The sequence below is a fragment of the Mercenaria mercenaria genome, chromosome 13 (assembly GCF_021730395.1).
Source record: "Mercenaria mercenaria strain notata chromosome 13, MADL_Memer_1, whole genome shotgun sequence".
In the NCBI taxonomy this organism is placed as follows: Eukaryota; Metazoa; Mollusca; class Bivalvia; order Venerida; family Veneridae; genus Mercenaria; species Mercenaria mercenaria.
The window spans coordinates 37606365-37709709 of record NC_069373.1 but is presented as its reverse complement, the minus strand read 5'-3'; the positions used below and the strand labels follow the sequence as shown (position 1 = coordinate 37709709).

Below are 103345 nucleotides of genomic sequence, written 5' to 3'. Positions count from 1 at the left end.
TAGGTAAGTGTATTGACTCCTAAGATTCAGCTCATTGTCACAGCATGAAAAATTAAAAGCAGACCCTGACACTGAATTCAACTTACACCAATTAGATGATATATCCAAAATGGATTGCAAACCATGTTCATTTTCAATACAACATCATCTGCGCATAGCAAAATACAAATTTGTTCACTGTCAATATCACAAAACTATCAAAAAATTTACACAAAACGTAGACTTTTTGAATTTCTTCTCTGTACTTAAAGCCACTCGCCCAGTTTGCGTGAAATTTTTCAAAATGTTTATTTCCAACAAGTTTAGCATAGAATACATATGTGACACTGAAAAATCATATAGAGGGTGAAAAAAGAGAGTTAGATAATGGTAAAAATGCAAGAGGAATGTAAATTTTCTGCATTATTTCGAAAGCGTTGCAACGGTTAATTACCTTCTGCACACTATTTTTGGTGATCTATAAGAATATCTTGCAAAAAAAAGTTTGTACCTCCAGCCACTTTCAGAGTTCTCACTTTTTATGGATTTTTTGAGAGAAATAATTTTTCGCTTAAATGTGTGGGTTAGTCATTAATGGTCTACGGTCATTCTGATTTTCCGGAAACCGTATTGTTCGTCCACAGTTACATCGTTATTCTCTGCCCATTTTGATAGACAATCATTTAAGATGGAAAATATATCTTATACATTGTACAAGAAAGAGAAATACCTCTGTAACAGAGTGGATCTCTTGGATCTACATTCATATACTGTGGATTGTAATAATTTTGCCTCAAATGGAATAATCCCTTCTTCAAAACAAATATTGTCCAGTATATGAAGGAATGATACTTTAAAATTTTAATATATTATTTTATAAAGGAATAAAGGATATTTAGCTGACAAAAACTTGTACCTGAGAACATCTTTTGGACAGTTTTTTGTGCTATGTAAACCATGTCAGTCTGCGCACATTTGTGCCTAGTTAAACTTTTTCAAGGGTCAAATCGAGCCCGGCCAAAGCTAAAATAATTTGTAATTTGTGTTCACTATGGTATGGTATATGTCGGTGTGTTAGAATTTCGGATCTGGGCTGTGTATCTTGAAGAGCAGAATTTTTAACTTTGCATAAAATTTGTTAACCTGTCTGCAGCGTTTCTGTGCACCTTTATTTTTCATTGAGAAAAGAGACTGTAACCGAGTTGTATCACTAGAAGCGACAGCTGATTGAAATTGGGCTTTCTGCTGCGAAAAAATAGTGTGTATTGAGGTAACGTGATATCTCTATTTGTTATCTTGTTGGCGCAATATTAAGTACACTTACGACTTCTTCAAGGTATTCAAATGATGTAGAATAAACAAATTTTATTGAGTTGATGGCATATGAACTTGAAGCAACATCTGCGGAAAGTGTATGAAGGACGTCATTATACCCCCACAAACGAAGTTTAGGGGATTATATAGGAGTGAGCTTGACGGTCGGTCGGTCGGTCCGTTGGTTTGCATGGTTTCCGGACAATAACTCATAAAAGGCTTAACAGATTTACATAATTTTGGGTACACGGGTGTAACATCATAAAGTACAGGTCAAGTTCGACTTTGAGGTCAATAGGTCAAAGGTCAAGGTCACAATGATCCGGAACAGTTAAAGGGTTTCCGGATGATAACTTGAGAACGCTTGGTCGAAGGTCAAGGTCACAATGACCTGGAACAGTTAAACGGTTTCCGGACGATAACATGAGTATGCTTGGTCCTAGGATCATAAAATTTGGTACATAGGTGTAACATCATAAAATGCAGGTCTATTTTGACTTTGTTGTCAGTAGGTCAAAGGTCAAGGTCACAATGACCCGGAACTGTTAAACGGTTACCGGACGATAACATGAGTATGCTTGGTCCTAGGATCATAAAATTTGGTACATAGGTGTAACGTCATAAAATGCAGGTCTAGTTTGACTTTGTGGTCAGTAGGTCAAAGGTCAAGGTCACAATGACCTGGAACTGTTAAACGGTTTTCGGATAATAACTTCAGAACGCTTGGGTCTAGGAAAGTTCAAAGGAAGGTTGGTCATGACCAGCAGATGACCCCTACTGATTTTGAGATCAGTAGGTCAAAGGTCAAGGTCACATTGGCCCAGAAAAGTAGAACTTTTTTGCAGGGTTGACAGATTTAAATCAGTTTTGATACACAGATTAACATCATCAAATATAGGACAAGTTCGACTTTGACATTAGCTTACTTCTGTGACAAGGCCGTATTGTGGGAATATAACTCCTGTGACAGCTCTAGTTTTAATATGAAAAACATTTGTGCAAAAATGTGTCAAAATACTTTATAGGGTTTACAGATTTACAAATGAATCAATTTTATGCCAGGTGGACTGACCTCTCCTATAGATTTACTTTCCAACGATACAAAAACTATAGTTTAAACATTACAAGGTTTGAAAAACTTTGACATGGCGGTTTACAGGTTTCATTTTTCACCCGTTTGTATGGAATATGCTTTTAGAAGTTACAATGTAATTATTTAGTGATAGATAATTTTCAGTTTCAATTTACTATTTTTTTAATTTACTATCTTTTATCACATAAGGATTTTCTTCTTTTGTGATAATCAGGGTGTTTTAACCGATCTGAAACATTCCTTGAAACGGGTATTAATTTTCCAGTATGTATTTTATTTGTGAATTATCATGAATATTGCAGCATGTTGTTACAGAAAAGTCTTCTTCTTCTTTCTGTATATTATGATGATAATTCGAATGCATATTCCATACATTAAGATAAATAAGTGGAAAAGGACGAGCGAAAATTCCATGAATTATGATAGATAAATAGGAAAAATTAACGAATATCCCATAAATTATGATACATAGGTGGGTAAATAAGAACGAATATTCCATAAATTATGATAGTTAAGTAGGAAAACACGGGCGAATATTCCATGAATTAAGATAACATATATGAAAACACGAACGAATATTCCAAAAACTGATAGTAAGTAGGAAAGGACGAACAAATATTCTATAAAGTATGACAGACAAGTAAGAAAGGTCATATTTCATGAATGTTAATAATATAAACGATACAGATTAAAAACTATATTCAAATTACTTTTTGACGTGTGTAATAAAACATGTTAGCAGAATAAACCCCTTCGTTCTAGAACTATATCAAAAGTGGTACGTACACAGAAGAATGTTGTTCTATGCAAGATCATTATTACATTAAGTTTTGACTAACCTGGTCGCTGTTTTCAAGCGATTACAATGTTGTCTAACGGACGGACCAAGCGCAAGTTACGTGAAGAGCAAAATTTATCTCTAATTACATTTTTAATAAAGTTTAAATGACATGTCCATTACGTTTTCTCATTGCTCTGTTTGTACAGTATTCATGTTGGTTATACTTAAGCAGTGCAAGCATTTGATTTAGGACATGATTGTTTTCCTGATAAAATGTACGAGTGTGTTCGTTTTATGTTGTAAGTAAATATTTGATTACAGAAAAAAAAGCATTGGGACCTTTTATTTGCTTCATTATTCAGTGTTCACGTGATTACGTCTAATGTTTCGAACTCGTGTTTTGACACATAATTAATTGAATTTTTAATATAAAATGTATTCCAATACTTCATTTTCTGAAAATACTCAAGGGCGGACGCTTTCATTGCACAATGTCGCTTTAGTCTGTACATAATGAATATACATTATCTTTTTTTGTCTCTGGATCAGTTTATACAATAAATAAAAAGTTCCACTGCACATTTTGTTTGTCAAGATTATTTCCTGTATTCACTGATGCAAACTGAACTCATCAGTGGATATACATCAAACTGTGTCACTTATAATTTCAACAATAAAACCGTCAACGTTCAATATAACTGTCAGCTCTAGAATTTAACTACCCTTTTTAAAAAAAACATCTACAACTACTGTATTGATATCGTACTAACTTGAAAAGTTAATAGAATAGTTAGATGCGTTGTGATATTGCTTATTGTGTCACTTACCATATTGGTGTATATAACAATCGTTTTCCTCTGGATACCCAAAAGGGTCACAATTTTTAACAGGTGTGAATATATGATGATGTATGAATATGATATTGATACCGTTATCTTTTAAATGAAGTAATTCACTTTTGCCATTGTAAAATGTTTCGCTCAAAGCATAATATTAACAGGCAGAGACCATCGTTCTGTTTCATAAAACTTTGTTTTTCTTTGATCATCAAAACAGAAGAAAACGGAAAAGGAAAGAGAAAAACATTCTGTCTTGCACTGCAATTAAAATCGCATGTCTTGTATTTCCACTACCGTCAATGAACAAGTTCATTCAAACCGAGCCTGCAACATTTTCATTTATGTGTTGTTGGGCGACCTGTGGTTTTCCAGTTTTTCTATTTATTCGTTTTGTCCTCGTGTGTTTGTTTTGTCTTTGTCTGTGCATGTGTTTGTCTATAAGTGCTAGTCTGGTGCATGCCCGCGTAATGTTTAGGATGCGCTTTGGGGAGGCTGCGTTTTTGGAACGTGATTTACCTGCTGGATTTTCATCCTTGTTTTTATTTGATAGTAATTTATTATCTCTTTAATTGTCTCTTAATTATTACCCTGCCAAAGAGTGGCGAAAATACATGTACACACAATTTATGATGTTTTGATATGGATTTGCATATGTTGATGAGACTTAATTAAACAATAAAATAATTTTTAATCAATGTTTTTCGAAAGGAACATGTATTGCTTTTACGGGGCTATGTTCTAATTAAATCAGCTACGCATTACATATTGAATACAGTTACAGAATTACTGTTGCAGGTAGGCTAATGACCACAATCGACAATGCGTAAATGAAAGTCGTAATTAGACGGAATCGCTGTTATATTATCTAGATAACACCAGGAGTACCTTACCATATAATATTTATTTATTAGCAAAGTTATGGTTTATTAGATATTCTAATATGCTTGTCTCTGTTAAAACACGCATTCGCTAGAATGACGACGTCAAAGATTTTGTCGCGACCAAGAAAGAGCGCTACTGTATTTTATCTACTGTTTTAGATTAAAGGCATATTAGAATTGAAATAATTTATAGCAAAACCGTGTTTTAACACTATTTATACACTCGGACGGTAAAACGTCGTACAAATAATTTCACTCGGGCTGCGCCCTCGTGAAATTATTACGCCCGACGTATAACCGCCCATCGTGCATAAATAGTGTTAAAGCACTCTTTTGCTATAAATTATTTCTTAATTACACATAATCTGTGTTCCCAGAATCAGTGAGCCGTCATGAATTCTATGCTATGCAAAGTTGTTATTATACTGTTATATTGCTACAATTTCATAAAGGGGTTTGATTATATGCTTTCAGTGAACAAAGTTGCTGAAACTAGAATTTTATTTGTGCGTAAATGAAATTCAGGTTACTATGTACACAAATCTGTAAAACATTTGCAAGCGTGGGACATAGTTTTGATCCAACCGGCTTTGTCCTGAGGTATTAAACTGATTATTATATACTGATATGTAACCATACACAGCTCTGATGAAAATGACCATTTAACATGCATGATCATTCCCATTAAAATTTGATATATTTCTTTTTTATAAACACAGTCTGTCATAATGGTGCAGCAATTCTGGAACTTTATTTTTTGAGTTATTATGATAGCAATTAGAGAAAAGTGTTCTTTCACAAGAATGTGCTTTATGTATATAAGACTGAAAAATAACTACTGAAAGTATTAAAGGAATAAATAAAAACAAATTAGGTAAAATCTGTGATGTTTGTCTACTTTCATGTAAGAATTGTTACAATTTTGATAACGGAGCATTTTGAATCTCTTAAAATGTAATGAAACTTTTAAACAGCAGTTTTCCGCACTTCAAATTTTCACGTTGATTATACAAGAAATGTTCAGTTATAGTGTACGTCTGGGTTGACATATTACGAAGAGACCTCATGAAAAATTCAACAACAGACCATTATTATGTCGCAACAATCGACAATCTTTTAAAACTGTTGAAGTGTTACCATTTAGTTACATTAACGTGCTAGACTACGCCGTGGAGATGATACATTTTACTGTATACAATATGGTGTCCCGCTGTGCCTAACGACTTAAGTTGACAAACCATACTGGGGTTTCCTCATTACTACTGCATTCCTTTGTACGTTTTTATTACATTGAAATGCCAAAACATGAACGCTTAAAGCTGACTGTGTCAGTTTTATATCATAAATGGATTCTTTGCACGGATGGTATAGAATATCGATAGATCAACAACATATATTCCAGCGGTCAGGCAGGTTAAAACAAAAAATAATTAAATGAGTATTTATATTTACCACGCTTTACCTTTGGATTTTCACAAACAGTATGTTAGTTAAAGATAGTCCACGTGCAGTACTCCTCAAACGTGTATTAACCCTCTTACAATACAGATTTTCATTCTGTTATTTGTATATTTGAGAAAGTGAGTGAACTTTGATGATCTTTTATAAATCTTTTATAGGCATCCGATATTTTAGAAGCTCATTGCATACAGACATAAATATGGACTGTCAAACCGCTAAAAATGTTAAGTTTTTCACCAGTTCAATCAGGACACTATTTTTAGCAACACATTCACCAAGTTCAAATAGGTTAAACGTTTTGAAAGTACAGTTTTCACTGAAATAATGAATAAGTTAACTTAGATCAAATATGAATGTATAGTAAGAATTTAAGTATATACAAGTTAAAGCATAGCAAAAGTTCCTACTAGGGCACATCTATATAAATATATAATAATCATCTTGTAAATATTGGTCATCAGTGCGTGGAACCCCAGGATTGGACGCAAGGACAAGACCAAATTTAATACCGAATGGTTGGGGCACAAAAAAGTAAAACCAGGATATGCAGGACACAAAGTATGAAGACCTTTTAATGACTGTTTGTATAGATATGTCTGTAAGGTAAAAGAAGATTTGCTCTGATTTCAAGGTACTGTAGATAACAAGAGGGTAATGTGAAGTAAAGGTATAATACGGCACTTCTACTCCCTTGCCTATCAACAAACTTTTATGGCGACGGGGTAGAGTGTCCGCTTAGAGAACTCAATGTCCCGGATTCAAATCCAGGAGATATTTGAATTTTTTTATTATCTGATTCAAAAAGAGTACAAGTGGTCCAAAACCCATTGCTGTAGCTTCAAATACAGAAAGTAGGTCAGTAGGTCATGGTAAAAGGCAGTGAATCACTGTCTCACTTGAAGAACCTTCCTACTAAATTTGAGATTCCTAGACCAAAGCTATGCAGTCATAAGGTTTTGTGACCTTGACCTTTGCCCGCAGGGTCATCTACTAGTCAGGTCCAACCTCTCTACTAAGTTTAAAGGTTTTAGCCCCAATCATTGCCGAGTTATCAAGCATTTTGGTACTAAAGGTCATGGTGATCTTGACCATGACCTTTGGCCTCAGGGTCATCTACTGGTCAGGACCAACATCCCTACTAAGTTTGAGGGTCCTAGTCATAAGCATTGCAGAGTTATAATCTTTTTTGGTACTAAAGGTTACAGTTACTTTGACCTTTGACTTTAAGGTCATCTACTCTTTAGGTCCAACCTCCCTATTAGTTGGAGAGTCCTAGGCCCAACCATTGCCGAGTTATAAGCGCTTTTACTCTATGTAAACCAGGTGATCCCCGGATGGGGCCTCTTTTCACCCCAGGGGTATAATTTGAAGAATCTTGTTAGAGGACCACTAGGCAATGCTACATACCAAGTATCAAAGGCATAGGCCTTCTGGTTTCAGACAAGAAGATTTTTGAAGTTTTAAGTTTAAATATCTTTTTTAGCTCCTGTGACCTAGCTGTGCATTGGACCGGCACTTTACTATCCGTCTGAAATGTTAAAATTTTAGATACTCTACCACTAACTTATTGAGGCTGTTGTCTAGATTTCTGACTACAGCAACCCTTGCCACTACCTTATTGACATATATTCGCTTTATTTTTTCTGTTTAACATCCTAATGTAGTGATTTGATGCGCAGAGAGTCTCTACGTCCTCGAATACAACAAACTTAGTGGTCATTGATCAAGTAATTCATGGCTGTAGTTTAAGGCTATATACCAATAAAAGAATTTGTTCTTTGTTTCATATAAAATTCAGCTACTTCAGACCAATTTTGTTACAGTTTCTAGATTTTCACTCCGTCGTAGACCTATTTTCCACAAGATATCCATACATTTGCTTCAAGAAAACGAAAAGAAAAAGGGGTGTTGAATAGTATGCAGTGAAATGCAAGTCAACTGAAGTCAGGTACCCTCATATTGCCGCATTTCAGAAAGCGGTCCGCAGAATAAACACCCTACTTTCGTTTTCAAGTAAACAACTCTAAAACATGCGAATATTAGCATGAAACGTGTCCTATTTTATGTAAAATTCATTCCACGAGTGAAATAATGCCCATTTGGCCCCCGATTTACGCGCAAATGCGCGAAAAATGGAAAAATTAGGATCTATTTATTAGGGACTTCTTTCGACTACACCACGGAAGCACATTTTGGACCGAATTACTGCATTATAACCTATAAGAGATATCTTTTTATCAAATTTCATAACATTTTCGTCTCTATTTTCAAGAAAGATGAAATACCGAACATGTTAACAAGTTTCATTGTGAAAATTCGAGATTTTAGAGAAATATAGACATTTAAGTGAGGCCACCCCCTACCGATTTTCTGGGCTAAATTTAGGCTCTGTGGTCGCTTCATTGTAAATTTTGGTAAAAGTTTCACCTGTATGCATTATTTTTCACTTTGATTCTGAAATATCATTCATTCCGTCATGAATATGACTCAAATGGACGCATTCTGTGCATTTTCACACATTCTGCAGACAAAATATTGGCCTTTCTATTGCAGAAATTGCTGCCGAAATAGGCGCATCTATTCAAAATATGGTCAAAATTCAATTTTTTCCAAATTTAATAATTATTTTGCATTGAAACATCATTTTATAACATATACAATCGATTTATGACTATGAAGACTAATTGTGATGTGTTTCGAGAAAAGTCTCATTTCAGCTCTTATAGGCTATATACCAATAAAAGAATTTGTTCTTTGTTTCATATAAAATTCAGCTACTTCAGACCAATTTTGTTACAGTTTCTAGATTTTCACTCCGTCGTAGACCTATTTTCCACAAGATATCCATACATTTGCTTCAAGAAAACGAAAAGAAAAAGGGGTGTTGAATAGTTTGCAGTGAAATGCAGGTCAACTGAAGTCAGGTACCCTCATATTGCCGCATTTCAGAAAGCGGTCCGCAGAATAAACACCCTACTTTCGTTTTCAAGTAAACAACTTGAAAACATGCGAATATTAGCATGAAACGTGTCCTATTTTATGTAAAATTCATTCCACGAGTGAAATAATGCCCATTTGGCCCCCGATTTACGCGCAAATGCGCGAAAAATGGAAAAATTAGGATCTATTTATTAGGGACTTCTTTCGACTACACCACGGAAGCACATTTTGGACCGAATTACTGCATTATAACCTTAATAGTATCTGACTCCTAAATCTCCTGAGTATGACATCTGGGCATTCGATGCGTGAATTGGTTGCGCACAATGAGAGGGTCGCAATGGGGTTTATTTTCACATATTGACCATGCATTCGAAGGTAACGACGTCTGTTAACCTTTGTGACAAATAGGATGTTTGGCATGTTTCAACAACGCCACTTTTCCATCCTCGGGTTTAGTTATATGTAATCCGCGGAGCGCGTTCAGCCAGAGTCGCCTCAATTTGGAAAGAATAATTTTAACGTCAGAGGTTATTTCTAAGGCCACAGAGTTTGATTGGCCAGCTTGTAATGACAACAGTTTTCGCGATCAGTTGCTCAGTCAAGTGTGGCTTACCAATTCTAAGTATTCCTTCTCTTGAGAAGGAGCAATCAGTTGTGCAGGGGTTATTTCACTACATCTAATAGAAATTTGCCTGTGCAGACGTGCACAGTAACAACTACTCTATTTTCTTGGTAGATACATATTAGATATAAAAATGGTAAGTTCATTTACATTGAAAATAGTTTTATCAGCGTCATTAAATACGTTTGGAAAATGTTCGAAGACTTCTGCACACGGACTACGAGGGACATTAAAGTTTTGATACAGTGAGCGTGACATTTCTGTCATTAAAGCTACCCATCTATAGTTCTGTATAGTTGCCATTCGATCTATCAGACATATAAATGAAATTTAATATTAAGATAAAATAATTTCTTTACAGGTTATAGCTATTTGCATGTATCGTCTAGGTGATGTCAAGTTTGTTACAATTTAAATACACTGCCAAAGCTTCTAAAATTATGCACCATGGCAAAATGCGTATATTTTAGCTACTTTCGTTTTGATTCCTACACTTAAAGTGTTCTTTAAAATCTATGAATATGAGATTGAAACGATTGATTTAAGAAGCCATTTACTATACATGTAATATGAAATGTTCGTGAAGAGCAAGGTTTTATTCTTTAAACAGAAATCGCTCATTGTTGGTGCCTAATTCTCCCGGATAGTGTATTTGAATTACTAGTATGTGTGAAGATTTCGTTGGAACATTCATTAGTAAGTTATGTTTATGACAAGAAAATGTTCGGGACCTAAATTAATGCAACGTGACTGATGATCGATAAGTTTTGCTACTTTAGTTTGTCAATCTCATAAATGATAGTTTTAAGATCTTCTACGTTTGCTATTACCGCATTATTGGGACCTGTTGTTTTTTCGCATTATTCAACCCTGCTTTTTTCGTTTACTCGTTGATTTTCAAACTGTTTAACTGAATGACTCAGCGTTTAAACCATTCCGAGCCAGTGACATATATTATGTTTGAAAGATAAATTCAGAGTATCAGTTTCAAAGACCCATCCTGTGATTGATATTAAGACATCATACAGGTACGTGATTCTAATGAATAACTGAACGAAGTTCTCGTATTTTATGTTATTTTTTTGGCATATGTATTTTGTTACGTTTCTTAACTATCTATATTTAAAACGGCATGTTATGTTAATGCCTATTTTCTACATTAATGGATACAATTGTACGAGGAAACTTGATCTACATTAAACATTAAAAACACCTGTTGAACATTCATTGCGAAAATGTCATAATTTTTATGATCAAACACTTAAGATACTTAAATAAACTGCTGTCAACTTCGTGTATTGAAACTGAAACTGGCATTATTTCACCAGATTAAACACCTATTTTGTACAACTATATATTCAATGGTGTTGTAAATAAGTTTTAAAACATAAACATGTAATTATTCCAATACTTCATTTTCTGAAAATACTCAAGGGCGGACGCTTTCATTGCACAATGTCGCTTTAATCTGTACATAATGAATATACATTATCTTTTTTTGTGTCTGAATCAGTTTATACAATAAATAAAAAGTTCCACTGCACATTTTGTTTCTCAATGTTATTACCATGTTCACTGATGCAAACTGAACTCCTTAGTGGATATATATCTTTTGCACCACATACACAGTGAAACTGTGTCACTTATAATTTCAACAATACATCTTGATAATCAGGAAAAAATACTTAAAAAGACAACATAAATCCACATAAACATTAAAGGAAAAGAAGAAAATTATAGCTGAAATAGCTCTACAAGGCACAATACATTAAACTGAACAAAAGTTATTGACAAAAATCACAATTGAAACTTATTTGACTACTGGGTAAAGCATTACTCTATATAAGCGTGTAAAATATATTTTATACTAGAGTTAGAAGATAAATTATATTCAATTAAACGTTGCTCGGGGTGGAACAAGGAGCAGTGAATAGTTTCGCAATGAGGGAGCAAATTTCCTTATGTGTCAGCTTGCAAAGAAAAAGTACGAATGATAAAAGAATGAAATACCATTTCTCTTGTGCACTTAATGTAGATCACTAAACGGTAAAAATAGCATTACTCTTCAAATAGTTTTTAAATCAATATCAAAATGTAGTGATTATGCAAACTCCAAGACAGTGTTACTTCCCCTTATGGGTACAGCAGAAATCGTCATCACTTAAAAAATGTGTTTCATACTGTATAATAAATGCTTAATTTATTTCTTTTTCTAGGGTTGTAACGCGAACCTGTTTAAAGTAAACAATCAAATTATTTGAAAGTTCAATGTACTTTGAGTACAGTCATGGAATTTGACGAATCACAAAACATAAACATATTGAATACTAGCCTTGTTCCCTGGCTGCATGGTTATTTTTTATATTAATACTAGAAACATTTTATAACAAACTTTTAAGCCTCTAAAATAGCACAGTTTTATCTGATGGCTGAATCATACCTTGGAGTCAGGGGCAAAAAAATGTCAATGTAGAAACAACCTTCTGGAATTACTTCCCTCTTAATGAAGAAAACTGATATATGTAAATAAGAACAAACATAGGGACGGGAGCCAGTCTAATTGAATACTTTCATTGTTCTTAAAGATTGTGACATAAATGTCAGTTTGCCTGATTATGGTATTTATTTATTTATTTTATTTTGTCGCACCGACACAATTATAGGTCATATGGCGACTTCCCAGCTTTGATGGTGGAGGAAGACCCCAGGTGCCCCTCCGTGCATTATTTCATCACGAGCGGGTACCTGGGTAGATAAGCCAGCTGAATGGCTTCCGATTTAACAGGCGTTGCCAAGTGTGTCGCCATTTTACTATCATATCTTCACATGACTTGATCGGAGACAGGAATGACTGTTTGGAAAAATGCCTGCACAGAGGTTGAATAATATAGCATCTTCTATATAATTACTGTCCTCATAGAGCTCACGACAAGTTAGTGATTTCGATGGCTATGTGTAAATTCTCTACGAAGACTAGACGGAAGGCAACACATTTAAAAGTTTTGGCAATCAAATCTAACGGAAATATTTAATATATTTGCTTTTGTGTTTTAAATTGCTCTAAACAAGTTCACGTTTAATATAAATAAGAAAATAAATGGTTCATTTAGTATGAAAGACTTGTTTTGCGTAAATGTTGAAACCTTGTGGCATAATTCTTTGCTTATAAAATTGTTTGTATTATATATGCAGATTACAAACCGCAAAATGGACATGGACAACCAAGATCCAGTAACGGGGCTGAAAAAGAAAGAAACGATGGTTGTAAGAGAAAACTGGAATAAAATAGCTTCAACTTGGAAGACAAACGGCGTAGAGTTCTTTGTCAGGTGTATTTACGTTTTTACTACCAAAAGCTTGTTGGATGACACGTGGGAAATACGTAGGGATTGTTCACTATTTAAATACCGCGGCATTAATAATACATGCATTATAATGAGTACCTCTTCAAAACAAGCTTGAAAACAGATTAAGCTTTTTCTATAATGTCTCTTTTGGCTTAAGATGATATTTAAAAGTGAAATAAAAATGGAATGCAAACAAATATATATTATGTACATCATGGAAGTTTTTTCTTCATTGTGTTTGTTTTATAAACGACTGCCATTTTTTATATTTCTTTGCCATTTATTTAGATTATTCCAGACGTATCCAATAATACGATCGTTTTTCAAAACATTTGATTGCATGAATATTGAAGAAATTCGTAAAACACCTAAGTTACGGGCACATGCAGTCAATTTCAAACATGGCATAACTTCCTTTCTCGATCATTTGGACGACACGGATTGCTTAGTTGTGTTAATACAGAAACTCACTGCTAACCATTTTAGACGAAAAATCAAGGTAGAACAATTTCAGGTATGTACATTGAAATATTTATCAATATGCTAGGTCATCTGCACAATAATTCCCAAAATCAATGTTCTCCGGTTTTCTAAGACCCTAGGATTTTATGTCAAAATGGTGCACAATAATTAACAGAACCTAAGTTCTTACAGGATATCGCATGTTGTTTGACCGAAAACCTAGGTTCTCAGTTCGGATAACACGTTTTCTAGACAACCTTCAAAAGTTTTCAAACTGCTGCATGCACAATTTCGCTAATCCCGATATCTTAGTTCAGTTCATATATGGAATTTATGAAAATATTTTATGAGTAGCAAAGGTGAATTGTTTTGAATATACATTATGATAAAATATTCTCAATCTGAGAATTCAAAATGAAATGAAATTGATCGAAGATGAGATTATATAAACTTACAATAATTCTTTAAATGATCGACATTTCCTTTATGGTATATAAAGAGCGCTCTCTCTATATGGAGGTTTTTCACAGGCAACTGAGGCTATACTGCATATGTATTACAAAGCAACCCTTAAGGATACCTATCGCTATATTAGGACTTACTATTTTACAAAAGCATAAAAAAACAATATTTTAACAGATAGTATCAATTGTTGCCAGATTTTACTGTTTGTTTCAATAGATTTAGAAACATAGAGAATAACATAGCAAAGGAGTAGAAGACTTGTATCGCCATGTTTCAGGATGCGTTTACTTTATTTGTCAGCTTTGCACAAGACGTGGGTGATGGTAATGACTTTATAGTAAACGCTTGGAAGAAAACACTTAAAGTTGTTGAAGCAGTTATAGCCCAACACATGGCCACGCTGGAACAGACAGAGGACAAATTAACGAAAGCTTGTGATCAAATGGATACAGTGCTGAAGACAGATGTGGACATCACACAAAATTCTAAATGATTATACGTATATTTAAGTTCAAATGCCAAAAACATGAGTCAAATGCCCGAAAGACAGACTATATAAGAAACAGAAATTAAACAATTTATCAAACAAACGTAATCTTGTTCAGTAATACTGTACTGGTTGAGGTTTGCTGTATAATGATGCCAAACTTGTTGGTACCTGTTTAATAAGCAACACCACAGAAGAAGTTCACTGTAAGGTTAAAGCCATTTAGAAACACATAGTTATATACATTTGAAAAATAGTTCAGTGTAATAACCAAATGAATTCAAATCACATACAAGAGTATAACATTATAGGAGTGTTGTTGCATATGATTGTCATAGATTGTTAGAAGGTTTTGAAAGATGAATGAACCTTGAATGTTCTTCTCGAGAAAATTTTGAACTTAGAAAATTTAGACAGTCTGTTCAGTAGATTCTGCATCTGTTTTATTTAAAAGTTGTTTACCATTTAGATTTTTTAAATCTGAAGTATACATAAATATGTTAATAAGAAAGACGGGGCATGTATTGTGTTCTCAGGTCAGATTTTTCTTTGATGTATAAATGTATTTTTTTTCTAATTGCTGTTAATTGATATAATATATTTTTTTGTAAAACATACACATTTTATTACCTCATTCGTATGATGTAATTCACACATCATTCATTTAAATTAGAGTACGATTCTTTCAGTATCTTTACACTGCCGTTTGTTACTTTATAAACGACTTTCCATGCTCGTAGTTGAGTACTTCGACAATTTTTGTATTTCATATTTGTGCGAAATCAGGATTGCACCGGATACTTTATCAGTTAATTTTGATTAATATTGATAAAAGAGTGTCAACCTACATGAAGTAAATAGAAGGCAAAATTATGATCAATTAAAAAATTGGCATTGCTCATCAAATGAGCACCAGTGCTTGAAGGTAATATACCTAAATTTCTATTTAGGATCTTCATAAAGCCAAAGCAAATAAAAATGGTTTATAAAACATATTATGATGTAATATGACCTTGTGCATCATAATTCAATGCTCTCATGCTGACAAAAGAAGTAATCAAAACGGTTGAACAGAATTATTTTTGTCTAAAATGTATGTGTACGCACGGCATAACAAACACAAATATAATATATTGTAAAAAAACTATTAATGAATGAAAGTATTTAGCCTGGCTCCCTAGCTGCATGGTTATTTTTTATATATAAATACTGCAAGAAAATTAGAAAATCGTAAGCCTCTAAAATAGCACATTTTATCTGTTGGCGTGACCATACCTATGTTCAGAGCCAGGGGGCAATAAAAAATGTCAATGCATGTAAATAAGAACAAACATAGGGACGGGAGCCAGTCTAGAAAGTATTCTGTAAATATCTTTTTCAGAAAAGCATCCACATCGACTATTTAGGTTATCTACATATATTTACATTCTTATATGAAAACAGAGTGTTTTTTTTTCATATCATCGCCTTAGTCTTATAAGAGGATATATATATATATATATATATATGTTTTACAATATTACACCGCAGTATAATGGTAAATTAAAGTTTTACCTTTTTATATCTTAACTTCTTGTTTCAACACATATTGAACAAATTCCTTTTTTTTTTGACACATTATGAGTTAACTCTTTTTTCATAAAACTTGATAGTAAGTTGTTTATTTAAGCTATTTTTAAACACAGTTTATTGAACAAGAGGTAGACAGAGCGCTATAATGGTGAAAAACTGACTTTTACCATCTTTGAGCAAAAAATTTAATTTGCGGAACAATTTTGAAACAAAAATGCCCAATATTTCAAACACAAAAATTATGAGAACTTTCAATCTGCTATTTCAATTTTTCAAAAAGACTTTCTATGACCGAAATAAATGATGTTGAAAGTTTGAGTCCGTTTTTCACAAAATTGTAAAAAAGAATGTAGTTTACTATGAGAATAAGGCGACATATCACGGGTGGCCTTTTCTGTGAGACTGCATACACGAACTGACGTCATTCACAAAAATAAACAAAGTGACGTTGTTAAAAAAAAATCAAGAAATCATAGCTTTGAAGACATTGAAAAAAACAGGCGTATCATTATTACTCACCTACCGGCGGATCATCGGAGGGAACTATAGGAATACCCTCCGTCCGTCTGCAGACCTTGATCCTGCAATTACTCAAAAAATATTCAAGCTAGGTTCATAAAAGGGCAATATGTTGATTATGCACGTACATGACTTATGCTTTTAGGTCATAGATCAAGGTCACTATTGAAGGTCATGTAAAACTTGTTTTCGCTCTATAACTTTATATGCATTGATGGATTATCTTAGTGCTACAAACGTTCCCCATAATGAGACAGTGTGTCAATACATGATATATGCTTGTCGGTTAAATGTCAAGGTCACTGTTTGAGGTCAAGTAAAAATTTGTTTCCACTTCATAACTTTTAATTGCATTGAATGATTAAATTATTACTATACAGAAATGTTTCCCGTGATTAGACTTTGTGTCATGCACACGACCCATGGTTGTTGGTCAAAGGTCAAGGGACAAGTGAAGGTTAAGTAAACTTGTTTCCGCTCTATAACTTTTATGTGCACCGATGGATTATCTTAGAACTGCATACAAATGTTCCCCATGATGAGACTATGTGTCGCGTACACGATCTTTGCTTGAAGATCAAGGTCGCTATTGAAATTTAAGTAAAAATAGTTTTTATTTTGTTTCTTAGCTCCTAAATGCCTTTAAGCATTTTAGTCGTTAACACTGTTGCCAGCTACCAAAATGGACGAACACTAACAAAGTTTTCCATCGGTAGTAGACTTCTGTATTGCCATTACAATTTTCGGTATCTTGTTAAACTTGCGCTAACGTTTTTGCTGTTCTATTTATATGTTGGAAAGATCGACAGCCTGATATCTATTTTGATTTTCATACTCATGTAAAAAAACTACTTATTTATGCAGCAGGCTACTGTAAAAATGTAAATATACAGATTGAATGATATTTTTGTGCGTTTACACGGGTATAGGCCATATTGGGACTGCTTGCAATCATCCAAGAATCGCTAACGCGATTCATGGATTTGCAAGAAGTCCAAAGGTTGTTTATACCCGTCTTAATGCACAAAAATAGCAATATATTCTTAAGTAAATGTTTGTCTTTTAATTAAGATATGTTTCCAGTATTTCCTTCAAAATATATGTTGATATGCCAATATGTAAATTAAATATCATGAATGGAACGTTTTCATGTTTACAGTAAACATGCTCGAAGAATTTTTTGTTGTTTTCGTTTAGTTATCCCCTACTGTCACAGATGTATCTGTTAATTTTGAGAAAGGAAATGTTAAGAGAGGAGGCAATAAATATTGATATTTCATACGAGGACTGAAGGATTTCAGATGCAACTTCTGCAGACAGAAAGACAGCAAAAACTTAAGAAGTTTATGTATCTGAGACTTTAATATAAAAACTTGATAATATTCGTCTTCTTCTACCTGGTGCTTGTCAACAGGTTTAGTTGAAGAAATGTCTATCTATAAATAGTAATTTGAACACTTTTTTGAAGCAAGATAACCTCCACGTTATCAGGAAGATATTCTTGAGACACAATGTTTTAAATAGATTAATATGTGACCTACACATACAAGATGAACAAAGAGACGGATAAAAAAGGTTACTACGTTAACAGACGTCACATCACACAGAAAGGAAGTTAGAGTAATCGTGGCATTTCAAGCCAGAAGGATGCTGATGACTCCAATGACGTACTTAGTTACTTACAAGTTACTAAGTGAACTGCACAATAAATTATCTAAATTTAAATTGAAACTACATACTTGATGTTGCTGACCTCTTAATTCTTTTTAAATGACAAAACTTGAATAATTTCAAAATGTTCGGGCATTGTATTAGCTTATTGTTTATGCAAAAATGAGTAGCATAAATAATAGAATTCAACCTTGCTTTTTTATTTTACTTTACTATATACAATTAACTCTACAAAGGCCAATGAATATAGGTAAAATGACAATTAATTGGGGGTTAAAATTTAACTTTACGACAGGTCATAAAATTTGTTGTTAACTAAATCTTATTAAAGAAATCAACATATGAAAAAAATGTTTGTACTAAAATATTTAACAGGATATTAAATTGCGAATTAAGGCGCTTTCTTGATTTAAATTTGAATAAATTTAAATTGACTTTCAGTAAAAACAGACGCATCTCAACAGTCTAAAGTTTCTGTTACTTTGAAATAAAAGCATGCATACTACTTTAGCATAAGTCATATATGATAATCATGAAAATAAAACTGGAGATAACTAATTGTCATTTCATAAACATTTGGTGCATATTATGTATAAATTTAGAGCAGGTAATCCCGAGTTCAACTACCTTAAATGATATGCATTTTTCAGTTTTCATCCTTTTGTCAAACAACAGTTATAATTTACAGCGTTTGATCTAATCTTTTAAACGTTTTGGCCAATGGATTGTGCAACAGACAGTGGGAACAAGGAGCGAATTGTTTAGAACATGTAAGAGTCTGAGAAAGATATTAATTTTGAGAACGAAAAGAAGATTGATGAGTTATGTAGCCAGTATGTACCGGCATGTAATTAATTCTAGTCTGGAATGTCCGCTATACAGAAAGAGAAGCGGTATATCTCAAAATAGATAATGTAATTAATCATTAATGTAGCCGTGTTCTTTAACATAAATTTTCCACAGTCGTACATTTCGAAGCTATGCTTTGATAGTTCATTCTAGACGCAAAGCTGCATTACAATAATGACTGTTTGCATATGCAAATAAGATAGTCATGTATCTGTATGTAGTGTTTATGCACAGTTTATATCAATACCCAGGGAACAGTAACCAAACAACATAGGTTGATTGCCAGTGGCATGCTAAAAATGTTCTTCTTTTGGGGGTCAGTAGGTCAAAGGTCAACGCTACACTGAACTTTCGACTGAAAGTTATTTTAGCTCAATAACTTCAATATCATTGGACATGCATAGCAATATTGCCAGTTGTCAGTAAATGACCCCTATTGAGTTTGACCAGTGGGTCAAAGGTTATGGCCACGTATATCTTAGACGGAAAACCGTGTCCGCTAAATATCTAATGAAGGATGTGACCTACAGTGTCCAAACATCACTGGATGATTTCCTACTATCAATAGATAACATATTTTATGTTTATGGTAATTAGGACAAAAGACCTCGAAGCTGAAAATGGGTTCTGTTCAAATATCAAGAAGGCTTGCATCTACCCTTTCCTTTTATCTTGCATTAATCGTGGCAAAATTCAGTGGACATCTTATCATGAGGGACGTGTGTTTTATAAATAGCACTTGTATTTTTACGGTTAAAACTTAATAGTTGTTGCAGGGATCCAACAAATATTTCCTAAATACATTATATCTTATGAAAGAGAAGGTAGGCAGACGTGAACAATGTCTGGTTCTTATTGTCTACTTGTATGCACACTTTTATAGTGAACGGATAGGACAATAAATATGCAAATACATGCGTCGACCAGGTAGTTCTATACCATCAATGGTAGTCCGTTATAATCTGAATAGACACAGTAGGCCTACCTGTATGTTTTCAATAAATTCAATACAGATTACGTTATCAATCGTTACTGCATGCATTTTCTTAAGAAGCAGCTCTGTTTGACGGTACATCTTGCAGATATTTTGAAGGCATGTAAGTTTTTAGGGGAAAGAGAGTCATCAAGCAATTGATTCTTATTGTCTACATATGAATACTCAAAATAAATGTACACATGAAATTTAAAGAAGATCCTTTGCAAAACTGCTTGCTTTAGATTTCATATTGTTAGTTATGAAATTGAAGTTTGAAATTATTTAAACTTTGACGTTCTGAACCATCAGTGGTAGTCAAAATTAATTTGAACTGACACAAAAAAACGTTTTTTTTCAGCTGACAAATAAATGATTAAGTTTTAAGATTACATTAATAAGAATGTTTACTTCAATTTGCGGTTAAATTAAATGTTTAATCTAAAATATTTATTAACAATTATTGCAATTGAGTGAATTCTATTATATTAAATGTATTAGATTTCAAAGAAGATCAAGTTTAAAGAGTTATTCAGTTTAAAATCCATTATCCTTACGTCTGAACATTCTTTCTGTAAACAGTAGATTAATATTCACTTATAAAAACAGTAGAAAAAATCTACTGTTGCATGACAAATGAGACATGAATGTAAATCTAAGTGGGGCTGCATTAATCTTCAGTATGTTATTTTACAAAACAATGTGGGATTCATCATAAGCAAAAGCAGACGCGAGTACGTGTTCATTTCAGGAAAAATAAAAATATATTTGTATAATGGTTACTAGTTTTTTACTAGTAAAAGTCGTTATTTCCTTTATTTCACAAAATAGCTCAATCGGGTAAAATGCAAGTATATTTTTATTCATTTTTTCACTTTTATATCCTTTTTTGTTTATCTATATTTATTCAACAAATATCATATTTGATTTTACACTAAACGTGTCTTATCTGCCATACCGTCGTGCAACTTTCTGTAACTGTATAAAGAGTAGGTTAACTGTCATCACTCAGTTTCGAACACAGACGGCAAAATATCTGTTGAAAAATAACTGGTATGCCTCTGATCTAACTTTTAATAGAAATAGGTTCTGAAAATTTACAAACTTGAATTCCCTGTATTTTTAAAATTATCACTCTAAGCTGTATGGCATCCATTTATTTGATTTTTCACAAATGTCAAACCAATTTCACAGCTTCGATGTTATTTAAACGTTTAAATACAAACAGATTACTTTTCTGACTGTTGATCACAAATAACAATGACAACTAAGGTTATAACGTACTAAGGGAAACGGTGAAACTGCGCTACTTAATTTGCTATTAAACGACAATTCATACTGATACAGAAGCCTCAATATTCAATTTTGCCCTAGAAAATTAATGAATGATTATAACGTATACCTATTCATTTAATTTGACATCAATACCAAAAGATTTGACATTATTACGTTTTTTTACTTTTAATAAGTCATGTAAAGCTGTGCAGAAGTACTATGCTCATGATGTCTGGAGAAAACTCAGCATGCAAAAGAGATAGAAAATTATGACTTTATTATGGACGAAATTTACAAGACAAATAATTCAGCTGGATATGTCAGATAAAATTTGATGCTATAACAATTAATTGTTCTGTGTTAAATATTCTGGAAAGTTCTAAAATTATGCACAGCAATATCTTGCAATAATATAGAAAGTCCAAGAAGTAAAACCGAAAATAAACCATTTGTGTACACGTGGTACATTCAGACTGTACACGCCGGATACTGACAGTTCATGCTTAATCTGAACACAACCTGATGAAAGATGAAGGAAACAAAAAACTCGTAACATTATTGCAATACATTCTAACAACCATGTACAAATAAATCTTAAATTGATCGTTTAAAATTGAACGAGATTTGAGTAAAAAAAGAACAAAGACTGTTGGAGAATGGATGCCGGCCGACTATGACATGACACATATTTCACCTCCCTTTTCAAATGGACAAACGGCTGACTTATATTGAGCTACCACATAATATCCCCAACAAGACAATAATACCTTTGACAGAGGGTAAACAACTCTTGTATTATTTTGAAATAATCTTCGTCATGTTTATATTCCTACGTCTCATTGAAAGCCATTAAAGTTTGAGTTGTTACCAATTCATTTTAGGGATAATAGCAGTTATATTTTCATTTTACGATGCGCCATATAAACTTTATATACCAATGTGTTTAAATATATTAAATACACCACAATTCTAGATCGGATAATTGCATATAAAATCAAGTATTAAAGTGTCTTCTTTCTTTAAGATTGCAATAATTCTACAGTAAGTTTAACAACTGTAATCTTTACTTCTTAAATTGTTATTCACTTTGAATTAATGGCACTCAAACCACGACATAAATATTTTATTTTGTTCACACGGATCTGCGGTGTTTGGCTGTAACCTGTCATTATCATTATGTAAACCTAGCAGTCAGTATGAACGCTTTACAATTACATGTAGGAGTCTTCGTCATTTCTGTGTTTCTCAAAATATACCTGATCACATCAGCCTTTGGCAGATTTCAGTATGTTTGTTTTGATTTTTTTCCATCTATGATTTGGCTGCCGTTAATTAGCTTTTGTTAGGCTTTATGATATTATGCATAGTATAAATTGTGTATGATTTACCAAATGTGTAGTGCTGCTAGTCGCCTACAAGTTTCTGCTGGCCAGAGACCCTATTCAGTCCATATCCATATCTGAACCTGTTTTAGTTCTCCCAGTGAAATGCTGTCATCATAAGCATCCTTAAATGAGGCAAAGATAACGAAAATCTAGAGTATTTAATTTCTTTCTCCTTTATTCTTTAGCACACAAAAACCTTAAACAAAAGATGAGTTTCAACATATGATATGGAACAGACTTGCTATTGTCATATCACAATGCATCAACGTACATATGTATATATTATATATATTTGTCGTTTCGTTACGAATACGTTTTGCACAAAGTCGTTTCGGCACTACCATGGCCGCAATGTCTCTTCTTAATTGTTTTTCCTGAGTCATCGTAGTAAACTAAGCGTTAAAACAAGCTTTTACTCTAGAATAATAAATTGCGCTCGGTTTATAGACCTTGCAGTCAGATTATGATGTGAATACATCTGATCAGGAAAATAAAACTACTGTGTACTGCAACTACCATAACTCAGGCAAAGGTCAGGTACTCTTATAGTACACATAACTTCGCCGCAATTGACATAAGTTTGAACGAAATCCTATGAAAGATAATTATACAGAAAGTTTGTTTTAGGTGTAAACACGAGTGCAAATCTGAGTTACGTTAATCCTTTGTTTAAAACAAGTACATGTTTGTGTATTTCTTGTCTTTTCAATGTTTTTTACCAGTTGTACTTAATGTTTAGTTACCTGCCAGTGAGAAACATACTTAATATTTGATATTTTACTCTGAAAGTACCAGATATATGGGTTACTCCATCGTTTCAATCATTCAATGAAAAAATGAAATATTTAAAAATGACACTGCTTAAATCAGTCGACAAGACAATGGAATTTCTGGCAAGTTGTGCCACTAGACCTTATCATTGCTTGTTCATTTTAACTGATCATTTATCCAAAGTTTGAACGAGGTCCAGATAAAACTGTAGGCCAAAAGACGGACAGCCTAAGATATGCAAATTTGAGCTATTCTATGGAGGGCAAACAACTCTTGTATTATAGCGAAATAGTCTTAATCGAGTTATCATTCTTATATATAAGAGATGACAACCAATAATAACCAATTAATTTATTGTTGGTCGCTCGGATATTTATATACAGTCAAATCCGTCCGTAAAGACCTCCCTTTGGAAATGAAAATTGTGGTCTTTGTGAAAAGGTAGTCTCTCAATATAAGTAAAGCAACTATTTTTGGTTAAATGGGAGGAGAACTAAAGGCTTTAGCAAGCCGGTGTTAGGACCTTTATTTGGTAGGTTGTCTATATACAACACAGGATTGACTGTACGCTCCTGAAATAATACTCGGAGTGGCATTTGGGGTCTTCCTTCGCCACGGAAATCTTAAAAGTCACGAAATGATATATACTTGTGTCGGTTTGGCTTTAAACCCAATAAAATCAAAAGAAAACCAAAGAAATAGATCTAAGCCTTTTCAAGACACCGAAAATGATGGGTGCCAGAAATTTGCAGATAGTTGTGTATCAATCATGTTTAATGCCAGTCTCTAAATCTACAAGAATATACTTTTTATTCCGTCTATTGAGAAGGAGCACTTATGGTCAACATTTCACACTTGACTAAACAGGTAATGGATACAAGGCTACTGTCAAAGGCATCCGAATACCAGTAGGGCGCCGCCATTTTGGACTCATGCATATTCATCGCAAATAGCCTCTGTGCCAATGTGTGTTCGTACGTCTTTACGTAAATCTATTGTGAATGCATGTTATTAACAGCAGGCTGACAAGGAACAATAATTCGTTTAGAGTACTAACTCGTGCATTGAATATTTGATACTGTAGAAAAGAGATTAATATAATGAATATGCATGATCTAAAAATAGACTCCTGCCAAATAATCATGTTATAAAATAAATGATCTGAAATAGACTCATGTTATGAAACATGTTGTTTTATAGCTACATATATATCTGTGCAATTTGAAATGTTGTAGTTCAGGTTTGCAAATGCTTCTTTTCATTTTTTAACCTGTCTAGATCCTTTCCTCGCGTTGTGAAATATTTTTGTGTATATACAATATGCAGGTGCTGGCTTGTGTTAACCCTTTGCATGCTGGACACGATTGGTTCAGCCTTTGCGACCAGTGTAGATCATGATCGACCTGCACAACCATGCAGTCTGATCATTATCTGCACTGTTCGCCATTCAGTCAGTATCTTTTTTGGTAAGTTGGTAAGCACCCCTTTAAACAGTTAATGGTACTGTCCAAATTGAATGATGGACAAATTCATTATAGAAAATTAGCAGGGTAAGGGTTAATCACATGACGAAAACATACGGGGGAGTGCTACTTCTGCACAGAATTTCGAAAATTTTAATAATGAACATAAAGTAAACTTACAGACTTGCATCACTGTCATATTAAACATCTGTAGTATGATGTTGAAATCAGATTTTCTTAAAAGACAAATCATTGCATATGCGCTCGAAGGAACCTTTTAGTCAGCTAAATTTTGTAGGCTATTAGCTATGCACGAGTTCTGCAGCGGAAATATTGCGCGACTTTAGAAGACTAAAGAACGAGTGCATATGTCCCGATGCAAAGATAATAACCTTTTTATTACGTACGTATTTACAAGTATAAATGTAATGTAAATATGATGAATTTGTTCAATAGCCTGTGAATAAGACTGTCAATACTAAACTTAATAAAAGAATAAATGAGAAGTATGGGAAAAATATTGACGTTTCCGGTACCATTGTAACTAATGAGTATGTAATAATACCCCAATACGCTGTAGCTGGCAGACAAGCTTCACATTTATCTATCCATTGATTTAACGCATGGCTTGTTCTGCCCTTAATTGCCGGAGATAGCGATATACCTCATTCGTTATGTTGTTAACATCACCCTGATACAAGTATGGGTGGTGGCGACTTTCAAGCTTTTCAAGACCCCAGGTTCAGGTACAAGCGGGCACCTGGGTAGAACCACGGGCCTTCCGCGTGCCAGCTGGTTGGCTTCTTCCCATGAAAAAGCGGGTTCGAACTTCACAACAAGCGAGGTTTCGAACCTACATCGACGAGGGGGAAGTAATTTGAAGTCAGTTACTTTAACCACCCACGTACCATCAGTATTCCAATGCATTGTAACCAATATAAGAAACGTGGTGCTATGTTAGAAACAACGAACCTAGTTTTAATCATTAAATGAACTGATTATTCCGTATGACAAGCATGTTCCAACATGAAACTTCATAAGTCCAAGTACGTAATTTACAGTATATGTTAAAGTAAAAATATAAAGATCTATACCTATAAAGATATAGGTATTTTTTATTATTGTTTGTTTGTTGATTTATTTATTCATTTATCTCTACCTCGTTTGTCTGTTTATTTTTCTGTCTAAGATGAAGGGTAGTGTTCAGTTATAAATGTGATTCACCTTAAATAAGATTCGCGCTCATATACATTTTACTCCATTGTGTTTGTGTGAACTGATGTAGAAATATGTAGATAAAAAGAGGTGGCATGAAAACAATTTTTTCCAAAATGTTTACGCCAGGCACGCGAGGACCTCGAAGAAACTGAATTTCACCAAAATATTTAAATAGACTGAGATAGTTTTACGTAACAGTGTATTTTTTTCTCCACAGCACAAGCCCGTTTAACTGGTAGGAGACGGTGTCAAATAAATAGACAAGGAACACTTTTTCTTTATATACGCCTTCAGCAAATACAGCGAGTGCATTTTATTCAAATACATAGAATAAGTAAACATTCAATTTGCACAGGTAAAAATCGTGTTAATTATTATAATCAATGCCCGCTGTTATAGAGCAGAGAAGTCGTTATTGTCTGGTATAGATTTATTTTAATCTAAAATTTATGAGGTAGGCAATAAATAAAGGAATGTCTGACAGATTAGACATTGTCAGTTATGAACTTTTTAAGCTCGACAAAATCGATATTATAGTGACATGGTGCTAGCAGATAGGTCTTGACAGCGACACGGTGCTAGCAGATTGCGACACGGTACCAGCGGACAAGTCTCAATTACGACACGGCGTCAGCGGATAGGTCTCGAATACGACACGGTACCAGCGAATAAGTCTCGATTGCGACAATCTGTCAACAGATTAGTCTCGATTGCGACAAGATGTCAACAAATAAGCCGCGAATGCAAAATGGTGCAACTGCAGTGGAATTGCGGCAGTTTCGACCAGGTTACAGTAGATAAGTTGCGATCTCAATGCGGTACCAGCAAGTAGCCGCTGTTTAGACAAGATGTCGTCGATCATGTAGTGGTCAAACAAGGTATCAGTGGATTGGTGGCGTTGTGACAAGGTTTTGGTAGCGAGGACCTTTGATACAGAAACTATTAATTATAAATTATCATAATTACAATGGTGTACTGAAATTACCAGATACGCCCATGCATGCCGTTCCAGGGTCTAGTTACCTCGCGGTTACATCATATTTACCGAGTTGTTAAGTGATTTAAGTGTAATATATCACTTTTTAACTTTTTTTTAGTATGCAAATTGCTTTACATTGAGTACGCTTAGTTCATGTTTACTGTAATAAACTTTATATTCAAACAACACCTATAGAATGAAAGTTATAAATTTTGCAAATGCATATTTACGCTCTTTGTATAGTAAATACGTCAAGAGCTATTGAAAGAGGAATATGTTCTCAATGATTTCATATTGATCTTAAAGATGCTTTTGATATCGTTTATTGATCAGAATGAATTAAAGGACAAGTGAATCCAATATCGTACGTCATACAACATGAGCTAATATATGTTCGTGAAATAAGGACCGGGCAAAAACCGATTTCTTTTTTATCAGTAAATTATTATTAAAGAAATAAATAGTTTTCTTACAGTGAACCTAATTGTCTGAAATAAGGCAAATGTTGCGAAAAAGAACTTGTTTATATGTATTTATTTTGTCCAACATTCTAATTGTAAAATGTTGCATTTGAAATAAAGAGACAGGAGTAGATTATACTGGTTAACAAAACACAATGTGTAATTATTGCCTATGAAAACTCTTTTTTTTTCCTTTTAGAAATATAAATATTTTAACTATGAAAGATGAACAATACAGGTATGATATTGACTGTGCAAAAAGAATGGCTACAAAACATTACATAATTACTACTCTAAAGGGTTCCCCTTTAATAAGCGTACAGAAGAAAAGTGGACCAATGGCATATTCATCTACCCGGGAACTTGGTATCTCCAAAGAGACAGTCAATAATAAACAACTTTCATAAACAAATTTGTTAACGCCTAACGCATTTAAAACCATTCATTGACTTGGATTCTTCATTAAATGTGTGGAGAATTCAGAATAGCTAGTGCAGACACTTTTTAAGCAGTTTCATGCAATCGAACACCTAAAGTGATCAATTTATATTTTTGGAACAATATTAACAGGATTAATTGAAAACAATGGGTTCGTGCCACAGTGAAATGAATAAAGTGCTGAAATGTGCGGGTGATAAACCAGGCAAGGGTCATAAGCGTAAAGGTTCGGGAGGCTCACACGGCTCCCATGGAAAAGGTCATGGTCGTAAACGAAGAGGATCTAAAGATTCCAACTGTTCTCACGGATCTCACGGATCCCACGGAAAAGGAAAGAAACATTGATAGATTGTGTGTTTTTTGTTTTAGTCTGCATACTTACTTGAATATTACTCATATTGTGAAACAAATCAAACAAAAGTATTAACTCTACTGTACATATTTGTTCTAAATGGGATTTCCTTTTTGGAATAAACATGGCAGGAAACTGATGTGCCGGAAATTAGCCCGCTTCAGATAAAAAAACTGTAAAATACTTTCATGACTAAAATGGTGTGCAAACGCTGTGAAACATGATAATGGTCCATTGAATTAGAGGATACTACAAGATGCACAGTTGAAAAATTCAAAGTCTTTAAACTATGAAATACTGCAAGTACATTAAACTAACCAAAAAAGAAACAACGGACGTGGCAGAAACAATTTTAAAGTAGTACCTGAAGATTACTATGTTGTCGGCTGATGTAACTGAAGAACAATAAAATGAAAGCAATGCCTCTTTTGAGACTGCTAAATGAACTTGTATTTCAATTATCTTATGTGTAACATCCAACAGTATGTAAAAATACAAAACTCTTAAAAATTACAGTATTCTGAAATTTTATTTTGAATAATTTTTTAAAGAAATATTTCAAGTTCGAGTTTGTACATCTATTTATGTATTTATTTTTCTTTTCATATTTATTTATGCACACCATAAAAAGTATTAAACTTTGTTAGATTTGGCTCGATGCTTTCGTTTTCTTTAATACTACCGGACAGTATTCTAGCGGACAGTATTCCGTTTTTATGGGAAATCGTATCGTTTAAAAATTATTGTCACATGTTCAAAATTCGCAAAATGAGTGAAATAAAAAAGAAAGTTTAGTTAGATATTTCCCTGTGATTTTATCGTTTATTTACGATTTGTGTCATTCCTTAAATTGACACTGAATTAAATTTACTGATAAAGTATAATGTATACATGCATAATGCATGGCGTCGTAATTACGAAGTATCGTTCGATTAAGATCAAACCTCCTTAAACGTTAGCTTCGTATAATGGAGTCCGGCACATTTTAGGTCGCTAAAACTAGGACGCCCACTGATTTGAACTTCGATTCCTACTCTAACTGAGAACCTTATTATCCCATGCTTTTTTAAAAAGCTGCACAATATTTAAGAAACTCTTCACATTTTAGAATGAGATCTTGTAATTCTATAATCAAGCACTAGGAAACATTTTATCTTGAGTAAAAATTAAATCAGAGCAAAACTGTTCTGGAGAAAATGTATTTTCTCCTGACATCGATTTAAAAACGGGACTTTAACAATTAGTGAAATAAACAGTTCTTCTCAATGCATTAAACTACATCTCATACCTTTACATAACCTGTTTGTCATAAATCTTTTAAATTGTGCTTGATGTTTTGATTCAATTTGAATAAAGATGGGGGGGTCGCTTTCTGTTTCTAGTCTTGCAGTACTTTTTGTTGGCAATATACAAATGTCTTCTCTCTAGACACTACACTCCGATTTGTGGGTCAACGTCATGTTCCATCGCTCTTTTATAAATAATGAAGGTTCGCCTGTCTGTTTTTTTATTGTTGATTTTTTATCCGACGCAATTTAGGTCCAGTGGTGACTTTTCGGCATCATGGTGGAGTTTCCCCCAGGTGTCACTTCAGGTATCAGACCTCTGGGTAGAACAGCCTGTCTTTTTGCAAACCGTAACTGTATGGCTTCTACATACGGGTCGGGGTTTTAAGCCAAGGGGAGCAAGTTACTTGAAGTCAGCAACCATAACGACTCAATCCGGGACAGACTTTGCAGAAATCATACGCAGAATGAATTAATTCCAAGTCGCATTTAGATGTTTCGCTACTTCCGTCTTGATCGTCAATTTTCAACTTTTTGAAAGGGCTGTCAGCATTATGAAACGATCCGCTGGTTTTACCCCCGCCATAAATTATATCAGCACATAAAGATAAATGAATATCATTCTTGTTTTTTTTTTTCATTAATTTGTTTATAGGGGACATGTTTATATAACCATATGTGCATAAATATGTTTAAACTAATTAGAGAAGGGAAGTTCAAAAGCTGTTGTTGCATTTTGTAAAGTTGATAAACAGCTAGTATATTAATATATTCATTTCCTTGAAAGTATAATCAATCAAAAGGAGTAAAACGGTCTTCTTCCTTCTTCTTCTAGCCGTATTGTACCTTTTGTATTGTATGTTGCCGGACTACTTTTATTTAATATGCAAAATCCACTCGAGCCGAATACAGCATCCCAGGTCCAGCTACTGTTGTAATAACTTTATTGTATTATGTTAATACAGGTTTTTGCCTCTTTTGTGGCATATGCATTTCATATATGACTCTCTATGAAGAAGATTTTCAATTTTAAATCTAAACGAATAGCTTTAAGTTTGAAGTACTACTTGTAACAGTCATAAATTATACATGCACACCTACGCACACATGCCATTATACTTTCAAACATTCTGTTATACGTGTATATCAGTAAATATATAAATACATGTACACCTGTAAATGAAAAACATCCTCTTATCTTCTAGTTAACTTTATCAGAGGCAATAACTCCGATAATGTAGGTTGTTTCAGAGAAGTAGCTAAAACAATCGTCACTCGTTCCCTCTGGTGGGCTATCTATTTTTGAATCATGCTAAAGTATTAAGCAAGAACTCATCACTAAGCTTCTAGTTACCCCCACAGACTAACGTTTTGAAGTGAAACAAAAAGTTGAGATTTGAACGATTTGATAACCACCGAATGTCGGCCATATTTTGTGTACTTCTGACCAATAATGTTCAGTGGTTTTAAAACTGTATTATGAAAACGTTATGTTGGGGTTACTGAAAACAAAACGGACAATTCATTTGAATGCATCACATGGTGACATTCACTATCACCTATAGCATCAATCCGCTTTCCCTCTCCCAGCTCCATATGGGTCTTGTTAACTATTAAACACTGCTGAAGAGTGCAAGATAAACTGAAAGTAATAAGGCTTTAAAAGCTGTAAGGTGTAGTTTCAATGTGTAACAGGCTGAAAATACTTCAGCCCTGACCGGGTATCGAACCTGGGACCTCTCACACCTAAGGCGGACACTCCTACCACGTCGCTATAAAAGCTAGCTCAATAGCAAGGAAGTATAAGTGCACCCTTATACTCTACCCTACTACATACACACCCTCCATTTTAGAATTCGTCCTCGAATTCCAGGAGTTTGAACCTCTATGGGACGTTCCAAGGTGTCCATTCATATCTACTTGTGAGTTATTTACGTTGGGCGCCAAATATAACAGGCTGATCATACTTCAGCCCTGACCGGGAATCAAACCCGGGACCTCTCACACCTAAGGCGGACACTCTACCACGTCGCTATAAAAGCTAGCTCAATAGCAAGGAAGTATAAGTGCACCCTTATACTCTACCCTACTACAAATGTATGAACAGTAACCTTTATTTATACACAGGCATAAGACCAGAGAGATGGAGGAGGGGAGCACAACTTTTTGAGGATATATGTTTCCTTCTTAAAGATAAGAATATATAATAATTTTATCCTTACAAAAACCGGACGTATTATGTGATGGCGTATGCGTCTGTCCGTCCGTCAATAATCGTGTCCGGAGCATAACTTCATAACCATCAAAGGTATTGCCTTTAAACTTGGTATATAGGTAGATGGCGATGAGATAATGTGCAGATCACTTAAACCGGCCCTGTAGGTCAAAGGTCAAGGTCACAAATTGAGCTAAAAGGTCAAATTTGACCATCATATTTCGTGTCCGGAGCATACCTTAATAACCATGCAAGGTCTTGACTTCAAACTTGGCATGTGAGGCAATGTGCAGATCACACGAACCAGGTTTGTAGATTAAAGGTCAAGGTCACAAATTGAGCCCAAAGGTCAAATTTGCACGTCATATTTCGTGTCGGGAGCATAACTTGACCTTTGAGTTCTGAAAAGAAATATTTTTACTTTCATATAAAGCAAAGAAAAATTCTTGTCTCCAACTAAAATTTGTAACCCCCCCCCCCCCCCAACATCCCAACCACTTCCCCTCCAACGCCCACAGGAGTTCAAATGGTCAGCTCCTAAGACGTAACGTCAAATACTCACGCCCACATGAAATATGCTCACATTTTGCATTTTATATAAAACAAACAATTTAAAATCATAGTATTATTACATATAAAAATAAACGTATAAGATTGTCGAATATTGTGATGCATTAATATTTCAGCCCGCCCGCTTAGCTCAGTAGGTAAGAGCGTTGGTCTACGGATCGCGGGGTCGCGAGTTCGATCCTCGGGCGGGGCGTATGTTCTCCGTGACTATTTGATAAACGACATTGTGTCTGAAATCATTAGTCCTCCACCTCTGATTCATGTGGGGAAGTTGGCAGTTACTTGCGGAGAACAGGTTTGTACTGGTACAGAATCCAGGAACACTGGTTAGGTTATGACACAAGTATCATATTATTTCCTACTAAGGTTCTAGGAATAACAGGATACCTAACTGCCCGCCGTTACATGACTGAAATACTGTTGAAAAACGGCGTTAAACCCAAAACAAACAAAAAGCATTAATATTTCAAAAATATAAAAAGGCGATTAAAAAGATACGACATACATCGTATTGATCGGTCAAAATTTCAATGTCCCATTGTCCCATGTTACATTTGCATCCAGACCTATGTGAAGATACGTCTGTGTTTCCGTTTAAGGCGGGAAATTGCACACATGTCGTCTGTAACGTTGACGGAACGTCATTTCCGGATATCAAGCGCACATTTGTTTGAAAAAGCTTAAATAACGGAAGAAGGTATGGAGGAAAATTTAAATTTAGATAATTTGTCCCACGCGCGACAAAATCTGTAAGTACTGTTTTTGATAACACATTTGACATCTAAAGAATTATCATCCGTTCAATTTTTTTGTTGAGAATACACACTTTTTGTACTGTGGTGTCTTTTTGTGAAACCCACTTTATTTATTTCTTTCATCCGTAAAATGGTCTGTCAACTCAAATGTCCCCTACAAAGAAAACAACGTCATATTTATCTATTCCGAAAACCTATCGTTGTTTTATCTAAAAATGGTGTGTTATATTTAAGTGATAAATGGGAATACAGTCAAAGTGCATACTGGGGAAAGTCAAGTGATACTATTGATAACATTTTGTCACTAAATAAAAATATGTTGAGCCGTACCACAGTGCAATTGCGACCAGCATGGATCCAGACCAGTCTGGTCAGGATGCATGTTTCTCTAATAGCAATAGGCTTTGAAAAAGCAAACAGGATGGATCCTGACCAGATTGCGCGGATGCGCAGGCTGGTCTGGATCCGTGCTGGTCGCAAATGCACTATGATGGTTTTCTCATGGTGCGGCTCAGTTAATGAAGACTTTTATGACCGCTTCTCCCTGGTGGAGCAACCGTAAAGGGACGTTTTGTCGTAGTCTGTGTCAAACGTAAAAACCGGGGTATGTTAATTCGTTGATATTTAAAGGGATGTGAGAAGACTTATGAAATAGTTGGTTTCGGTGCAAAAATTTCCTTGATCGTTGTCGGTTGCTGACATTCTGTTTGTGTATCCGAGAACTAACAGACGATATGCACGTGGCATTGATCAAATTATTGGTTGATACTGATTTCTTACTGCTCGTTCAAAGTAAGAATAATTCTGAAATATCAATTAAACATTCACTTATCTGCGTTATATAAACGATTCATTATTATTTTCTCATGATATCAGGAGCAATGAGAACATATTTCCTGGTATTTATTGAGCATCCCGACAAAATGCATTAATGATCGGGAGGCCCAGCTTCACAAAGATCATAGATTCTCCTTAGTCTGAACTTTTAAAGTATACCTCTTTCATAGGATAAATCAATATTACTTATTTCATTGCAAAATGATGTCTTTAATTCAACGTTATGACACAAGTATCATATTATTTCCTACTAAGGTTCTAGGAATAACAGGATACCTAAAATGAATCCACTCAAAATGATTTTCGTGAACCACCTTTCACTTAAGGAAACGAGTCCAAGCACTATGATACGCCAATACCACAAAAACGCGACTAAGAAGGCGATCCTGCGCGAAACATAATTATACATAGATTTCTATTTGGCATATGTATCCGTATTTCTATATTAGAAGAAATGTTACGGCGGTATACACAAGTTCGATCTTGTAAATAAGAGGTTACTAAAAATACAACACGATTTCCTAAGAAAGACATGATTTCGTTTTCGAAAAAGGAAAATATCCTGGGACGTAAGCCGTACTTTGAACAAATATTGGTGATGTGAATCCTTGCTAATTGTAACGCCGATAAGATTTTACACTAACACCGATGATATTAGTGACCTCCGCGGGCAAAACCATAATAGTGGGTATGTTTTATACATGTTTCATATTTAACAATGTAAAATGTAATATTATTTAATAGTTTTCAGAAGATATAAATATTGCCAAGTTGTTTAGTTGTTGTGTGTATTTACGTTATGCAATTATACATACGTAATTTGTAAATCGCATACAGGTCAAAAGGTTTACAAATAAATATCATGGCATCATGCCAAACAAGACTTATGCTCATCGCTATAGTTTACTAGATGTACTAATATAAAACATAAGCATATACTAACATTCTGCAGAATGTTGTGAATGTAATATATTGCATTATCTCATAATATTATAAACAGAATGTTAATGCTAAAGATAGATAGCTAAATTGAAGTTTTTAAACAATATAAAACATTACCAAAGTTGCGTAAATGGAATGAGAATATCCTTATTCTTCAGTTGCTGTTTTGTTATAGTAGCGTATGTAATTACGCATTCATTCATAAATTATAGCAGCGAAAATACACTTAAAGAAGGTAATAGCTATACAGTTTACAAATACATTTGAACATTTTCCTTTTCAGAATATTGTAGAAGATATATGTTTTACTAGTAAATAGGCCTATAAGGAATTAGATATCTAGATATCACATTTTTTATAAAAAGATGTACCAAGGAAAGGAAACAATTATATTAACCATAATGTTGTCTATAGAGAAACCTTTCAAACGTACTGTGACACCTTTAACAATGCCAGTCGGCACAACTTTTCGTTCTACTGTAATTAGAGGATCTACCACCATCTGCATTAAATTTTCTGTCGCTGAATAAATGTTCTTTTAGAATTTGCAGATATTGAAATTAAAGCAGCGTTGAAAATGTTGAAAATGTATTCAGTGTTACTGGAATTTTTACAGCTGTCAAAAACATTCTTCAAATATGTTTTTTTGTTTGTGTACAGATAAGCTGAATGTCGATCGACTATACAGTAAACATATCGACGTCTTCAATTCAGTTAATTATTTCATTATGTCTGTATGTCTTGAGGCTCTAAACAGGTTAGCTTGAGCCGGGGGGGGGGGTGGTACCTAGGTCTTTTACAGATATTATACTTAAAGACAGCGTTATTTAAAACAATGTAAAATCAGATCATATTTCTTAAATATATACGTCTTCATCGATATTTGCCTTTAACTTGAATCTAAATGGTTTACAGATAGCAATGTTCACCCGATTTGTTACATTGTTTTTCGAAAACATGTTAAAATATGCATTCTTCTTATATAAGAATACGTATGAAAATAATTTTATATGAAAATATGGTTTTTATTGCTGATAGATATGTTATACTGATACAAAAATTAATTTAATTATTATAAAATAACATGCTATGGTTCAGAAAATACCATATTAAACATTCTTTTGATAAAAATTACTTGTTTTATTTCTAATGAAAAATCCCTTTTCCATAGTTTGTAACTCCAGTGACATTTCAATTAAGCTTGTTTAATTATCTTATGAAAAACCTTCTCTTTTATTACACTTGATATTGAAATAAACATCCAGGTGACAATACCCGGAGGCAGTAGATATCGACATCGCAATACCGGTCACCTGTTACCAATACCAAATAGCTGTTGTCTCCCCTGATATCGATTTTCTGCAATATCGGTCATGAGGTCAATTCTTCCTCATGTATAAGAATGTGTATTTTGATAAATGAAATCTGGAAAATCTTTCAATGTTATAAATTTAATGACAATGATGGCATGTAAAATTATGAAAGGTAAGTTAAATTTTCTTACATAGCCTTTTCTGTACTAACATTTTTATCTAGGGATTGCATGTTACTTTTATATCTAAATTGGGATAATATACATTTGTAATTAGAACAAGATCATAATGAAAATTTCAAGAATTTAAACAGTACTTTCCCTGTTATCGTAAATACTAAATAGAAATAAAAAATATGAGTTCTACGTAAAATGTAAATATAGAAATGTTCTTTCCTCTTCAACTTTCCCATGCGTTTTTTTTCAACAAATGTGTGTTTAACATTGATGCATTTCTGGAATACTTTATTTTAGTAAGACTAAATGTATCTGTTACTTTTACAGGAATGACTACTGTTTATAAGGTGGATTTAAATAAATACTTCAAGAAAACAGAAGGAGAATTTATGTTTTAAAACTAATTATAAAATCTAATTAAGAAGTTATGTTACCGGCGAACGAATTTTATAATAAATAGACGAAGCAAAAAGAGTCCTACTGTAGTACACGTTGCAGACTTCTTGACAGGTCTTTTTTTCTGTCGTTTACTCGCAAATATTTTATTATTTTATTTTGTATGCTTTACAGAATACAGAAAGAAGACATGTTTACCACGTTGCTTAAAGCGGTTAAGAGCGGAAATCTGGCAGAAATTGAACAGTTTATGAATGAAGAGAGAGAAACAATACAACTCACTTCCCAAGAAGGACGAGAGCTTTTTAAAGAAGCAATTGTATCAACAAATTACGAAATCATTCAAGCATTAATAAACGGAAGAATTTTAGAGAACGGAAATAGTCCTCGCGAATATCTGAAACCATTGAACGGCCGAACAATATTTGGCTACGCTGTATTTGAAAAGTTCGATGAAGGAGCGATAAAGATTTTGTCTTCTAGTGGATATGATATGTTATGTTATTCTGAATGTGCTGAATTTGTTTTAAAACTGATCGAAAGTTACAACCCAGATGACCTATCGGGCTTCATCACGTACCTTGACAGACTGAAAATAATATTGTCCATGTGTCCTAACGATTTCGTTCAAAACACTTTAAGAAAAATGTTGTATAATGAATCTATTATCCCTGAAGTTATGCATTCTGTTGAATGGTTGAAATGTCACTTTAGATACGGGTATGGAGTTTCCAAGTTTAGAACCATCAACAAGATCCATATGGAGATGGGAGAGGGAAAGTGGTCTGATGCTGTAAATAGCATTTTGTCACTAGATGAAAACGAGGTTAATGAAAACATTTACGAAAGCTTCCCTCCCGGTGAGAACGTTCCTAGGTGGACTATTTTATCATATGCTGTGTCAAAAGGCAAAAGTGATATTGTTAATTTGTTGATAAATAGAGGGGCTGATGTGAACAAACATTCTGAAAGAGTTCAAGATGGGAGACTTATTAAATTCACACCATTTGAGTTGGCTGTAGAGCTAAACTTTTTCGAGTGTTGTCGGTTGCTCGTAGAGAATGGCTCAAATCTGTATCTGCAAAGCTCCAACTCCATGGGAAATATTTTGAGGAATGCTGTTCGCCATGAAAACCTTGCTCTTTTAAAACTTATACTTGAAAACCGGCGTTATTCCGATGACGACATCCAGTTATGTTACGATGACGTAGAACGGGAAGTTCGTGGTGTAAATATCCAGGCACAGATGACGGAGTGTCTGAAAGTCTATAAACGATTTGAGAAGACAGAAATAACCAATGCTATAAAAGCAATGTTATTATTTCATGACGGCACACAACAGGAAGCGTTGGATTGTATACGAGAGTTGTCTGTCGATGACCTCGGCGAAGAAATTCGCCCGTTCTCTTCCTGGAGGCAAAGCTGGACCCTGCTAACGTACGCGGCTAAACTGAACAAATTAACGATAGTTGAAGCTCTGTTGAACCGAGGCTGTGATATTAACCAAAGTACGAGATTAATGCCATATAGCAACGAATGTACGATTAAAGGAGCCCTTATTTTTGCCGTCGAAAATAATAATTACGGCATGTGCAAGCTTTTGTTAAATGCGGGAGCACTATTATACCACGACAACAATTCAGCCTTTCCGTACGCGTTTCGGCAGAAGAATCAACAGATCCTCAAACTTCTTGTAGAACGCTTAGAGGACAGCTGTCACGTGTTCAGGGAATATGCCTCTTTTGTTGATATCTCTAGCAGCGTAAATGACATTGTGGATACTTTTAGTGTAGACCTGCTGAGTTTTATCCTGCAAAAGGCTCGAATCTCGGTGGACCTATGGTTTAACTTGATACAAGAATGTTCGCTGCGGACGTGTTTTAAGAACGGTGCTAAAAGAGGACGGCACTACTTTCTCAATCTATTGCTTAATTTCTTACCGTTTGCTCCAAAGGAATTGCAGACCGCTCTTTCAATGTTCAACGAACGAAATGAACACATTCGTACTTCATTAATGCACCACAAAACTTCTTTTAAAGTACGTACTTTTTAGCTTAATAATACATGGTAAAATCCGTATAAAATTCATTATGAAACACTTGTACATGATTCAAATTTGATTGGGAATTCAATCATTTTATTGATCAGTTGTCAATTTTCTTACAATATCTATAGACAAGATCAATAATACCTGTGGAGAAAGATATATATTCTTTTAAGGAGCAGTCTCAAGATGTATTCATGATCATTTTGAAAGATATTCTATATCGTGTGGTTTTTGTTTATTTATGTACATAATGTTTCTTTTTTATTATTTCATCCAGTTATTTTCTTGCGGGGATGCAAACCTATGTTTATTTTTCACTGTTTTTGTCTGTTTCAGGAGAGAGACTGGCTTCAAACGAATGTGGTCAGATGTTCAAGCCTTCAAAATCTATGTCGGTTTACAATCCGCCAAGCAGTACATCCGTTTACAGAGAGTAGTGTTCAGTCATTAGGGTTTCCAGTACTACTACAGGAATACTTACTTGAGCATCCATTGAGGAAAATTTCAGCTCATTTAACAACAGATGATTTGAGTGGCTTACTAATCGAACAGCAAGGAGAGAGATTTTATCTCTACGTGGATCATGAAACAAATAAGCCCTGAATTGTGAAAGATTTCTTCATGAAAGTCTAACATTTCAGTGTTTGCAAAATTTGATACTTGATGCAGAGGATGGTGTTCTCTAGAAAAAAAAACATGCCCAGATCCTTACTATATTTCATAAAAAAACATCTCTAGGCATATTTTCTCATATACGGGATTTTTATAACTCATGAAAAAGACATGAAATAGCCGCAACGAGTAAAGCGCGTGGCGTATTTGGCGTAACGTATGTAACTTATTATCTCTAGTGGACATGTTTATGTTAGTACATTACCTTCCGGTGCTAGCTAGGAGGTGTGAGATGTGTAATGATCTCTTCACAGATTTTGTTAAATATTCGTTACAGAAATGTTCTTTAACAATTTTATTAAAAAAGCTTGTGAATGCCTTGCTTTTATATATATCTTTAGGCACATTACAAGAAAAAACATTTAGTTACGACTTTTAAAGTTGTCCACTAAACGGTTCAACATGAAACACTGAGATGACACGACACGTTCGACCATGTCATACTGCAAGTAACGTAAAATCAGGGTTTTTTTACCTTCAATGTTCTAATGCATTTATATGTAATCGATTATTAAACATTTATCACTTGTATAGGCTGTATTTTGGAAAACATCAGAGTTTCATGATGCAGTATCCGTTTTGTATGCACGTTGACAAAACAGCCTGTCCGTAGCGCAAAGTTAAATGACAATATGTTTGAGGAACACACATTCTGAAAATCATGGCCTTGTGTTCACCGTTTCACCGTTTTTGTCTGTTTCAGGAGAGATTCAGCAATGACGTTACATCCGCAATTCTACGATAAATTTCATACACGTACTAGGTCGATATTAGTTATGGTTAAGTATGTTTATTTTTGTAAGTACTTCGCGTATTGGCATAAATACTGTTTTTCTGATGAAACGCATTTTTTATTAGCAGACAAATATGAAACACGTTAAAAATTTCTTTTTGGCAAAATTTTGACCTTCTTCTTCTTTTGATGAAAGCGCTTATACTGAAGAATGGATAAAATTATTTCTGTATGAAATCACTGAATAATGAAATGACGTAATTACATTATAATACTGTGGCTGATCTTCATTGAAATAAGATAATGCTTATGTTACGTATTGAAGATCAATCGTATTTGAATAGAAAAAGTGAAAACTCCACAGGTAGCTCAACACGACAAAAATGAAAATGTTGCAGGCTCGGTTTTGTTGGGCCTGTTATGAATGTAAGTGGAAATGCATGCTACCGTCCACGTCCTCTAGCCCCGGACTGAGCAGAACTTACGCATGTTACAAGTAACAAAAACAATTCTGACACATCCACATGGCTCTGATCTCTTTTTGGAAAATGGTGCATTATTCTGAGCTTGGCCTATCTTAGGTCGGTGTATAACCAACTTTACTTGTTAGGGTCGCAATTTCGGGCGCTCCCGCTCCCTTTCGCACTTTTGCATTTTCAACAAACGCCATTGGGTTGATACTAAGTATACTCTATATGAGAAACAATCGAGCCCACAAACAATAGCAATATCTAAGCTGTCTTACCGTTTAAAAACGGTTTGATTAGTTGCAAGCATTCTTCCATTCACTAAAGCTGCCACCTACTGCCAGGCTCTGAAAGTAGGGTAAGAGTTCCAGTAAAAGCTAGGGCAGTTTATATCGCCTATTTCCAGGTCCTCATATCAAGAAACAAGTCCGTATGAAAATATTCTGCTAGGTTTGTCTACAATAGCTAGATTGATTGCACTCATTTATCTTGTTATGACTAAGATCATATAATATCTTGGCTTGTAATTCCTTACAATGCCGCTGCTGCTCGGGCAGAATTGACATCCTATTTTAATTCGTTAAAGCGGTCGTTGAAATTCCAGAGAAATCCCCTTTTTCTCGATACCATCATAATCAAAGGCGCTAAAAGATTCTGTCAGACGTCTCGATCTACAACAATTTCAAAAAAACTCGCTCTGCCATGGCATCAAATACTAGATCTTAATATTACTCTTCGTGTACACCGACCACAGTTCCCAACTTTCAGCAACAAATTGCAAACGCCAGACTCCCTACATATTTGTGACGTTTTTCCAGCAGAGGTATAGTATCAAGAGCGAGAAATAGTGGATAATTATTAAATGCAGATCTACCATTCGTACAGTTTCATATCATCATATCATATCATATCATATCATATCATATATTCATATCATAGGGAACCTTAAACTTTCTTTTTAACAGAAAAAGTGGACGAACACGAACTGAGGGTCAAGTATGAAACTGTGGCATCTGGGGTTAAAACTAGTTCACTAGGTCAAATCGTCAAAAATCGTAAGCACATCAGAGACCATCTTTTTACCTGATTTATACAAAACATTGTCAAAGTATTTATTATGATTATTTGAAATTATTTGAAATTAGTACAATACTTGGTCACTATGTCAAATCAAAGAAAAACTTTGTTAGCACTGTAGAGAGCACAACTTGTACCCGATTTACTGATTTATGTTAAATATTGTAAGAATGTTTTGTGTTAATGAAATCTTTTCCAAGTCGAAACTGAAAATATGAAACATAATGACTTGGTTATAATGTTATGAAGAAAAAATATATCAGTTGCTTGTTAAATCTTATTTTCGATTATTTATTTTTAATATATTTTAAAGGTTTAAATATTTGATTCGCATATTGGAAAGTATCATTGAATCCATTTATTTTTATTACCTACCATCATGGTTCTGATCTTAAAAATTCATGTGCAGTATCGAAAAAAGAGCTTCTCCAACCATGTAATTATGCATACTTTCTATGTGGACAGTTGCTTTATTGGGTTAAATGGGAATGGCAATTGTTGTTGTTCTTATTAACTTGTTTACTCAATCTGCTGGGATTTCTTAAATCTTTTAAAGAAATGAAAGAATTTTCAAAAATTTAAAATGAGAAAGTTATAAGCATTTAAATATTTAATTAAAGTGGCGGCCATTTTGTTTCCATGGCAACAAAAACAAAATGGCAGATTTATTAAATTTCTGGCTACATTTTTTAGCTGTATTTGTAAAATAATTTCTACCTTTTTCAGCTATTATGAAAGAAATTACCATGTTTTACATCTTACACCCAAGAAACATATGAAATTGAAGTTATTTGCCAAGTAAAGAATTCAACAGTGTGTAAATGACGCTCAAAAACACACTAAAATGGCTGCCTCCGGCCATGACCAGCCATTTTCTTAAATTTCAAACTGCCATATCTTTTTCAATAGTGGTCCGAATTTTAAAACTCTTTCAACGTTAAGAAAGGCACGATAATTGCTTTCATATAAAATTAATTCATAACATATTTCCAATGGCTGCAGCACACATCAGGGCCCATTTTAAATATCTATATATAACTTACAGTCAGTGCTGGATAAAAATCAAAAGAAAAGTGCTGAGTATATGCAATACATTCGCTCTACACCTCCCTGGCATTTCTCGAAATTTGATTTTTATGGGGGTTTTTTCGCACTGGTATCAACGCAAATTTGTTGAATTTTCAAATTTACTGTCACTTGGCCCAAAAAAAACCCTATAGATATTTAGTATATTCTTGCCTAAAAACGCCTATGCAAATAGACCAATGAAACGACAGATAAGAAAATATGATAACCAATCTAAATTCATGAAACATTTCTAGTTAGACGATGGTTTCAAAATGGATGCGCCCACGAAGGAAAGAAAACGTGACTGTACTGAAGTAGAACTATGACTGTCTTTGCCAACTGTAAGCGCTGCATGATAGGAAAATAGCCCGCGATTTAAACGCAATTTAGTATTAACGGTATGTCCTACGTAGGTTTTGATAGTTTTAAAAGGCAGAGTACAGTGCTTAAAAAATTAGGGGCAGCACGAAAAACCCAAATCTACCCGAATCTATTGTATGGTAAACTAGAGGAGAAAAACCCAAGTCTCCAACTGGGCTCGGACCCCATGATCCTAAGGCGGACACTCAACCACGTCACTAAAGGGTTAACCCAACAGCAAGGCTGTTGGAAGTTGCCAAGTACACAACACTCCCCCCCCCCCCCCCTTTTACCTTTGCCTTTCTGGAGCTGTTTCTATCAGTTTCTATCCCATTCCCGCTCCCCTGGCAGCATAAAGCCGCACTACCCTCATCGCCATTTATGGTAAACTAGAGGAAAAACCCAAGTCTCCAACTGGGCTCGAACCTCCGACACCTTGATCCTAAGGCGGACACTGAAACATGTCTCTAAAGACTGTTTGAAGTGGCCAAATACACAAACATTGTTAACTTACTTTCCTACACGTAAGTTATAACAGTTTTTAGGCAGCAATGTCTAGAAGATCAGCTTCAACACAAGATTTTAATACTTGAAATCTAGTACATGCTTACCCAGTTCTATTTAGGAAGTGGCTATTCTTACGGTCCAGTAGGAATAGCCTCGCAGGCTATTCTTACGGCTCTCCCGTAAGAATAGTGAAAAGCCCGCAGATGTCTATTCCTATGGCAGTTTTGTATACATTGTACTGAAGTCATTCAACTGTTATATATAATTTCAAACGATTTCAGAAATGACATCACATTTGGTCATTGTGTTACAAATAAAATGTCAGGTCTGATTGTCATATTTCAATGTTATATTCCATGTTAGGGAATGAACATATTGTATGTTTTTGCCTAAATAAATTATTTTGAATCTCGTTATGTCAAGCTGATGTGTGATAAACATGTTTAGAGTGGTAAGAGATTTGTACTGTTGTGAAAATTTTGCATATATATACACGAAACGTAGATCAATAATTCTCTTACTGGTTTAGGCCTGCTTGAAAACACTTGGTCAATATTTTAAGTGTTTCAATAATGAATATCAATAACGTATGTATTTACATCTACAGCTGTACAACCAACAATTGTTTTCCAATTTATTTAGAAGACAAATTTCAGTGAAATAAATATTTTACACTTACAGTACAATAAATTCGTTGTTTTAAAATTGTTTGTTTATGTAACAAATGGAAGCAATGAAATGTAACAAAAATGTGTTATAATAGGGGAAATCCATAACCATCTGCGGACTTTTCATAATTCATACGGAAGAGCCGTAGGAAAGACACCTGCGGGCTTTTCACTATTCTTACGGGAGAGCCGTAAGAATAGCCTGCGAGGCTATTCCTACAGGACCGTAAGAATAGCCACTTCCTTCTATTTAATATGGTGTGCTTAACATGCATGTTTTTTTTCGTGGGGGGGGGGGGGTTGTTGCGCTTTTATAATTCTGTTAAAACTTAAATTTGTTTTAATTGTTGTATAGATGTAGGTTCCAAAGCTCTTCAGTCTTCAGAGCTAATGTCTTGCCAACTCAAAAGTAATTGTAGATCTATTGTATTGTATTGTATTGTAAACTTACAGTCGCTTGAATAAATTGTAACATAATCTATTCAATATACAAAAAGGAAGTGGCTAGGGGTACGGTATTGTATTGTACCTTACAGTCACATGAATAAATCATAACATAATCTATTTAATATACAAAAAGGAAGTGGCTAGGGGTCCGGTAGTCCAAAATATTAGACGTTTTTATGCTCATTTTACCTTCAACATTCATTGTTTTATTATTTTTCATTTTATTTTCGATTTGCAATGTAACGTCTAAACGGGTCCTAATCAATAGAATGTAGCATTTTCTTACACGTAAAATATACAATGTGCACAGGTTTAAACAGTTGAGCCTACTGTTATTTATCATATTCTGGTGATATTGTGTTAAAATTTACCTTTAAAACCCCTAATACTCAATTATATGTCAATTGTGTACAATTTTCAGTACACATTCCGCCATTTTGTATGCACATTCAGAAGGTTATAATATATCTAAAATCGGCTTAGACAAAAGCAGTTTTCCACGTAAATTATTTACGAGGTGATCTAGAGGAAAAATTTCATCTAAAATTGATTCAAAAAATAAATTGTGTTCATACATAAAAAGTAAAGTTTACGGAAATTTTTGACCTAGGCAGTTGAAAAAAGGAATTTTTTTTGGTGCAAGTAGTGTTCTTTCACTTCTGATTGAGTTTTATTGTTCATTATAAATTTGAAGATATAAGGTGACAAGGAGGTTGGTCGCACTCGCTACATCTTATGCATGGCGATCTGATAAGACCTGACATAACCAATAGACATCAAAATGTAAAAATATGTTATGTCAGGTCTTATTTATAGGACTAGGGGTCTGGCAACAGGACCTCTAAACCAGGAGGAGTCTAGAGGCCAAGTAATCAGTATACATGTACTATTATGTACTGTATTACCGGTTGCCGTTATTACGCTTTTTATGCCCCCGAAGGGAGGCATATAGTTTTTGAACCGTCGGTCTGTCTGTCCGCAATTTTTGTGTCCGGTCCATATCTTCGTCATCGATTGATGGATTTTCAAATAACTTGGCATGAATGTGTACCACAGTAAGACGACGTGTCGCGCGCAAGACCCAGGTCCGTAGCTCAAAGGTCAAGGTCACACTTAGACATTAAAGGATAGTGCATTGATGGGCGTGTCCGGTCCATATCTTTGTCATCGATGGATGGATTTTCAAATAACTTGGCATAAATGTGTACCACAGTAAGACGATGTGTCGCGCGCAAGACCCAGGTCCGTAGCTCAAAGGTCACGGTCACACTTAGACATTAAAGGATAGTGCATTGATGGGCGTGTCCGGTCCATATCTTTGTCATCGATGGATGGATTTTCAAATAACTTGGCATAAATGTGTACCACAGTAAGACGACGTGTCGCACGCAAGACCCAGGTCCGTAGCTCAAAGGTCAAGGTCACACTTAGACGTTAAAGGATAGAGCATTGATGGGCATGTCCAGTCCATATCTTTGTCATCGATGGATGGATTTTCAAATAAATTGGCATGAATGTGTACCACAGTAAGACGACGTGTCACACGCAAGACCCGTGTCCGTAGCTCAAAGGTCAAGGTCACAATTAGACGTTAAAGGAAAGTGCATTGATGGGCGTGTCCGGTCCATATCTTTGTCATCGATGGATGGATTTTCAAATAACTTGGCATGAATGTGTACCACAGTAAGACGACGTGTCGCGCGCAAGACCCATGTCCATAGCTCAAAGTTCAAAGTCACACTTAGATGTTAAAGGTCATTTTTCATAATAGTGCATTGATGGGCGTGTCCGGTCCATATCTTTGTCATTCATGCATGGATTTTAAAATAACTATGCATGAATGTGTGACGCAGTAAGACGACGTGTCGCGCGCAAGACCCAGCTCCGTAGGTCAAAGGTCCTAAACTCTAACATCGGCCATAACTATTCATTCATAGTGCCATCGGGGGCATTTGTCATCCTATGGAGACAGCTCTTGTTTGTAAATATTTTAAGGCATAAGGGGTTCAAGGCATATTGAATATTATATTTTAACAGTGATTTCCCGTAGTCACCATCAAAAATACTTAAGTAAACATTATTTTATTATTTTAATTAATCAGTCCTGCGAAAAACAAAAATTTGATAAAAGCTTCCAATTACTGCATACAAATTGCTATTTATTATCTATCCAGGATTAAAGAATTATAAATACTTCTTATTTTCATGTCACTTACAATGTATTTAAAACAGCGAGAAAAGTATGAGAGCAAACTTTTGAAATCATCTCCCAATTTTAGAAATAAGATATACTCACCTCTTTGTAAATACCGTTCTCAGTATTCGTATTGATTACTGGACCTCTAGACAGCCCGAACCTCTAGACTCCAGGTCTAGAGGTCCGGTTACTGGACCCCTAGCCACTGCCAAACAAAAAAGAAAAACTAGGGTGTTGGGGTTGTAGCCAATAAGAATAACGAGTATTTATTGGAAGTGCATACCAGTAAAGTACAGGTGTCCCCAATGTCATCATAGATATCACGCTGTACATAACATAATGCAGGTCACACTAAATAGCTACCACAAGCCAGTCGGCGATATACCATTTTCAATTCTGTCACAGTGTAAACATGGGTCATTTTTACACAATTTTAGATATATTTTTTAATGAAAGTTTATAATATTTTGTTGCAAATGCAAAGAAATAAGTTATTAAATTAAAATAATACCGGTAACAGAATAGGTTTATTTCACTTATAAATGATGACAATTTTAATGTACCGGTAAAACAACACAATATTGACTCATTAGCTATTAAGAGGGCTGCCATTTTTGAATTTTTTCATTCTTCATGCAGTCATATGACTTAAACAAACTGTTGTGCCAAAGTCATAAATTTACATGTTTTTCCATAAATTTTGTAAAAATAGATCTGTAAGTGAGGCACCTAAAGGGGAAAGTTAAAAATTTAAAAGTAATACAAATGCAATTTTAAGAATTTTTAACCCAAAATTAGTTCAATTTGAGTCTTATAAATATCTCAGAAATGGTTAAATATAGAAAGTTTCCGGAGGTTCCATCGCACAGATGCATATATATTTTAGCAATAAGAAGTTGAGATGAAGTAATAATCTGGTTTCGCATAGAAGCGCAAGCCTCTTTCACAACTTCATGCCAACCCCCAAGTACGCACACCTGTTTTGGCACCTGTGTCGCATGGATTTGGAACCAATAAAAGTAGTTTTTAACTATGTCTTTCTTTAGACTGTCTTTCATTTGACACTATCTTAAGAGCTGTACATGTCTGTGCCATTTAGAACTTTCCCTGAAAGTTAGCACAATGTGCACACTTGTTTCTAAACAAATTACTTCCCTTTACAAATACTGTTCAATTTTGAGAATGTGATTGTCCTACTTTTGACAGATAAATTGTAACAATCACCAGGTTTAACACATTATAACTTTGTAACAGATAAAGATAAAAGAACATGGTTTTCACCATTGTTTCTCTTGAAAACAGATCTTTCTAACAATGTACAGCATGTGCCATTTATTTAAAAGAAAAAGAACTTGCTTGTGATCGCTACACTAAAAGTTTAACAGCCAATACTCGATGCGTTGCCAGATCTGAAAATATGTCCCCAAACATAAATTATCACATATGAATCACCATACTGAAACTATACTTCTCCCTCTGACCCCCCGCCCCCAACCACTCCTCATCCAGTTGTATGTAAGCAGGTTTCTCGACAACTACTTGGCCAAATGTTTTCAAACTTCACACACGTATTTGGCATCATTGGGAGACCTTACATGACAAGTTTAATAAATTTAGCTTTCATTTTAGCAAAATTATGCCCCTTTTTCAGCTTACAAAATTTTGCTGAAGGTTTTTTAGTATATGGTGAAAGGGCTTCAAATAGTCAAGGCTGCTGTCAATTTTCAAAATGATTTTACTGAAATTTTTCTTGGACGACCCTTTACTAAAGTGCTTCAGGCTATGTTGATTTGTTAGAAAACATGCACCAGGTTTTCTTTATAATGCCCCCACCCCCTTTCCAGTCAACTTAAGCTTACATAGGACCAGTTAAAAAGTTAAGACTTTTATTTACGACGTCATACGTATGAGTATGATCCTTTTGATAAAACGTGACGTGAACATAAGAACAGCCATACGACCAAATCTTAGCTATGACAGGGCGTACAACCGATGATAAAATGGGACCCTTGAGTATATTGCTTTGCACACGTCGGTCACAGCAGTCTGTACGTCTGTCAGTAGAGCGAACTGTGTCTGCCCAATGACTTGAGAACCACTTTACCTAGAACATTCGAACTTGGTAGCTTGATTGGGCTTATTAAGAAGATGATCTTTATTGTTTTTTAGGTCAATAGGTCAAAAGTAAAGGTCACTGGGGCATGAACCTTGAAATCAGTTACCACACAATAAATTCAGAACCTCTTGATCCAGGACTTTCAAACTTGATAGCATGAGTTGGCTTATGAGGTAGATGATACCTTTTGTTTTTTCGGATCATTTAGTCAAAGGTCAAGGTCAAAGGGGTCGATGAAACTTTGACAAAGAGCACCACTTGCCGGCTGTCTCACATGATAGCATTTTGGTTATAGAATATCACATGATTTTCTAATCTAAAAAGGCCATCATTCTTGCAAAAAGCAGATAGAGTTATGTTCTTGAGTTCAGTGTCCACTTATGTGGTGAAAAACTGTTGCAGTTTTAGCATAGCTTTGATAGTTTATGAGAAAAGTGACTTAAACATAATATCAACCAAGAAATGATTTTCTAAGTCCAAAAGGGCAATAAATCTTGCAAAAGCAGATGGAGTTATGTTTCTTGCTGTACAGGTCAATTATGATGGTGAACAAGTGTTGCAGTTTTAAGAATAGCTTTGATAGTTTAGGAGAAAGCTGACCTAAACTAAACTTAACAAGAAATGATTTTCTAAGTCAAAGGGGCAATAATCTTGCAAAAAGCAAGTGGAGTTATGTTTCTTGATGTCGGTCTGCTTATGATGGTGAAAAGTATTCGAGTTTCAAAGCATAGCTAGCTTGATAGTTTAGGAGAAAGTGACCTAACATAAACTTAACCAAGAAATCTGATATTTTCTAAGACAAAGGGCATAATCTTGCAAAAGCAGATGGAGTTATGTTTCTTGCTATACAGGTCAGCTATATGTGAACAATTTCCAAGTTCAAGCATAGCTTGATAGTTTAGGAGAAAAGCTACTAAATAAACTTACAGTCACGCCGACGCCGACAACGCTCAGTGACGACAATAACTTATCATTTTTTTTTTCAAAAAATCAGATGAGCTAAAAATGGTTTCTGCTCAATAAATTGAGAACCACTTGACCCAGAACATTCACACATGATAGCCTGATTGGACTTATGAAGTAGATAACCCCTATATTGTTTTTGTGGCCAATAGATCAAAGGTCACAGAGGCTTGAACCTTGAAAACGTTTTCTGCTCAATAATTTGAGAACCACGTGACTCAGAAGCTTCAAACTTGGAAGCATGATTGGGTTGATGAAATAAGTTTGTTTTGGGCAAGGTCACAGGGACCTGAAGATTGAAAACTGTTTCTGCACAGTAACTTGACAACCACTTGACCTAGAACCTTCAATCTTGATAGCATGATTAGGCTTACGATGTAGATTGGCCCGTATTGTTTTGGAGGTTAGTAGGTCAAGGTCATAGTGATGACGAGACTGAAAATGGGACAACCTGTCATGGGGGCGTATATGTTTAACAGGTCTTGTTTAATATATATACCGTATAGCAGGTTATTTCTGCGGTCAGAATATTTTGCCTTTTGGCCCCAAAAATTGTGAAACAAATTTCTGCGTGTTTAATTTCTGCGTTTTCACATAAAAGGAAAAGAAATTTCTGCGTTTTTTTGGTGCAAAAGAGGAGGTAATTCCACGCATGATCGGGCGTTATGAGAATGATAGCATATGAAAACAATAAACTAGATTACCAGTAACTTTGTAAAATAACTTTGCATTTAATAAATACATTGCAAGATATAATAACATGAGAATTGAAAAAAAAAATACAAACCCAGCAACAATTGCACAAACAACAACTGCAAACTACGGTATATCGGCAAAACGGTTACACTTATATAAAAGTATAGTTAGGAAGATCTTTAATTACAAGGTGTTAATAAGAACAACACAATTGAAATTCACTCAGTTTATTTCATTCAGACAAGAAAAATGTTTTCTGAGGTATGGACTTTGATTGGCCACCACACCTAATTATACCATTATCGGTAATTGCCAGATGGCGACGGTAATTTCCAATGATTAGACCATGCCATTGTGAACTTCGGATTACATAGGGAAACATAGCGTGAAACAACGTTGGTGAAAAAGTGTATTTTTTTTGCGTTTTAAATTTTTGCTGGATGAATATTCTGCTTGAAATATTTTTGTGATTCTACTGAGAGACCGCAGAAATATCCCCCCCCCCACCCCCGTAGAAATAACCCGCTATATGGTAGTATAGAGTTTCCTTTCAGACACTGCTGGCCTAATTTCAAAATAATTTTGAATGAAAGATTCCTTATAGGAATCTTCTACAGATCTTGAATGTTCAATGTATTTTGATAATGCTTTGTCAAAGAATATGGTTGCTAGATTGAATGCCCACTTTTCGCTATATGATATCTGTATATAGTAAAAGCTTTAAAAATCTTATCTTCAGCAAGTGCTGGCTGGAGTTGGAAATAACACCACACAAATGTTCCTTGGGTGACCATCTACAAAGATTGTTCAAATATTTCTGATTTGATGACAAACAAGGCTGCGAGAGCTAAAGAAATAAAATAAAATCTTCAAATAGCATCACTCTCATAACAGGGCCTTGCAGAACTTTAGAAATATTACTTCTGTAATAAAAATCTCTGTTGATTCAGACTTGTATTTAAAATTGTATTTAAAAGTACCGCATACTTTCTACAAAACAGTGCATACATATCTTTGGGTGTGTCTGTTGGGGGATGTTTAAATTTGATTGTGTTCCCTATTTGCATGAAAAGATTTAGTTAAATATGAACAAAAACATTTTAACGATTTGTTTCTTTTTCTTTCAGGTTTACACTAATTATTTGATTTGTACTGCTACATAATGTTCAGAACAATACAAACTGCTGTGCAGACAGAAAGTCTGGACCTGTTACAGTCTTTGATGAATGATTTAGACATAGAATTAACAGAAGAGGAATACAGGCAGCTTCTTCTTGATGCGATACTGTTCCAGAAATATCACAGTCTTGAAATTCTTGTGAACGAAGCATTGTATAACCCTTATTCCTCGGAAGATCTGGAAGATAACAATTTAACAACAATTTTACAGGTTGCATTAGATCGGTATGATATTGAAGCTGTTAAAATTTTGTCATCAGGAGCATATGGCCAATTGACTAAACATGAAATCAGAACTCTTGTGAAGGAAGTTGTAGACGAAATTAGTAGTGATGAATCTAACAACTTTAATGAACACAAATTGAAACTTCTAACTTTTAGTTCTGATGAAGACACACACAAACTTGTACGTGAATGTTTGATGTCAAGTAAGATAGTTGATCAAATTCCATCAATTTCATGGTTATTTGATCTTCTGAGATATGGGCCTTGTCTAAGTAGTGACATTTGCAAGAAAGCCTTTATGGAAATGGAAAAAGGTGATTGGCTGGAAGCCGAGAAAACACTATTCAAAGTCAACCAATCAAATAATATAAACCAACCAGTCACGGTCTTTTATCCACTTGAAGAATCTGAGGAAAGCTGGACTCTCCTTGGTTATGCTGTTTTGAAAAACAGAATGATTCTGGTAAAGCTGTTGTTAGCAAAAGGAGCGTCAGTTGATAGTGTGTGCCACATAGATTCACGACAAGGAAAAGATTTGCATGTAACACCTCTTGAAGTGGCTGTTACTAACAATTTGTATGAAATTTCATCACTTCTCCTGCAAAAACTTGCTACATATCGCTTACATGATATGAGAAACTTGCTACAGACAGCTGTATGGAACGAAAACACGGCTTTGTTGCAAATTTTGCTGGAGTCTTCAAGTGGTATAGAAAATATAGAGGAATGGTATGAAGAATCACTAAAGGAGGTGAGAAACTTCGAAAAAAGGACATTAATTTCTCGTCTTTTCAGGAACTATATACGATTTGGAACTCCTAAATTGAACAGATGTCAAGAGGTATTAATGGTCATGTTTGAAGGTACAGAACAAGAAGCACTGGACGAAATACAAGGTTTAGAAGACCAGGAAATCGATGAAGTCATAAGATTTAGATCTTGTGTTGGCAGAAGTGTGCAAGAGAGACCAGCAGAACAAATAGAGGAAGGCAATGTGCACAGGCGTGACTGGACATTATTATTGTATGCAGTTAAAATGAACCAGATGGAAATTGTTAAAAAGTTAATCAAGCGTGGAGCAGATGTGAATCGCAGTTGCGCAATCTACATTGACCACCATGATGATGAAAAGGTGCGAGCATTGACAGTAGCTGTAGATGAAACAAATTTAGAAATGTGCAAGTTCCTCATGGACAATGGAGCATGCATTAAGCTCACAAGACCAGAACCTTGGTTCTCCCGTAATGAATTTAAACCATGTTCAGTCTTACCGTATGCATTTAGGCGTCAAAATTTGTCAATCATTCAGCTTCTTATTGAACGTACTGATGATCCAGGTGATGTTTTCATTTCGTTCTGCTTTTGTGTCAATGAAAATATAGAAAGTGGAATCATAGCAAAGATATTTAGCTTAGAAAATATGAATACTCTTCTGCATGGCAATACACTTACAACTACGGACTGGATGAAATTGGTGTTGGTATGTTCATGTTGCGAAAACACATCTCTCGCTATGAGGCGATGCAGGTATCTGCTGATAAATATACTTCTGGGATATTATGGCTTTATCCCCAAAGAGTTGAAAGAAGCAGTTGAAACATTAGAAGAACGTTGCAGTATTTCAGAGGGTATCCGGAACAACATTCTGTCTCAGAAGGTAAACAGTAAACATTTAACAAGATTGTTATTTTCTTACATGTGAGTTAGAATTAATTCACAAATTCGCAAGAGTTAAAAAGGTAGGCATTCACATTTTATGGCATTTTTCACTTTTCAGTATTCTGTTAGAAATTTATCTAAGCAACAAAAAGAACAATTGAATAGAGTAAGATCTCCGTTAGAAGTATTTGTTTTATTGTTGTTGTTTTTTTTTAATGTAATAACCCCCCCCCCCCACCCCACTTTAATATAAAAATATTTAAAATGCAGAGTATGTCTTTTAATTTCAATATAATGATTTCTAGTTTTACGTTTGCTTTTGATAAAATTAATATCAGTATAGTTTAACAATATGAAACAAAAGGCAAGTTTTAAAGCTGTGTGTAGCTTCATTTATTTCCTACATTTCTTGGTTGCGCAAATGGGATGTGGTCGTATCAATAGGATGGATAAAATGTCTTTCACAGAAGAATTTTCATGACATTCATAATATTGTGTTTGTCTAAATTCTAAATTTCAGCAATTTACTCCAAATAACATTTAAGATACTGGCAAGAAACTTAGTGTTGTATAAGATGTGTTAACCATACATATATCACTTGTTACAGAATTTATTATTTTTTAGGTTATTAACTGGTTCCATGAGAAAGCCAAGACCTTCCCAGACTTGAAGAAAATGTGCAGATTAGTTGTACGTCAGTCTTGTCGCCCATGTACGGAGTCCAGCCTACAGACACTTGGTCTGCCATCAGAACTACAGAGATTTCTAGATCATCCCTTGAAAGATGATTTAAATTCTGAGCCTTTGAGTGATATTGAAAAGCTGTCATTGGACGATGAAGATGACATTTTCTGCTTAGAAATAAGATAACATTTGAATCCTGTAGCTAATAATAGTGATTGAAGTACAATTAACTTGCATTGACTTGGCAATATAAATCAAGTAACCTACCACAATGCCACTGTAGAAATCTCCACAAGGGACCTTTCCTTTTGTAGTGATTTTATTAATATGATACTTCTAATGGAAGGGATTGTTTGCATAGTCAAAATATGTCATATTATTTAGATATATGTTATATGATATCATAAGAAGATATGTAGATTTTGAAGAAACGCAACATAAAATTGAAAAGTTTCACTTGATTCCTTGAGGACTATTCAGATAAGATGTTGTGCGCTCGAGATAAGAGGTCTTGCTCATGAGATAAGATGTCGAGCGCAGTAGATAATACTTCGAGCACACGAGATAACATGTCATGCGCTCGAGATAAGATATGGTGCGCTCACGATAAGATGTCGTCCGCACGAGATAAGATGTCGTGTGCACGAGATAATTTAATCTTAAAAGAATAAATGCATGTCCTAAACATACCACCGTACCCACAAGAGTTAGTGTGCTGATGTTGTGGTTCGACTCTGGTTAGGTAAACAAATGAAGTTAAGCCATAGCTTAAAGGAATCAACTATCAGAAAATAGTAGTTTCGCTTAAGCTATGGTACCAAGGATTAGTTTTCTGTGTATATAAAGCCAGGTTTAGTGGTGTTCAGCCTTTTATATCGACGACAAAAACAACTCTCTGTGTGTGTGTGTGTGTGTGTGTGTGTGTGTGTGTGTTAAGCCATAGCTTAAAGGAATCAGCTATCGGAAAATAGCAGCTTCGCTTTAGCTATGGTACCGAGGATTAGTTTTCTGTATATAAAAAGCCAGGTTTAGTGGTGTTCAGCCTTTTATATCGACGACAAAAACTCTGTGTGTTTGTGTTTAACGTCTTTTTCAACAATTTTTCAGTCATATAAACGACGGTGTCTACTTGTAGCATTGAGCGCAGTGCCCAACTTTATAGTGTGCCTCACTGGAATATCACGCCGTAGACACGTGACATGATACCCCACCCAGTCAAATTATACTAACACCGGGCTGACCAGTCCTAGCACTACCCTCTTAATGCTGAGCGCCAAGCGAGGAAGCTACTAGTACCAATTTTTACGTCTTTGGTATGACGCGGCTGTAGATCAAATATTGTCTGCCTGACCAGTTGTTGAGAAAAGGGCCTATTTAGTGTTTCTTTCACTTTTGATCATTGCTTTTATGTTGGTATGATCTCTTAACACTTGGTTTTGCAGTGATTCAGGCAGGTATGCAAATTTTGATTCCATACCTCATGTTTTTATTCCGATGTAAATGAGATGTGGAACCAAAATTTGTAGACCTGCTTGGCGCCATATAACCTATACTGTGTTGATGCGCCGTAAAACCCAAATAAATAAATGTTGGTATCATTTATAGGTCGACTAAGAGCTATTCTTACATGCTTTTTCATAGTTGCCATCTCTACTTCAAATAACCTTTTCTAACGCACTACGTGATAGATTTTTACGTCATAGTTGTTGAAATTGTTCCCCAACACTGTGCTTACGGCCCGCCAGAGCTAAATTGGAAAGGCTTTAATATGTTTTCCTTTTACGAGTTGTTGGATGTATTTTCCAAATACATTTCCAGAAGCAAGATCAAAAATTGAAGAAAGGAAAACATCTTGCTTTTTTGTTTCTTCAAAATTCTGCTTGTGAATATTCAAATCACAATTAAATAAACCTTAAAACTTGTCGGTGCCGTCATAACTTAAGTTAATTCAACACGTTCGGGTTTTTTTCAACAATCTAGAATTTGATTAAACCCTGAATTTTCAAAACTTTAAAATATACTTAGAAAATCTGGCATTTTAAAAAGTTATGATCGTCTGCTCAAATTTTTACTGGACTGGTTTGAAAACTTTTGACCTAAGGTTTCATAAAGGGAGTCTATGTGAAAATCACATTTTTTATTAGCTCACCTGAGCCAATGGCTCATGATGAGCTATTGTGACCGCTCAATGTCCGTCGTGTGTCGTCCGTCGTGCGTCCGTCAACATTTTCTAAAAAAAATCTTCTTGAAAACCACTAGGCAGAATTACACCAAACTTCACAGGAATGATCCTTGTGTGACCCCTTTCAAAATTGTTCAAAGAATTGAATTCCATGCAGAACTCTGGTTGCCATGGCAACCAAAAGGAAAAACTTTAAAAATCTTCTTCAAAAAAAAAACAGAAGCCCTAGAGCTTAGATATTTGGTGTGAAGCATTGCCTAGTGGACCTCTAGCAAATTTGTTCAAATCATGACCCCAGGGTCAAAATTGACTCTGCCCCAGGGATCACTTGATTTTACGTAGGAAAATCTTTAAAAAATCTTTTTCTCAAAAACCAGAAGGCGTAGAGCTTAGATATTTGACTTGTAGCATTGCCTAATGGACCTTTACTAAAATTGTTCAAATCATGACCCCGGGGTCAAAATTGACCCCGCCCCAGGGGTCACTTGATTTTACATAGGAAAAATCTTCAAAAAATTTCTAAAAATAAACCAGAAGGCCTAGGGCTCAGATATTTCACATGTAGCATTGCCTAGTGGCCCTCTACAAAATTTATTCAAACATGACCCCCGGGGTCAAAATTGACCCCGCCCCAGGGGTCACTTGATTTTACATAGGGAAAATCTTCAAAAAATTTCTAAAAATAAACCAGAAGGCCTAGAGCTTAGATATGTCACATGTAGCATTGCCTAGTGGACCTTTACAAAATTTGTTCAAATCATGACCCCAGGGGTCAAAATTGACCCCGCCTCAGGGGAAACTTGATTTTACATAGGAAATTCTTCAAAAAAATCTAAAAATAAACCAGAAGGCCTAGAGCTTAGATATTTCACATGTAGCATTGCCTAGTGGAACTCTACAAAATTTGTTCAAATCGTGACCCATCAGGGTCAAAATTGACCCCGCCCCAGGGGTCACCTGATTTTATATAGGAAAATCTTCAAAAAGTTCTAAAAATAAACCAGAAGGCCTAGATCTTAGATATTTGACTTATAGCATTGCCTAGTAGACTTCTACAAAATTTGTTTAAATCATGACCCCGGGATCAAATTGACCCTGCCCCATGGGGTTACTTGATTGTACATAGAAAATTCTTCAAAGTTTTCTTAAAATAAACCTAGAAGGCCTAGAGTCTTAGATTTTTGACTTGTAGCATTGCCTAGTGGACTCTACAAAAAAAAATTTTCCCAATCATGACACCCAGGAGGTCAAAATTGACCCCGCCCGAGGGGCGTCATGACTGCTGATTATTACATAGAAAATTAATTTCTAAAAAAATAAACTGAAGGCCTTAGATCATAATGATATTTGACATGTATGCATTGCTCTAGTAGACTTTCTACACAAATTTGTTCAAATCATGACCCCGCCCTATGGGGTTACTTGACTGTACATAGAAAAATCTTCAAAATTTTCTAAAAATAAACCAGAAGGCCTAGAGCTTAGATATTTGACATGTAGCATGTTTTAACATTAAAAAGATAGTTAAGTTGCCGTTGTAATAAATTTACTCACCTGTTTAATACATAAAGTGATTTTCATGCCGTACGCTGAATCCAGACTTTATTCCACGTTTTCTAGATAAATGACGTTAGGCCATTACTTCCGGTTTATCAAACGTGCAGAACTGCCTGTTGCAAAGGTGTAAGAGCTTTTGATGTAATTAATATGATTAACCCATTTATTTGCTAACCTGAACCAAACGTTAAGAGTGGACTGTAAGCATAAGGGGATGATCTGACGTCAGTTGTCCTTACTCTTATGCTACCAGTTTTAATAATTTTTTTTGACCCAGTTTTATTGAAACTTGGTGAGAATACTTGCTCAAGAAAATGTCACACGAGATCGATACTAGGTCACTTGGGGTCAGAAAAGGTCACAATTTCAAATCATAGCTAAGTTTGCCAACATAAAACATACCCGTTAAGAATATTTGTGTTTATGAAATCTAGGTCTAGTGTTTTGATCATATAGCGAGAAAAGTGGGTCATTAGGTCAAGAAAAGAAAAACTTGGTTAAAATTTTGAACACATAGAAAAATACTTCCAATGAAAATCTAACTTGTATTAAGCGCTATATGAACACAATTTAAACGAGAGGATGTTAAAATTTCAAACAAATCCATTCCCTGACCCAAATCCTACAAACCTAAAACACTATCGAGTTCACATGTTCTGCTTGGTACACGTAGACGCTAATCAGAATATGTATCTGTATTTAATACTGGCCAAGTGTCATCTTCTTTAAAAAAAACTAGGTCACTGGGTGAAACCATAGTTAAACCTTAAACAACATTTTACCCGTTATTTATGAAAGTTGGTCAGAATATGTGTAGGTAAAATTTAGATCTGCGTCATACTGGATAAAGACTTAGGTCGCTATGTCAAAACATGGAAACATGTAAAAGAACGGCAATTAATGCATTTCTATCTGAACTGGATGAAATGTGGTCAGGATGTCTACTTTGTTATACTTCTGGCACGTATGAAATTGGCATTTATGTTTTCAAACACTAGTCATATTGAATGGTAGTTAAACCTTTACTCCACTGTAGGGATCGAATTTTCAATCTGGTTTATGTGAAATCTTGTCAGAATGTTTGTATTGGTAAAATTAATGGTCATTGTGAAACTGGGTTACTTGGGCGTAAAATCTAGGTTACTGGATCAAATCATAGATAAACATTAGCACCCTATAAATCAGATTTTGACTGACTCTTTATGAATCTAACTTGCCCATACAATACAAGAATCCTATTATTGTCTATTTATCTCCCATTTCTTGTACTTTTCCTTTAAATTGCTGGACAATAGATTTAAATGTCTCCCCCTACTATTGTATTTGCCATGTCCGTCCGTCCGTCCGTCCACACTTCATTTCCGATATATAACTGGAAAACCATTTGACCTAGAACCTTCAAACTTCATAGGCCGGCAGGGCTTATGGAGTAGACGACCTCTATTGTTTTTGTGGTTACTCCATTAAAGGTCAAGGTCACAGAGGCCTGAACATGGAAAACCATTTCCGACCAATAGCTTGAGAACCCCTTGACCCAGAATGTTGAAACTTCATAGAGTGATAGGACTTACAGAGTAGATGACCCCTATTGTTTTGGGGGTCACTCTATTAAAGGTCAAGGTCGCAGCGGACAGAACGTGGAAATCCATTTCCAGTCAAAAACTTGAGAACCATTTGAATAATTTGTCACAATTTGAATACGTTTGAGACACTAGCCTCGAACTCTACTTTAGGAGCACATGTAATTAAAGTCTTTTTCCATCCCTAGAACCTTCAAATTTCATAGGGTGGTAGGACTTACAAAGTAAATGACTCCTATTGTTTTTGGGATCACTCCTTCAAAGGTCAAGATCACAGGTGCCTGAACATAGAAAACACTTTTCAATCAATAACTTCTGAACCACTTGACACAGAATGTTGAAACTTAATAGGATGATTGGACATGCAGAGTAGATCGCCCCTACTGATTTTGGGGTCACTCGATCAAAGGTCAAGGTTACAGGAGCCTGAACATGGAAAACCATTTCCAATTCATAACATGAGAACCACTAGGTCCAGAATGTTTAAACTTAGTGGGATGATTGGACATGCCAAGTAGATGATCCCTATTGTAGCCATCAATCAGTGTATCTGACTTCTGCTCCTGTCCCCTATTGACTATTTGCCTATACGACTATGCATTGGCGGAGACATGCGCTTTTCTACAAAAGCATCTTCTAGTTGAAATTGATGAAACCTGACAACAGTACATGGAAATATGCGGTCCAGATGTAGATAACTAGAACTCGCCAGTTGCTCTTAATTCATGTGTAAACAAAGGTTTCGAAGCTTTGGAGGGAAATGGAGTAAAAGTTGAACTTATGACAATGAAAGAAAGTGAGACATACAACTTGGCAACTGTCTATGTTAGAAATTGTAAAAGAAATTGTAAAATTAAGAATCTTTGTCCTTGAATAATTATTGATTGGCCATCCTTTTTTAGCTCGACTTTTCGAAGAAAAAGTAGAGCTATTGCACTCGCCCCGGTGTCGCCGTTGGTTTAAGTTTTTGATAAAGTCAAATATCTCTGTTACTTTCAAAGCTATTGACTTGAAGCTTAAAATAGTTATTTACTATCAAAGTCTACACCAGGAGAAACAATCCCCATAACACTGATTTGAATTTTGACAGAATTATGCCCCTTGTTAACTTAGACTTTTTGGTTGAAGTTTTTGATAAAGTCAAATATCTCTGTTACTATCAAAGCTATAGACTTGAAATTTAAAATACTTATTTACCATCAAAGTCTACACCAGGAGAAACAATCCCCATAACTCTGATTGAATTTTGACAGAATTATGCCCCTTTTTAACTTAGAATTTTTTATTTATTTATAAAGTCAAATATCTCTGGTACTATTAAAGATTTTGACTTGAAACTCAAATCGTTATTAACTATAAAATTCTACACCAGGAGACACAATTCTCATAACTCTGATTTGAATTTTGACAGAATTATGCCCCTTTTTAATTCAGAATTTTTGGTTAAAGTTTTTGATAAAATCAAATATCTCTGTTACTATCAAAGCTTTTGACTTGAAACTTAAAATACTTATTTACCATCAAAGTCTACACCAGGAGAAACCATCCCCATAACTCTGATTTGAATTTTGACAGAATTATGCCCCTTTTTAACTTAGAATTTTTTGTTAAAATTTTTGATAAAGTCAAATATCTCTGTTACTATTAAAGCTTTTGACTTGAAACTCAAAATAGTTATTTACTATCAAAGTCCACACCAGGAGACACAATTCCCATAACTCTGGTTTGAATTTTGACAGAGTTATGTCCCTTTTTAACTTGGAATTTTTTTACTGGCAAAACTCTAATTCAGAGTTAAGCACTGAGAAAAGTCGAGCGCGCTGTCTTACAGACAGCTCTTGTTGTTATTGTTTTTATATTTTTTATCCGAGTGAAAACTTCTATATCACTAAGAACTTAAAGAATTTTCACATTGAGAAAGAATTCCATTGCTCGGACAAAAGTTAATGATTGATTTTCATTTTATTTAATCTTTATTGTGCAGACAATAACTTTGACACTACGAGAGGGAATTAATTAACCTTAGAATATTGAAAAATCTACGATAATCAGAGGAAGTGCAGAATGCAAGCTGTCCTGCTAATGATAAATAATCTCCCCATTTGAACCAAATATCTATCTGGACAACATTCTTAATTTACTGACGGAAAGTGGATGAAATTCAGCTTACAGCAATGAGAATAAGTGTAAAACCAGGGTTTTTTCTTCCTGTTTTGGGAACATAGCCTATACCCCCAATATTGGGAATTTTGACGCGCAAATGTTCCAAATTGGGAAATATTTAGTCCCATTGGATATAGTAAGGATGTGTTTAAGTACTTTCTCATACACTTGTTTCACATTGTACAATCTCTTTAAGATATACTACCATTACAAAATTGTCCATAATTTGGTCAATGTGCAATTTTGATGAAATTTTTTTCAGAATGTAGATTGGGAATTTTTGCACTAATTTTGGGGAAAATACATACTTTTTGGCATTGGGAATATAGCCCAATAACGGCTATAAAAACGGCCGAAAAAAAACCCTGAAAACACAGGCACAGGCACAAGGACTCCATCAGGGACATATGTTGGGTGGTTTATCACCTCTTTTGTGAGAACTTAAAACTATTAAACGGTATTTGATTAAACTTGACATGGAAGTAGATGGTAATGAGCAGAAATAATTAACAATGTTACCTAGACCTAATATTGCATGCTCACTTATTTTTTGGTTATATGCAAAAACTTTCTTGACGCTTAGCACACAATATATCACATGTATGATGCACGTAAAAACAGGTCATCTCTTTCCACTCATTCAGCTACAGATATCTAGGCATAGATGTTAAAGGTATTATTTCCTTGAGGTAGGAAAACATAACACAGGTCAAAGCAAATAAAAACATTACAATTTTATTAGCAAATATATGTTAGAATATCAGTCTGTCATAAATAAGCTAAAATATCTTCGGAAATGTATTGGCTAAGATAATCCGAGGAAGCACTTGAATCACAATTAGAGTCACTTTCCTCATCTTCTTCATTTTCACAAGTTTTACACCTTTTTACCACTATAATTTGACTCCCTCTGTGTTGCGATGTTTTAGTTCCAATACTATCGACATCGGTGTCGTCACTAAAAATATCATTAGTTGATTTAGTACTAGAATGTAGTATAAGACTAGATTTAGCAAATTCACAGTAAAGACCGTTCTTTAATCTATAATCTCTTAGATCAGTCTCACTCCTGTACATTCGCCCGTTATAACGGTTAAATGCGTCACCATTAGCACTTGAAGTGGATTTGACAGCTATGTCGTCTTTTATATCTGGTTTAATATCGATAAATTCGGGACTTCCGGGCTCTTCTAGTATTACATCTGTAGCAGTTATGTCCCTTTGCATGGCAGATGTCAGAGGTAATGAGCTATCCGAATTTGAACACTTTTTAAATAAATGTATCCGTATATGAAACGCACAATAGAACAAAAAGTGTAACATTGGAGGACCCACGAAAACCATGCATGATAACAAAATGGCAGTATTTCTAGGCTTGTTCCAGTCCAGTACTAAAAATATCCCGTCATGAGATGTTACATTTTGATAAATGGATATGAATATTGCGTAGAAAATGAAGAATACGGCTGGTTGGTAGAAGTGAAGTATTTTCACTGGAATTGAAGACACAACTGAGGTATTCAAGATCACGTAGAATGTTGTCAGCACGTGTTTGCTCACACTTGATAAAGATATATCTGGAATTAAAAGAGGGGTTCAGTTATTGTACTGAAATAATGACGTTATATTTTCGTGAATGCTTGTTCAAGAATTATTCTAGAAAAGTGAAAACGCAAACTGAACTATGGTATTGTCAGATAAATACGCCAATACTTCTGTACAACGTTGCTCAAGTTATTTATGTTAACCGACTAAAAGTTCTACAAAGCAGAGGATAAAAATCTGATATAGGTCATTACGGTTAATTTATTACTACATATGATCACATCATCTGATCCATATTCCAAGCAGGGGCCTCCGTGGCCAAGTGGTTAAGGTTGCTGTCTTCAAATCACTTACTCCTCACCTCATCGATGTGAGTTTAAACCTCATTCGGAGCGTAGAAATCTTCATGTGAGGAAGCCATCCAAATGGCTTACGGAAGGTCGAGGGTTCTACCCAGGTGCCCGCCCGTGATGAAATATTGCAAATAGAGGCAGATAGGGTCTTCCTCCACCATCAAAGCTGGGAGGTCGATTATAATTATGTTGGGGCAACGTAAAACCCAACAAAAACAAAAGCAAAATAAAATATTCCTAGGACTTGAGACATTGCAAATACTCACCAATTTCAAACATACTGAAGTAAACTATTGTCATGGAAACCGATACTATGTTGTTGGTATTGTAGAGAATCCACTGGATTTTCTGCAGCCAGATCATTTCTTGTGTACCCTCTGAAAACAAAACAGACACGTGATGTTTCTTATAACATCTACAGAATTTTCAACACAATCAAAACCTGTTCATACCGAGCATGCGTAAGTCATGTGACATTTGTTATGAGTGAAACAAAATCTCACGAGGTACAGGGTTAGAACAGTGTAAAACTTAATAAAATACCTTATTTTAGGGATGTAATATCCAGCCCCTCAGAATATAGACCTATGTTGGGGTCCTACTGATCATGACTTGGGTGACTATTAGACAGATATATTTATCTTAGGAAAAAAGAATGAAAATTATATCGATTACATAAATGAGGAACTATGTAATACAAATTATAGGTAGGGTTGGTGTGACTGCGGTCCTTTATGAATGATTTCGCCCGCCGTGATGCCAGAAGGTCGACTCCAAGCAGTTCAACTTTATAAAGCAGTTTGCGTGATTAACCTTGTCGAATGCTTTACTATAATCTTTTACAATGATATCAGTTTATGTACCACTTTCAATGTTGTCAAAGACCTCTTGTGTGAATTCCACAGCTATGTTTAGATCAAAAGGCATGCTAGTACTGACAGGTCGTTATTAACACAGAGTATTTTGAGGAATGCACTTTTCTGTTTCTAGGGATAAAATAAAGTTTGCAATGTGTATTTGATATATCTCGCGGTCTAAAAAAATGAGACATATTTCATCGGGACTGCATGCTTTGCTGCTGATAGTCCTAATAACAATTTGTCAAATTCGATGGCAAATATAAAAATCTCAGTCATGTTAGATGTTGATGTGGGGCAAGCAATTTCCTTACACAACTGTTTAAGACTTGAGTGATTGGAGTTTCGGAATATTCCTTTGTAAGTGTGACACCACGAATTCCTGTCTTATACGGGTCGGTATTACAAAAGGATTTCTCGGCGATATATGACCTTTTTGTATCGATTCGCCGTAAAACCCAACTCACTACAATATGACTTTATTTGAAAATGACGGAAAAAACCGAAGCTTTCGATCGAGTGCCATTGAGATTTCTTTGACCTCTTTTTATGTGCAATAACTAATGGGCAAGCTGAGAACCAGCTAACGCAATTACCCCGAAAAGACTCCATTTCTAAATGAAAGTTTTGTTTGCTTTCGACCATGTGCCGCGGTATATGTTTCGACACGGATTACAGTTCTAATTGTTGAAAGTGAAATCGAAATCTAGATCTGTGAATAATTTGGGAAAGACTGGTGTTGAAGAAAATCATCTTTCCTGTCAAGAATGAATATAATTGTTATTGTTTCATTAACGCGGCCTAGGCCGAGTTTATATTCTTTATGATTGTCTACTTGGAACATTTTCCTTGTCTTTGAGGAGAATGTGGATACTGTTCAAAATTAGGTCATAGTCACAGATCTTTCATAGTTATGTTGAGCAGTAGCATAATAAACCTGATGTAAGAATATATGGTCTTGTTTTATACTACCTGACCGGGCGCCTCCATCGAAAATGACAGATTCGAAATATGACCAAAAAAGTCTAATTTGCCATTGAAAGACTTTGTCAGATTTAGGTTTTCCGTTTAGTTCTTGTTTAATGTTTGTCAAGCTTACGTTAGTGTCTCCGGGTTAGGAAGATCAGTTCGTGACTTTAGAAGTTTGGTTAGAATACGCAGAGAACTGAGGCGACATAGTTCCTCTTTATTGTTTGTTATAATGACAAGTAAACCTCTCCTAGCTTTGAACTGTGATGAATATAGAAGTAAGTCAAACAAAGATAAACTAGCCTTCTAAATGGTCCCAGACCACCCAAGAAAATGTGCAAGATAAAGGCTTATTGTATCAGATGTAGTGTGTTATATACGCAGTGATATTCAGCTGCCATTTGTATATGTAAACGTGTACATATTTCATAATATAGTCCCATTTATTGTCTCTTTAGAAAAAATATGCCACTTTCTTTATTTTGCCTTTTGTAATATCGAACGTAGTAATATGAGAATGTTAGTAAGATACCTGCGCATGTGATGTAAAATTATAGGTCTTGAACTTCTTGTTCCATTAAATGTGTTTAACTGATATTGTTCATAATAACTTTTCATAGTAACATTTAATCCACATAATTAATATAATCAGTAAACATTTGCGTAAAAAAATACAGAATACAACAATATTATGTTTTGTGTTAAATATGTACTTCTTACTTTTATACAGCCATTTGTCATATCTGTAAAATTTGATTATTTGCGCTAATTTATACGGATTCTCACAAGTAGTTTAAATGATTCAAACCTATTACAAATGTATATACCAGCTTAAATTTTACACACTTTATAAGGTGACTGTCGAGTGTTCTGTAATTATTTGTATGTATGTCTTTTCATTAATACTGTACGTAAACACAAGTCGCTATGATAAATAGAGGATTGTAGGATCCCCAAATGTAACAAGAGGGTCATGATGACCCTGGATCGCTCACCTGAGTAATATGAGCTACCTATTTCAAATGTCAAACTGATGATAAAATATTAAGATCAGTAGGTCACATTCAAGGTCAATGAAATTCAGTTTTACGATTTGTGTGCAAAACTGTGTATGTCATCAAAATTTCAAGGCTGTATCTTAAAAAAACAAAAAGTAGGTCAATAGGTCAAGGTCACAGTCGAGTGACATCATATTACTTGGGGTCATCAGGTAATTATAATTAAACAGTCTTGGAAATAGGATCAGATGATTTTTTAAGTATTTTTCCTATTTAACTCACATAATAACTAAGTTACCCCAGGGCGGGGCCTCTTTTAACCCCAGGGGCATAGTTTGAACAAACTTGGTAGAGGACTATTAGACAATGCATCATACCAAATATCAAAAGCCTAGGTCATATGGTTTCAGACAAGATGATTTTTAAAGCTTTTTCCTATACAAGTCTATAGACCTTTTTACACAGAGCTATTTGCTTAGCAACGGGAAACAATTTTCGCGCATGCGCACTCTACGCTCTAGGGCAAAAACACAGGCACGGGTCCAGTGTATATTTTTTTGTTTAATATAAAAAATCACTTTTTTTCACACAATTAACCTTTTAAATGTTAGTCAAATGAAAAAAATCGATGACAAAAAATCCGGTCACAGTATCATATACATAGAAAAGGTAAACTATACGAGCGTAACGTTATGGGAAGCTACTCGGCAAACTTGTAGAACATTTCAAAATCGGAGTTTATACACTTGCAGCCGCTACCTGCATGATTGCACCTTCGAAACATTTAAAGCCTTCCATAAATACTAAACTGACCCCATAAATTGCTTTGAAATACACAGTACAAATCTCTAGGAGCGAAATATTTCAGTTATTCCCGGTGATTTCATTCCGGATAGCGGACGTGTTCCTGGTTTTTATCACTTCGTTTAGCAGCCGGATTTTTTGTCATCGATTTTTTTTTCACTTGACTAACATATAAAAGGTTAATTGTGTGAAAAAAAAAGTGATTTTTTTTATATTAAACAAAAAATATACACTGGACCCGTGCATGTGGGCAAAAAGACATGACTGCACAATATAAATAACGTTAGAGGTATATTGTATTTTGATCTATTCGATCAATAATAAGTTTGTTTTATAGTAAATATCCACCGAAAGATAAAGGAAAATGTATGTAGATCTTTGCAAACCCACAGCTTTAACTAATTTGCATTATCATTGATGATTTTGGATTAATGGACTATTCATTCGGCAATTTTGATCTCGACAAATTTAGGTTAAGAAAAATGAAAAAAAAAAAAGATATTTTCGATGAATTTATAAAGTAATAACAAAGAATTTGTTTTATTTCCTATCGTGATCTCCCATAACTTACCACGTGTCGCAATTAGCTTACATAATACTTGAAATATAATTAACAGTGGAAATTGAAAATGAAACGTTAAATTAATAAAGTTCAGCCTTTGGTTTTGTATCCAGATATATACAAACGGGGATCAATTCATTCAGTATTCAAAAAAAAATCATCGTCTTAAAATTGTTATTTTTATTTTAATTGTTTCTTCGAGTTTGAAGATGGTTCGAATGGTGAATGCAGCGGTCAGATTTAATAGAGAAGGGGCGGGTAGCGGGGAGGGATGTTCTATACTTACATTCTTTATCTGTTCTATTCTTTGCAGAATTCAAATCTATCATAATTATTCTATTAAATCACGGATAATGACTTCTTGCGCGATACATTTTCGATATGAAAATGATCCAGCATGTAAACATAAGAAATGAAATAAATAGAGATTTATATCAGTGTGTAGTTATAGTCCTTGATTTGATTAATATCTTACAAATTTAGATTTTTTTTTGTAACTACATTTTCATCGCTTTAAAAGGAAATGTCTATTAAAGTTCCAAAGTATATTTTTATAGATTTTGAAATACTAGATATTCACGTGAAATATTTATTTTTTGAATCACAAAACAGCTCCGCCACGTGATATATTAATCTGAGTGCGTTCTTTAAATGACATTGATGACCGAAGGCATTAATGTACATCACATCAAAGCCATCTTATTTGCTTCAGTAACTTTTATTGTCCGCTCTAATTAGGGGACACTCTCGAAATTAAATTATGGTCTTGATTACCCAGGTGACCTATGTTTTATCATGTCAGTTGCATAATAGTTACGCAATGATTTCCGGTATATCTTCAGCAACTTCAGTGGCATGGAGCCGCGACCCCAAAGTATGTAGATGTCATTTAAGGCGGTGATAAATATATATAACAACTATTTGAAGTTGTGGGAAAAATTGATATAATGAAAAATATGAAATTTTTAAATGTAAGGATCAAGTTTTATATTTGTATGATGTGTGGAAGACCGGAAATGCTTGTTCTTTTCTGACGAAAATAAGAATAAAGCAGGCTTTTCAGGTAAGATATGATTAATTAACATACATGTCTTTAATCAAAGTATACTGTATGATAAATTACTTGACTGAAAATATCTTTATAAAGGCAAAACAATTCGTAATATAATGATAATTTTATGTAGGTTTTCTTATCGGTGAGAGTTCTTTTGCCACACGTAAACAGCGCATGCGCATTAAAATCAAAACATCCGCGGCTTTGCATAGCAGCCAATAGGAGAGATCGCCGTGACGTCACGCGTTAACATCTGTTTATCTGGTGGTTGGCAAAACAAATGATTTTAACACCGTTTGCGTATTGAATCAGAATTTTTAATTTTTAATAACTTTTTTGCTCATTTATGGATTTTCAAATTTCAAAAAGATTTGAAATACTTACAATCTTCATATTTTTGTATCCAAATATCTGTTTTCAATGAATAACCGTTTTAAATGACATATAATTTTAAAAGCGGCGTAGTGATTTTCACAACCTTTAGAAAAACAGTGTAAGTTAAGCGTTCATAATTAATCCATTTTATTTCGAAATAACAATTAAAAGTAATCAATAAATTGCTTGTTTTATAACCTTTCCATTGATCAAAAAATTATTTATGTAATTTGTGTTTTAAGAAAGTTTAGACCGTTAGAAAAACATCACTGTTTACAAAAAACATGGACGGTCGGCTTCTGCCCACCCGATCACTGTCTTATCAGTTCTAAAAATAGAATTTGTATACAAACACGATCTCTCCTATACCTTGTGTAAAAACATCTATATAAAACTTGGGACCCCCAGGGCAGGGCCTCTTTTCACCCAAGGGGTACAATTTGAACAATTTTGGTTGAGGACCATAAGACAATGCTACAAACCAAATATCAAAGGTCTAAGTGTTGTGGTTTCAGACAAGAAGATTTTTAAACTTTTTTGCCGATATAAGTCTTTGTAAAACTTGGGCCCCCTGGGTGGGGCCATATCTGACCCTAGGGGGATAATTTGAACAATCTTGGTAGAGTACTACTAGATGATGCTACATACCAAATATCAAAGCCCTAGGCCATGTGGTTTTGTACAAGAAAATTTTCAAAGTTTTCCCTATATAAGTCTATATAAACCATATGACCCCCGGGGCGGGGCCATATTTTACCCTAGGGGATAATTTGAACAATTTTGGTAGAGGACTACTAGATGATGCTACACACCAGATATCAAAGTCCTAGGCCCTGTGGTTTTGGACAAGAATATTTTTAAAGTTTTTCCTTTCGGTTGCCATGGCAACCGGAGTTCTGCATGGAATTCAATTCTTTGAATAATTTTGAAAATGGGCTACCCAAGGATCATTCCTGTGAAGTTTGGTGTAATTCTGCCCAGTGTTTTTCAAGAAGAAGATTTTTTTAGAAATTGTTGACGGACGATGTACTACGCACGACGGACGACGGACGACGGACATCAAGTGGTCACAATAGACCTTTATCACGGACACGGACATGGAAATGGAAATGTAAACGTACTCTGTACTTCATTCAAATTTGCGGGGTTTTCTCAAACATGTTTAGGAACTTGTACTAAGAATGTATATGAATATAAATAAAAGCGCATATTGAGATAAAGGGTCTAGGTGTTTTGAAAAATAAAATTTTATTATTTTGTTGTCTCATGTTTTGGTGATCAGGGTGTAAGTGTCAGTGGGTTGGAGGAAAATTGATACTTAGAAACAAAACGAGCTGTAACACGGCCTTATAGACTGGTTCCACCTGCTTTTGGTGGCAAATGAGATGAGTCGAAGAAAGAGCTAATGATACTTCCGAGGTGGCGCTAAGTTGTAAAGAAATACTACTTTTTGTAACAATTTGGAGCAGTATTTCAGTTAGACGGACAATTTGTTCCAGTCATAAATGATTGTCACTTACATTATATGTAGAGCGATTTACAGTTACTGTCTTAAGTCAGCACTTTTGAGAATAGTGAAATAGAGCCTGTTCAAAACGAAAGTTGAAATAGTACCGAAATAGTCTGGGAATGAGGAAGGATACTTCATTACAAAATAAATTATATAGTTTACTGATTATATTGTTTTGACTTGTCTATATACATTTTTGAGAGGCGAGAGGAAGCCATTGCCACTCGTGTAGGCGTTAAGAATTGGAACATATGAACTATTTACCCCCTAAACAAAGTCAATCCTTAAGTAGTGCTTTTTGATTTAGAAGGTATCGAAAAGCATGATATAGATATCTAACCAACATTGTTGCAAAATATGAGGTTTGATGATCATAGGGGCAGTTGATAGTGGACTTTAGAAGGTGACCAACTTCTACCCACATCGGCACCGACGTCGGTGTGATAACAATATAACCCTCCTTATTCGCTTAAATTGACTGAGCCAAATAACTGTAAATAAGAATGAGATATTACGATAAAACTTTGTTAATAGGAAGTATATAAGATATAGAAAGGCTTGGATATATTGGAAGCTGCAGCTAATTAAAACGTATTTGTTACTTAGAATAGAGACAAAAGTTTGCGGTTAAACTTGGGATATAACATGCTTGTAAAAACTCCAGCTTAAGATTCATTTCAGGTTGTTTGGGTCAAGGTTGCTGTATCTAAAACGATAAATCTTGTTCTCCGAATTACTATACTTATTTCAGTGACCTAGTTTGACCAAACTTATTTATTATGTAGAGACATAGCTGTTGGCTGTTTGAATTGAGGTCAATTTTATTGTACCTAAATAAAGAAACAGCTACCGGCAAATGAACTTAGTTCTAATTTATTCCCAGCAGAGGATAACACTGCCAAGAATTATAAAAATATTCTTTGTCTTAAAGGCAAAAAACCCAAAAACATTTGAATTTGTCTAAAAAAAAAAATAAAACGCATCTCTGATGTTATGTTTTTCAATTTTTATGTTTTGAGAAATCCCCCAGATTTTGACCATAGTACATAGTACATCTACATTGTCCGTGTCCGTTGTAAAGGTCTAATAGCACATTTGGGGGTCCTGCAGAGGATATTTGTTTGTTTCAGTGTATGACTGAAATATCTTTCACGAGTGAACACCAGATGCAATATTTATACCACGAGTGAAAATGTAAGATATGGTGCTCATGAGTGAAAGATATTTTGATTTTACATGTAAAACAAACATTTTTTTCTCTTTTTTTCATTTTTTGATTTTATATTTCATACCAGTAAAATATATGTTTGATATTTTTCACTGTGAAAATACCAGATATATATCACTCTAGAGCATTTCGATAATGCACTGAAAAACACATGTAAAAAAAGATTATCTTATCTTTAGATGTGGCTTGAAGTCCTGAAAAGTGTCATATGTATTATGGACATGATGTTTGACGAAGTTAAAAGGCACATACCACTTGGTTTTGGCTAAAAGTGATAGTTTTTATTGAAGTTTGGTCATGCTATGAATATTAGAACATGAATTTTATTTCTAAACTATCTTAAAAATGCCAAATCAAGAAAAAAAAAACATGAGTCGGGAATCGAATCCGGTCCGCCTCAAAACTTTCCAGTGTTCTTAACCAATACACCATGAAGGAATACGTACCCAACGATTGTTGAATATAAAGATTTATAATTAAGGCAGTTTACTTCCGGTACCCTGTTACAAACGCTTTTCATTTTGAATGGAAAAATTAGTAAAAACAACTAATTCCTATGTGTTTCCATAACATATAACCTGCCAGTAGCTTAAGAAATATAGTAATAATTTTCTGATATTAAAAAAAAATCTTTTCTTTTCTTGTACGATCTTGAGGTCAGTGCCTTTAAAGTGTTGTTTTTTAACTACGATTCAGTTGAAGAGGTTGTCAGTAACTCCCAAATGGGAAGTTAATACAGTGTATTTGTTAGATTTAAGGATAAAGATTAGGTTAACTGACCGGCGTTAACCATTCAATAATATAAATACAAGAATAAATGAAGAGAAAGAAAAAGTTCGACAACCTGAAATTTGGTCAAACTAAAAAGAGTTATTTACGAGCGGGTTATTCATTCAGTATAATATAAGCTATATACGATTTTAAAACATGCATGAAGCAAAATGAATGTTTCTATATACTAACGGGACATGTGTAGCAGGCATCTTATGGACTCTACTCGGTATATCTGAATAATAGAGTTATTGCGCCGGGGGGGGGGGGGGGGGGGGGGGGGGGGGGTCAACAGACTAAATATCAATCATCAAACAGTCTGTTTTTGTTTCTAACGCTTCTTTTTTATCTTTGAATTTAAGAAAAACGATTTGTCAGTTAATAAGTACACACTTTATTAGGTAAGAAAGAAATTAATAATATTTTAGTCAAGCTCGGCACCGTGATAATCTGACAAAAATATTTCATGTGATGATGCCATGCAATTGTATGCGAAATATCGGTGTTCCATTACCTCATGCCAAATAAAAGCTGCAAAGCCGCCGTGTGGTTTCAGCTGCAAACGGAACTTTAAACCTGTCATAGTCACATCCACAAAAAATACGTTACCTTTATCAGGACCATCCAACGATTTGACAAGATACATCCTGACGACTGTTTCCGCCAGTGTCGTACATATGGCGAGTAAGAACGACCAGTTTGATAGGAAGATAATCCAAAGGTTTCTGCTTTCCGAAGTATAATAGAAAATATCCACAAACAAGATGACTGTGAAGTATACAAACCAAACTGTATTCCAAACGATCGCAACCCAGTGGCCCCAACGGATAGGTAACTGAAAGATAAAAATCAAATTTATGTACTTCATCTGTATAAGTTATAATTTACGTTTTTAGAGACATCAACTATTTTATTTTGTGAAATCTTAAAATGATTTTATATATCTTCAAATCTATTTATGACAGAACGGTATCTTACATCATAATTAGTGATAGCATTAAATACACTATATTTTATAATATTACAACATACATTTAGTAATATCATTGAATTTATTAAGGATATTACAGAATGAATTTAGGATATTATAAGATAAAGAAGAAATACTAAAACAGTACCCCCATAAGAATGTGTTGTAGAATAATATATGAGCCGTGCCATGAGAAAACCAACATAGTGGGTTTGCGACCAGCATGGATCCAGACCAGCCTGCGCATCCGCGCAGTCTGGTCTGGATCCATGCTGTTCGCTAAGAGTTTCTCCAATTCCAATAGGCTTTAAAAGCGAACAGCATGGAGCCTGACCAGACTGCGCGGATGCGCAGGCTGGTCTGGATCCATGCTGGTCGCAAACCCACTATGTTGGTTTTCTCATGGCACGGCTCATATGCCTTTTAACTATTAAGAACTAGAAAGTGAACTTGTACTGTTATCTATACGTAATCATTTATATGAATCTAGTTCTATTGTTTCAAAATGGTATATCTATTTCAACATGTCATACGGTCTGTGATTTATCGTAGGACCCTGTTATTCGATACAAAGTCTTTGCTAACAAAAAGAGTGAATTTGACTTCAAAGAAATGACATAATTGCCGAAATATATATATATCTGTATACCGAAATCAAGCGCAAATTGAGAGCCAGCAGAACACGTTGCAATATTGACAAAAAAAACAACAGTTATTAAGCTTCTTTTACGGTTTCGTGCAAATTTTATTTTACTTTTTTTGTAAGTTAGCGACTTATACTTGTGAGACTCTTTTTATAGTTGTATACAACGTACAATTTATTATTATATCAGTTTAAGGTATAGGTCCATGTTTCGGAGAAAAAAGTTCGAACGTCATCAAATCATAGAAAGAAAGCATTGTTTTACATGAAAATTTAACAGCATATTAAACATTTATATTATTTTACAAAACCATTGTCAATTTACGCTTACATATATTGAATTCCGGAAAGGGACTGCATGAAGGGGCCATACTTCTGGACAGTTCAGCGGCTTTAAAAACTCACCATTTTTGAAAAGCTGTTACATGTCTTCGTTTTGATGCATTTGCAACATCGTGCGAGTGTTTAAACTTTACATAAGTAGGTAAAACATCGTTTTTGACAATTGTTTACATTTATTTCTTTACAAATGGCATTCTTATTTACAGGGGGACAACTCATTTTGAATAATTTTAGTATCCAACTCTGTGGGACAGAATAGTAAAGCATGTATTGGACAGATAAGTTGTGTGTCAAGATGCTGTTTATTTACTTAAAAAATCTGTTGTTTTGTGATATACTGCTAAACCTTAACGTCTAAAAGTCGAGTGCGATATGTTATAAGTACATCATGATCATAACAATTCGTATCAAAGTTCACAGACCAGATTTTATAAGATTATATTCTTTCTGAAATTAGATTTCAAATTTTCAAGGCCAAAAGGACCATCAATTTCACGAGATGAAGACGGATGAATGTGCCGCCACTGATCGAATGAAGGGCAGTGAATTTCTTCAACTTAAAACGTTTGCATAAGAATTTCTTCTTGAAAAAATCTATAAGTTTTTATTCTTTTACAAGCGAAGTTCACGACTGTTTAGTGTTTAGTAAGATGGTGATCTCTTTTTGTCACCGACATTGTTTCAATGTCTATTCTTGTATATTGTCGCGAGAATTCGTTCGACGAATACAATATTCATAGTCATTCAACAATGTACCCCACTGGTATTCATTTTTGTAACTTTAACACGCGATAAAATCCTATTTTATATCATTTATGACTATTCTTTACAATTATCTTGTTACAATTAAATCATTGATTGTAATTCATAGCTTTGTCATCGTTGGGAATATAGAAATGAGCCGCAACAGGAGAAAACCAACATAGTGCATTTGCGAACAGCATGGATCCAGACCAGCCTGCGCATCCGCGCAGTCTGGCCAGGATACATGCTGTTCGTTAACGGTTTCTCTAATTGTAATAGGCTTTGAAAGTGAACAGCATGGATCCTGGTCTGGATCCATGCTGATCGCAAATGCACTAAGTTGGTTTTCTCATGTTGCGGCTCAAATAGTTATATTATTTACGTCAGATCACATGCAATGCAAATGATGCATTGTCATTAATAAGACTAAAAGGAGTTAATTGTTCGGACGTGATTTACATATTTTTTTTAAAGAATGAATAGTTCTTAATTTATTCCTTTGTAGTAATTTACTGCTATGTAATACAATGCACGTTTTGTTTATGTTTTTATGTATGCAGCACACAGTTTTGTGTATAAATTTGTTCTAACGTTATCTACCGCACCAATATCCGCAACAGATATAATATAAAACGACGATCTTCCTACGCCATTTACTTACTAAACCAAGTGGTGGTACCATTTGCCGAACACGCATAATGGTCAACGTGGATAAATAACAAGGTTCGAATGAACTAAGTTCTGGTACTATTAGTGGGGCTAGCATAACTAGAACTATCACGGAAAGCGATTAATACCACCAGCTTTGATAAAGGGAAAGTAAAATACTAAAATCATGTTGTCAGACCATGACTTTTGACTTTCAAGTGTGACCTTGACTTTTGATCTAGTGACCTGTATTGTGCACTCAACATGTCATCTTGATGTGGTTACCTGATGCTACGTTTATGAAAATCCTTTCGGTGGTTAAAAAGATATGGAGTGGACACAACTTTAAGCTCTTAGATGTCTGACCTTGACCTTGGATCTAATGACCTTGGTTGTGAACTCTGCATTTTGCACGGATGATGCAAACAATTTATGCTTATTTTATCAAATTCATACTGATTGTTAGGAAGATATGGAGTTACCAAAAATTTCAGCTTTTTGTTCTTTGACCTCTAAGTGTAACCTTGACCTTGAATCTGGTGACCTGGGTAATGTGCTCGCTCTGCACGTGATCTTGATGTGGTAAACATTTGATGCCAGTTTTATGAAAATCTTGCAAGCTTTTTAAAATTGGTGGAGAGAACACGTTAATATATCTGATCTTTGGCCTCCATGTGTGACCTTGACCTTGGACTTAGCGACCTGGCTTGTGTATTCTACATGACGTCTTGATGAGTTTAACAACTTGTGCTAGTTTACGAAAAATATTCCTTATTTAGCGGACAAAATTCTCGTACCGGTTAGAGGTGCAAGTATAATGTCGTACCCAGCGGATCAATTTTTCAATCTATGTCATAGAGCCAAAAATACTTTTAGCTCCATATTACATAGTGTCTGTGACATTACATTTGAAAAAAGAAAGAAAGAAACGTTACCTGCGACTTTACAAATAATGAAGGCTCCTCATGTGTCAAGTCGAAATCTGAACACTGAAGTCTCCGACAAGAAACAATTCCGCAACATTTTACCATTGTCACTATCTGACCACATAGTATAACATATGTCACATTAGCATAGTCTAGTATGTGTCACATTAAAGTCTAGTCATATAATATCCATATATCAACATCAAATGTCACGTATATTTTTGGTCACATGATTGCGTATAAAATTATTTACCACTTTCAATATCTCATAATATTGTCCAAGAAATATATACAGCAAAAGTCACATTCACATTCAATCTTGCAGATAGTCTAGTATTTTTTTCCTGCATACATTTTACTATAAATGTCCCATTAATTTTTTATCTCATGTAACTGATACGCAATTTATATTTGTACAAGAAATGTCACATTTATTTTCGATTGTCAACTGTATTTTCAGAACTGTCATAGATAATCGATAGACTTTCTTGTAATCAGAAGATCAAAATTAAATCCGTTGATTGCGTGAATTTCAAAAGAATCTACCGCAGGCTGACATCTTACATATATGCAAGTAATAATGTAAGAAAACACATTTATTTTTAATGATCTTAATGTTAATTTGCGAAGTAATTGAAAGATTAATTAGTAAAGTAAATTTCTTTACCGCTCTTTGATCATAGAAATCATTACACGCTCGTGATGTCGTTCTTCACATTGTAAAACCCTTTTAAAGGTCTTCAGCTCAGCTAAAGATGTCCAGCATTTCTAGTAATTAAAAATGGCATTCGCCACATTTAAAAACGGTTTTAATATTTGACTTTCCTGTCCGTTATAACAAGCATTGCTTATTTTTGCACATTTTTAGTAATTCACTATGAACAACCTTTTCACTGCTGTGTATCCTTACTCATATTTTTTTTTTTTTGTAGTCCTGCTTGCTCAAAAATACGATCTTCCCGTTGACAATCCTTCAAACTTGTCCATTATGTCGAGAAAAAATTACAATATTCAAAATAGTTTTAAGAAACCCAATCAGCAATAATTCACACGAAGACATATGAGATACAATCCTTGCATTGTTTTTTCCGCCTGAAGTTTGTCTAATCAATGCTTTATGACCCGTTTCAATCTACAGATCTATTTATTAAGCTTTTACATATACGGAACAAATACCTTCAGATAGTCGCAAATAAATGTACATGTTTAGATATGCTTTTTGGGCCAGTTGCCAAACTTTGGTCTACTTTTGACACGGGATACTTTAAATGTGGATAAATGCTTTTTTTTTTTATTTAAAAGGGGAATCAATAACGCTTTGCCTGCCAGTGAACTTGTACTTTTAAATTCTAAAAAGAATTATCCCATGAAGATATTGTTATTGACTCGAGTTATAGTAAGTATAATATAGTGTCAAAGTGTCTCTTGATTTATGATGTAAAGTAATAAATTTTTCATAACTTGATGTTTGCGGAAGGTCTGTGGTTCTATCCAGGTGCCCGCCTGTGCCAGACATAAAGCTCGAATTGTCAACTAAGGTCTTCGTCAACTATGAACAGCTGGAAAGTCAACATATGGCCAATAATTGTATCAGTGTGACGTTAAACATAAATGTCGAGTTAAGTAATCAATGAAAACATATGAGATTTCATTTTGTTTGGGCTCTAGATTTATATAGGGTCTCTGTTTTGCTCTGCATGACATCCATTTATTCTCTAAGTAAAGATACTGTCAGTGCTTTCATTTCAGATTCTCAATATTGACATTAAAACCAATTCAGTTAGAGTAATTATTTGCTATTCTTGGAACATATTTCCCCTAGGGTACGAGACAACAAATTCTCCCTTTTTGATCTACGACAAATAATCAATTGCCACATGCATAAGTTATGCACTATGAATTTGCAAGTTAGTGTGCAGAACTTAAGAGATACCATACCTTGTTTATATTCCTTTGATATTAGAATCAATATCAAAATAGCTCTTCTTTAGAAGCTAAATTAACACTTACCCTGCTAATTTTCTATAATGAACGTGTCCATCTTTCAATTTGGCCAGTACCATTAACTGTTGAAAGGGGTGCTTACCAAAAAGATACAGACTGAATGGCGAACTGTGATGTGCAGGCTGATCTTGGTCTGCACTGGTCGCAAAGGCAGAATCACTTGCCGCCAGCAGGCCAAGGGTTGAGAACATCTTGATACAGTGGGGTTTTATGTTTAAATCGTTAGGACTACCTTTCAGAAACAGTTAGTCAAATTATAGAAGAAAAAACAAACAAAATGACACCGCGTCCCCTTGAATATCGGAAGTTGGTTATATTGCCTTTCTATAAATATAAAGTGTATGAATTCTGGTGTACTTTTATCGTATTCAACTTTTGTACTAATATGGCATCTATAATTCATTGAAATGTTATTCCGTTTCAATTCAAATCTAATTATTTCTCTTTTGTATAGATAATTTGTCATATAATAACATTGAATTGTATGACAAACGCTTGCATCGAATGTCGTTCTGGCCTTGGTACAAGGCAGATAAGTAACAACCGGTGTCCCATGGTAAAGTGCATATTTCGCGTAAACAAATAAAGAACGTTTATATATTGATATGAAAGAGGAATATTATTCCATTTATGAGCGCACTGGATACTCAAAAGAACTTTAAAAGTGACGTTACAGGCAAGAAAAATTTGGTTTAAAATTGAGTCGTCCTTGAACATTTTTTTCAGCAATAATTATACCTTCAAATTAATGCAGTAAGATTGCCCTCGTTTGACAGGCATGCTCTAATAAACTTGATCTATTTTGGTCTCTAATAAACATACAAATATATATGGGATTTATGGTGTAATGGTAATACGGCGGATAAACGAAAGCGGTAGTCACGGGCTTCCAAATAAAATTACTTATGGTATTTTGGATCTTAAAGAACTTGTGGTAGGTTCTGAAATATGTACTACCTTGAACTATGCTCAAAAAACATAAAACTCACCAATTTTCTCCTGGAAATTTCGCACAAAAGGGCGACCTACTATTAGTCTGTATTCAGATTATTTGTTTTTGTAGCAATTCACGAGGATACTCAAAAATCTGTTAAAGTTTACCCCTTGCATCTCAAACCATAGATAATCATAGCAAAGATGGATAGTAAAAGTGAAAAAATAGGAAAATAATATGAATGGACATTGAATAAGAGTTGCCATGACAGCATTTTTGTATATGCGTAACCAATACTAGTATTTAATCAAAATTTTACAATACAAAATGTAGTTGTTTGCAAAACGCATATAACCCCTCTGATGGGCAGTTCCATTTTCAGATCACAGTGACCTTGACCTTGACCTACTGACCCCAAAACAAGAGACCATCTGCTGAGCAGTAACCATTTATGAAGTTTACACGCAGTAGACACAAGGGTTCTTAAGTAACTGGGAGTAATACATTTTCAGTCTCAGGGTCTCCGTGACAATGTCCTTTGACCTACAGATCCCTAAAACAAAATGAGTCATGTACGGACCACAGATAATCTTTAGTTATTGAGCTGAAGCAGTTTTCAGTCTCAATGTCACTGTGACTTTGACCTCTGACCTACTGACTCTTAAAACAATACGGGCCATCTACTGAGCAAAGGTAATCTTATGAATTTTGACAATTGTGAAATAAAGTATTTTCTAGTTATTGATCGACCGGCAGACAAAACGATCGGCCGACCGACATCCAATGAGCGAAACAATACACCCATCTTCTTTGAATGAGTTTGGTGCAGAAAAACTGAAATTTGTTAATTAGCGATAAATTAATGATAAGTTGTATAAAAAGGCTGTATTTTCGCTCATGCAAGTAACAACGAAATTCATCTTGCAGCATGCCACCCTTTACAAAGTATATTTCCGAATACCTGCACTGGAATCATATTTATACTTAGGGATGGAAAAGGACTTTGAAATCCATGTGCTCCTAAAATAGAGCTCGAGGCTCGTGTCTCAGACATATTCAGACTTTGACAAATTATTCAAAACAGCTTCAACCCGTATATGACTTGAATACAGAACCATAAGAAGCCAGTATGTCTTTGAAAAAAAAATATTAAAAGATGCGGTTAAATCGCAAATAGAAAAAAAAAAGACATTAATAACCAACAAAAACAGTTGAACACAGCCAAGCTGGAAGAAGTTTATTATCAAATGAGCAGAAATTGAACTACAGTATAACCACTAATAACACAACTCTTATAAGAAACACATCCGAATTATAACAGACATTTTCTTTTCAACTAAATCAGTTTTTTTATCAAATTAACCTTTAAAGTATTTATTCTCTGAAAAACAAGCAATTTTAGTGTTCTGAGAGAGCTTGCATTGACTTTCAACGAAACAAATCTTGCAAAGAATAAGTAAATATTTTTTCTGAGACAGAAAATATGACTAGTTAATAAAGATATCACAGATTTCTAACAAAGGCACAACATGTACTGTCAGTCGTTATTTGGCTGACCAATACATGTATCGATACTATACCTCCTTTTCAGTGTCAGACACTGGTTATTATTGCTACTGGTGCCCCTTTAATAGACTAACAATATTCACTACAGCTATGTAATATTAATATAGTACCCTTCACTGGCATTTGTTAGCAAATAGTCTGAAAGCGTATCGTAGCACCAAGAAATTCAGTGAAAATATTATAGTCTTGGTCTAAACAAGAATCTAAAATTATGACAACAAATAATTGCAACAAATAACAAAAATGCTTTGAACATAAATAAATTGCTTCTAGTATGTGTTTATAAAACACATGTTACAGTCAATTCGTCAATTACCCTTCAACGAAAGCTAACATCGGAGTTTCCGTTTCGGTAACAATTCAGTTTTCAAAGAAGAAAAATCACTGCGTTTGGTCTTTGCGGAAGAACGATCGGCGTAGATATAATTGATTCTTGTTTTGGTTTGGGGTGATGTACTACTTTTCTTACTTGATATGGCTGGGAAATATGGGGTCGATGACCTAGAAGTAGTTATAGGACTGAAAAGGCGTGACTGTTCTAAAAGTTTGGCAACTTGTGAATACGGTGAAATATTACTATGTGCACTTTGGCAACGCCTCTGATTTATATTTTTCTTCTCACTGCTAGATGAAACAGATTTGCCTGCCCCTCCGTGAACAAAAGGCAGCCCCGTATGAACAGACTGGTCTTGTAGACTTTCCATTGAGTAATTCCTGACTTGAGGAGCTGACATAGGATGATGCCATCTACGGCTTTCAAAATTATAACTTCCGATGGATTCAATTAAATTGTTCTGATACATTGGATAGTCTGGGGAGTCCATTCGGTTGAATCGATCCGCTTTCGAAGCAACGAATGCCTTTTTAAGGTGAAAGGAACGAGTTGCTCGAATGCTTATATGTTCTTTCATATCAGGCACTTGGTAGTCATGTCTATGCGGTGATACCGGTGACATTGTCTCGTATCCTTCATCCGGTCCGAACACTTGGCTTATATCATCACGTATTACATTTAAGTCTGAACACGTGTGCCTTGATTTAGCTGTATGAACACTTTCATTCTCAGCACCTGAAGTAATTCCCTTCCTTCTCTTTTGCATCATTTCCAAGTTTTCTAATTCAATTTCTCTCTGTCTTTGTTTATACTGCTCTGTGACTTGTTTCTGTAACTTTTTAGCTTCATCAGGGTCTATCAGAAATTCCTCGTGTATTGCTTCATCTAATGGAGGAGGTGCAAACGGTGCGATGGGCTGTCGTAAACGAGGTGCTCGAGGTTTAGGTTTTACAAACGGGAATAAATTGTTCATTTTATGATCGAGGAGTTCCACTAAGTCATCCATTTTTAAATCGTACGCCATTTGTCTGGCCGTTATTTTATGAACATTCATGATGCCATTTTCGTCAATTTCCTGAAATATTGGGAAAAAAATATTGTTACAAAATTAAGGTAGTGAAGCCAAAATGACAATGTTTTGTATGAGATCTCGGTAATTTCCGGTTTTTGTACGTTGGGATATTTTTACTTCCGTAAAATACATAATCACACGGACATTGCCGAGTGTCAATATAGATCGAAGATATTTAAACTACATGATGTATTGTACTTCACATATCATTGTGTTACTGAACTTCCATTATCACAGACATGCTCCGTTCATATCCTAAGATAATTCATATTACGTAATAGTTTAATCCAGTCCAGTTTTTTATACATTTGTATATCTGTTAGTGTGTGCTAGTTAATTAAACTATCAATTTGTGGTACCTTTTATTTTTTAATTGTCTTACAGAACTTGTCACATCTACTTCGTGAGATTTCTTTTATATTTTTGGTACTCTTATTGTATATTGAGTAAAAATAAGTCTGAAAATAATGCGAAAACTTACGACAAGTTTTCTTTCGTGTTGCCAGTCAATGTCGTTATCAATGAGGAATTCTGCCATCTCTTGCTGTTCCGATCGTACTGCCACCATCAATAGATTTTCCCCATACTGAAATATTAATTAATGAAGGAACCGTAACTAGTGCACCAAAACATTTCAAGCTGAATATATCTATCTCCCTTTAATCACGAATGCTTTACTCCACAAAATGTTTATTGAATACGATCTCTCGGGGAGACTAGAAATTGTTTTGAAAACAGAATTCAACTGTTATAACCTTTATTAAATACAAACACCGTTTACCCAATTCCATACTGATGTCGGAATAGTTGAAGCATAAACAAGTAAAAAGGACCATATGCTTATGCTTAGAACAGAAAAAGTTTCAGTTATTATATATGTTTGTTATTCTAATTATTAAGATCAAGGCATTGGCAAAAACTGACTGATCACTGTTTACAATTCAACACAAAGATAAATCTCCGGTTAATTTTGTTACTACAGGCCGGAAAAATCTATTGTCTCACAGGGCAGGTAAATATACGGTCTGATTTAGTTACCACAGGCCAGATAAATAAATATACGGTCTAGGCCGGATCTATGGTTTGACTTATCATGGAGTCCATTCAACATATGTGTAATAGAGTTCCGCTTAAGCCGGTGCTAGGGGGCGTGAGAGGTGTTGCACATTTCATTACCTCTCATGAACACACTCAATCAAACCGAGTCTGCTATTATTTTTCTTGGTTGCATTCTTTGCTTCCAAAGGTTCTTCAGTTTACAGATTTTATTAGTTACCACAGGCCGGGTAAATCTACGGTCTGATTTATTTACTACAGGCTGGATAAATCTACAGTCTGATTTAGTTGCCACAGGCCGGGTAAATCTACGGTTTGATTTATTCACTACAGAGCTGACAAATCTACGGTTTGATTTGGTTGCCACGGGCTGGATAAATCTACGGTCTGATTTATTCACTACAGAGCGGATAAATCTACGGTTTGATTTGGTTGCCACAGGCCGGGTAAATCTACGGTCTGATTTATTCACTACAGAGCGGATAAATCTACGGTTTGATTTGGTTGCCACGGGCTGGATAAATCTATCGTTTGATTCAGTTACAAGAGGTCGGATAAATATACGGTCTGATTTTTTTTACTACAGGCTGGATAAATCTACGGTCTGGTTTGGTTGCCACAGGCCGGATAAATCTACGGTTTGGTTTGGTTTGGTCACCATAGGCTAGATAAGTCTATGGTTTAACAGTGGTTACCACAGATTGAATAAATCTATGATTTATTTTTGTTATCACAGGCCGAATAAATCTCTGGTCTGTTTAAGATTGGTTACAACAGGTCGGATAAATCAACAGTTTAATTTAGTTACCACAGGCTACATACGATGATAACAGATGGATAGGTTAACCTTACCCATGTCATGCCCATATCAGCATTCTTTTTCTCCAGTAGCTTTTCCAGGCGATTTATGTTTCCCTTTCTGACAGCTTTCACTACAGCCTGAATTAAAACAGAAATCCAACCAAATACTTACAAGTTATGTATATTACTTATGCGTGATAAATATAATTTGAATATGTTTTTCTGAAGCAATACACGAAATAGAAAAACTAACGAGAGAAAATGAGAAATAGAACTGAAGTAGAAGTATCAAACAAATCGGAACGGAATTGGTAGGACAAAACGTCCATTTCGCCATCAGAATGCACTTTAGTAACAGACAATCTGTAGCTTTTTGTTCTAACAATCATGTTTATACAATGTTTACGATCTCGAGTATACATTTACATCGCATGAAATAGAACGAAATGACGACCGACACTGACAACAGCCGTATGTTCATTTTGTCGCCAGTCAATGCATGACAAAAAGAAACCGGCAGCAACCCGATATAAAAAACGCTTTAACAAATATTGATACGTGCTAACATGCCATTACCTGCTTTTGTTTGAAAGTCATTTCACAACAGTCCGGTTCATCGTCACTTGTGTCACTATCATCGTCTTCTATTGGTACTTCTTTAATCGGGTTTTCCCCATCGCTATCATGTGGATCTTCATCATCATTCAGAATCATTTCTATCAATTTGTCCTCTCCATTGTCTGGAATTTCTGTTGATTTTTTATCGTGTTCTCTTGCTGTGTTTTCGTCTACCGATTTTTCGTCGTCTACCGATTTTTCGTCGTCTACTTCAGCTTCTCCAGCTTCATCAATTTCCTGTAAGAACATGTCTTCAGATTGCTTCATACAGTTTAAGAAGTCATAATTGCCACTGTGTCTATATCTATTAGTCATAACGATCGTAGAAACAACTGCACGTTGTTTTCTTGTAAATAAATAGATCATTCAATCAAAATGACTGTTAAGGAGATGGACACATTTAACCACTCTCCATACGTCTATTAACTAGTATGGTGTTAGTAATATATAGATTTGACAGAAATATCAATAGTCTCTTCCTTACTCCAGACAGATGTCTAATGGATATAATTATTTTCGAATTTATTTCGTCTATTATCATCTAATATTATTTCTGATGTTTTAGTGTTTAAGCTACGCCAGTATCCATTTTGTACACATTTCTCTTTATGTAACAACTGCGCAATATCGCGTAACGATTTGAGGCTATAAAACACTAGTAGATGATTAATCCAATTATGTTTTATATCATTTATTTATTTGGGATTATCTAAAGTGAATCATGTATAGAAACTAATCTTTTAATCCCAAGATTTAAACACAAGTATGTATAGTAAAACTCAGACTTTGGCAAATATTCACAGAGAATTTGAAAAATGATTGACATACTTTGGTACTTATGTTATTAAGTCGTACACAGAGGTTAAGTCGTTTGAGAAATTCAGTATTACCACGATTATCATAAGGGGATTCCCTAGAGCAATTCTCTCATGGGCGAATTATCCCTAAATTTCTAAAATGGATTGGTCCATCATTCAATCTGGATAATACCATTTATTATTTCATGAATGTTCACTGAATTTTTTCTGACTGAATAGCGAACAGTGCAGACCATGATCAGCCTGCGCGGATGTGCAGGCTGATCTTGGTCTGCACTGCCGCAAAGGCAGAATCACTTGCTGCCAACAGGCTAAAGGTTAATTGCAAACAAACGCTCAGCAATAAAATGGTTCTTCTGCACAAAAAGGAGCAAAAAATCGCCAAACATTTTTTAGATTTTTAGAATACATTAATTGGTGTTCAAATTATCCCGGCGATGCTATACTATGTATACATAGTACCATACCGGCGAATTTTTTTTTTCTCATTGCCAGCTTTCATAGCCAAATCGCTGGCTTATCGATGAAATTGTCTCCATCGGCGTTATCGATTTCTCGATCCGATTGATTTTGCTACTATAGAGATATAGAGCAATAGGAAATGATTTTTTAAACTGTAATAACTTTTTTATGCCATATAATTTATCCATGTATGAGCACAAACTTTTAATCTTTCATTATTATAATGATGTAAAAAAGTTTTGTGATTTAATAGCAGCTTAATGCTTCCATACTCGTTACAAAATGGATACTATCACTCCCTATTCCCACAATAGAAGAGTCATTTTTCATATATAATCATTTTTCAAATAGAAATTTCGTACTTTTATAATTTTAGTACAAACTTTATCTACGTATGTGCACAAACTATAAGTATGAAGATTTTGATGGTGTTTTTTAAAATGAAATTTATCATGATCTTAATGTTTCCCAGATCATTTTAATTCAGTCATGTTTTAGCAAAAAACAATGTTGATGTGAATTCATCTGAATTGCAATTGTTTTGTATAATTGAGCCATGCCATGAGAAAACCAACATAGTGGCTTTGCGACCAGCATGGATCCAGACCAGCCTGCCATCCGCGCAGTCTGGTCAGGATCCATGCTGTTCGCTTTCAAAGCGTATTGCTATTAGAGAAACTGTTAGCGAATAGCATGGATCCTGACCAGACTGCGCGTATGCGCAGGCTGGTCTGGATCCATGCTGGTCGCAAACCCACTATGTTGGTTTTCCCATGGCACGGCTCAATTATGCTTCGAATTCAGAATGAACATCTAATCTCTTCAAAAGCATCTTGGCGATCTTCGAAAGTTCAATCTGTATTACTTTGTTCATGCTTGTTATATGTAAAATGTGATACCAGTAATTATCTCGATAAAAGTATTCTATAGCAAATATCGAATGCTTCGAAACATTATTTAAAGCTTTACAGAAAAGCAGTCCAATTGCTCATCTACAATCATCAACTAATTACCCCATCTATTTATAAGTGACGACATACTATTATGCGCTCAGGAATGCAAACACTATGTTTTATTATTACTTCAGCACAATGAAAAGTTGCATGATTCGCACGCCTACATTGTATAGAATCTTGGTACATGAGCAAAACATAACAAATAATTGTTTGCGTTCCTAAAGCTTTGTCTTAACGTTACAACCACGACCCAAATGTCATGTACAGTGGCCTTGGAGCCAGGACCTTTGCGTTCTGCAGTTCCTAAATTGTTACAACAGTGTTATCTAGCGCCTTTTAGGTTCTTATCATGCGACCACCATGTGCTTACCACAATTTGTGTTTCAATAACGCTGATAAGAAAGAATAAATAGATTTTATATCGATGCCATATTTGATCTTTATGATCCTTTTGAATATAATGTTATCATTTTGCAATCACGAGTTAACACATTATTGGCAATCTACCACACGGGAGGGAGGAATGCATACATGTAAATAATGGGTAAATAAAGTATAGACTATAAAGCATACTGGATTCAGTATAGTAAACCGCAGTCCATATGAAGAACAAGTTATGTCAAATCTATCTTATTTCAAAGGGTTTGGTATCTTTTATGATTTAAAGATCCTGAATCATTGACTTAAGAATACTGTTAACTCATCTGTATATAGATATCTTGACAGATAAGATGATGACGATAAAGAAGAAGTTGTAACGAGAAGGATATTCTTGTTGAGAAAGTAGATGATGAAGCTGAGAAAAAAGAAGGTAATGACGATAAAGTAATGATGCTGAGGTAGGAGATGACGAAGCTGAGAAAGAAAAAGTAGATGATAATGCTGAACAAGAATAAGATAGATAATGACGATAAAGAAGAAGGTAATACTGCTGAGACAGAAGAAGATGATGATGATGATGACGACGACGACGATGATGATGATGATGAGAAAGAATAGGATGAAAAAAGACAAGGACGATCATGATTGTCCTAATATTGAATGAACCAATCTCTTATATTCTCCGGGTGAAGAAAAGATAGATAGCCTCATTTTATATGCTAAAGTCTAGTAGATAAACCTAATCATTTTTGAAAACGTCTCCTAAATTTTTAAACAAATGAAACAAACCGGATGATCATAGTACTTATGACTGCAAAAATATGTATGTCACTAAATGGAATAAGAAGTTTTACCCCATCATCGGTTCAGCTACAGATGAACCCTTATACACAACAGTTCTACTGCATATCATACAGTATTTCCTGTTTCATTGATCAATAGTGTTTAATCTGATTAGAGCTTTAAAAGACCTTTCCAAATAAGATTAAAATAATACACAATTTATCTGATTAGAGCTTTAAAAGACCTCTCCAAATAAGATAGAAGGAATACACAATTTATCTGATTAGAGCTTTAAAAGACCTTTCCAAATAAGATTAAAATAGTACACAATTTATCTGATTAGAGCTTTAAAAGACCGTTCCAAATAAGATAAAAGGAATACACAATTTATCTGATTAGAGCTTTAACAGACCTTTCCAAATAAGATTAAAATAATACACAATTTATCTGATTAGAGCTTTAAAAGACCTGATAAAACGACACAAACACTTGAAGATTTTAGCGAAAGCGTCATACCTAAAATATACCAATCACATTAAAAGTTCTTACCTCTTTCGTACCAGCTAGTTGTCCTATATTGGTACTTGTAACTTCTTTTATAGGTTCCATGTTGTTGGCCCGTAAACTTTCTTCAATAACAAGTTCGGTATCCTCGTGGATTGTCTGAAGTACATTGTCATCAAAAGAGTCCATCAGACCCAGTGACATCTGGTTATTGTTCTTGTCACTGATCTCTCGATCTGTACCAAAGTAAATACTCGTGTTTCAAATGCTTTGAATGGTAATAGAAAGAAATGATGACCTACGTTTCATTCCTACTAGTCAAATCATTTAAAACTAACAAAAATTAAAATCAGAAGTCCTCTATTAGAATAAATAGTCGTTTAGGTAAAACCAGTATGAAAGAGCTGAATCAGTGATGGTATGACTGATTTCATTATAATATGAATAAAAACAAACTGAACATATTTTTGTGATAATAAGCACAAAATTAAATCTTATCCAACTCAGTTTCAAATTCCCAAGGCTCTATGGTCAAATACCAATCTTAGGCTTTACAGACATAGATTAATATTAGTATCACAAGTGTTACTTGATGGAAGCCTTCAATCCCATATATTCAGCTGCCCAAATCAATTGTCATACCTGAAATAACTCGATCTAACTCCGCTTTTACATAGGCGTCTTCACTATCGAGGCCTGGATATGTCTCTTCTTTACTTCTAAAATGTTCCTCATTTCCATCAAAACCGTTAACATCTGCCACTTCCTCAGGGTCTGCCTGGGAACGCAACAGTTTATTTAGTAAATAGCTGTCATATCCAGCACCATTTTCTTTACTAAGTATACGCCCATTTTCATTTGGTATTAAATGCTTTCTTATGTCTCTGTCTCTGTCCCTGTCACTGTGTTCATCCACATTTAGATTTATAATGTCCTTTGAATATATGTCATTTATAAGAAGAGCTTCCTGTAAAACATTCTCAGCCAGTAGCCCAGAGTAGTTAATAACTGCGATACTAACTTTATTATCAATGTCTGCATTCAACTTTGCTGTTTCCTGCTTAGATTCAACGCGTGTTTCTAATTCACTATTACAACATTCATCATCACCTTTCTTATCGAAATGGCCAACACTTTTCTCCTCTATATTTTCAATGGTTTTATCTTCTATCTCTTTTCTTTTATCGCCAATTTCTTTACTTATGTCATCTCCTTCTTCACTTTCATCATCAATCTGTTCCAGAATATCCTCTTCTATGACGCTATCGGAACTCATTGTGGCTTTTATAGAGAGTTTCAACACATCTGATCACTCCGTTTCTTTCAATATTACAATGAAACCTTAATTGTTTTGCCCCATGCCTCATGTGTCAACATCCTCACGATTTTAATAATGTATAAGACTTTAATATTGCAGTGCCTAGACACTTAGTCCCCTACCGCTGTTCCATTATATAATCTGAATGCAGCCGTAATTTCTGTCAGCAAATTAATAATTCATACATTAACTGAGCACATTTTTTCCTAATTTAAATTCCTTTTGTGTACACTCTGTTTGTTTGTATACATTAATTTATCAATACAGTCCATTTGTTCTTATTATTAATAATTCCCACGGTAAGCCACTTTGTTCTGTACTCCTAACCAAAATGGATTTGATTATGATAAAAAGTATATCTCCGTATAAATCCGTTTAAATCTCAAGTCGTGACGATTCTGCAAAAATAAGAAAAATCATATGTAATATTTAGAAGTAAACTCGTGTCATGCACAGTCATTCTCAAATATTACTAGTAATTTTTGCGCTTTTGTTAACTAATGTTAACTAGATAAGCTGGTATTTGAACGTCATGTCATTGTGAAGAAAACTAATCTTTTCAAACAACAAACCGACTTTACTTAAACCCTAAAATTATTATTTATTAAATAGCAGACAGAGCCTTAATCCCGTTTTGGATTTCTATATAACTAAAGAGTTAAAACCTTCGCACTTTTCTACACTTTAAACCGGCTCTTCATTTCTTAAATATGCCGAGTCAATTATGTTATTCAATTTATGTAAAATTTAATGTATTCAAACAGTATTTATTTAAGCAATGTCAATTACAAAATTAGAATATCAAAAGAATGATTTAAAAAAAGTTTAACATATTACATAGGTAATATGCCATGTGTTCTTAAATAACAGATTTGCCATATAGAAATAGCAACGGCAGATTAGAATCAAATGAATTCTATTAAATGTTAGAGAGACCCAAACCCTACGTCTACGTGGCTAGCTATTTATGTAACTGCAGACGTTTTTATCCAATTCTAATATTTCTTTATATTTGATTTTATGTGTGACTTGTTAAACATCATAAATATTAATCAATGCGAGATACAGTCAAACAAATATCATACAATCTTCTACGCAGTGATCTCCCCTTACAAGTATTGTTAAGGGGGATAATTGCTGTGTGCAATTGCCATTTTGCACATCTGTACTTTCATAGAAAGATATATTTTAAATTCAACAAGATTTCTCTAAACTAAGTGTCATTTAATCTGTCTAAACTTCTCAAAGCGAGAAATGAATTTAAATGATTTGTGTAACCTTTCTCATGTAACAACGTGGTCGTGGAATAATCATGTTCTTGCGACGAAAGTTTATACAAAAAAAAACATTTACAAATCATGCAACAAAGACAACTGAGATTGTGTCCCACAAGGACAGAAATAGCTTCACTGACACTCGCTTACTTAAAGACCTGTATAACGTTAGAACTTTGAAATGATTTCAGTGATTCTTTTGTATTTCCTCAGCACACCGTACTAATTACATGCATTTGATCCCTCCTCGTGAAAATTAATAACACAGTATACAGTTAAGAAAACGACTAATAGTTAAATGTTATGTTTCAAACAACCTTTTAAAATAAGTCAAGATCAGTCGCTGGCTCTTACAATTTTCCACAAATGTTTGCTTTTTTTTTTAGGTCAAAATGCTTTTCAAATCAATACTTTTAGGAAAACAAGTTAAATTGTAAATCGCCTCCTGGATCGACCACATTTAAAATGATAAAAGATCTCCTGAAATCTGCTAATAATTAATCCATTTTAAAATTGAAAAATGACATTGAATAGAATTTCCCCTCTCAACACTCTTTGATAGAATATAAAGGTAGGCATTGAAAATAAAATGCTTGCAGCGATCTTTTTTCCACTTCGCAAAATAGCATATTTGATGTCTAAAAGAGTCCCAAGGTAAATCCTTTGGGTGCAGCGCATCCGCTGTTCGTTAACGGTTTCTCTAATTGCAATAGGCCTTGAAAGTGAACAGCATGGATCCTGACCAGACTGCGCGGATGCGCAGGCTGGTCAGGATCCGTGCTGGTCGCAAAAGCACTATATTGGTTTTCTCATGGTGTGGTTCAAATGTATATTCCAGCAAGACGTGCTACTTCTACTAAAAGGAGACTTTTTAAGGTTAAAACCCTTACCACTTCACTGAGACTTTCAAGACACTGTTTACAAATCACATGGACTTAGTCTTTATACAAACACGTCATAGAAAGGATTTTAATGGAAAACTGTTTGCGATCACAGTTTAAAAGACAAATATTGCTCAAGTGTAATAAAAACAATTTTTAAAGAATTTTTCAATAAGGTAAATGAGTAAATATCTAAATGCTCGAGTCTTGTCATAAATGACAAAATATCTGTACTAGTCGAAACACATTGTATTCTTGAAGTTATAAGGTTCGAATATTTGTTGCGATGTTTCAGTTTCCAAAGGTCTGATAAGATAAATTTTAAATAAACACCGAAACTCATTGTGATCATTGTTCCTTATGTAACTTCTTTATTTTCAACAAATTTCATACAAACATAATATGAGCCGCGCCATGAGAAAACCAACATAGTGCATCCGCGCAGTCTGGTCAGATTCCATGCTGTTCGCTTTCAAAGCCTACTGCAATTAGAGAAACCGTTAGCGAACAGCATGGATCCTGACCAGACTGTGCGGATGTTCAGGCTGGGTTGAATCCATGCTGGTCGCAAATGCACTATGTTGGTTTTCTCATGGAGCGGCTCAATTACCATCGATGTTGATTTGCTGGTGATATTTTTAATAAGCCAGTTACAACTGATGCAAAGACAAAATGATCTTCCAAAAGACTTATTGAAGGTCAGTGGTTCTATGGGTGTCCGCCTGAAATACTGCCCAAATGGGCACCTGGAGTCTTCCTCCACATCAAAATCTGGGGTGTCGGCATATGACTGTTGAGACGTTAAACCCCACAAAAACAAGACTGTTAGTCTGCTTCTATGTGTAGGGCGTAAAACGAATAAAATTATATTATTGCATAACACCTTAGTATGTTCTACATTCTCTGATAATCAACAACATCGGGTCATGAAATAATATCATTTAATTCGTTTAATTACTAATTGCTATTTTTGCTAGTCACAAAATACGCTAAAATGGTTTTATATTTATTAAATTATAGAATATTTTTTCAACATGCATGTAGAATAGTGGAACAATTTATGCTGGAAATATCCCGGATATGTAACACTTAAGACAAGGACTGTCATATAACAGAGCGATCAGTTATCTAAACACTTCTACACAGTATAAGTTTACACAAAAGCTTTAGAAAAAGTTCTGATTTAGAACATCAGCATAATTTAATAATCTTTAAGTCAGAGCTATGGGACTTGGTTCAGATCTGTCACTTCAGAGTGCCAAATACTTAATAACAGGTTGAAAGCATTCAGTGTAAATAGTTCCTAAGAAACCTGCTTACATGCAAAACTTTGATTCACTTTTTAAGTTAAAACGAAGTTTAACTCTGCCAATTATGACCCCTGTGAGGTCATCTCATGATGCCAAATACTTGTGTGGAGTTTGAATGCATTAGGTTTTGTTGTTGTTGAGAAACCTGCTTAAATGCAAAACTTTTGTGACGCGGACCAACGAAAGTGTAACACCAACAACTCTACAAATAAAAAAAGAGCATAGTCTAGCTTAAAATCCCATATTTGCTGTCAGTGTGGTTGGAACATTTCCCCTAATGTAACACCCTAGTCAATTACTCTCTCCGGTCAGTCCACACTATCTACTCCGAAAAAGGATGCCCACATACTCGTGCAAATAAGTTAGCAATAGTATAGAAACATCTTTTAGAAACTGAATATTCTTCTGAAACAAATATCATATTTATACACTGGGTTTTTGTGTTTAAGAAATTATATAAGCCTCCCTTTCGATACTAATATTCCATTCCGAACTTCCTGTCCAATTCATTGCGTTTATTACTGGCTTAGATCGACAACACACAAAATTTAATACAACTTTACAAACAGCTCCAATTGTTCCTTAGTTAATCATCAACACACCTTGTAGATTACTTATATGTGACCCTGCATGGTGACAATAAAGAAGATTTTATGCTGGACTTGAAATAAGGCCAGCTTTTAGTACAGCCCGTTTATTATGCTAGAATGTTCAACATAACTGAGACTGAACGATTTGTGAAGTACATATTAGTATACCATCGACCAGTTATGCAAAAAGGATACCATTTTCATTTAGAACGAGTGTCTTTGGCTGTATATATTGCAATAGCTCAGTGATTCTCAACTTGCCAATTGATGCATTTGTCACGACTGCTTGCAAAGAAATCAAGGTCCATGGGATTCGAAAACCTCGGTCTTTTTCGTTGTATACAATAAAGGAAAAGTCCTGTCGTAATACCGGCCCGTCGAGATGTGCTGGAATAAGACGCGATTGATCACCGATTATAAAATCGAGCTAGTAAATGTTCCACAAATGCTTATTTTCTGTGAAGAATGCTTTTCCAATCGATACATTCAGCAAATTAAATTGCTAATTACCAACTGGATCGAGCAATTTCAAATGATAAAAGATCTTTTGAAAACTGCGCATGATTGTTCTATTTTAAAACTAAACATCGCATTGAACAGAATTTTTCATTTAAACTCTCTATAATAGAATCAGAAAGGCCGACATTTAATTTGATATGCTTGCAGCTATTTTTTTGCACTTTGCAAATTGTCATTTTCGGCATGATAACTATTAGAAGGCTTGATAAGTAAGCCCTTACACTTCATATACACGTTGTCGTCGAGGCTTCTGCGACACAATGAAAGCTGAAACATGGAATCGTCAACAAAATATTTTAGCACATGGCATGTCGTGAAAATAAAAATGAGTCTGAACTCCAAGATTTGGTCGCTTGTTTGCGTACTTCAACTATATCACGGATTAGAGCAAGTTTGAACCATTTTCGGTTACGGTAATAAATGAGAAATGCACTGATTTGGATGTACATGTAGGCAAGACGTGTTCACAGTTACAAGATAATTTATATGTATCTTAAACATGAAAGCATCCATATTGCCTGAAGCGGTTTGTTCCTTCAAAATCTTTTTACCAAGACTTTCCAGACACTGTTTATAAAAAAAAAAGCATATACTTAGTCTTTATAAAAAAGATGCCATAGAAGAGATTTTAATGGAAAACTGTTTGCGATCACCCGTATAAACATTTCAACGCCTTTCGAGTGTATTCAATCAAGTTACATTAGGTGGTATCTAAAATCTCGAGACTTGTCATAAATGACAAAGTATTCCCAAAAAATGGAAACATTCTTATCGTTATAAAAGGTTTGACTAAATATTTATATAGCATGTCCCATTGCAAAATTTTTGTTTCCTAGGAGGTCAAATGAAAATAAATTAAAGATGAACTACAAAATCATCGGATAAGCGTCATAGTATAATCATGGTTCAAATATACATGTAATAATGAAAGCAATCTTGTATAAAATATATATTCACGCTGACAAATCGTACATAAGAACTTTCAAACCTGTAATTTGGGGATTTTTATTTTCAATCACGCTGTTCAAAAATTACTGGTAACTAACAACTGGTTCAAACACAAGATCGGCTATGTTACCCCCATGCGTGTCTGCTTCAAAACCATAGTCGACACTAATAAATTCTGTTTCAAAGTTTCAATAAAAAAAAATACACCTTACAAAGAATAGAAAAAAAATCACTAGCAAATAAATGTAATGTTTCAAATAACCTTATTGAAATAAGTCAAGATTGGTCGCCGATTTGAAAAACAAAACTCTTACATTTTTTATTTGCCAAGTGCAAAATGTCTTTCAAACCGATACATCTAGCAGACAAGTTAAATTGTAATTTACCACCTGGATCGACGAAATTTCAAATGATAAAAGATATCTTGATTGGTGTATTTCAAAATTGAAAATGGTATTGAAAAGATTCTCTTTAATAGAATTACAAAGGCTGACATATCAGATATATGAGCCGCGCCATGGGAAAACCAACATAGTGCGTTTGCGACCAGTTTCATTAAAATCTATATTGTGGGAATTTTCTGTACTCAAATTGTAATTTCCCCTTTATAAAATTGTTACTGATGTACATATTTTTCAAATCACTCTAGCAAAAAATCAAACACTCAACAAATTCTTTTTTTTTAGTATATCCAAAAGTTTGAAAACTCAGGGTTTGATCAAATTCTGCAGATCTACCTTAAGGTAACAAAAAGAAATATTTCTGACAAGCCCAAATGTCATATCAAAATTTAGTATAGTGTTGCAAAATGGCGATAAATACCTTTGTATTTTATCACTTTTGAATAAAAAATATTTTTAATCTGTATTTCTGCTCTCAGAAAGTGACAGCAGTGTGAAATCAAACCAGTGCTAAAGACTATACCTCAGAGTAAAGGCCATGACTATAAAGTCTGTTTAATATGAAATAAGGCAATGCCTCAATCAGGAATCGTTACAGTCCATCAGCTTACCCAGAAATATGCGTTTGTATCAATTTAATGGTAGATTTTGGAATATAAAAAAAACAATACTGCCCATATTTGTACTGATGTGCAAGACTTTGCGGTTCGGACAAGGGAAAAGCGTATTCTTCCAAAAAAATCCGAAGTCAGACGCTCTGTGCACGTGCCGGAAGACCACATTTTTTAATTCGATAGTATATCTCATTCGGTTTATATCGCATGTTACCGTAGAGGGATCGATCCCGATTTTCGTCGCTTCGGGACGAAAATCGGTAGGATCAATTCCCTATAAAGGTCACAATTTTCGCTTCAAGTTTAACCTTTTATAGTGTCAATTTACCTGTGATGAGTGACCACCCGTTAACTAATATCACTTTTTTTTTCATTTACAGACAAGTCTCACTGTATTTCAAAATATTACAAGAGTATATTAAAAAGTTAACGTCGTTGTATATAGTATAAACTGGCAAAAATAAAGGGAGCTAAATTATGGCCCCTACAAAAGTTTCTTTTCTATATAAAAGATGACGATATGGAAATCTAACACACATTTCTTTACTCATTAATGGAAAAGGGCAAACATGTATGTCAATGTGCCGAGCATTTTGAAGTATAAAATATGTATTTTCCGAAAAGATGACTTAAAAATGAAAACACAGAACGTGGCTGAAAACGGCTTGTACTTAGACTGAAAAGGGACTCACTTTCATGATTATATACACTGTTTTATATAAACCTGTCATAGAAAGAATTTTAATGGAAACTGTTTACGATCACGTATTTTAAAAGGGTAATAAAAAGGTTTTAAGGAGTACATAATAGGCACACATTATGAGATATATATGTTATAAATCGAACAAAAACCCTACATATGGAAAAATATGGACTTTCTTATTGATATAGAAGATTTGAATAAATATTTATTTAGCATATACCGTTGCAATACTTCAGTTTCCAAGGAAGGTGTGATAAAATGAGCCGTGCCATGAGAAAACCAACATAGTGGGTTTGCGACCAGCATGGATCCAGACCAGCCTGCGCATCCGCGCAGTCTGGTCAGGATCCATGCTGTTCGCTAACAGTTTCTCCAATTCCAATAGGCTTTAAAAGCGAACAGCATGGAGCCTGACCAGACTGCGCGGATGCGCAGGCTGGTCTGGATCCATGCTGGTCGCAAACCCACTATGTTGGTTTTCTCATGGCACGGCTCAAATAGATTTATGACGAAACGGGACACTATAATTAGGAAATCAAAACAGCGTTGTACGTGAATATAGTTTTTAGTTCTGTTTTCATAAGTACATTTTATAAGTCCACGACTTTAAAACGATGTTGTCATACACTTTGTTCAAAATCTGCAGGTGATGTTCTTAAGAAGCCAGTTGCAGATGGTGCAACGATGAGCATACTAGTGTCTGCGTCAAATCTATGATTGGCACTAATAACTATGATTTAAACATTTAATAAAAACATAACAGTCATATGTGTTGGTGACTTTTAAAAATTGTTAGATAAAATTATACCATTCCTTGGAGTTTGGTATGCTCTGTATCCTCTGAAAGAGAATGACCTATTCTCACGCAAAAAAGTTCATGTAACATCTCAAAGAAAAAATTTCCATGAACTAAAACTATTTTAAGTCAAAGAGCACATTAACTTCTTTAGGATAACACAATGGTTCCTTCTCGAACTTTCTGTAAACAGCAGACAGAATTGTTGATTTTGTATTTGAGTTAAGCTGGTCTGCAGTTCGCATTGATTTTGTGCATTTACACAGGCTTATATTAATCTACTATTGTACCAATGCTAATTAATGCAAACAGAAGCACACCTTGTAAAATGATTTCACTAATTCTTAAATGTATTTCTTCAGCACATTGTGCAAATGACCTGAGCCGCACCATGAGAAAACCAACATAGTGGCTTTGCGACCAGCATGGATCCAGACCAGCCTGCGCATCCGCGCAGTCTGGTCAGGATCCATGCTGTTCGCTACCAATGCCTATTGCAATTAGAGAAACCGTTAGCGAACAGCATGGATCCTGACCAGACTGCGCGGATGCGCAGGCTGGTCTGGATCCATGTTGGTCGCAAAGCCACTATGTTGGTTTTCCCATGGCGCGGCTCATGTCATCCTTCGTGGCGAAAATCAAGTGCACACTATACAGTTTAAGCAAACCGATCATAAACCAATGTAATGTTTCAAACAATCCTCTTGAAATAAGTCAAGTTCAGAAGCCGATTTGAAAACCCAGCTCATAAATTTGTTCACAAATGCATATTTGCCAAGTGCAAACTGCTTTTCAAACCAAAACATCTAACAAAAACAAGTTAAATTGTAAATCACCACCTGGATAGACTAATTTTCAACTGATAAAGTTATCTTAAAATCTGCTAATGATTAGTCCATTTTAAAAATGCAAATGGTTTTGAAAAGAATTTCTTCACTTAACCCTCTTTAATAGAATTAGAAAATCGTGCATTAATCAATGTTATTCCCTACATGCACTAAAGCACCTTTCTTTGGGATCTCATTTAACACAATCGTGTAGCCCAAACAAGAAATAAACTTATGGTAAGTATAGTAATTTTTACTATGAATTGGTACATTAATTTGAATCAGTTCTGCTTGGTTCGATCCACGGTTCGGCAATATCTATATTCATGTAGCCAATCATTTTAAGGTGGCATATAGGCTAACTCTTTACCATGGTAAATTTGAATTTAAGTTGTTGTTTCTTTTTTCGTGAAAGAGGTTGCTAAAAATGTATGTACCCCTACTGAAGTTGACAACCCTCACTTTTTACTTTCAAGATAACATTGTCTGCTACAAAAAAAAATGATATAAAAATATTTGATAGAAAAATGTTTATGATCACGAATAAAAATACTTCCAATGTCAAAAAGAAACGTACTTAAAGAGTACTCCATAAGGATACAAAAGGAGGTATCTGAAAGCTCGAGACTAGTCATAAATGACAGAAAAAAGTCCCTACAAATCGAAAAATATTGACTTTCTGATTATTATAAAAGATCTGAATAAATATTTATTCAGTATATCAGATTGCAATATTGAAATAGAAAGACATTATATATAGATAACTATTATCCCTAAACCGCATTCAGAGATATGACTAAACTTCAAAGAAATTATTTAATACCCTTTCACCATGTTGTTGTAGTTCATATTTCCTGATGTCTAAATTAAGTCCTTGGCAAACAGCAATTAAGGCGAACCTCTACAATATGACTGTGAAAGATAATTTACGATTTTTACCTACTTTCTTTTAAAAACAAAACTTGCAATGTACAAAATCTTCGTTTGCAGCTTTTAAAGCTTTAAACGGGGTTTTCAAGACAAAAACACCATACGAGCAATACATTTTTTTGTATAATGGTTCAAAAATACTTGACGTTACCTATTCATACAACTCAAAAACAGTTTTTGAGCGAATTTCAAACCATTCAAACAATTTACCTTTTCCTTACCACAAACATCACAAATGCTATAAAAATCTTGTTGAAAAAACTTATGTATCTGGTTCAAAAACTAATATGTTTATTTCAACACAAAGATCAACATAGTAAGTATATCAGTATAGATACCAACAAATATATCTAACCCAAAAATAAATCTAGTTAGACTGCTAGTAACTGTTCTAGTCAAGATTAACGCATATAAATCTGGCTCAAGATCAAGCTTCACAAAGAAAATAATACTTGTATATGGTTCAAACCAAAGAAAGGCCAACATTACATCTGGTTCAAAGCTAAGATCGTTCTAGCTAGTCTACAGGTATCTGCTTCAAATCATCGACATCAACATCAACAATAACTGGGTCCAATTCAAGCCCAGCAAAGGCTTTAATATCTACTTCAAAAGCAAGACCGACACCAATTACACGTGTTTGATTCTAAACAAAGATGTACTCGAATAGCATTAACTTTTGTTTCACCTTATAAGACAAGAGCACCAAATCTCTTCATTTGTAAAATGTGTTGATGTCTTTGTCATGGCACCTTGATATATTTGTACAAGTAAAATCAAATTGAATTCTGAATTACTATTGTATAAACTATGGCCCACACTGGTATTGACATAGGGATAGTGTTTCGTGCTAATGGGCCGATATATGAACGTCGGAACTGTGCTAATGATCGTATCTTACCTTTCACAATCAAAAAGGTAAACAGTCAATTACCAATATTCTAAAACTAGAATAAAATCAGATATTATTAATCGGTAAACAAATTAGTGGGCAACCGAAATGTATACAATTTTCTGCATTGTGAAGGAAAATCGAATGAAACATTCGTTTTTGCTACGCAAACGAAAGGAGTTAAAATCCATTGTATCATTGGAATAAATGTAAAAGCCGAACAGAATTTGTTATACACCACCATACAATTGCAATACATTCCCGTTTAGTAAATAAAACAATGATACATGACATGAAACGTGTCCAAGGCATTCAATATAATTAGTTGAAATGTCCTCCGTCCCCTTCCTTGTAAGTTTTTCACGTGAGTCTACCTTTTTTTAGCATATTCTTACGTTTTAGAATGATTTGCAGAGAGAAGATAGGGAACTGTAAATCGGCAACAATAACGCACTTTTTTAACTGACCTATTATTCTGTCGATGTTTCTATTATTTAATTTAACTGCCGACACCGATTTTAAAGATAACCTACTAGTATATTAAATCTACACGTATTGTCATATTTATGTACTTAATATCATAAGTAATAAATAATGAAGAAAAAAAACTTACGGGTCTCGTTTGTAACAAAACACGGGTAACGTTAAAGCATCCATCAAAATCTTTAATAGAAAACTTCACAGGTTTATGGTAGCTCTTTTACGCCGTTGCGACATTTCCAATCCCGAATGGCCCAATAAAACCCAATATATTCACATTACTTTAATATTTAATCCACATTGAAAGGAAATCGATGTGTTCGCCGTCAAAAAGCCCATTCCAATTTGTAAAAGTCGTCTGTAAACGCATACCAGTTAATGGGTTAAATCAATTTCATGTTATATTGAAATCTATATCTTTTTTACGTGTTGAAAAATGAACGGTTGCAATATTGATTTATTTCAATAACAATATTACCACTTTACTTTCGTAAACTAAAATGACCAAACGTTGTTTTTATTTTGAAAATTAAATAATTTAAATGTACAAATTCTTTGAAACGTTATGTTGGAATGGCTCCATTCTTTTTCAACGTAGCCGATATCTAATCATGTAGGCCAGCAGTTATTTGCAAGGGGCCATGGACCCGACCATGTCCCCGTGGACCCGGCCATGTAGACTCAAGACCTCCAGAATGCTTACTCACGTATTAATTCTTATCAGATGGTTCGACTTAGTCTCCAAATAAACCATGGCAGCCCTCTGTTATGTTAGAATGTGACTTTCTTAGTCTTCTTTGTTTCTTGAGGATCCGAGAGTGAGGTAGCAAAATGTGATTCAGTGCAACTTAACCCTTACATTGCTAAATTTCTAAAATGAACTAATCCATCTTTCAATTTGGACAGAACCATTAACTGTTTAAAGGAGTGCTTACC

General features: G+C 34.6%; 4 protein-coding genes across 7 annotated transcripts; 2 read left to right on the top strand and 2 right to left on the bottom strand.

Moving 5' to 3' along the window:
• The first annotated feature begins 33305 nt into the window (after window positions 1-33305).
• LOC123528774 (uncharacterized) lies at window positions 33306-40588 on the top strand. 3 transcript variants are annotated; one of them, XM_053521575.1, is made up of 3 exons: window positions 33306-33420; window positions 37265-39128; window positions 39474-40588. In XM_053521575.1, the coding sequence occupies exons 1-3, from the start codon at window positions 33371-33373 to the stop codon at window positions 39738-39740; spliced, it is 2181 nt and encodes a 726-aa protein (XP_053377550.1). In that variant the 5' UTR covers window positions 33306-33370; the 3' UTR covers window positions 39741-40588. The 3 variants fall into 3 exon arrangements, with proteins under 3 accessions (XP_053377550.1, XP_053377551.1, XP_045164697.2); XM_053521576.1 differs by having other exon boundaries at window positions 33317-33368; XM_045308762.2 differs by lacking the exon at window positions 33306-33420 and adding an exon at window positions 34800-34951.
• A 2801-nt stretch (window positions 40589-43389) lies between these two features.
• LOC123528773 (uncharacterized) lies at window positions 43390-55306 on the top strand. Of its 2 annotated transcripts, none has more exons than XM_045308759.2 (3): window positions 43390-43495; window positions 52236-54169; window positions 54797-55306. In XM_045308759.2, the coding sequence occupies exons 2-3, from the start codon at window positions 52271-52273 to the stop codon at window positions 55040-55042; spliced, it is 2145 nt and encodes a 714-aa protein (XP_045164694.2). In that variant the 5' UTR covers window positions 43390-43495; window positions 52236-52270; the 3' UTR covers window positions 55043-55306. The 2 variants fall into 2 exon arrangements, with proteins under 2 accessions (XP_045164694.2, XP_045164693.2); XM_045308758.2 differs by having other exon boundaries at window positions 43396-43552.
• A 6812-nt stretch (window positions 55307-62118) lies between these two features.
• LOC123529506 (uncharacterized) lies at window positions 62119-78805 on the bottom strand. Its single transcript, XM_045309866.2, has 4 exons — window positions 77647-78805; window positions 73974-74199; window positions 64503-64613; window positions 62119-63915 (listed from the first exon to the last, which is right to left on the bottom strand). The coding sequence occupies exons 1-4, from the start codon at window positions 77740-77742 to the stop codon at window positions 63107-63109; spliced, it is 1242 nt and encodes a 413-aa protein (XP_045165801.2). The 5' UTR covers window positions 77743-78805; the 3' UTR covers window positions 62119-63106.
• Window positions 78806-81786: 2981 nt separating this feature from the next.
• Window positions 81787-102787, bottom strand: LOC123528994 (uncharacterized). The gene is made up of 7 exons (XM_045309138.2): window positions 102543-102787; window positions 90569-91642; window positions 89972-90162; window positions 85981-86259; window positions 85456-85542; window positions 84029-84133; window positions 81787-83550 (listed from the first exon to the last, which is right to left on the bottom strand). Exons 2-7 carry the CDS (start codon window positions 91200-91202, stop codon window positions 82471-82473), a joined length of 2376 nt encoding a protein of 791 aa, XP_045165073.2. The 5' UTR covers window positions 91203-91642; window positions 102543-102787; the 3' UTR covers window positions 81787-82470.
• Window positions 102788-103345: the final 558 nt, after the last annotated feature.

What these genes read in the sequence shown, in the direction of transcription:
- LOC123528994 (XM_045309138.2), bottom strand. Translation starts at nt 91,202, where the DNA reads ATGAGTTCCGATAGCGTCATAGAAGAGGATATTCTGGAACAGATTGAT. An exon ending in GTTAGATCGAGTTATTTCAG is followed by an intron (nt 90,163 to 90,568) that starts GTATGACAATTG and finishes ACTTTGGTACAG; the next exon opens with ATCGAGAGATCAGTGACAAG. An exon ending in AACACGAAAGAAAACTTGTC is followed by an intron (nt 83,551 to 84,028) that starts GTAAGTTTTCGC and finishes CCAATATTTCAG; the next exon opens with GAAATTGACGAAAATGGCAT.
- LOC123528773 (XM_045308759.2), top strand. Translation starts at nt 52,271, where the DNA reads ATGTTCAGAACAATACAAACTGCTGTGCAGACAGAAAGTCTGGACCTG. An exon ending in ACAACATTCTGTCTCAGAAG is followed by an intron (nt 54,170 to 54,796) that starts GTAAACAGTAAA and finishes ATTATTTTTTAG; the next exon opens with GTTATTAACTGGTTCCATGA.
- LOC123529506 (XM_045309866.2), bottom strand. Translation starts at nt 77,742, where the DNA reads ATGGTAAAATGTTGCGGAATTGTTTCTTGTCGGAGACTTCAGTGTTCA. An exon ending in GTTGGATGGTCCTGATAAAG is followed by an intron (nt 64,614 to 73,973) that starts GTAACGTATTTT and finishes TTTTGTTTTCAG; the next exon opens with AGGGTACACAAGAAATGATC. An exon ending in CTTCAGTATGTTTGAAATTG is followed by an intron (nt 63,916 to 64,502) that starts GTGAGTATTTGC and finishes TTTTAATTCCAG; the next exon opens with ATATATCTTTATCAAGTGTG.
- LOC123528774 (XM_053521575.1), top strand. Translation starts at nt 33,371, where the DNA reads ATGGAGGAAAATTTAAATTTAGATAATTTGTCCCACGCGCGACAAAAT. An exon ending in TCCCACGCGCGACAAAATCT is followed by an intron (nt 33,421 to 37,264) that starts GTAAGTACTGTT and finishes TATGCTTTACAG; the next exon opens with AATACAGAAAGAAGACATGT. An exon ending in ACCACAAAACTTCTTTTAAA is followed by an intron (nt 39,129 to 39,473) that starts GTACGTACTTTT and finishes TGTCTGTTTCAG; the next exon opens with GAGAGAGACTGGCTTCAAAC.